This window comes from Podarcis gaigeae, assembly GCF_964106915.1.
Source record: "Podarcis gaigeae genome assembly, chromosome: 1".
Taxonomy (NCBI): domain Eukaryota; kingdom Metazoa; phylum Chordata; class Lepidosauria; order Squamata; family Lacertidae; genus Podarcis; species Podarcis gaigeae.
Window position 1 is genome coordinate 57,143,351 of NC_139678.1, and position 144,179 is coordinate 57,287,529.

The window sequence follows — 144,179 nt, forward strand, 5'->3', positions numbered from 1 at the left end:
CTACGTATGGCTAGGGCAACCTGGGATTACTTGTTATGCTAGTCTAGCATGACATCCCTGAGCTATAAATCACATGTGTGTCTGGGTAGGTATGGGAATCCAACAGGGTATCAGTGGCTTGTAAAGTCATTGCTGAATTAAGGCTGCTGAGATAACTCATGTCCTTCTCTTCCATTTCAGATTTTGAACCTGACTTGGGTTCTTATGAAACAAGATACACATGAGCACATGCACCATCATTCCCAACGCCTCCCTTGATTCTCTCTCTCCTGCCAAAATCATCCATTTCTCTTGTCACCAGTCACCTCATTTCCCTCCTTAAATCCATACACTGACTTCCTGTCTGGTCCTGGATACAATCTCCTTGGGCGTTATCTTCAAATTCCTCCATGCACTTGGCTCCCTGCCCACCCCCCACCCATCTCCTTAAATCACTGCCAGTCGCCTCTGCAGTTCCATCTCCGCCACTTTCAACCATCTGAAGATGAATAAGCCTTTCTTCCTTGGTGCTCTGAATTCTGGGACCCGCCTTCACAAGCATCTTCTTGATGCCACGCCTCTCAAATCCCTCCTTAAAACTCACCTTGCTGGCAGGTGGGTGGGGATAAGTCCTCTTGCCTTGCCTTGCCTTCCCCTCCTGTTTCCCCATGTTGCTTCCAGACTATTTACTGAGCATTCATCACTATTTGTTGCCACACATTTCGCAAACTGTATATGTCACCAGGAGTTCAGTGAGCAGTTATTCTGAGTTGTTTTCCAGGAGGTTACAATGCGTTGCGTCAAGAAATGGTTATGCCACCGTCTCCAGTGCATTTCCCTGTCACTTTCCGTATTGCAAAAAAGGTCAATTTGGGGGCTGCGTGGAAAGCAGTTTCTTGTGCAAGAACACAGATCCAATTTAATTGCTCCATCTGAGTTTGCTGCTATGCAATTCAATCCCATCTACAGATCATTGGCCGTGTGGAAGTGTCTCTCAGTATTTACGGGACCGTCTCTCCTGGTATGCTCCACAGAGGACCTTAAGGTCCATGAATAACCATAGTTTAGAGGTCCTGGGCCCTAAGGAAGTCAGACTATCCTCCACCAGGGCCAGGGCCTTTTCAGTGATGGCTCCTGCCTGGTGGAATGCTCTGTCCTATGGGACTAGGGCCCTTCAGGATTTAAACTCATTCCATCAGGCCTGTAAGACAGAGCTATTCCACCTGGCCTTTAATTTGAATTCAGCCTGATCTTTTATCTCCCTTCTCTTCCCTCCCCCTCCCCTTTTATGAAGATACTCAAGCACAGCAGCATTTTCCCCTCTGGTTTGCCACCAACTGATACTCAGAAGCATTACTGCCTCTTGACTGTGGAGGCAGACCAGAGCCATCATGGCTAGTAGCCATTGAAGAAGAATGGGTAGGAATTCTTTCCCCTGAAATCTAGGCTTCTGTGTGGTAGAGAGACTTTTGTTTTTGTTAAGGAATAGCATTCAGTCATGCATTCTACAGCCCATTACTCATAAAGGGCGCCCATTCTGACAACATGATTCATGCCATAAAGTCCTGTTACTTGCCACTCAGCCTTTGCCAAGCGGTGCACAAGATTCACCAGGGACCTTGTTCCTTTTGAGAAAATGGATTTCACAGCATTTACATCTCAGGAAGAGGAGCACTTTCACAACAGCCCAGCCTTGGATTCTCAGACCTCTCTGTGCTTCTTTCTCATCCTGCCTTCAGCCAGCGCACCAAGATGATTCTGGCCTTTACAGGAGCTTTTCAAGTTCTCTCCCTTCTCACCCCACCTCTAGATTTCAAAAGGACACAGGTTTTTGTGTGTGTGACATCATGCCCCCTCCCCAGAACCTTGTCAACCTCCCACTCTGTCCATGCAAGGAATCTTGTGTCCTGTTGATGTTTTTCATGGATGTGTTAACGACTTGCTTCTAGCACCTTTTGTCATTCTTAGCAACTTCCATCCCAGGTGAGGCCCTGGACTGGCATCTTCCCTTCAATAAATTCTACTGTTTATTTATTTCTAACATTTGCTAACTCCAGTAGATATGTGTGCCCTTGCATGCCAAAATTCTATTACCCCAGTTCTTTAGCAGTATTTTAATTTTTGCTAAAACTAGGGTTGTTGAGCTTTTTTAAAAGAAACCCCCCGACGCCATTTTTACACCCGAAAACAACCAGGAATTTTCCTGATGTATGGCAAGCCTAGCTAATACATCAAGTCACAGGATGTCCTAAGAACAGCTGCTGATTAATCATCACATCACTGGTTTCAAAGAACCAAGTTCTGCTTTCCAGTGGCCCACGAGTATCAATGAACCAATGGAGTCAAGCAGATAACATATCACTTCCTTTTTCTAGTCACAGAACTCAGAGAATGTTTGTTTAAAATAAACAATACAGCTAGCAACAGTATCTAAGGGTGACCAATAGCACATAACGTGGTGGAATAGCTAACTGGTCAAACATGCAAAATAATCATGATTTTTAAAAAAGAAGGAAAACCCCAAAGATACGTGGGTAGCTTATGAGCAATGAAAAGTCTGTCTTAATACTACTTCATTCTCTCTCCCTCCCTCCCTCCCCTTTAAATCATTCCATATGCCCTTCTTTCTACTTGATCCTGCCAGTTACAGGGGTGGGGGGGGGGGGACAATTTCATCAGATATCTCCTGAAGCAACAGCCAACAGCCAGAGGAAGATACTCAACAGAAACTGAATGCCCACTGAAGGCTTCTGGTGAAGGCTTACAATCCAGAGAATGCATTCCATTTCTTGGAAGACAAGTCCTCCATACCTTGATCTGCTTGCATGGCAGGACTGCCCTAGATTGGTGGTTTTTTAAATGTCTTAATCCGTTTTTTATTATGTATATTATGCATTATAATCTATTTCTGTACTCCACTTTTTATTGTGGTTTATTGTATTTCGTAGTTTTGTATCCTCATTTCCAGATGGTGTTGCTTTTTAATTGAGATCACAAGCCTCTTTGTGGAGGAAATTCTTCTAAAAGCGGAATATAAATGTTTACATTAAATAAACACATGGGGTAGAATTCAACGTCATGCTGATAGGATTGTTCCCTCAGCACAAGCATTTCTCCTTGCTGGATGGAATGATCTTCCCCCTTCTACCCTCATGCGCTCTTCTTAGGGTTTGCCCAATACCTTGCCCCAGCCGTGCCGATTTGTGGAGGCATGTGGGGAGGAAAAGGTTTGCCAAGTCCCATGGCGCTAGTAGGACTCATTGTGTAGGTTCCCACTAGTGCAACTATTTATTTGAATCCATCCCTTGGGAGTCATGAGGTACCCTTAAGATGCACTTTTGAGAGCTTGTTCCATATATACAACATGCAAAACTGTATTAATCCCAAACTGTGTTCACCTTCTGCTGGGCCCTTCTGAAGCTGCATACACACCATGCATTTAAAGCACATCATTCCCCCCCCCCCCCAAGAATCTTCCCAGCACCCTTAATAAACTACAGTTCCCAGGATTCTTTGGGGAACATACTTTACATGTGCTTTAAATGTATGCTGTGTATGCAACCTGAGTCACAAAAGAAGGTGGGACTTAAACCACTTTATAGATCAGGCATAAGAATAATTGGGTCATTATTGTGGGAGTTATTTCTCCCACCACTGGGCTCAGTGTATATTTCCCTTCCCATTCCGCTAGTGTGCTCATTGTGCTTGCTGTTTTTCTGGCTGGAACCTGGGACAGGATGTGTTGCCAATTTTTGTTGTATATTGTGGAGGCTTGGGAAGTCCTCTGTCTACTGCTTGGACTCTGCAAACCTGGAAAGAAAATTTAGTTCAGATGTTTCTCTTGGATAGCACATAAGAAAAACATCCATGTTGACTGGCCCAATCACTCATGGAGGCCCAGGAAGGAAAATGCCATTATCAAATGAACAAAAAAAACTCCCTGCAAGCCATAATTAGAGGCGTCAAGCGGTGAAAGCTTGCGAGCCTTAACTGAAGCTCACATGCTGGTTACCCATAAATGAAAGAAAAGAATGTTTTACTCAAGGGAAAAGAGAAAATGAAAGCAACAATGTAAGAAATACCTAAAATAAAAGAGGAAGAAAAATGAATGCCCAACAATGAAAGAAACGATAAGGAGAAAAGGGGGGGGGGGGGAGAGAGAGAAATAAACAAGAACCTCAAAGAGAAATGTACATCATGGCGAAGACAGAGGAGAGCAAGAGAGAGAAAAGGAAAACGAGAGCAGATTAAACAGTGCACTTTGACAAGGCAATGCCCACCTCCTCAGTAATGTATTTTCTTCCCCTGATTTCCTTCCTTCTGGTTTTATGAGCAATAATTAAGGTTCTCCATCTTTCCTCCAGCCTGGGCTTTAATTAGCTGGCTGGACCAACTCCAGGCAGGCTATCCAAGTCCCACAGCAGTTGTTATTGTAAATAGGATTAACTCTTTGGTCTCTGATGGCCCAAAAAAACTACCGGGTAACATGCCAGTACACTAATCTGGCCTGTGTTGTTTCGCATAAAACAGGAACAAACAACTCCTGGAATGGGGGCTTATTTCAGCCCGGTCCAGTGCCTTTCTCTCTTGCCTCAAGTAGAACCAATCCCAAATCTGCCTTTATTGGGCAGAGACACAGGCAAAGGACTCATTTTAGCTTCATTTCCCCCTAGTGTGAATAGGAACAGAGCTTTGGAAGAATTATGTAATGTACAGTGATAATACCGAATAATAATAATAATAATAATAATAATAATAATAATAATAATAATAAAACCTCTCCCCTTATTTACTTGTGGTACTTTTAGACCGCTGTTCCTCTAAGGCATTCAGGATAGAGTACATGGCTGTTTTCTGCCTGGCTGCTTCTCCCTTCCCACTGTATGTAGACTCCCATCACAAACCAAGATATACAAAATAGGATATACAAAATGGGAGCCTGTTGCTATGATGTCTAGGGGCCAATTCAAGTGCTGCTGGGGGAGTGGAGAGTAAAGAACCCATTTTGTACAAGTGATTGGCTCAAGTGCAGAATAAGATAGGTCTGTGCGAAAGCTTTTCTCGTGTCAGGAAAGAGGAGCCCTTTGAACGGGCCTGGTTTCACATGAAATCTCAGGTGCTCTAGCTGACCCTTCGACCTTGGCTCAATTTAAAATATGGCTCTTGTTAAAAGTTAACATGCAGAGATGCAGTGTATAGCCCCACATGCTGTTAAAGCAGAAATCACATGCTCAGAGCAGACTCTGTTCCTCAGGTGTTTAGAGCAGAAATAGCATTGTATTCTTGTACCAACAGCGCCTTTTATTTCTGCAAGGTATTTCCCGTTGTTTTCAAATAAAGAAAGCGTGGGCCACTTTCAAAACCTAGAGTTTTTCTTAAGAAACATATTCTCTGGGTTAGACAGTGAGAGGGCTTCCACATCTTTCTCTCCACTACCAGACAGAGCAATCTTGCAGAAAGCAAGGCTGTTAGACCACCCATTAATAAATTACCCAGGCACCTGAATTGTGGAAACATTTCCTCATTCGTTTAATTCTCATGGATTAAATCACATGCATCTCTCTGACTTTCTGTCTTCCCTACATTATTTCGTGTATACAGTGGTACCTTGGGTTACATACGCTTCAGGTTACAGACACTTTGAAATGGAAACTGAACGTCAATAAAGACTTTTGTATATAACTACAGCCGGGCGTTGGTCCTCTGTGAGCTGGGACATAGGGGCGGCTCTGACACATACGCTTCAGGTTACAGACTCCGCTAACCCAGAAATAGTACCTCAGGTTAAGAACTTTGCTTCAGGATGAGGACAGAAATCATTCTCCTGCGGCACAGTGGCAGCAGGAGGCGTCATTAGCTAAAGTGGTGCTTCAGGTTAAGAACAGTTTCAGGTTAAGAACAGACCTGCGGAACAAATTAAGTACTTAACCCGAGGTACCACTGTATAAATTTCATGAAATGAATAAAAGAATGAATAAAGCACTGTTGTAGAAGGAAGAAGGAAGCTAATGGATCCAATGCTGATGAATCTAAGAACCAGATATGGTTGATTCAATTTCTCTCCTTTAAGCACGTAAGAGCCCTCCTGGATCTGGCTAAAGGCCCATCTAATCCAACATCCTGTTCTCACAGTGGCCAACCAGCAGTCTATCAGAAGCCCACGGACAGGACTTGAGCACTTTTCCCATTGGCTCCTAAAGTACAGGCAGAATATCATTATCATGGCTAGTAGCCTTTGAAAGCCAACTCCTTCATACATTTGTATTATCTTTTACCCCTTCAAGTTGGTGGCCATTGCTACATCTCAGGAACCCAACTATGTGTGGCAAAGTACTGCTCTGTCCTGAATTCCCCATGTTCCAACATTCAGCTTTGTTGTATGTTCCTGAGATCTAGGGTTGTGAGAGATAGAGAAACATTTTCTTTATTCACCCCGCATAATCTTATATGTCTCTGTCATGACCTCTCCGACTCAGCGTTTTTCTAAGCTAAAAAGCTTAGCCTGTTTAGCTTTCCCTCATGGGGCAGTTGCCCCACCCCCTTGATCATTTTGGTTGTCCTTTTCTGAACCTTCTCTACAATCTCCTTTCTGAGGTGAGGTGAGGTAACCAGAACTAATCACACCGTTGCTTCATAACAGCTTTATAACATTGGCTGTTTTATTTCCTATCCCTTTCATAATGATACTTAACATTCAAATTCACATTCTTTACAGCTGAGCCATCCACAACAACCACAAGATCTCAACCACACCATTGAATGTATAAGTGAAATTAAGACTTCTTCTTTTTTTTACCTCAATATGCATCACTTTACACTTGCTTGCACTGAATTACATTTACCATTTTACTGCCCATCCACCCAGTTTGGATAAACTGTTTTGCAGTTCCTCCTGTTTTGATAACACTGAACAATTTAGCGTCATCAGCAAACTTGGCCATGTCACTGCTCACTCTTCTCTAGATCACTAATGATCAAGTCAAAAAGCACAGGTGCTAATACTGAGCCTAGGGGGGACTCTACTTTCCACATCTCTTCATTGTAAGACTGTCCATGACTATCTGCTTCCTGTTCAGTAGGGTGACCAGATACAAAGAACCAGGTGCCTGAACTGTTGAAAAAGAAATCTCAGTGGAAAGTGCTGCTCCGTAATTATTGAAGGAACAGGAATCCTGTCCTTTGTATCTGGTCACACAAAATTCCAATAAGTTTGGCAAAATAAATACATTTATATTCGTTAGTGGCAGGCAGAGCTTTTTTTCAGCCAGAACTCAGTTCCAGCACCTCTCAGGTGGGAGCCATTGCCATTCTAAGAGAACAAGGGAGGTGTTCATGGTGAGCACCTCTTTTTCTCGAAAAAAAAGAACTATCGGCAGCTAAGAAATGACTACTATAAAACTGGAAGCACCGTTTAGTATACAGTGGTACCTCTGGTTAAGAACTCAATTCGTCCCAGAGGTCCGTTCTTAACCTGAAACTGTTCTTAACCTGAAGCACCACTTTAGCTAATTGGGCCTCCCACTGCCGCTGTGTGATTTCTGTTCCCATCCTGAAGCAAAGTTCTCAACCCGAGGTACTATTTCTGGGTTAGTGGAGTCTGTAACCTGAAGCGTCTGTAACCCAAGGTACCACTGTACAGTCAAACTTCAGTTGTCGAACGTAATCTGTTCCGGAAGCCCGTTCAGTCTCCAAAATGTTCAACAACCAAGGCGTGGCTTCCAATTGGCTGCAGGAGCTTCCTACACTCAAGTGGAAGCCGTGTTGGATGTTTGGCTTCTGAAAAACATTCGAAAACAGGAACACTTACTTCCGGGTTTTGGGCATTTGGGAGCCAAAACGTTCCAAAACGTAGGCGTTTGGGAACCGAGATTTGTCTGTATGTTGCTTCTCAGTCCCAGCATAACACAAATCTTGATAAAGTTGCAGTGCTGATTTTATTTTTTTATTTTAAGTCCCTGAAGGATCGCTCTAGAATCTGGGGGAAGCGGGGAGTTTGCTTCTCTTCTTTGTTCTTGCCTTAAGGGCAAACCATTTTTTTAACAGGCTCCACTTTAAATTATGCATCTCTTAGAAACCTGAGCTTTGTGTACAGTAAATTCAACTGCATATATTTGAGTGAAGCCAAAAGCATAATCCATCTGAATGCCAGGGAAGTGACTCTGCTTAAAAGTCGGCCAGATTAATTATAAGCAATGGCATTAACTGCATAAATGTGCCGTAGCAAGTTAACAATTTTCTTAAAGCTCAGGGAGTTGGGACCCTTCAGCTGCCAGGCCCACTCATTACCTACCTCAATGATGACACAGCTTCTTTCACAATTTCTGATTATTAAAATCATTGGACTTGCATATTGTATACCAGTCTTCCACGACCTGTTGCCTTTCAAATGTTTTAGTCTAAAATGCCTGTCACCCCTGGCCATTGGCCATGCTTGCTGAGGCTGATGAGAGATGTAGCCCCAAACATCTGAAGGGCACCAGGTTGGGGAAGGCTGCTATATATCCTAACAGGGATGGCTAGCTGGAATTCTATAGGCTAGCATCCAAAGCAAATGTTTACTCCTAGTAGCTCTAGTGCATTTGGGTCAAGATATGGGAGAAATTTTGCCCTGTTCAACTTACAAAGCAAAGGAAATAGTGCTCAAAAGAAAGAGAGGGTTTCCACACTTGACATATATCTGCTTAGGATCTGAATGTAATACTGCATACCCACAATTAGGAATATATGGAAATATCCTCAGTTGTGAAACTTTTTTTATATGGTTCAAATTTGCCACATAAGGAATCAAATTAGATTTCTGATCCCCAGACCACTGGATGTTTGACTAGATGTGCCTTTGGCCATGTTTTGACCATTTACCTAGAAAAAAGAAATCCATTCAATAATTATCAAAAGAGAAAGTTTCAAATAAATTATCATAGCTGGGGTGAAGGCTTTTTGTTGTTGTTGAGATTACCTTACTCTTCAGGAGACTAAGGTGTATGAGAGTGCCCCTTCTTTCATTCCACAAATAATCTTGCCAGTAGTCTACATACTGTAGCCTTCCTTAGGTGCCCAAGCTTCAATTAAAGCCCAAAGGAAGACACCTTGGGGCTCTTTAGTCTCATGTGACTTTTTCAGATCAGAAAGTGTGGGCAGCAAGGGGCCTTCAGAGTTGTTCACTGGAAAGAAGGGCACACACGCCACCCCCACAGCTGCCTCACAATAAGAGAAACTTGAAACCTCACACCCACTCAGAAAAATTGTAAAAAATTCTAAAGGTCCCTGAGAATAAAGCAGTTTTTTTATGTTTTACAGGAGAAGAAAACTTTGGGGAAATGGGAGGACAGAATTCAGCACAGCACTCATCTCTGCAGTCCCTCAGCCACATTAGAACACAAGTATTCCTGAGAAAATCACTCGGCTTAACACACAAGATGTGTTCAAGTGTCCACCTGTACATGTAAAAGGTTAAACTGAGGGCAAGGCAGGGACAAATATACAGATAGCTGATCAGAAACCCTGATGAGTCATTATACAAGATTGTTGCTTTTCCAACATGCTATCACTCTAATTCCAATTTTACCAGAGCCAGTATCTCCATTCTCCTGACTAGGGCAGCCATTCCCAAACAAATTCTCCTGACTAAGCCAGTTCAATCCAGACAGATTCTGACTGGTACACACCTTTTAGGAGGCCTTTTCGTTATACTTGAGATAAAAATGGTATCACCATCATCATCATCATGCACCTACTTACCACTTCAAAGTGATCCAGTCTTCCAAGACTGGCCATCGTAAGAATTTGTGGTTCTTTGAGCCAGGTCTCATTAAACAAGCAAGATCATTTCCCTCATGCAAGAGAGGATCCAGGATGTTCAATGTTTTAGTGGTGATTAAATGACTACTGGCATTAATGATGGCATCTACAAGGTAGAGAGCTAACTGATACATCAAGGGTCTCATTGGTTGGAAAGAGGCCTGGAAAAGGGGAGACAGAAGCTTCATAAACCCCTCCTCTACTCAGCTCCTCTGTTGCCTTAGCCATACCTTCAAATTGTGCCAATTAGACCACTTGCCCTCTGTACTCATCGGGCTGATACACATGAATTTTCCTGAGCCAAACTCTGGTACTTGGTCCACAAGTACCATCTGTGGTCAGAAGTCCCAGCTTTCTTAGTGCATCAGCTGCAGACCATCTTAAAAAATGACTTGAGTACTGGGCCATGCTCTGATAACTTCAACATTGGGTTTCCGTAACATACTGTCAGGGACTCACGGCTGCAACTCAAACCAAGAGAAGTGAGCCACTCCACATAATTGTTGAAGAAGACCCATGTCCCACCCAGCAGCAAGCATTTGGGACAACATGAGAACACAACAAGGGAGCAAATATGGCTGTGAGGTGCTGCCTCTTATGGTCAAAGGCCCAGATGTCACACTAGACAGGGATGAGGTTCCTACCAAGACTTCAGGAGTAGGGAGACAGTGATGACAGCCCCAGAGTTCTTTCGGAAGTCCTGAGAGCTATAAAAAGAAAGAATGGATAAGCAAATAAGGATACAAGGTGACTATGTCTCCCAAGGAGGAACAGGCAGCATGTCACACAAACACACATTTCATATTGTGTTTGAAGAGTTTTCAGAAACTAAAGCTGGTTCAGAACACAGCAATCAGGTTTCAGCTGGTGTCAGCCAATACATAGATTACAAAAGCAAGCTTTCCCATCATCCATCACAGCATCAGGAGGGTAGTAAGTTGGGGAGGGCTATCTTAAAGCATAAACTATTAACTGTCCAATGGTCTGGGCCATGAAAATGTTAAGGACTCACTCTTCCCACAGGTCTTCTGCAGGGTGCTCTCGCCCTGTTCTGGTGATAGCAATAGAATGCTATTACTGCAGTGAAGACATTGGAATAATTTACAAAAGGAAGAGCAGCAGCTTTTACCACAGAGGTTGCATCAATATTAGTCACACTGGGAATCTGCAGGAAGGTTCCTGTGATATTTTCATCACAGCTGGATTAATCATTATGCAAAATAGAGCAGAGCCCAAACTGAGCTGTGACTCTGCTGTTGTATAATATTATGAGAATGGTTCCCTCAGGTTTGCAGCAGGAGATGCTTCTGAAACCAGCTCTGTTACATGATGCTCAGATTTAGGGATATGTCAGTTTTGGTTTCTCTCAATTCCTAATTCTTCCAACCTTTAGGTTTCTATATTTCCACGGTAATTTGGAAGAATAAAAATGGGGGGGGGGGAGTCCTCATGAAAAGTCATCAGCATTTTAGTGCAAACCTCTCCTAAAATATGCATTTTTCTATGCATTTTTGCCTAATACACACATTTTTGCAAAAATATTTCCCTGATAGCTGTTGCTATTTCAACATATATTTGCAAATGTGTGTTTGCACACCACACACCAAGGCAACAAGCTTTATTTAATAACCTCGTGAACAAAGCTTGAAGCCTAGATTGCAAATAGAGACTGCGCTGCCTTGTGACTTCCTTCTGAGTAGACCACATCAAAGTGCCTTCTTGGTAGTCTGTAGTGTAATGGCGTATGACAGTTAGATGAGGATGACACACAGCAAAAGGAAGAGAACAAGAGGAAATGCAGTTTTCTTTAGTGCTGAAAGGGTCTTCTTTTTATTAAATGTTTAGTATTAAAGGCTTCGTTGTTTTCCATCAAGTCAGGCTGAATAACTCCTGGCTGACATCCCAGACACAAGTTTTTCTGGGTTGGATACATGAATGATGCCAGCCCTGGCACAAGAATCATTTATCTCCACCCCTGCTGAGCAAGGATGCAGTCAATAGAGCCCATCTAAGAGATCCAAAGCCCTCATTGTGTTGCAAACCAACTGGAGTTGGAGAATTAAGGTTACTGTGAGAACTCTAACCTTTAGAGAAATGACACAGGCTTCCAGAGGTCCTTGATCTCAAAGCTTGCTTACACTGAGAAGCAACAGAGATCAAGGCCAACCTTTCAAATGATGACATGCAGCTAACTCTACCATCATGGACCCGTGTCAAATTAGTTAAGTTCACCGTTGTGTGGTGTGCTCTTCGAGGTGATCACTGGAAGGATGCAGAGAAGCATAGCAGTTGTTTTCCAGTGGCATTTTAATGCCCCTTGTGTACTTGCATTGAGAGGGAGGGTCCAGAAACTTCACTTGCTGAACAGAACGGTGCAGGGTTAGGTTAGTGGTGGAGTAGAAATCATTCAAACCCCGGTGGAAACTCTACTGTGAAAAAAAGGGTCACTTTTCCATGAGTCCAGATGATGCAGATGCCATCTATGTATCCCAAGTAGAGGCGAGGTATCTGGGAATAGCATCTGAGGAAGTTAACCATAAAATAAGTTGGCACACTGTGTGAAAATTGGAAATGTTAAATTCCCCCACTCCACCCCCTGACAAAGGGGCCTGTACTTTAGCAATTGTAGGGTAAGCCAAAAAACCCAATCAATTTCAATTCAGCTTTGGTCGTGATTTCACTGGCATTCAGATTTCTGGCTGTCATGCAGCTGTTAAATGTAGAGAGCCTTTAATGAAAACTGAATTTGTTTCTTTGATTTATATTATTTATTAAGCTTATTAGTCACTTGTCACCTAGAAGGACTCCAAGATACATACACAGAAAAACTTACACAAATACATTATACCATAGAAAAAGGGGTGGGGAGAATCATATTAAACATTAACATTAAAAAAAACCAGTCCCCCATAATAAGCAATAGAAAACATTGGCAGTACGTTAACAACAAAACAAAAATATACTTCTACCCATTAACCAGCTGATTAAAAAACAAAAAACACCAGCCCAGAAATTTGCCTTGTCATCCTAGATATTTTTTTCCTATGCCGCAGAGTTAAAGACATCACTGTACAGTACGGTTCTCTTGCAAAAAGAAAAAAAGAAGCATTTAACATGTACAAGCATATCTTATTTTTCTTAATCATTTCTATCTGGGGTGGGGCTATTTGTTATGGAGTTTTGCTATTCTTGCTAAACATTTGTTTCTTTCTGGGTGAGGATTAGACCTACAGCAGTTTGGTAGGTTTATAATCCTCATAGGTCTTTTGTGGAAAGACTTGAACAGCTAATGATTCCAGTATGGAACTCTGGTATGTTGCCTGCTTTTATTAGTAACGGTATGATAGGGCTGAACACTTTTTTCGGAATGTGCAGAGGAAAGGATAATGTTTATTAGAAATAAGGCAACAAACAACATGCTTGTTATTAACATTTTTCTGTTTTATTAATGAGATCTGTCACTGCAGGTCCTTCTGATTTATGGTAGAGCTAAGAATAATATAAGCTGGCACAGCAGATGACTAGCGGGTAGGCAGTTTTCTCAACTCACATTGCACTACTTAATGCTGTGGCAAAGGCAGTTGCTGAGACACCTTCCTTTGCTGCCACTACACTGATGGAGCTATTGGGGGTGAATAAAATGGACAGGAGAACCATGGCAGTTTGTATCTAGAAGTGGAATCACTGGACATTCAGCAATGGTTTGGCACCTGCTTTGCAGGGAGCAGGAATCACTTGCGTTGGGCTCATCTTGGAATGACCAGCTTTGGAATCAAACCGGGAACTGTTTTGTATTTGCTTGTTCAGTCATACACATCAGCTTTCTCCAACCCATGGCCTTCCAGATGTTTTGGACTACAATTCCCATCAGCCCCAGTGAGCATGGCTAATGTTCTGGGCTGATGGGAGCTACAGTCCACAGCATCTGGAGGGTGCCGCATTGTCTACCCCTGCTCTAGGCCCTCTCTTTCCCATGTTTACTTCCAGAAATTTACAAGGGGAGCACATTGGACAATGGCAGCTTTTGCAGCAAGCCACAGAAGATTTAGAGACAAGTATACAGTACTAAAACAGTCCTAAACAACTCAGTGCAAGCCGTTCTTCTGTTCTACCACACAAGATTGTCTATCAAGATTGCCATCTTGTACAGGAAATTTATATTAAAATGAATATAAAAATAGCATGAAGATGACCTAATACAGTGGTACCTCGGGATGCGAACGGGATCCGTTCCGGAGCCCTGTTTGCATCCCAAACGGACTGTAAGACGTGACAGCGCAGCTGCACATGCGTGGGTCGCGTTTCGCTGCTTCTGCGCTTGCGCGTAACGTCATTTTGAGTGCCTGCACATGCGCGAGCGGCAAAACCCAGAAGTAACATGCTCAGTTACTTCCAGGTTGCCGCGGACCGCAACTCAAATGCGCTCAACCCGAAGCACATTGAACTCGAGGTATGACTGTAGCCTATTTGGCTTAATGTATTTACGTATTCCGAAACCAATCCTTTTTTTTTTTTTAAGTGTCTAATTTAGACACTAAATTTTTGAGTCTAATTTAGTGTATCATGTCCACTTAATCTAACAATCACATTTTTGTTTCTAGTTAAGACAAGCATGTGCTTATTGTAACCATCTGCCTGGATGACTCACTCCTACAGTAACCTGGCATTTCTGCTAGGGGTTGTACCAGCAACTGGAAGTTCCCGGCTTAAAATTGCAGTTGATAATATTTTTCTGCAACTACTTGGGAGAATCCTTCTAGCTCTTATGTATAGAATTACTAGTCAGCATTTTCTCCATCTCCGAATCTCATTTTTAAAACCTTTGGAACCATAGTGACTAATACCAGGGATGGAATCAAATTTAATGCAAAGTGCAGATTAAAAGAAGCTTGCTTCCCCGGTGTTTCTACTTTGTGAAAACCAGGTTTGCTGCCTCAAACCCATTTTAAACCTAATCAAAGAATGAATCCCAGCCCACAGCCTTTGCTTTCTCATACTGGGTTCAAGGGTTTTCATTAGCGGGAGCAAAACAATTTGAATGGATTAACCAAGGCGCATACGAGAGGCATGTTTCACATTAAAAAGGTGATGCCTCTATTTTTCTACAGGACGTTACTCTTGAATGCAGTCAGTGTGCCTTCTGGATATTTTCAAATGTAATTCCATGCTGTTTATCTGTCTTTGAGCTTTAATTACAGAAATAAAAAATAGGCAAGAAATCTCTTTCACAGCTAGGTGACAGAAATCCTAAAACACTCTTGCATACAAGAGCTCTCATACAATACATATGGATGGCTTAAATCAGGCAAACCAAAGTACTGACCGAGAAAACAAAAGGGGCTTAGACGTGCTTAACTTTGGCTGGATCATGCCTAGCTTTAGTAAGCATTATGGCTATCTATATATATATTTTCCAGTTCAGGAAGTTCTCTGCCTGCTGTGTGAGAGGATTATTAGTAGGGGTGGGAGGAGGAGACCTGCTTCACTACCTGCACGCAGGAAACTGGTTTTAAGAGATGGAAGCCAAAACAAACACGACGTGGACAGCAGAAGCAGGACCTAGTCATGCACGGTGCTCTGCTGGTAGTCCTACCAGGGGGAATGCCAGGGGTGGTGTGACAAGAGGTTATGATGAAGAAGGGGAGTGGGATCCCTCTTCAACTCTCACCTCCCCACCAAAGCTGATCAGTTGTGTGTGTGTATATACAGTGGTACCTTGGTTCTCAAACTTAATCCATTCCGGAAGTCCGTTCCAAAACCAAAGCGTTCCAAAACCAAGGCATGGTTTCCCATAGAAAGTAATGCAAAATGGATTAATCTGTTCCAGACTTTTAAAAACAACCCCTAAAACAGCAATTTAACATGAATTATGCTATCTAACGAGACCATTGATCCATAAAATGAAAGCAATAAACAATGTACTGCGGTCACACAACCAATCAGTAGCTGAACTGGGTTCCACACAGTCACAAAAACACAAAATAAATAGCAAAAACAGACAGACCTCAGCATAACACTCAAAACGAAGTGGGGTACACAAATCAGAAGCATAACACCCAAAACGGAGCACGTTTGGCTTCTGAAAAAAGTTCGCAAACCAGAACACTTACTTCCAGGTTTGCAGTGTTTGAGTTCCAAGTTGTTCAAGTACCAAGGCATTTGAGAAGCAAGGTACAACATTATATATAAAATCCTGAACTTCCAAGTGCCAAATACTCAGTCGCCCCAACAGAATTAAACAATACGAATCAGTTTCACCGCTTGCAAAACCTGCTATCATCTCCTCCCTTACAAAATGGTAACGCAACATTTCTTTACACAGTTGTTTGTGTCTGAAGAGTTTTTGCAAGTCTTTCTTACAATTCTGTGGAGCAGCTGGACCTTCGTTTCTCTTGACACTATTAAGTAGTCCAGTTCTGGGCACCACAGTTCAAGAAGGACACTGACAAACTGGAACATGTCCAGAGGAGGGCAACCAAAATGGTCAAAGACCTGGAAACGATGCCTTATGAGGAATGGCTAAGGGAGCTGGGCATGTTTAGCCTGGAGAAGAGGAGGTTAAGGGGTGATATGATAGCCATGTTCAAATATATAAAAGGATGTCACATAGAGGAGGGAGAAAGGTTGTTTTCTGCTGCTCCAGAGAAGCGGACATGGAGCAATGGATCCAAACTACAAGAAAGAAGATTCCACCTAAACATTAAGAAGAACTTCCTGACAGTAAGAGCTGTTTGACAGTGGAATTTGCTGCCAAGGAGTGTGGTGGAGTCTCCTTCTTTGGAGGTCTTTAAGCAGAGGCTTGACAACCATATGTCAGGAGTGCTCTGATGGTGTTTCCTGCTTGGCAGGGGGTTGGACTCGATGGCCCTTGTGGTCTCTTCCAACTCTATGATTCTATGATTCTATGATTCTATGAAATAACACATAAACCTTTTTTTAACAAAAAAAATACAGAAAAGGATTTTGGTTTGGGTCCGTGTGTCCATTACAGGACACATTATCCTCTGATCTCCCACATTCCCCTTCCTTCTCTCACTCACATATGTAGCATTCCCTCCTCTCGTGTTGTGTCATGCTACTCATCATTCCTGCAAGAGCTTTCCACTGAAGAGGACTGTCAGATCAAAACCAAGTTAATACCTGCTGGATGAACAAGTCAGTATTTGTCATAGTAATCTACTCCACAGGGTTGTTGCAAGGATAAAATGGGGGGAAACCATACCTGGAATAAAAATACGATCTAAAAGATAAATGTTATTGCAATATACACTATAGTAATTCCATACTATTATTGTACATTGAACTTTTGTGGCCTTCTACCTTCTGCAAGAAGAACAGGAGTACCTGGCGTGCTCTGGTCCATGGGGTCACGAAGAGTCGGACATGACTAAACAACTAAACAGCAACAACCTTCTGCAAATTTAAAAAGCCTGAAAGCAAGGGCTTTTTCAATCAGTTGAAATAAAGCTTGTGGAATTCAGCTTCTACTCCTCTGTACTTCTGCTTTTGGGCCCTTGTCACAGGTTTAGCCACAACAGGACAGCAACAATAGAATTTGTCTTATTTGTAGCTCTCAAAGAAATAGATATTTTAGGATCTAGACCAGCCTTTCCCAATCTGGTGACTCTAGATGTTTTGACTACACCTCCCATCAGCCTTAGCCAGCATGTAGAATGTTCAGGGATAAGGGGAGCTATAGTTGAGACAGTAGGAGGGCACCAGATTGAGAGAGGGTTGGTCTGGACCAGGGGTGGCCAACTCCCAAGAGACTGCCATTTACTTTCAGGTGAAATTTTTAAATCTTTTTTAAGAGGTGAGTACTACCGCCACTACCCGGGGACGCGGGTGGCGCTGTGGGTAAAACCTCAGAGCCTAGGACTTGTCGATCGCATGGTGAGCGGTTCAAATCCCCGCGGCGGGGTGAGCTCCCGTCGTTCAGTCCCAGCTCCTGCCCACCTAGCAGTTTGAAAGCACCCTTAAGTGCAAGTAGATAAATAGGTACCGCTTTATAGCGGGAAGGTAAACGGCATTTCCGTGTGCTGCTCTGGTGCCGGTTCGCCGGAGCAGCTTCGTCACGCTGACCACGTGACCCTGAAGTGTCTGTGGACAGCGCTGGCTCCCGGCCTCTAGAGTGAGATGAGCGCAGAACCCTAGAGTCTGTCAAGACTGGCCCGTACGGGCAGGGGTACCTTTACCTTTTTACTACCCCATTTTATGCCCATTTGGGGGGGGGTCTGCAAGAAAACTTCCATTGGGGGGGCAAGTTTTAAGGGGGAAGGGTCACTCACCAAAACAGCACTGTGGAAGCATTTTGCCTCACAGCAAAAACTCCGTCTTCCGTTACAGAGATCAGGAGAGGGGGAGGGGGAGGGGCTGGGTGCTCTTAGGCAAAAGCAAAGGAAAATGAGCCCACGATCAACAGCAACCTCCTGGGGATTGACCAGTCTATCCCGATCGACCTGTTGGACATCCCTGGTCTAGACCATAAGACCTGATAACCTGCTTTGTTTGGCTCCCTGGTCTGCATTCTGCAGCCTTTCCAGCCTTCCTTTCATCATGCAAGTGACCCCAGGGCAGGGTGCATCAAACATAAAATCTGACACAAACACAGCAAAACACTAACATGGTTGATAAGAGCACCCCTTTCCCTGCTTACTTCCTTCTTGCGAACAAAGAAGAACCCCTCCTGTTCCTAGGACCCTAGGTAATGCTTTCCCTCTACTCTCACCATGGTTTCCTCAGCTCTCTGAATGTTCAGACCATTTCATGTGACCCACTTCTGCCAACTTGTCTCTTGGCCAGATTCCCTAGAACTTCTGTCTTCCCACGCACATCAAGAGTGTACAGGCCGTCCTGGCCTGAAGCACTTTGAGGTTTCTTTAAAGCCTGTTCCTCCTCTGAATATTCCAACAGCTTTAAGTGCCTGGACAGCAGGAATGTTGTCACCTGCTCAAGCTAATAACCCCTGTCAGAAGCTTCATTGCCACAAGCAATGCAATTTAGCTACGCTTATTGCTTACTTCTGGTGTTCCGCTCTTGGTTTACAAAGCTGCCTTTTCTGCTTGTGTCAGGAGCCTTAACCAGTTTGAATTTTGCAATTGGGAGATGTGCAGAGTGTATAGTCACCTCCACGACTATTGCCTTTGTATGTCAACTGCAGCGAACATTCGCACTTGCCTGAAGCATTTATTTCTGCAATGCTTCCTTGTGGGCAACGCTTCAGACTTCCGACAGTGTGTCCGTTTGTGTAAGATACACAGAATCGATGCCACCCTCCTCCTTATCTTTCCCTGTTATGTCTGCTATTGGGCTAAATGTGTTGCTGAAACAGGAAGCATGGTGGAGTGGAAAATCTGAACACATGTCAGACTGTTTAGGCTGACTCACAAACTGAGCAGGGAAGAGTAACCAAATACCCAAAAACAGTGTGGTGAAAATGTACTAGAAAAAGACCAAGCAGAGAAAATGGCAAAGAAGCAAACTCATCTTTTCCTTAAAAACAACAACACGAAAGTAAACAAACAAACATCATAGCACCTTATGGACTAACAAAATTATTATGGCATAAGCTTTAATGGACTCAAGTCCATGGCATCAAAAGCATGAAGTAGGCTGAAGTTCAAGAAAGCTTATGCCATAATATACTTACTAGTAGTTAGTTTTTGCACTATTTCATACAGTACTGCCATGCACTGGCTGTTGGTGATATTATTGGTGACAACATGCAGTTGCACTGGAATGTTTATCATAGGTCTTTAATTGCTATGTTGTAACAAGTGTTTTTTTATGACGGCTTAAAAATGTTATCATGTTCATATAATCATGTCGAATTATTTGTTGCACTGTTGTGTTTTGATTTGGTATTTGTAATGCTGTATTGATTTGCAATTTTGTTCTGTTGTGAGCTGCTTTGAGCATATTTATATGGGAAAATGGCATGCAAATTTATATAAAAAAATAAAAAAAATTGTTGATCTTTAAGGTGCCATAAGATATTTAGTTGTTTTTTGCTGCAACAGATTAACAGATTGATTCTGGAAACTTAGAAAAGTAGAGGCTTGGTCCACTCATTCATAACATAGATCTTACTGGGAGAGTTAAGCACATGTTTAGATTTCCCCCAATAGCTCAGGGGTAAAGAGAATTGCTTTGTAGGCAAAGGTTCCAGGTTCAATTCATGGTGTCTTCAGGTATGGCTGTGAACTAGATAGACAGTAGTGAACTAGGTAGACTAATGGTCTAATTTGATATAAGGCTGCTTTCCAAGTTCCTCTTGTGACTGAACCCACAGCACAACCCTATGTTGATTCAGAAGTACCACTGAGTTCAGCTGAGCTTATTCTCAAGTAAGTGTGCAAAGGATTCATAGCCTTTAAAAAGTGTTTACACCTGTGTGCCCTAGTAATATATTTGGTTACAGAGAGGAGCAACCATTCTGTGTTCCTGTGTTTGCTAATGAATTACAAAGATAGGCCACGGGAGCGCAACAAAAATAAGCTACTTATTTTGCTTTAGGACTGAAAAATTAATTTAATACAAATTAGACACACACTGAAGGATGAAGCTAAACCAGCCTAGTGCCACTCAGTAAATGATATTGTACAGCTAAAATAACACCCCCTTCTCCACCAGACAGGAACCTAGCCTTTAAACAAGAAGGTGCCAGTGATAATTCTATTTATATTGTTAAGTTTGCTGATACACCCCAGATACATGCTACAATCTAATTAAAGATGATTTACGTGTAAGATAACAAAGGTTGAGCAGCTGCAGATGAAAATAAACAGCATGATAGTGGAGAACAAATGGGAAACACATACAAAATCATACAATACAGCTTGACTATGCTTTTTTGATACAAAGGATGGGATGATTCAAAAACACAGCTGTAAAAAATGTGACGAGATCAGTAATTATGTATCATATGTACTATTATAGTTGTTCATTTCTAAAGCACCAAATGCACACGACATTTTCCAGGGGTTCAATAGGTCCCTGTACCATTGGACTTGCAATCTAAAAGTGGACACGGAGAAACAATAAAGGAAGGGGAGGGCTATGGAAGCTAGGCTGAAGATGGGAAAGATACACAATTATTACAATTATGCCTACAATAGGTATTGGGACTAGAGGGTTGTCCAAAGGCTTCCTGGGGAAAAGCAAAAGTACAGATATGCACAAGTGTGTCACAAGTCCATGCTCATTTTTTATTTCTATGCTGCTTGATTGTTGTAAAACCTCTAAGTGATTTACAAGAACAAATTTCCTTCTATTATTCTATTTCCTTCCATTAATGCATTGTTAGTATCCTTGAGTCTTTGGGTAAAGGAATGCTAGATCATTCAACCAAATATATACACAGGTTTGAGGACAACTGCGAGGCCTTTAGAGACCTGGCACCCTATTTATGCAGATTAGCAAAACATTGTACCGCAACTTGAAAAATCTTACCAATATTGCGAGAAGGAAAATAGTTGGGACAGGAAAAAGGGGGTGATAAAGCAGAACCAACAAAGATTAAATGCTAAAAGTGCTATGTGTTTGAGAGCCATAAGCCAAGTGAGAGGGACAAGGAAAAGCAAAATGGACGTAACGGTCTTTCAATAAAAGTTTATTGAAAGAGCATGCTGATGATCAAATACGTGCGGTGACTTGATATTTCAACTGACTTTTCATTCCAAAAACCTGCTACGGTCTCTTGACTCTTGATGCTGTCTTTGTTCTTCTGGCACTCTTTAACGAGAGCCTTCATTTCAGCGTTACATTGAAGAGTGTAACTGGAGGGGCAAATTTGTTCAGCTCCACCCGCAAGACGCTTCAAGCCCAACACACAATAGGTAGTTATATCTGCCTTATTAACCATGTCTCCACAGTCTCCTTTCATGAGAGCTTTTTAGCCTAGCCCCACCCAGGTGTGGTTACTAATATATTTAGCTCACCAGCAATGAGACTGCCCTCCCTTTCTGTCGCAATTAAAATAATCTGATTAGTCACGGTCAATTTTATAGACTTGAAATGAAGACAAACTTGGGAAAGATGACTCAGAATTGTCATAGACAAAGGTTTTTTCAGTTGAACTCAGACCTAAATCAGCTCAGGTCTGCTCAAAGTTTTAGGAAAGTGGGATGGTGCTTGTTCAGGACACCTGATCCCTCCTAGTCACTTGGTTCTATATACAACCTACATTTATTATTTATTTTATTTAACAAAACTTTCAAACTGCTTTATTGGATGCAGACTTCTAAGTGGTTTACATAGATCCCACCATGTGTCCAAGACAGATCCCAAAATTTTAAGCAATGTGAACTGAAGTCATTTCTGGGACCCCTCTGGGATTAGGGGCCCAGAGGCTTAAGATTCATTAGTTTCATAGTAGACACCCCTGATCTGGACTGTGACTAAAGCAGTACAGGCTTTTAGAACTCAGGGCTCCTAAAGAGCTTAGTGCCGTGCAGGTGACAGATCTCTTGGTTCTCTTTCCCTGCCCCTCACTTTGATTAAAGGTTGAGAGTGTACCGTATTTTTCGCTCTATAAGACACACCAGACCACAAGACGCACCTAGATTTTGGAGGATGAAAACAAGAAAAAAATATTCTGAATCCCAGAAGCCAGAACACCAAGAGGGATCACTGCGCAGCGAAAGCAGCAATCCCTCTTGCTGTTCTGGCTTCTGGAATAGCTGCGCAGCCTGCATTCGCTCCATAAGACGCACATACATTTCCCCTTACTTTTTAGGAGGGAAAAAGTGAGTCTTATAGAGCAAAAAATACGGTACTTTCTTTATTTCTTCCGACAGTAGGAACCACAAGTTACTGGAACAGGAGTGCTCAATTAAGCCAGTGCCTCAAGTTTTTGTCTTGTTATTTTTCACAATGCCAAATGAACCTTGTTTATTATTTTTTAAAGTTATAAGTGTGTTCTAATAGGGCATTTTCTTGCAAAATTCAATAAAGGCAAAAGTAGAGCACTGCAACACCAGAGTTGTTTGCAAGTGGACTTAACTGTCAGGGGTCCCTTTACCTTTAGATGTCCTTATAATAGTGAGTGACAGCTGAGTGATAACCGACATCTTCTTACACCAATGATCCTGTCCTTTTACAGTCGTACCTTGGTTGTCAAATGCCAAGGTACTCATACATTTTGACTCACAAATGATCAAAACCCGGAAGTGACTGTTCCGGTTTCTGATCGGTCTTTTGGAAGCTGAACACCCGATGTGGCTTTTGCTATTGTTTCTGGCATGCCTGCGCAATCAGGAGCCAATCAGAAGCCACACCTTGGCTTCCGAACGTTTCAGAAGTCGGACGGATTTCCGGAACACATTCTGTTGGAAAACCAAGGCACAACTGTACATTCTTTCAAAGTAGCAACTGCAGTGTGGTTTTGTAGCATACATATTTAGCTGGTTAAAAGCCAATCAATAACATGGAACATTTCAAATAGAATTTGTCTTCAAGACAAGTGATCTGCTCTTTAGAGGATGTAGCAATGCACTGGCCTGTTAGGTGACCAGGATGATGGGAAATAAAATTAGCACACTTTTTGTTGATGAATGCCCAATCCTGGAATTTGTATTGATTAGCAAAAATGTGAAAATCTATTCAGAAATTCAGAAAAAGACTTAAGCAACAACAAAAATACCTTTTTTAGTTTATTTTTCTCCCAGCAGCTCCCTCCCCACCCATGAATCATGGATAACATCATTTTCGGAACTTATCTTTATGTGCTGAACATTTGCATTTATCTCACAACTCACATTCATCTTACAATGACCTCATTACGGCAACTTGTCCAAAGCTACCTGGTGAGATTCATTGCTTAATCAGCTTTCTTCAAGAACTGTAGTCATTGTGACGTCACATCCTCTGATTAACACAGTAATGCATATATTTGATTGCAACTCAGGGCTGGTCTACACAATCAACAGAATGAGGTGGGAGAATGGACTGCACTGCTTCAGACTTCACTTGCGAGATAAATTTTCTGTTTAATGGTGAGAGGAATAAAAAAAAATGTTAACACAGCAGGAAGAAAGGTTCTATCTCAATCCACACCCCACAGTGATAATTTTCTGAATGCAGAGCATTTTTATTTTGCACCTTAAAACATTTCAAAATGTGACAATTTAGATGGATTATTTTCAGGTAAGGCACGTTTGTAAGATCTACAGCCAGAGATGTATTCAAAGCCAGGCACTGTGCACAGACATGAGAGTCCTCACTTGATATGACGTCCAGCTGCACTCTGGGTACTGTGTGGTATCCTAATTTCCTGGGCACACTGTTCTCCACCTTCCTTCCCTCATGCACAACTAACTGAAGCACAATGATACAAGTTACTAAGCTTCTAATGACATTGTGAATGAAAACTTCTTAAAAAATATTTTTTGTTTGTTTAAAAATATGTCTTGCCTTTAAAGAAACAACATGAAAGGAGGTCAACAGATCAAGGAACACTTTCACAGAAAATTAGACAAAAATAGCTAGCTCTGTTTGTGCATTTTATGTGTTGGAGGGATTCCACAAAACAACAAAAAAGTATTATCTTTGATGGGACCAACCAACTTGTCACAAAGTTATGAGCAAACTTTTGACTTCTCCACAATTTTTCATCAGAGTCAAATCTTCAGCAGATATGAAGATGGAAACTAGAAACTATAGGACAGCGATAGGCAAACTCGGCCCTCCAGATGTTTTGGGACTACAACTCCCACCATCCCTAGCTAACAGGACCAGTGGTCAGGGATGATGGCAATTGTAGTCTCAAAACATCTGGAGGGCTGAGTTTGCCTATGCCTGCTCTAGAAGCCCACTTACTAAACCATTTATCCATTACTCCCAACAGCCAACTGTCCCTTCTCCATCGTGCTTCTGAAGAGTGTGAGATGCAAGAATCAAGCCTGTTATGCGATAATGAAAAAAGAGCATCCATTTCCTAGCCCTGTGTTGCTCTTGAAACATGCACTTGAGTTGATTCCATGTCCAACAAATTTATGTGTGTGTGTAAATAAAAAGGACAGAAGATGGAAACACAATTAGGGACTAATTAGGTTAGGAAGGGTGCATTATGTTTCTTAAAACAATGCCAAGCACAATATAAATTTCAAACATGAAAGCATTTGTTTAGAGTTCCCACATAAAAAACAAGCACCCTGAAATCCACTTTCAGATATTGTTTTTATTAGGCCAACCAAAATGTCTTGCAATAGTGTGCAAGCTTTTGATTTCTCCGGAACTGTTCATCAGACAAGATGGTAAAGAAAAAGCAAGGTTGGGAAGGAAAAAATGCACACATCTTGTCTGGTGTTCAAGCCAGCTGTGTTTGCCTCTGGTAAGAGTCTTAAGGTAGACTGTGGGAAGAGGTAGCAGACCTTCTATTGTGGCTGTGCTATGCAGGTATCAGGAAGGTTTCTGGGAAAAAGGAACACGTAATGGCAGATTCTTCACCTCTAGAAGTAAAACCATCAGCTGTTACTCAGTTCTTTCTCCATCCTTAGGCAAAACACACAGGTTCTTTGGTAGGTGGAGAACAGGAACAAAGGAAAACTGGGTAGTCATATTAACAGGGTTAGAAATTAATTTTAGATGGTGTGCTGGGGGGGGGGGGGAGGCAACAGAAGCCAAACTGGGGAGCTTTACCTAGTAAGCATGTTATTCTTCCTTGAAAGTATTCTCCTACTATCAAACACTTTGTTGAAATATGTTTCAGTGTTCCATGCAAAATAACCAAACTCTTCTTTTCTCCTCCACCAGTTTTGTTGTTGCTTCTGTCAATAGTAGTGCCACTGGAATTTTTTTGCTGCAAAGAACCAATGAAGCAGACATTGGTTTAGAACTCATTTTATTTAAAATATGAAGTTGGATGCAACTTTAATAATAAAAAACATATATGCAGTGTCTCATACCTTAATATTTTAAGTGAGGAAATATTTGTTCTGAATTCAAACCAAATAGAGCCAGTAGATTCTTCCTGGAGTCCATTAATTCCTGCTTGGAGGCATGGAAAAGGTAGCCCTGCAAAAGTTTGTGGGCCAAAGGTTTTAGGGACCTTCATCTATAAGTTGTGCTTTTGGGAGAAAGCTATGTCCTACAGCAAGGTAATGCCTGTATTTTTCTGAATAGTTCATCTATGCATTCTGAGCTGGTGGAACTCTTTCAAGATTTCTCCAGTCAAACTTGGAGATCCTCTTAATTCAACTCATCTATAGAAGCTAGAAGTGTTTCCTCAGAGCAAGACATCTCTAAAGACCCAAGGAATCTTATTATGTTTGGCCAGCTTGGTGGCAAAATTTGATCAAAGTCCAGATTGAAAGGAACTCCCTTTTAATCATTTTCTTGATGGGGGGAGGGGTGGAATTGTCACTAGTCTGAAGCACATAGAAAAGCTGGACTGGAATCCCCATTTGTTCAATGTCATGGGTAACCATGAAACATATGCACTTATATAAAGTTGCACCTACAATATCATGCCATTTATCAGAAGCGTTAAACTTGATGGTGCAGTGGCCAATTTAATTGCACATAACGTATATCTCATGGAAAAATAGCACATAGCTCAAATCACCAAGAACATCAAGTAAACAGATATTCAGTCCAAGAATGCCCGTCAGCATATTATGTATATCTTTGTTTTGAAAAATTGGCAATTTTAAGCTGTCTGTGTTTGTTCCAAGTCCCTAATTTGCAATGCAGGACTGAGCACTTACATTTAGAAAATGCCCTCTTGATTCCAAGTGAATGTAGTTTCAATTAATAGTTTAGGATGCGAGGACTTGTCATTTTGAACTTCAACATATCTAATGTTGTGCTTGAATGGCCTAATATCCTATACTGATGTGGTGGCCGCATGTACAATAGGGCTGTAATTCAGAACAGGCCTCGGAGGCATGGTAATGGTGCCTCAATCATATGGACAAACCCATCCTGTTTAAGTTAATTTTGAGCTAAAGGTCAGCAAGAAGCTGTTAAATACTATTTAATGTGAAGATAAAGGCTGGTATTCAGTGCTACCTGCTTCGCTGATAGAAAGCATTATCTACTCCCATATATAGGCACAGAGTCTTCATGGTTATGTCAGAAGACTCTTAAGTTTCCTAAATTTCTGTAAACAGATTGCTAGAGAGAAGGGCAATGATGTGGCCTATGATCTGAAACAATGGTTCTCAGACTGGGAGTGGCTACTGGTGGGCTTGCAGCTTGACTATTCTGGCACCGTTTTTTCTAGAAAAAAAATATGTTGGTGAGCAGGATTTTAGTCAGTGACTGGAATTATAAAGATGATCAAGAAACTACAGATAGACAACACAGAGAACTCAACAGGAAAAGGAGCGCTTATTATCTGTTGTGTTTTTAATGCAATTTGTTCTTCTGAAGTCAGCACTGGGCATTACATTGTTATAAATATTTATACACATTTCCCCCATTTATATCTGTTTTACACTTTAGACTTGACTCACTATTACTCTTAACTTCTCAAAACTATCATACCAGTAAAACCATTACATATACAGTAAGCAGAGAACCAATACAAAGAATTCCCAACAAAAATTCCAGGTTCACATGGATGAATCCTAGTTTTAATGGGAACACTCTCTTTCTCTATTAAACAGCTGCATAACTGACACAGACAATATGCTAGACTGAAAATGGCATTTGAAAATGCTTTCAACTTTTTTCAGTCTGAAAAAAAATGAAAGAAAGGATGGTTTTGTTCTCTTTTACTACTTTTTACCCATTTCACCCATTCAATATGCATTCAGGCATATTGAAGATATCCACATCTGATATAGCCACCCTGTTGTGCAATTGCTTAAACATTGTGATAAATTCCGCATGTTCAATAACAGTATTTAGCATATAAAAACCAAGATCTGGAAATCTTTGAAAGTGTTTCAAGTCAGTTCAAATAAATAAGCTGTTTAATTGTCCATGTCTCATTAAGCATTTATCTTCCTATCTTTTGTACCTGGTTTTCTTTCATCTCCTTTTGCAGTTCAGTCCCCTGTATTGCCAAGCAGAGGACCAAATCTTGACCATTTTAGCTCAAGGCAAGGCGAACTGGATTCTCCAAATTGCTTTTAAGTCTCTCCAGAAATTGTGAAGCTAGTTCATCGTCTACTACTCGGCCATCACTTGATAGCGTTACTGTCATCAACTGATGCTGCTGAAGCTTCTCATTCCCTTTGTCATCCACTGCAACTGCGAGTTCTGTCCGAGTTCGTCCCACAGCTAAGATACAGGCTTGTGGAGGGTTTATGACAGCAATGAAGCTACTGATGCCAAACATGCCTAGATTTGAAATGCTATTGGTGGAAGGGAAAAAGAAGACAGACAAACAAATATTGGGGGGAAGGATAAGTATGAAGAAGGCACTTTGAAAACATATTTAGGAAATTACTAAGGATTCATTTAGACACAGAAAAAAAGTATATGTATCTCCATAAACATATGGAGTTAGAAATTTAACTTAATGAATTAAAACCAAAGGTTTAGAATAAAGAATAAGGATGAATAAAAACCACACACAAAGAAATACACCATTTCCCTATATTAATATAACTTTAGTATTAGTATCAGTTTGATTTTGTTAGTATGTGATGAACTAAAAGGAGACTAGTTGGGGTTGTTTTTGTCAGTCTGCATTTCTTAGCGCGGAAAGTATTGATCTGAAGTATAGAGATCTTTCCTATTCAATTCAAGAGGGTTCTGGAAGCCTCTCTGTGTGAAAGAAGGTTCGTGATGTTTGGGTTATACCTTCAGAGAAGCTGAGTTGAGATGGCTTAAACTGGTTGTCTTATCTCTTCAATCAAGGTCATGCTGACTATAAAAGTAAGGCCAGAAGGAGCCTGAGTTTCACTTTCTCTTTCTATCTCTTTTCCTTCTGGTGTAGTGTTCTGTACGTAGTATGCTTAGTGTTAAACTTTTAGACTAATTATAAGTTATTGTAAGTTTAAATCTGCTGCAACTGGGTTTCTTATGTACCAATCCTGAATGTATTGGATTTGTGACCTTTCTGCTTATTTGCCTTTAGTAGCAGCAAAGCTCTGCTGGATGAAATACAATTCCCTTTGGTCTATTTTTTAGGAATCCTGCAACATGTTTAAGTTGTTACTTTGCTAACTATACATTGGAATCTACTCTGGATCAACACTGAGTCGAATTTAAATGACAGTTTTTCGTGTTTTTTGTTGTTAACTTCAGTCTGAAAACTATATACAGAGAGTCATACCCCCTCAAGTTTTTTCCCATCTCATCATTTGCCACCAGGCACCTTTCTTTCTCTCGCTCTCATTTGTCATCACTGGCTGAGACGGTAGCAGTGTGCTGGGGCTGGTTAAAATTCAGCTAACTCAGTGGGGCGTACTTTGAGCAGAAATGTGTAGGGTTGCACTGTTAGCTGAAAATAGGCCATGGAGTCATGATAGTGGACTTTTGGAGGAAAGCTTTTGTCCTACGGCATGGAGTCTACTAAATAGATTCTGGAATAGGCATGGATGCAGAAAATAATACAACCAACCAATTTCCAACCAAACTTTGAACCTGTTCATCACTATTAACTACTGCAAATTCAGAATATTTAAGACTCTAGGATGTAACTACCTTCTTTGGCTTACTAGCGTTATGAGAAACATAGCAATAGATTCTTAAAAACACATTGGCTACAGTGTGATTTATCCTGTCTCTTCAGCTGAGGTAATGTCAGAATGAATCCAAGAGTAGAGAAAGCAACCTTGGCTGCTACACAGCAGTGGAAGTAATGCTAGGAACATCTGGTAAAGTGAGAAAAAGGTTTCCTGGCTGCTTATGCAGGTATTCAGTAACTCTGATTTAACACAACTTCTCCCTGCTAAATAAGAAGACTCTTCCCTGCCATAAATTGAACATGACAATTCTAGTGGGGGGCAGGGGTGGGAAACACTGTCACTGCCATTTCCTTTCACAATTTTGTAGAACATGGGATGGTCCTGGAAATTATAATAAAGTGTATCCTTTGTACCAAGCAGCTGTAATGGGGTTTCCATGCACCCAATATTCCTACCGTCTAGGATTTCTCACAAAGATCTTCAGAACAGAAAACAAGAAAGGGGAATGGAAGCCAACAGGAAATCAGCATTTACCCCTGAAGGCCCATCTAAACAGAAGGCTCTTTTTAGGTTATCATCTTTGCTTAGCATCATATACACAACTTCATTCTGGCCAATCTTAGCCTCTGGAAGTACAGAAGTCTGCTTCACTTAAAGACTAACAATATTCTGGAGCACAAGTATTCAAGAGTACAACTTCATTCCACGCTACTAAATTTTTAGCAATTAAAATACATTTAAAATACCTAAAAGATCCTCCTTGGTATTCTTCTGGTAGCAATTTTCCATCTCTTGCTTTCTTTGCTAGAGCCTATGGGAATCAAATCCAAACATATGTTAGTAATTTAAGAATATCTTTTAGCAAAGTTAATTGTATTTGTGAAATAAATATGCTCTTAAACGTATTTTGCTTGTATAAATAGTTCAGTTTAATTAATATCAATAAATTCAAGCAGATGCTGTAATTTGTGTTAGCAAAACTCTTAAATTTGTATCTTCTGGGAATAGGCCTCCAAAGTAGGAATATACATTTGGAGGTAGCAGAGAAATTTTTGTGGTGATCCCTCAATTAGCTTTAGAATAGTCTCAGACAACATTTTCTGTAATGTGTAGCTTGTGTTAGTTATTCAACTGTCAGCACTGCCTTGCCTACAACCTATAGATGAAATAGTCTGATCTCATTGTAAGTAGCCATTAATTCTAACGCTGACAGGAAATTTCACCCAACTATTTTCCAACCAAAAATGAGAGGAAAATGTAAGTCCTGTTATATGATTCACAGCTGATGGGTGGAGCTAACAAAGTGTCAAATCATTCCTTCTAGGAGGCAACAAGACTCATGAAAAATTACCATTTCCTATGATTTCATATGACATATTTGGATGCATGAGATATCTACACATGACATCACTGTCTGAAAGTGCATTTTTCAGAAACAAGATACGGACAATATACAATTGGAACGGAAATTTCAATTTTTCAGATTTATAGCAGTTAAAAAGTAATGTGCAAAAAAATGCATTTGAGAAATATGTGTCACTGAAAATTCCCCACAATTATGGGAAATATTTGTTTTTACTGTCTTGCCACCATGGCCATGGCAATTTCAATATAAAACATCAATGCACGCAGAGATTCAAAGACCACTTAGACCACTTACATAATCTATCTCAGTTTACTAAAGGAGAATGAAATAAAAGGTATCCAAGAGGTTGCCAGAGAGACAGGAAGAAATTATAGAAAATTAAAATTGAGGAATATTCAGCTCAGCTGTGATAAAGATAACACTGTAAACTCAATTCACAGTGATATATGTAAGTCCTTACAGTCCAATACTGTGCTCAGCTATGCCAAAGCAATGTTACATCTGTTATAAGAATCCCAGTGCATTAGGGGACAGTTCTATTGACCAGACCTAGCCCTTCAATATATTCAGGTCATGACAATACTGAGAGGGATAATACATGCTTATGTTCAAAGCAAAAATATTAATCTTGACAAGCGTTTATAACTACAGTGCTGGTAATGCACCTTTTATTTGAAAATATCTGGCAGTAAAGAATGCCCCAGTAGCCTTAAGATGGGATTGGAATTCTGCTAAAGATATTAATAGCAAAGCTTATTGTTACAGATGGAAGTCTCAGATTTCCGAAATCCATCCATTATCTTTATGGAAATATATTGGCCTAGTAGATACTTGTAGATTAATACCTCTTACTATGGATGCCTACTTCCTGTTGCACATTAGAGTTATGATAGACAAGTTGTTAGGTTTTACATAAACACAGGAGAAGAAATCTGCAATAGTTTCATTTAAGATTATGCTCCAGTGGCTCTTTGTAGAACTAGAATATTCTTTGTGAATTAAGATGACATGCATAAAGTTTTACAGATGAGTACGACACTATCAAACATTTATCAAAGAAAAAACAAAGTAAAATTGCACAACCATGTGGCAGGAAGCTAAGGAGTAAAGATCAACAAAATGAAATGGTCTACATTCCTTTCAGCAAAAACACAAAAACAAGAGGAACACCACAGATATGCATAGGTTTCTCTGGGTCTGTTCTTCCACTTCTTAAATTCTATTGGACTTCCAGATAAGTGGGGTTAGGATTGCAGTCTTGGTTACTGAACTGAGATATGGATGACTATACTTGGCCTATATTGCATTGCCTAGTTGCTTATTGATGAAGATAAAAATATATGTTTCCATTGAAATTTAAATGCATCTCTGATGAAATTGCCTTCATTGATCATCCTTTCAGAATTACTGTAACAGTTACTACAACTGGCAAGCAGGAAGATAAAGAAAAGCACACTCTTCTTTCTAACTGATTTTTGAATTATTACTTACAACCCCATGGTGATTACTGGCAAAATAAAATCTTCCAAATCATTCCATTGTTGTGGTTTATAATACTTCAATAAGCAAAGAGTTGAGGACAGGCCTAAATGTGGACAAGGAACAAGGATATTTTGCCTATTGGTTTTTTTTCCTAAAATACAGAAACATCTAAACCTCTCTCTCAAAGGGTAATGAAAACTTATTTGCGGAATGGTGTTGGAGGAGCCCAGAACAATAGTTCTGGGTGATTTCAACATCCATACTGAGATGGACTCTAGTGCACTAGCTAGGGTTTTAATGGCCTCCATGGCGATTCTAACTAATCTTAAGAAATCCTCCATTTTCCATACTGCCAGCTTTTGTGAAGCTGGTGCAGCACAGTGGCTAAAAGACTGAAAGGCAAATCATAAAGAGTCTGATACAAATTTCACTATTCTGATGAACTCACTAGGCGAGACTCTATCTCAGAGCATCAGGCTCCTGTATGCAGAATGGGATTAATAATGATGACCTACTGCAAGAAGAAAGGAACAGCATGTGCAGTCCCCAACTTCCACAAAAGAACTCAAAATTAGCCTCCCTCTGGGGAACTTTAAATAAATGTAGGCCAGAAACAAAACGTATTTGTTGATTTTAATTTCACTTAAAATCCCTGAATGCCTGCCAAAAGCAAAACATAGTAATTCTTGTGGAATGGGACATCATCACAGATGTCTCATATCCAACAGAGAAGCGGCTTTAAAGCAGTGTGTTTTTTCTGAGGTACACCATGTCTTTGGTTGCACATCTAAATGCCATTATGCACCGAAAGATTACCACCATGTATGTGGAATACCTACCTTTGCAGAAGCTGCAATTTCCTGAACTCCCTTGGCTGCAGCATCTTTTATGATTGGTGTAATGAGACCTCGGTCTGTTGCCACAGCGATAGAGATGTCTATAGATTGCTGCTGCCGGGGGCCCTCTCCATCCCAGGTCACATTCACATCTGGCATTTGCTGGAAGAAGGAAACAGAGGGAGGCGCAGCTGTTAAAAGAATAATGGCATAACCAATTACCAAGGAAAAGGAAAATCCTTTAGAATGTGTGGTGATGGAGGAATTCACATATGTGGAAAGGTTTGCCTTAAGCAAGGCAAGGTTAATAATAACAAAAGATCTGCCATGTGAGTCTAAAAATAGACCTATCTTATTAGCTAGCATCCATGTATACCTACTTTGTCACAAGGCATGAATGTACAGGATACTGGAAATTGCACAGCTGCAGGCAGCCAAGAAATATACGGTTTCTGAACTGCTAGTGAATTATTAACAGACTCCAATCCCATCGGATATCAACCCTCAACTTGCAGATGCCTTGGAAACAAGAATTGTGACTGCTGCCCCAATCATAAGGAAGTACATATGGATTTTCTGTTGCCACTTGATTCATAGGAGAAAATACAAGTTCAGTATTAAAAAGAAGAAAAACTCACATCAACATATCCTTGTTAGCAGCATCTGCTCTAAATGTAAAACAAAATTTGACTAATTTGAAACTTGTTAATGTCAGAATTAAATTTCACGTTTTAAAATTAGATTGAGGGTTGGTTTTTTCGCTTTGGATACAAATGAATATTTTGTATGAGAATGTTCTCATTTTCCCCCTACTCATGTTCCCATATTCATGGCTTCCATCAAGCTAATGTAACTAATTTATTTAAAACCTGTACATGATGAATTCTACTTGTAAAATTTTCCCAATGCTGATCACACAAATGCACTGAGCAAGACACATGTGTGCCTAAAGCAGTGGCATATGTGTGCCTAAAGCAGTAGATTGGAAAGGATTTCTACTTCCTAATTGTTTTACAATAGCAAATCAAAAATATTTTTTCCACCAGCAGTGGATTTTATGTATGTGGAAGGGCTATGATCTCCGTTCAATTCTGATATTCAAATGCCTGAACTCAGGATAATTCAATTCAAGACCCTGGTTGAAGGATCTGGGGCTTCTAGTAAAACACAAGGTAGATTCCCCAAGCCTAAAGCCTGTTCATTTCTGGCTCATGTAATGTTTATATGTATCCCCAGTAGCTGCCATTTGCAAGTTTCCCTTTTCAGACACAAGTCACCACACATATAGAAACTCGTTGGAAAGAAGTGGAACACGACCCTTTGAAAAGTTTCCTAGGATTGAAGTTGGAACATATAATAAATAATAATAATAATAATAATAATAATAATAATAATAATAATAATAATAATAAAAAATATTATTTCTACCCTGCCATCTGGCAGGGTTTCCTAGCCACTCTGGGCAGCTTCCAACTGAAGGTTAAAAATACATTAAAACATCAGTCATTAAAAACTTCCCTGCTGCCTTCAGATGTCTTCTAAATGTCATATAGTTGTTTATCTCCTTGACATCTGATGGGAGGGCGTTCCACAGGGCAGGAGCCACTACCGAGAAGGCCCTCTGCATGGTTCCCTGTAACCTCACTTCTTGCAGGGAGGGAACTGCCAGAAGGCCCTTGGCGTTGGACCTCAGTGTCCGGGCAGAACGATGGGGGTGGAGACGCTCCTTCAGGTATACAGGACCGAGGCCGTTTAGGGTTTTAAAGGTCAGCCCCATCATCAACACCAATTAGCTTATTTTCTACTTCCCTGGATGAAAGGAAGACTCAGCTAATGACAAAAAGATCTCTCAATATCATGGACTAAGAAACTGAAACTAAATTCAGATAAAGCAGGCTATTGGTAGATGTCTTGCCTGGCACCAGGTCTGACGGGGATCCAGGCAAGGATGTTGATAATTGGTTCAACTGGAAGACAGGTGTTTGGCTGTTCTAGACAGCACCAACGGATAAAGTTTCCAACTGAGGAATATTTTTGATCTAGTTTAGCACCTGGATAAAAAAGGAAGCCAGTAATGCTTTCTACCATGAGCTGCTCTGTCTCAGAGGATCTGGACTTGGCTAGCATACTGCAGCCCTCAGCAAAGTCTCATTTGGATTACCGCAGGGCATCCTCTGTAGGGCTGCTGTTGGAGTGTTTAAAAGGCTGCAACTAGTACAGCATGGGAGACCTGCTTTTTGACAGATGCTAATTGGTCATAGCTAATAAGTATGTGATTTTTTAAGGATAGAAAAGTTTACTGAAGTATAAAATACCATAAGCCTGCATATTAACCTCTTTACCTATACTAGCAGTACTCAAGCTAGAAAAGAATAATACCAAATAAACAAACCAACAAGCCGGTATTAGTGCTGGGCCAAAAAGGAATATCAGGCAAGGGTTTATTTTCAGTTAAAAGACAAAAAGGTAAATGAAGATCAAGCTCAATGTTTTCTTTCCATATTAAACCTAGGAAGAAAGTGTTGGCATATGTGAAACTGAAACTAGTAGTCATTCCTTATCTGCACAGTGTAATGTAAACAATCTAGAAGCAGGTGGCTTCAAGGTCAGAAGCATGAGCAATGTGCCTTTGGGCCTAGATAAGAGACAGGGAGAAAGAGCTCTGTTTTTCTCCCTGCAGGGAGGGAGAAAATCATCTCCAGATGCGAACCGTACTAGCATCATGCTAGTGACTGATTTATGGGCTAATGATGTTAAAAAGGTAAAGGACTCCTGGACGGTTAAGTCCTGTCAAAGGTGACTATGGGGTGCGGTGCTCATCTTGCTTCAGGCTGAGGGAGCTGGCGTTTGTCCACAGACAGCTTTCCGGGTCATGTGGCCAGCATGACTAAACCGCTTCTGGAGCAACGGAACACTGTGATGGAAGCCAGAGAGCACGGAAACATTGTTTACCTTCCCGCCAAAGCGGTACCTATTTATCTACTTGCACTAGTGTGCTTTCGAACTGCTAGGTTGGCAGAAGCTGGGACAGAGCAATGGGAGCTCACCCAGTCATGGGGATTTGAACCGCCAATCTTCCAATCGGCAAGCCCAAGAGGCTCAGTGGTTTAGACCACAGCACCACCTGCTCCCCTACTGATGTACTGAGCCATTAAGCTGTAAACCAGCACTACAACTTACTTCCTGAATCGTGGGTGTGAAGTGAGTTTATTGCATCAGTGATTGTCTCCTCAAAAGGCTTAACAACGCTGCGCAGAGTGGAGCACGCAGAGGAGTGTGCTGGACAGTTTGTGAGTTGGAAAAGATACTCACAAATATTCAACAGAAAGGCGTCTTCACTGACAATGCTTTCTGAAGGCCAAATAAAACTAGCACATCTTTCTTACAAATTCAGTGAGCTGATACAGATCAAGTGAACTGGAAATCCCAGAATAATGGGGAAATATTTTAGCTTCCTCTTAAGGAAGAAGATGCCCACATATGAGGAACATAATTTTAATTGAAGATGACACTCTCAAATCCCATCCAAGATAGCAGTCCACACAGGATTTGCTTTGCATAGTGCTAGAACTGAAAAACAGGGCAGTCAGAAAAGTTTGCATTTTATGGTGCTATGTAAACATAAACCCATGTTCAAACATACGGTACTTTTTTTGGAAGTTGCAGGTGGTGGGGTTGCATTTATTCATTCACAACCAGATACAATGATGAATTGGAGGTGGGCTAAGATAATGAGGGTTAATCCAGATCAGACAGAGGTGCTGTTGGTCAGAAGAAGATCTGAATGGGGAGTGGGAATCTGTCCCATTTTGTTATTAATGGTAGTGCAGGCACCTGTACTAGTTGCCATACCAAACCATATTCAAGGCAAGATGTGCTTAAATTCCACCAGTTTGCTCCCAGTAGTACTGTCTAATTGGTAACAAAGGTTTAAAGATGATTTTAATCCGAAGACTAGATAACCTTGAATCAACAGTAGTCCATGTGTGTAGAAGAATTTAGATCAGCCTTTCCCCACCTGTAAGCAAGGCCGCTAGCCATATTGGCTGGGACGCATAGGAGCTGTAGTCTAAAACGTATGAAAGGTATTAGTTTGAGGGATGCTCTAGATGGTCTCTGGTATGGCAACAACACAGAAGCTGTAATCTCACCATTAAGAGAATGTCTATCTGAATGGTGACTAAGAAACTACTTCTGAGGCTAGCAGATATTCTAGAAGAACAGAGAAAGGGGAAACTGATTTTGAGCTGACTTCCAAGGCACCAAACCTTCAGTTAAGCCTAACTCAACACAGCACTTACCATTATTGAACACAGAAAATCTACAACTATAATTAAAGAATGGTTACTTACTTTCAGGGTAACTGCTGTTGCTTTGATAATAAAGTCATTCACTGACACTTTAATATCATCTGTATAAAAGAGAGCAAGAAATTAAGATACATAGTTTGAAGATAAACAGTCCACCTGCCCCAATTTGTACAATTAACATACTAGTCATTAGCAGAAGAACAGAATGACCTCTTAGAAAATCATGTAGTCAAAAACAGTTCTAATTACTTATCTTCATAGCAGGGGTGTTTTTATAGTACCATAAATCTGAAACTCAAAACATATTTCTGCTGTTGCTATAGGAAAACAGCGATTTAGAAATGATATGCTATTAACTGAGAGCATATAAAGCAGAATACATGCATCCTCTAGAGTCTACCAGAAAGGAAAGTCTTTTTGTTTTTTAATGCATTCCACAATAATAATGTTTTATTTCGCCCCCATTCTTTTGCAGATAACAGCAAAGAACAAACAAGACCAACCCAGAAACCTGGATGCCTTTTTAAAAGGAGATGTAAATACAAGGGGGAAATGGAGAACAAGACAGGAGATGGAAAACCACTAGTCACCAAAACACCTCTACTCTGGTCCACCTATGAAGAAGAAAGGGGGAAGGCTTATTCAAGACAAAATATGTAAGAATTTGCAATGATGGCCAAGATGCCTTTGCAGAAGTACAGCTGGAATTTCCTCATCTCCACTCTACTATCATCTCTTCATCCTCATCCCTGAGCTATGCAGCATCTTTATTAGGAGCATGTCGATTGACAGTATTAGCATTTAAACCTCAAACTGCTCACAATGCCAAAGTTGGTGTCAAGATAGGTGATGTTATTATCTTTTCACACAAGACGTACAGCTCTTCTTTTCACACAGGGAAGCTTGCAAGAATACTCCAGCCACATAAATTGGGTCAATTGAAGGAGCATTTTGCACTCAATCAGTATTCCGCTGGGGCAGCATGAGGTGCAAAAGACCCAGAGGTTCGGTCCTGCCCATGTTGTTTTGGTATTCACACATGGTCTCGGGGGCAGCAAGCAATATCATGGGAAAAGGTGTTTCCACGTAGCTGGGTATATGTGAAGGAGCCCTTATTCAGTGCACTGGATTATACAATCAAAAAGATGGTAACTAGAGGTATACATCGAAGTCGAGCAGGCAAGGTTTCCAACTGACTCATTGAAATGAAATGTTCATTGACCACGTAACTTGGAATACAAGAGTAGTGCTGAACTCGAAAATGGGGGTAAGATGCCAGTCATTCAGAATAAATACTGCTGTTATATCAAGCTTTCAGGATCATTTACTGTAATCAAGTTAAAAATAAACATGATATTAAACCAGTAAGCTAAAGGCTTAAAGGTTACTTCATCGATGCAGGTAGTTTTGGAAAGCATTTTTAAATATTAAGGGTTGTACCCAACACTGTGAATGTGGAGCTCTACTTACATGATGGGACTACCCTTCATTTCCTTATGTGCCCCCCAAATATGTCTCTAGAGCAGATGTTGAGGGAGGGTGAAGGGCTACAAGGGAGAAGAAAGGAGTAGGAGGAAGTTCAGTTGCCCAAGTGGAAGTCTGTTGTGCAAATGGGATGGCACAGCATTGGAGAGAACCCAAAGTGATATATTCATTATATGTTTTAGTCAAAAAATATAGCTCTTAAGGTATAACAACATTCTGGATGAAAGTGGTAAGGGTTCTATACAACATAGAGGGTTGTACATGATGTAGAGCTAAGGCTAAGGGCAAGGATTTTTCTTGTGTGATGGAACCTTCTCCTGCTCTCTCTCCCCCCACCCACCGTGTGTCCCTTAAATCTGTTCTGGGGTTTGAGCATGGAGAAGATTTGAGCATGGTGTAGAATGCATATGGGGTGAAGAGACTGAGGCAAGTCCTGGTTGTACTAGCAGGAATCCTTTTGCTGGCATTTGCTAGTGCAGCAATTTAGCTGAATACCGCTCATAGCACATAAATGATTTCATATACCTACCTACCAACCAAAACACAGTTGACGCGCAACTATTTTTTGGAAAGGCATAAAAGAACGAAACAGGTTAATAATTATATTTAATTGAAGGAATAATATCATGCACAGGAATAATGTCATGTGCAGATTTGCTAACCTGAAGTCAAACATTTGTAGTAACAACACCAGCACAAAATATTACCCATAATTTTATCACACATACACACAGACCAGTGAATGACAGCAATGTGTAAGTACAGTGGTACCTCAGGTTAAGTACTTAATTCGTTCCGGAGGTCTGTTCTTAACCTGAAACTGTTCTTAACCTGAAGCACCACTTTAGCTAATGGGGCTTTCTGCTGCTGCCGCACCGCCGGAACACGATTTCTGTTCTCATCCTGAAGCAAAGTTCTTAACCCGAGGTAATATTTCTGGGTTAGCAAGGTCTGTAACCTGAAGCATATGTAACCTGAAGCATATGTAACCCGAGGTACCACTGTATAGGTATTACACACTGGTTTACTGTGATGCAAAATTCTACTGTATGTCTAAAAATACAACCAAATGAGAAAAACACAGAAAATAGAAATCTCATTGTTCAGTCTGATATTCTATGATGCATGAAACGGAATAATCAAAAGAATTATCTAGCATATCTGTTCAACTGTAAAAGCAAAACATGTCATTGTGTGATGTCCCTTGGGGACTTGTCCTGTTCAGATTACTGAGATGAAGGCACTGGAAAATCATGAATTGCTTTAACAATAGAAGTAAAGCAGGTAGGAACTCTGTTGCATAGTTGAAAATTCTAACGTATTTGGAAAAGGTAAGGTAAAAACAAACAAATCGTCCCCGATAACCTGCCCTTGTCCTTTCTGGATTTGGATACCACAGGGCAGTTCCTTCATTGGTTCAGGTTCTATTTAGGTCTGCTTAGAAAGTTTAATAAAAATGGGTACCTGAATTCTATTAGATCTGCGCAAAATCAGGATTAATATTCAAAATTCCAAAGATATATACATATATATAAAAGAATGCAGCCTGCAGTTAGCACCACAACACTTTTACAGTACTGTATATATAATATAAGCAGCCAACAGAATTGTGGTGGAAAATCCTTCATTAGGTTACAGTGAACTTTATTATGACTTGGGTTGCAATCCTATATACACACTAACCTTGCTTGGAGTTAAGTCTTACTGAACTCAAAACAAGCTACTCCTGAGCAGACATGCACAGGGTTAGATTGTTAAAACATGTTTCAAAATGTATCTGGCCTTCTTTGTTTTGAGAGGAGCAGTTTGTTTAAATCAATAATGTGGAGCAAAAAATATATTTTTCTGAGAGTTGTGTAGAAAATAAATAGGAAGATAGCCTTTAAACAAACAACAAAAAAGGGACACACAGTTGTTCTACGAAAATATAGCTCAGGAAGGTTCAAACCAGACAAAATTACTATGAACTTAACCCCCTATACAGTGGTACCTCGGGTTACATATGCTTCAGGTTACATACTGTCAGGGACGCAGCGGGAGCGCAGGGAGGGAAGGCGATGGAGAGCGAGGGGGAGCAATCCGAGGGCAGCGCAGGAGAAGATGACAGTAGCCCGAGAGATTCCATGAGCCTCTCCAGCGAATCGGAAGATTCACAGAAGGGGGCGCCGGTGGCCAGGGCAAGGGGGCCCCCAAGGGGGACACCCCAGAAGCAAGGGGCCAGCGGGGACTCCCAGAGCAGCAGTTGGAAATCAGGACCAGCTTCCCCACCAGAGCATAGTGGGGGGGAGGAGTCCCAGGTATCGGGGCCAGCGGATTCACCACCAGCGAGAGAAGATGAGTCAGGATTGACCACGCCTCCATCGGAGAGCGGGGGAACGGTCAAGAGGAAGGTTGCCGGTTGGGCGCGCGCGCCAAGTTCAAACGTACAGGCGAGCGGCACAGCAGGTAGCCCGGATAGGGAGCCAGGTCCTAAAGCCCGCCGGAAGGAGGGGCAAGAATCAGGGGGGGTCAGCGTCAGAAGAGTCCAGAAAGGATGAAACCCCAGCAGGCAGGAGGGCCCAGAGGAGGAAGGAGCTAAGCTAGAGTCTTAAACTGGTGTGGAAGGGGAGGAGATTCAGACGGAGCTTCGCCGGTCTAGGGTTTAAAACGTAGAGCTGCACGCTGTGGCTTTGAAATGGAAACTGAACGTCAATAAAGACTTTTGTATATAACTACAGCCGGGCGTTGGTCCTCTGTGAGCTGGGACATAGGGGCGGCTCTGACACATACGCTTCAGGTTACAGACTCCGCTAACCAAGAAATAGTGCTTCAGGTTAAGAACTTTGCTTCAGGATGAGAACAGAAATCGTGCTCCGGCGGTACAGCAGCAGCAGGAGGCCCCATTAGCTAAAGTGGTGCTTCCGGTTAAGAACAGTTTCAGGTTAAGTACGGACCTCCGGAACAAATTAAGTACTTAACCCGAGGTACCACTGTATATTTGGGGGTGGGGGGGAGAGAATTTGCAGAACCATAGAAGAATGTTACCACCAAATCATAGTGACCTTAGTTTTTCCACTGACCCCATGCCTGTCTCAAACTGCCTAATCATTTTTCCTATTTGTCCTAACCAAGTACACTAGCAGTAAGAAAAAATAATATAAATACCATGCACTGTTCTTATTTAAGCCACAGAAATCTCTTGCTGGAGACCTGAAAGCTGGAAATCTCTTTTTCCCTTCCCCCAATTGTAATGCTGTCAAGTGTCTAATTATGGGAGCTCAAAAACAAAACACAAACTTCAATAGAGTTAGTTTTATATTGGAAAACCAGAATCACCATATGAATAAACCGTACCTGTTTAGAATTCTAATGGAAGACTTTTGGCCTTCACATCGTCCAAGTCTGCTAATTAAAAAGGTAACCTTGAAATGCTTCAACCAAAAGGCAAAGCCATTCATGTGAGGAAGCTTACAGTGGAACTTGTGGATTCTTGTTGCAGTTGGGAATATGGCCGTATCAAAGCAGTTTAACTCTTTGCAGAAGCAAAGCTTCCATTAAATCAAAATCCTTTGCCTGTGGCATGACATCCAGGTGACCCTGTTGGTCATCAAAACCAATTTAAGAATGATCAGTGCTAAATGCTAGATTGCAACACACACACACACACACACACACACACACACACACACACACGAAAGAGAAGCAGATTACCAAACTACAGCTAAGGTTCAGAAGACTGTAAAGTGGTGCAAAGACAAATTTTGTTTCATTAAAATGCACCAGGTTTTGGAGCACAAATGGACTGTCATCAGAGGGACTGCATATCTTGAACACATACTGTAATTTTGAATTAGGAGAGTCAACGAATTCCGCCCCCCCCCCCCCAAGTATAGTCACTGCTGAAGAGACATTCATTATATGAAAGACATCAGACTGCTTCTGAATACCTTTTATCTCCTTTATGCTAGGCTCACTTTGGAAGTTTCCTTTTGCTACACTTTCTACTAGGCTGTCTTCTCACCCACCACCCAAGCTGTCTACATTTATGAAACTGAGCTAATTATTAGACACAGATATAGCCTTTGCTTTCATGTGCTATCATGTGTACTATTTAGCATTTCTGGTTTAAAGTCTTTTGTACAATAGTGTCAGCAGCACTGATCTAAATTATCAGTTTCCTTTTTTAAGGGAGACGGAATGCCTAGCAAAAATCCGCTGCCTTTCTGCAGCCTAATGCAATATCTGTAGACTCTGGAGAATAAAATCTTTTTTGGATTTTCCTCGTCTCGACGCTCCTCCTCAGCGACCAGGGTTCCTCTTGTCTGCTTTCCCTCCCCAACTAATCTGTTCCCTGCCTGAAGGGGGCATGTCCCCCCAGGGAAGGACCAACAGAGGGCAGTTGCCTCTCTCTCCACCTACACAAAATTCATTGTTTCTGTGCTAGACTTCTCCTTGGAAATGGCAGGCAGAGAAACTCATTTTTTAGGATGTTCCTCCTCCCAGGCTCAGAGGTACTTGCTGGGTGTCTGAGCACAACTAGTTGAGCCTGGGGAGATCTAAGAGAAGCTTTAGGGAAGTCATCAGTCATTCCTAAGAGTCAGCTCAATGAAAACCATCCACAGAGGGACTCTGCTGGCAGAGGGATGAAGGAATAGGGGAGAGCCTCTTTCCTCTCAAGTTTCATGCTAGGTCTCTGAAATGCAGAGGTCAAGGGAAAATGTCTCGCTGTGTTATTTACATCAATATCATCATTTAACATATTAATTGCTGAACATAATGAATTCTCCATGTAAAATTGTTTTTAAAAATGCCCCCCCCCCAATTTAACAGATCTAATTCACTCTAATTTTTGCAGCTGGGAAGGAGTGGGGGGAGGAACAAACCGCAACTCACAACTGTTCAGCTGAAGGGACAGGAAGAGGCTGGCTCTGCTTCTAAACCTGCCAGCTGCTCCAAGCTGAGGGAACCCCCATGTCTTGCCTCCTGTTCTGAATTGAGAGGCAGAACCTTGCTATGCTTGTGCAGGCTCCTGCCAAGCTTTGTGTATGGAGCAAGAGTGGGTTTCTCCAGCTGGAACTCAATTCTTGCACCTCTCAGGTGGGCGCTATTGCCATTATGAAAGAACAAGGGGAGACATTCATGGTGAGTTCCAGCACCTCTTTTTCTAGAAAAATAGCACTACCTGCACTGTAGCTCCAGATCTGGAGGAAATCTCAGGTGCATCTCACTCACCAGAGCCTGGCTCCTCCACTTAATGATGAGGACTGGTGAAATTGATCAAGTCATGCCCCCTAAGACACAGCATCTTCATGGGAACTAACCTTGTGAAAGATTCGCAGATCTTCCTCAATAAACTAATCCTTTATCTCCCTCAGATTTTACCTATTTTACATATTCTTCCCAATCTGGACTCCTATTAAGTGGGCACAAAGATTGCTTAGTTCAACGATATTTTTCTATCTTGACCTCTCTCTCTCTCTTTCACACACACACACACACACACACACACACACACACCATCTTCAGCAGTTGTCCTCATCGTCTGTTACACTTTATCAAATGAGACCGATTCAGCTTCAGACAGTTGTTCACGTGCGCATATTTGTCTAACAAGAGGTGTTTTAGTCTATCTGAATCCTTAGAGAGAGAAAATTAATACCCCCCCCAAAAAAAAACCCTACTGCTGTTGCCCAGATAATTCTGGCTTTTCACCTTTTATAAGAAACACATCATGGCCAGTGGTGGGCAGGGCGAAATCAAAAGTGGGCATGCTCAAAGTGGGCATGGCTAGAGCTGAGAGTGAATGGGCTGCTCCAAACACTGACAGCTCATGCTCTCAGTCTCTCATTCTAGCCTTTCCCCTCCAGCACAGCAATTAGGCTTCAAAAAAGCCTTGCATTGGAGAGGTGCGTGGGTTTATGGGTGAGCAAGCCTATGGGCCAGAGCACTGTGAACCCCATCCAGCCCACAGAGCAGCAATTTCCCCATCCCTGTTCCACAGCATGTACTCATTTTGTAAATGTTTTAATTTATGTATAAAAAGTGAACCAGCAATTTTGAAGCGCCAATACCTTTTTAAACAGGACATTTTAAATTATACCCCCAATCAGGGAAGCAATTTCATTCTCTGTGTTTAAAGCATTAAGTAATAGAGAGGCAGCACTCTCAATTTCAACGGAAAATAGTTACAGCCGAAACAGAATTAAGAAATCAAGGCAGCTTAAATGGAAATATGGGGAAAGCAAAATTGCTTAAATCAATTTGGTGATTTGCAGTGTGATGGCACGGGCTAAAGCCTGGACTGTGAGAAGAAGAGGCGGCAAGAAAACCTGCCAAAACAACCATTCTTTTTTGTTAGCTTCATCACTGCCCCCAAGTGGATATATCTTTTTCTTCTGGCTGCCTCCACTCAACAGCCCTTTAATCTCTTGGACTTTTAATCCGCCCAACCTACTCCCTGGACTGAGGAGAGTGGTGTGGCATTTAGGTGTGGGGTGAATAAACAAGGCCCAAGAACATTTCCCCCCAAAACATGTCATGCTTTCAATTAAGGTTTTAGTGAGACAACAAGTTAACAGTTTTTGTTTATTTTAGGGGGGAAAGCCTAGGTTTACAGAGTGAGTAATTACTCATAAGAACAAATCAATAGAGAAATATGTACCTAGTTAGACCATTTCCCGAACCAAGTCAATAAGTCAACATTTGTGCCTCTCAGTTCAGCTTCTAGGTCCCTCTCTGGCCTCTCTGATGCAATGCCCAACTGTGCTTTTTCTACAGCCCTTTCTTCTCCCTCTCTTCAATTGTCATGGCTCTGACGCAACAAGTCAACTACAGTGGTACCTCGGGTTAAGTATTTATTTCGTTCCGGAGGTCCGTTCTTAACCTGAAACTGTTCTTAACCTGAAGCACTACTTTAGCTAATAGGGCCCCCTCCTGCTGCCGCGCCGCTGGAGCCTGATTTCTGTTCTTATCCTGAAGCAAAGTTCTTAACCTGAAGCACTATTTCTGGGTTAGTGGAGTGTGTAACCTGAAGCGTATGTAACCCGAGGTACCACTGTACCTTATTTTCTCGCTTGAATCCAAAGCTAATTAGAAAGAGTGTGTTTCCCCTTCATTGCTAGGCTTGTTTGTTTACTTAAAACACTTCTTACCCACTTTTAATTACTGTATAATCCCAAAGAACGGTAAAACGGAAAGCAACAACGCATGACACACCACAGCAACAACCCTAATTAAATTTCCTGTGCAGGAGAACCTCAGCAAAAAGTAACAATTTTATAAGAGGCAAACAAAACACGAAGGAGTGAACAGTTTCATTCCTTCACGTGCAGGATAGTTTAATTTATTACCAGCAATGCTTAGCTGGGTCGCTGAATATATAAATCCTAACCATCCATGACAAAGTATGCAGAATTGCTGACCAAATAGTAGATCAGGATAGATTGGCAAACGGAGCATATTATATGAAACAATTTTTTAAAAATAGTAATAGTTCACCTTTTGCCAGCTCTTGCCTTAGTTTCATAACAGCACCAAGGTCACAATCCGCAGTTGCATATGCATGAGGTATGGTGGTTTTAGATTCTGTTAGCCTCTGAGCAATAACTCTTCTAATATTGCTAGCAGGGACTTCAGTGAATGTGCCCTGTAATACAAATAAAAAAACACATTGCACATACTACATTAAAGGAAGACAAGTTCAATGAAATATGCTAATAGCAATAAATAACAAAGTTTGAATTGCAAAACAACATTGATGGTGAAAGCTGGAATGATGTGATCCACCCAGAACCATCTTTGCCATAAGGAAACTTTTCAAATGACTTCTCATCTTTTTGAACTCATTACACACTTTTTTATTTTTATACTGTTGACACAAGTGATAGATGCATTTTACTTGAAGGTGTGCTCCTGGCCAGTTCATTTGTTCCCTACAAAAATGAGGAAAAAGCCTCAACAAGTTTGTATATCTCCCACAAGTCTTCTTTTTTTTGGTGCAATTAAAAAAGAGCACCTGTGTCTTCTCAGATAGCCCTGTATATTTTCTGGAGTTTCCATGATAGGGAAGCGATGGGAGAGCCGGGAGGCTCTTTTTAAATTCCCACCATCCAAGAAAAGGAGGGGAAGGAAGGGAAAAAATGCAGCAGGACCACAGAATTGTAGAGTTGGAAGGGACCCCGAGGGTCACTTAGTCCAATCCAACGCAATGCAGAAAACTCAATCTAAGTAGAGCCTAAGAAATGCATCCTTTACAGGTTCTTTAAAATGGGAGTGGGGTGGGGATCCTGCCCACCTTATAAGCTTAACTAATGTAATTTCGACAGTGCTATGTGACCCCTGTTCATTTGGGGACACTTGCGCATGCTTATCCATGTCCCTGTGGTGGACATATGCAAAATGTTCTGTCTTCTTTCAACTGGGATGTGACAAGATTCTAGAATTCGCTCCCATCTTCTTCCTTGGCATCTCTCGAGTCCCATCTGTATGTGACTATGACAGAGATAGCCCTGTATCTATCTATTCCCCTGACCAGCTATTTGAAAGAGATACTGTGATCTGAATAGGAAGATCCCTCTTTGTTACTACAAAGCTTCCTCTTATTTTAACCCACATTACCGTGTTTCGTTTTGACCTGTCTGAAAATTCAAGGGGGGAAGGCAATTCTGCCATAGTTATTACCATGGAAGCAGGTCGACCTGGCACAGAAACAGGTAGAGCCAGAGGACGAGAAGCAGGAAGAGGTGTTGTTGCTGAAGGCACTCCAGGTTGTTGTGCAGGGAGTGAAGAAACCACTGGCTTTGCGGCTACAGGTTTCCCTTTCTGCTTCTGCTCTAAAAGCTTGAGGGCATCCCTGTTGTTTAAACGACAAATGCAGACACACTTTAGAATACAGTAAAAGCAGAAATGCAAAACAACCCACACCCCCGAATTAAAAACCAAATCTCTAATGGTAATGAGGATTGCTGTGAACCCCAACAACTGTTTGAAATATTCGTAAAGTTCTTTTCTTCAAACCAGAGCCACTTCCTGCTCCAAGTAATCCTCAACAATTATGGAAACAGTGGTTCACTAATATGCCAAGTTGTGGGGTGGGGAGTGGGGTGGAAAGAGCTTTTATCATCTTTCTTCCGCTAAGGCTACCTTTCAATTTTCTTTTTGCCCTCGAGATATAAATTTCGGACAAACCACATCCCATGGTGGGATGGGAAGTTAATCCACGACAACTTCATCACCTTTGAAATCAAATGTCTAACTTGGGTTGGGAGTGAGGGGTTGGCAACACAAAAGCTGAAAACGTGACAAGGCTGTGAGTTAGTACTGCAACAACACCTTTAAAATGTAGCTGGCAGCTGACCTGCTTTTTATATCACAAGATTAAAACTAAAATTAAAAACCCTGGGTGAGAAGACTGTGTGGAAAGTGCTTAATCCAAGATTAGAATTTATGAAATAGGAAACGAACACATTTTTCATTTTGATTTCCTGCGCATGAAAAGCCTCCCTGCCCTGCCAACACCTTTTCTAGACACTGCTATTATTCTGTCCAGGGATTATGATGCAATATATACAGAACATAATCTTCCCACAAGTTTGGTACATGAAATGCTCAGTACAAGGTACAGGTGAAGTTCCATTAACAAAGAACAAATTCTCCAGGGATGTATATGCTTCCAGCCAATGTACTATTGTCATTTTCATGGTTAGAGAAGCAGAATCACCTTTTGATTTTTAAAAATCTTACTCCAGTTATTTAAAAAGTCTTCAGATGTGAGGAATTTAAAGAAGTATCCTAAGAAGTTAAAATATTCAAATACGAGTAATTTGATTTATAACAGATTTTACTAATCCAGTGTACCAAACAGATCTTTCAAATGGTGCCATTTCCATAAGCATCCACGAGGTGGGGAGACTGTAGACTGGTGAGATCTCCTCTTTTTATTCACTGAAACACAAAGGTTCAATTGGTTCCTGATCCAAAATAGTGGCTCAGGAAGGCAGAATTGAGGAATAGGGTTCTTTTTACATGGCTCAGACCAATAATTGGTTTACTGTAACAAATTGAACTTTGAATCCTTTAACACAAAAAATCATTTCTCAAACTGGTAATATGCAGTTCAAATATCCACTGTACTTTACAAGACACAAGACAATTTAGAAAGTTACTGGCGTATTTAAGGCTTCTAAAAATATGGATTGGATCCACAATAAGTTGAACGTTGGTCTGCTTCTGGACGAGTCATGTGACCCATGCTGCACTCTCAACGTGGAAGAAGCACTTTTTCTGGGGCGAGAGCATGGAGCAAGAGCGCAGCATCCAAAATGGCCACCACGATCTCACCCGAAGAAACAGGATGCCCCATTTTTTTCCAGGGCACTTGGGCGGTATGTGCTGGTTTCCTCACAAAAAAAATAGGGAGCCATCTTGAGCGATATGCAGTCCCATTCCCCACATTCTTAGGGTGAATTCTCACTATAGCTAACGAAACATATACATTAATGGTGGCTGACAAAGCTTCCCATTTAAATCGGGTCCAAAACCATGTTATATGTTGACATTTCCTATAAATGTGGTTACAGCAGAAGGGAAAGAAATTGCATCAGACAGAGGAAGAGTGAACTCACATTCCCAAGGCTGGTTCCTGAATTCTTAACCATGATTTAGAACAGGCACCCCCAAATTCAGCCCTCCAGATGTTTTGGGACTACAACTCCCACCATCCCTAGCTAACAGGACCAGTGGTCAGGGATGATGGGAATTGTAGTCCCAAAACATCTGGAGGGCCGAGTTTGGGGATGCCTGATTTAGAGGAAGTTAACTTTACATCCATACTGGCAAGATTATAACAAAAGCATCATTATTTACCTTTTTGTTTTATCCTCCTTTTCTCTTTAATTGGTGATTTAAAAAGAATACCTAGAAGGAATTCACTGCCTCAGGCTGTGATGATGACTACTAGCTTAGATGACTCTTAAAGATTGGCTTTTTTGCACATCACAGTAAACCACCATAAATTGTTTGCCATGATTGCAACTGCTGTGCTAGCATATGGAAGAACAAACCATGATTCCAGGCTTAGCATTATATACAGGCACCAAATGGTTACACGCAGTAAGCCTAAAATAAGTCTAGACTACATATCATGGTTTGTTGGGAGTAAAACAAAAGCCATGATCCCTGGTTAACATTAAAGCTAGAATTGAAGTTTGTTTCCTCCACACACCAGCCCCCAAAGGCACATTCATGGCAAACTATTAACTATGGTTTCCTGTGACGTGTGAAGTGGGTCAATGTATCTAACAGACGCTATCAGCAATGGGATTAAATGGAACCTCAATGTTCAGAGGTAATATCAGATACTAGAAGCAAACAACAGAATTGAGGTGCTACTGACCGCAAATAGTAATACACTGGTTAGGATTTTCTGTCATTCATTCTCGTTCTTAAGGCAACTGTACTATTTTCTTATTTTGCCCTACAAGACATTATTGGAAATCAAAGCCAGCATACAACTGCATGTGTGAAACCTGTCAGTGGGGAAAAAAATAACCTTGTTCCAAGTTACATAGATGCATTTTGGTAGGTAAAGAACAAAAAGAAGCCTAGGGAATTATATTACACGGTTCATATAATGGAACATTGACTATTTTTAAAGACTGATATAATAAAGCCATAAAATTTTACAGTCTTCAATTTCTTAATTCTAAAAGCCATAACTAGCTTGTGCAGAAAGACTGGACAGCTTAAAATAGCTATTAGGAAATTTATACTGCTAGCTGCATTATTAATAGATTTTTCCTAATTCACAGAGATTAGAAAGTTGTGGTTGAAAGAAGTTTTCACTCTCATTCTCATACGATAAAATACCATTATCAACTCTTTCATACCATTACCAGCTTCAGTGACTTTGGAATAATTAACATATTCAAAGCACTATAGAAAATCTTAGTAACAGTAATAAATAATTACAGGGTTCAACAGGACAGGCCATTTGTCAGCCAGAAAGATGCTTAAATGTACTGAAAATTACATATATATCATACATACATCTTCTTTTAGATGCCACAGTACCCCCATAAAATTTAATTGCTTCCCCTGCGACTTGCATAGATAATATATTGCTGCTAGTTATGAATTAATTTATTTGTGACATGCAGTGCTTTAGTTAATAATTATGGGAGCCAATCTGGCTCATTAAAATCAATAGGGGTTTTGCCACTGATTTCAATGAAGTATGAACTTCAGCCATAAACTTCTGACCTGGTGTGTGAGCTTCCTTTTCACTATTGTTTAATAGACACAAACAAGTGTCACTTTGCCTTTTATTAGATGTTCTCAAAGTATGCTGTATATAGTTATTTGAGCTTTTTTTAAAAAAAAAAAATGCTATAATAGGTTGTAGATAGATCCTTATCACTGGAGGAAATGTGGTTATAGCCCAACACTTGGGGTATAAAAAAATACAATTCATATTCCAATTTTGCATATAAGCTGGTTTCCAGGATTTCTTGGTTTGTGGTACAAAAAGAGCAAAGGTATGTTTTAACAGGACAGAAACTGCTTCCGCTAAACTGTATAGAGGTTGGAACAAACAGACAATGTATATATTTCCAAATAAAGGTAAAAGCCAGTATTATTAAAACCAAATACGGGTTCATACTAGTAAAGATTTTGTGGTAATTGACCAATGAATCCTTTATATGGAATCCAGATCTACTTCCACAATTAATTTGCAAGATAGAATGCAAGGGATTTAGCTACTTTAACTGGTTAAGATGTCACGGCCTATAAAAATTGTGTCTTGCTGCCACCTGCAGTTCTGAAAAGAACCAGACTGGGAATTATCGAGCCAAATACTGTCAGTAAGATTAGCAGAATAGTGTGAACAGAACAACTAAGAGGGTTCTTTGCAGGTAGTGCTTTTTTCTAGGGGTACTCAAGGGGCAAGCAGTTCTGGCACCTTATTTTCAAGAAGAAAAGCACTGCTTGTAGGGCCACAGCTTCAACTGGACTCTGAATTTCTTCTCAAAGCTACATAAGCAGGTTTCAGTTTGGACGCCAGGCTAGCACTGGTCCTGAAATTTCTGCACTGGCTGCCAGTGAACAACCGAGCCCAATTCAAAATGTTAGCTAGTGTACCAAGTGTTAACGGTTTGGGGACTCAAGAACCTAAGAAAGCATCTCCCCCATGTCAACCATCTTGGGTCCCACAATCGGTAGGGGACACCCTATTGGTGGTGCTCTAGCAGCCGCGCTGTTGGCAATGACCTACAGCAGTGCCTTCTTGGTGGTAGTTTCCCGTTCATGGAGTGCCCTGCCTGGTGAGGTGTGTCTCTGTCCCTCATTATTGACTTTCAGGAGAAAATTTAGAGATTTGATGGCTAATAAGTATAGGTATTTGATGGCTGATAAGATACTGGCCACCGCAATTCTGAAATTAGTAACTGTGAGGGGATGCGATGGCTTTGAAATATTCTAAATTGTTTTAAAATAATTTTTTTAAAAAAATATATATTTAACATTGTATTTTTTTAACGTTTGGATGTCTGCTGCCCTGGGCCCCTTTGGGAGGAAGGACAGTATACAAATTCAATAATAAAAAAGATAGATTTCCCAAGCCATAGTTAAGTCACCTTCAAGACAGAAAACTGCTGAGGTGATATCTTCCACATGGCAGGTCCATCTTTACACAATTCACTAGTTTCCCCTCTGGCTTCCACACGAGTAGTCATTTTACTGACTAACTACAGCTGCCATGGAACATTCAGTCTCCTTGGCAGCTACGGCCAATAACATTCAGCAATCCAACTACCGGCATAAAGACCATGAACTGCAATCTGTAAATAACATTCAGGCAGCAGGCAGTTGTCATGTGCACACTGAATGTTACTTCTATGCACAGAACTGCTGATTCATGCATGTTTAGGGACTCACTTCCAAGTAGGCAACTTTGCCCATAGTTCATTTATTTTAGGATTTATTTATTTTTCCTACTGAAAAGGGTTTACCAAAAGCATAAGGGTTGCCTAACCCATCCAAGTAAGTTTTTTTTTATTGCTCTCTCACATACAAGAGATCCATGTTTACTTGTTCCTTGCAATACAACTCAAAGCAGATGTGAGAGCAAAGTTGGAAGAATGAACAGCCCTTCTGAATTTGGCAGGTTTCCATATTATGTAGAAACACACCTGCCCCTATTTTTAATATTCAAATATCCACAAATATCACCTGCATTCATATTAAGACTATGGCCAGTCTCCAAAGAACTGTGCAACTAATTTCACACACACACACAAGGGACTTTTGGCTTGTGTCTTTCAAGTCGCAGATCCCTGTGCCGTAGCTCAAAACTTAGGAAACTTTGAATTTGTGATACAGCTGGCATGGGGAGGCTATTAAAAGTGTAAAAAGCAAACTAACTAGCCAAGCTCAAAACCTTGGCTGCACCTATAGTAGCTTTCTAAGATCCTAGTCCATATTTTTTCAATTGGGTTTTTTCAATTATGTAAACACTGGATAGCTAATCAAATAAAATGAAAAGTGCCAAAATTACTAAATAAAGTAATGCTGCCTAATCAAACAGAGGAAACAATGGACATACCGTATTTTTCCATCTATAAGACTATATTTTGGGGGACCCCAATTTAAGAAAATGGGGGGAGATGGTCCCCATATATAAGACGCCCCCAAATTTTGGACATTATTTTTTTTAGGGGGGAAAACCCTAGTCTTATACACAGAAAAATACAGTAATAATCCAGCTAAAACACTTCAAGGTATTCCAAGTCACAAATGAATGCATATATGGGAAAAATTCAAGTCTTTGATTGCTCAGGGATTTTGAACAGGGTATCAATAGAAGGACTGTATGCTTAATTCCCAGATACTCCCCCGGGAAATGGCTCAAATACACAGGATATATGTACTGCCATTCCTTTGAGTTTTGAAAAGAGCAGCCAAGGCAAAAAATAATTGCTGAATGTATCATCTACAGAATTTGAGTCTTTTGTTTGTCAGTATTGCTCACATGCTATACTGATAGTAACCACCATTATGAAAATAATTGCAGACAGCTTATGCAATTACGCAGCTTTGTATACTACATAAAACACTTGACTGTCCAGTAAACATAAAAGTTAATGGGGTAACAACATGCTAATAGGGAAACCTGAAAGAGGAACAAGAACAAGATTTGATGGCAGCAATGATTAATCAAGGTTTATGGTAAGTGCCAATGTGAATATATATTTGTAAGCATTGCAGTACTTTCCAGGACAATGATACAACCCACCACATTATGTGTGATGAATTGCACTTAATACTGAAACTGGATGGCACTGGATATATAGTTCAATCTTTTAAATTTATTGCATTCAAGAGATCTACAGAATAATAAATAAACAAGTTATACTGCAAACAGGCACTTGCCTTGCTGCCTTCAACTAGTAAGCCTGACAAAGCAGTAATAATTTCATTAAAAAAATGTCTGAGAACCCCTGTTTTGTGATAGTTTCACACCAGAAGTATCAGGGCTGGCCCAATACATTTTGTAGCCTGAGGTGAAGTAACCAATGACATTTCCCACCTGTCTACAAGTCAAGAACTGAGGGTCAGCCAGGTTATTTTGGCATCTGAGCTAGCAAATGTCATGAACACCTTTTCTCCCATCCTGGCATTAAAAATACAATAATAATAAAATTAACAACTTGTTGCCCTTTCATGACACCTGAAATGTGTTGCCCAAGATAGCTGCCTCACTGTACCTATTAGTAGTGCCAGCCCTGAGAAACATCTACTCTGAATCAGAAAGAACCATGTATTTAGATACTGTACAGAAATAGCATCAGTTGCATTTCACTGTAAAGTAGCTCCTTGGGTAACGTAAACTTCAGGTTGCAAAAGCAGCAACCCTGGAAGTGTTTCGCCGTGCGCATGCGCAGAACCGGTCTACCGCCACGCGTGCATGTGCAGAAGCAGCCTATCACCGTGCGCACATGCGCAGAAGAAGTCTACCACCACACGCATGCGTATAACAGTGTTCCTCAGGTTGCGAAAATCTCAGCATCCGGTCGGACCTCCGGAATGGATCCTGTTTGCAACCGGAGGTACCACTGTATCTCCATGGAAAGGAGCCACTGTATCTCCATGGAAAGGAACCCTAGAGCGTTTATCAGTAATTCAGTTCTAAGGGCAATATGCAATGCCCTTGTTTCATTAGCCCAGGCATAGGCAAACTCGGCCCTCCAGATGTTTTGGGACTACAGCTCCCATCATCCCTAGCTAACAGAACCAGTGGTCAGAGATGATGGGAGTTGTAGTCCCAAAACATCTGGAGGGCCGAGTTTGCCTATGCCTGGATTAGCACAATGATTGATGTATGCGCAATATAACATTCCCCTCTCTTCATGTGCTCCCTACATCTGCTGGGATTTGGGAAGAGTGCAGGGCACATGCCCAGTGAAGTTTCATTGCCCAAGCATAAATCATTGAACTTATGAGACATGAGACTTTGCAGTACTTTGGATGCAAGCCTTAGCTGCACGGCATATATTTTCCCAACCAACATTCATTCAAATCTGTTTATCCAAAAAAAATTCATACACTTTTAAAAAAACCCTGAGTGAATGTGTCCCTCTTTTTTACCACAATTTAGTAATTTTACAGTGATGATTTAAGCAGCAAACTCCTCTTTCAAATGGGCTATTCCAAGACAATTTATTCTGTTAAAAGAAATAATAAAGGTAGGTGTTGGCATGTGTGTGTTTTAAAGGCATTTCTCTAGCTGCAAACATTCCCTCTACTCCTCTAGCAAAATCTGTGGTACATCTCCATGGCTACCAGGAAAAGTTAATTAGATATCTTTGTGACCTAGAGGGTTCCCACCTGCCACGAACTACTTACATACCATAATTTACAGTTACACTTACATAATGACTAAGCTTCCTGATAATGAGCTGCTATTACAAATGATATAACATCCACACAGCTCACTGTTCTGTCTAAATCAGGTCACAATGTGAACGAAGCGCAAGCTGTGCTGCTTCTCATTGTTGTTTGTTTTAATATATAATTTCCTAAACCATTTAAATCTAGGTCTTGACTTGGTGTAGGTCTATAAGAGGAAGAAGAAGAAGAAGAGTTTGGATTTGATATCCCGCTTTATCACTACCCGAAGGAGTCTCAAAGCGGCTAACATTCTCCTTTCCCTTCCTTCCCCACAACAAACACTCTGTGAGGTGAGTGGGGCTGAGAGACTTCAAAGAAGTGTGACTGGCCCAAGGTCACCCAGCAGCTGCATGTGGAGGAACGGAGACACGAACCCGGTTCCCCAGATTACAAATCTACCACTCTTAACTACTACACCACACTAGGCAGACTATTCTTTCTAAGGTAGGGGGAAAGCAGCCTTCAAGCAGAGGTTGGATGGCTGCCCATCAAGGATTCTATAGCAAAAGATATCTACAGTGGTACCTCTGGTTACGAACTTAATTCGTTCCGCAAGTCCATTCTTAACCTGAAACCGTTCTTAACCGCCGCACAATTTTTGTTATCATCCTGAGGTAAAGTTCTGAACCTGAGGTACTACTTTCGGGTTAGCAGAGTCTGTAACCCAAAGTGTTTGTAACCCAAGGTACCAGAAGGCCTTCAAGAAACTGTTCCATCCAAGTTATGTAATTTCTGTCTACTTGAAAAATCTCAATAAATTCATAACAAAAACCAAAGCATTATACAGTGGTACCTTGGGTTACAGATGCTTCAGGGTACAGACTCCACTAACCCAGAAATAGTATCTCGGGTTAAGAACTAACCCAGAAATAGTATCTCAGGTTAAGAACTAAGGATGAGAACAGAAATCGTGTGGCGGCAGCAGGAGGCCCCATTAGCTAAAGTGGTACCTCAGGTTAAGAATGGACTTCCAAAACGAATTAAGTTCTTAACCTGAGGTACCACTGTAATTCATCTGCTACTAATCTATTGATCACACAGGTTTCAATATCAGAAACTGCTTAATCGGGACATCAGAATCTTTTGTGGCTGTGGAATGTGTGATGCATAAACTAGTGGCCAAAATTTTGTGAAACCTTTTGGGGAAAGTGTATTTCTGAGGTTTGATGGCTCATACCACCACTATTTTTTTAGTAATGTCATAAAATTATATATCAATGGGAAGATAATTTAGTGAAGAATGTAATGCAATAAAGTTTGTTCAATTATCTGTACTCTATCAAAAGTTATAGCCAAATAACTAGAAAAAGGAAGCACAACTTGCTTAGGTTGATAAGCAGTAGTTTTCCTTCACTTGAATGTAGCCAATGTGCACGAGTGTTTAGGGAGCCAATCAGGTGTTAAAAAGGTAAAGGGACCCCTGACCATTAAGTCCAGTCACAGATGACTCTGGTGTTGCAGCGCTTATCTTCTTTACTGGCCGAGGGAGCCGGCATTTGTCTGCAGACAGTTTTTCCCGGTCATGTGGCCAGCATGACTAAGGCGCTTCTGGAGCAACCGAACACCAAAACCAGAGCAGCGCACAGAAACGTCGTTTACCTTCCTGCTGGAGCGGTACCTATTTGTCTACTTGCACTTTGACATGCTTTCAAACTGCTAGGTTGGCAGGAGCAGGGACCGAACAACGGGAGCTCACCCCATCACGGGGATTCGAACAGCCGACCTTCTGATCAGCAAGCCCAAGGCTCTGTAGTTTAGACCACAAATCTCAGAAATACACTTTTCCCAAAAGGTTTCCACAATTTTGGCCACTAGTGTACATTGAGCTCCACTACCCACAAGTACTTTCCCATTCATGCCAACTGAGTTAGATGTTAGCCTTTTCCTGTCAAGACTCTAGACCTAGCAACTCCAGCCCTTGCCTGCTCACTTCCTCCCATATGAGGTTTTGCTGCAGTCTTGCTTTTCTCTTTCATCCTTCCTTTCTTCTACCACACATATATACCAATATATTTCAGAGTTCAAATATGCCACAATCTAATAACGATTAGAAAATCTTCCTAAGATAGCTTCCAATACCTGTTTCATTGGACATCAAATCAGTCTCAACATCTACCTAGCATTGATCCTTCCTCCAAAAAAAAATTGAGGAAGATAGAAATAAAGGAAGAAAGGGGTGAACAGATGCCATACTCTTTAGTGAAGATGCTTCGAGGACCTGAAGGTGTGCAACCACTTGCATCAAGTCCATGTGTCTCCAGAATGTTGCGAGCAGCAGGACTTAACCGAAACCTACAGACAAAGCAAAAACTGCATTAAAAATGCACATATTTAAAAAACCTGTCAATTTTGGTAAAGGAGTTTATACACCATCATCCTATATTTTAATTCTGAACCAAGCCTTTGTATGCTCTCACTTTTGTAGTCAAAATGACAACAGGCAACACACAGTATCAGCAGACCTGTGGTAACCCTGAAGTTAGTAGAAGTAAAAAAAAAAAATTACAGGACAGCCAGAATATTAAACAACATATTTAAGAACGTAGCATCTAAAAAGAAGCACATTTGATCATCCTGTTGCATACATATAAATGAACTTTAGAAATCCACCAATACCTGGATGAGCTATGTATCTGTGGACCCTATTTCCAGACTAATGGCTCTTTCTCTTATTGCCAGGAAACTATCAAGTAGTACAGCTCTAGCTATGCATAATTTTGAATGCTTAGAAGTTGATTGTTTTCACATACACAATTGAAGATTATACCAACAAAAAAAATTGACCAAAACACTCTACACATTAAAAATAAGTTGGTAGGTATATCTCCCATCACAACCATATAACTGAGATTCTGAAATGTGTTTAATGGAAGAAAAAATAATCACGGGGAACACTCTTTCCTAGAGCGTCACTGACAATCAGACCAGACAATACTTGGCTAAATGGACCAACGGTCTGACTCAATATACAGCCCTACAAAAAAGTTAAATCCTTTCATCTCCAAGCAAATCCAAAAAGACATGGGGCATTTACCTCAAGGACCTCCTTGACATTAAAGGGTTCCCCATCATGCAGAACATCACAAGCTCAACCACAGTATAACTGGTCACTTATTTCAATGCTTTATTTCAGCACTGCTCATTACATTCCGAAGTGAAGGATGTCTGTTAAGTCTTCCAATGTTATGACACAAGTATTGGAAGGTCTACAACCACAGCACAGTTTTCCTTCTGCTTTGTGTAATATCTTGCCTGATGAAGAGTTCTGAAAGCATGTCACTATTTTGTGACATTTTGTTTGGTCCTAATAAAGATATTACCTAACTCTGGCTTTCGGAGAGGTTTTTTTTATTCTTATGGACCAACATGGTTACCCTTACTTTTTATATTACTTTACTACAGCCAGTACTGCTAATACCACTGCTATCACTGAAAGTTCACAGGGGTATTAAAACTGGTCTCTTACCTCCATGCTTTAACCAAGGTTTGTTGGTTAAAGATTCCTGCATCTTCATCCAAAAGCACTACAGTAGTACCTCCGGTTACGTAACCCTCCGGTTACGTAAACTTTGGGGTGCGAAAGCGGCAAACCCAGAAGTATTTTACCGGATCCCGTCCAGAACCAGAGGTACCACTGTACAATTTTTCTCTTTTGTATAGCATGCAAATCTACAGGCGTAATCACTCTTTTTGCCATAGCTTTGCAGCAGTATTATGGGCACTGAATTTGGTTATCAAACGCTAACTTTCTGTGGGGTATGATCAAAAAGTGCAAGCCTTGGCTCAAAAAGTGTGCAGAAACTCACTGTAGCTTTCCAGGATGGTGTTCCACTTTATGGGCCAACGTTACTGAAGGAGTGGGAGGTGGGGCTGCTGCTGGCGCAGCAATGCTCGTTTCAGCTGGTATTTCAACTTGCTTCCAGTCTTGTCCTTCGTCCACTAGCAAGGCGATTAGTTGACCCAAACGCACATTTCTGCTTCCTTCTTCCTTCTGAAAATGGATGGGGGTGGCGGCAGAGAAATCAGCTTGATGTCTACATACACACACCTGTACCTAATGTAAATGTTTTATAGTTGGGAAAGAGAAATATGCTCCCCTGCACCCACTCAGCAGCTTCACCAGCCCTACCACTTCTTCTAAGGGGCTAGGACTGCCTGGTCCTGCAGGATATATAGCAGAAGGTTTAACGCTAGAAGTTAAATACAAGCCCATGAAAGAACCAGAGTATTTTTTAGCAGCCAACCCGGACCCTGCAACAGAGTCTCATATTGTAGTTAGTATAACTATGCCATGCTCCTGAAGTTAGTTGCAGAAGCTGTAGCATAGACACAAAGCAAACTATTTCACACTGCAATTCTAAGCATATGTATCCAATCAAACTTATCTCAAGTCTCCTACTGATTACAGTAAGATTTGTTCCCAATAGGATTGAACGGTCAGAAACATGCTGTACTGAGGTAAATATGCTCAGTAAATAGTAAATATGCTTACTGACATTGTCCCCAGAAACAGATACGGTGACAAACCTGTGACTGGGCTATACCAGTTCAAAATGATGATGGAGATTCACTTGAGTGAATGCTCAGAATTCTTAGTGTTCAGAATGACTGTAATAAGCTGTATTAATTAAACCACAAGAAGAGGAGGAAATGGAAAAGGGGAGGGAGCAGATGCCAGGATGTTCCATACTTTCCCATTTAATAAGATTTGCTTTTTAACCAGGTGATAGGGGGTGCGCAGGAGATTTTTTTGTGAACAGAAGTCCACATATTTGGTTATCACAAACAAACACTGTTTGCGTAAAAAGCAACTAAAAAGAGCACATCTTATGTCATGCTTCAAGCAGGCATTTTCTTGCTTGGTTTCTTCCTTAATTAGCCAGGCTGCTATTTCATATCCTTCACACATTGGGCTATCTTTGAAACTCATTTGCAAAACACGCTTAAGCAAACTATTTCAGCTCACTACAAGTTCAGTATCAGTACCAGTGATGTGATATGAATTTACACAAGGGACTGCACATCATAACACTGCCTTAATGGGATTTTAATGTGCACCATTAGTAGACTTTATAATAGTGTTTTAAATGCAGCCTCAGTGTAAGATATGCTGACAGAAGGGCTTCTGCATATGACTTTGCTTGGTTAAGACTGTTCTCCACTCTGCTACACCCCTTTTTCTCCCCCAATGTATTTACCAATAGCGGGAAAGGAGAATGGAAAAACAAGAAATACCCTTCATTTCAATGAACACATTTCTCAACTCGTTCAATCTGTACCGTATTATAACAACCCATCATACTGGCAATACAAAAGGTCTCCTCCTCATTACCAGCTGCAATGATGTGGTGTGAAAAAAGTATTACTATCAGACACAGACCAGCTTCTGTTAAAATAAAATTCTTCCGTCTAAAAGCATTACAAAAGCATTTAAAAAACAGATGCTTGGTAGACTAGCAAATCAATCACATTCTGATGCCAACAGGCCTAAGGTGGGTGGCGCTGTGGGTAGAGCCTAGGACTTGCCGATCGATGGTTTGAATCCCCACAATGGGGTGAGCTCCCATTGCTCGGTCCCTGCTCCTGCCAACCCAGCAGTTCGAAAGTATGTCAAAGTGCAAGTAGATAAATAGGTACCGCTCTGGCGGGAAGATAAACGGCCTTTCCATGTGCTGCTCTGGTTCGCCATGCTGGCTTAGGCATGCTGGCCACATGACCCGGAAGCTGTCTGTGGACAAACGCCGGCTCCCTCAGCCTATAGAGCGAGATGAGCGTGCAACCCCAGAGTCGGCCACGACTGGACCTAATGGTCAGGGGTCCCTTTACCTTTACCTTTAAGTTATCCTCATGAGCATATTTCATGTACATGCATATGAGTACAGTTGTACCTTGGGTTACAAACACTTCAGGTTACAAATGCTTCGGGTTACAAACTCTGCTAACCCGGAAGTAGGTGCTCTGGGTTGTGAACTTTGCCCCAGGATGAGAACAGAAATCACGTGCCGGCGGCACAGCAGCAGCAGGAGGCCCCATTAGCGAAAGTGCACCTCAGGTTAAGAACAGTTTCGGGTTAAGAACGGACCTCTGGAACGAATTAAATTCATAACCTGAGATACCACTATACACACATTGTGGGCTCAATTGATTTGTAAATTTCAACATTAAGAGCATAAAAAGAGCCTGATGGATGGGCAGCCAGTGTGGTGTAGTGGTTAAGAGTGGTGGACTCGTAATCTGGTGAACCGGGTTCACATCTCCGCTCCTCCACATGCAGCTGCTGGGTGACCTTGGGCCAGTCACACTTCTCTGAAGTCTCTCAGCCTCACTCACCTCACAGAGTGTTTGTTGTGGGGGAGGAAGGGAAAGGAGAATGTTAGCCGCTTTGAGACTCCTTAGGGTAGAGATAAAGCGGGATATCAAATCCAAATCCAAACTCCATCTAGTTCAGCATACTGTTCTTGCAATGGTCCCAGATGCTTTTGGCAAACCAACAATTAGGATCAAAGCACAAGAGCACACTTCCCCTCCTGTGGTTCCCAGCAGCTGGTATTCAGAAGCATATTGCCTCCAACAGCGGAGGCAGACAACAGCCATTATGGCTAGAAGTCGCTGATAGCCTTATCCCCTATTAATTGGTCCAATCCGTTCCAAGATGGTGGCCACCAATGCCACCTGTGGAAGCGAGTTCCACAGTTCAACTATGAGCTGCATAAAAGTGTACGGCTAAACTTTTCACCATAGAGGAGTCCCCTTAATCATTTCAGTGACTCTTTTCTGAAACCTTTCCAATATCCTTTTACAGGGAAAGTGAACAGAATTGTACGCAATATTCCAAATGCAGTCGCACCACAGATTTGTATAATGGCTGCGATACTGACAGTTTTATTTTCAATTCCTTTCCTAACGATCGCTAGTGTGGAAATCGTCAATTTCCCAGCTGCTGCTCTCTGGGTCAACATATTCATTAAGCTATCCACTGCAATCCAAGGTATTGTTTCCAGTTAATCACTGCCAGTTTCGACCCCATGAAGGTATATGTGAAATTGAGATTTTTCAGTGCCAACATGCATCATTTGATGCTTGCTTACACTGATGTTCTCAGAGCCAGTCAGCTGATGGACCCTAAGAAACATTGCCTTTACAAACCACTTGCAAATGAACTAAACCTCCTGCAAACAGACTAAAAGGTGAGCCCCTTACATGTTGTTGCTTGACAACGTAACAATATCAAGTAATTGACAAGTGAGTGGCTCCGCCCACATATCAAAGTTGGCCTGTGGAGTGGTGGGGAGAAGGGAGGATCTTGTCTGCCAGTAAGATCCAATTCCACATCCCTGAAATAAAGGAAAGTCTTAGCAAAGAGTCTACTGATTGCTGAGCTCATATACCAAAGGCCGTAATATAGTATAAAAAAGTTCTCCCTACCATTATTTTAGCCAATATGCCATCATCACTTGACTCCATGGTAACCACTGCTTTATCTGTTTCAATTTCACACAATGCATCTCCAACAGTCACTGTTTCTCCTGTAAAAATCAAAAGATAATTCAACATTTTAAATCAATTCATTTCAGAGCACTGAGAAAAAACAGTATTTTAAAACCATATAGTGTAACATGTTTAGAAAGAAAGTCAAGACACAATAGTAAAAACTGATACTGGAACAGAGAGGGACTACACTTAGCAACTCGCAATAGCATTATGAAATGATTCTACAGTTCAAGGAATCTCAGTAATACAAAATGAGGAATAAAGGCATTTGCAGAACCTTATTACCACTTTTTAATCAAAACCACCCTAAATCCCATCATCATATAATTTGGTGTATTGGGATGGGGTGGAGGTTATAGCCTGTCATGTAGGTACACTAAATATCAAGAAGCCAGGTACAGTCATACCTTGGTTCTCGAATACCTTGGTACTCATACATTTTTGCTCCCAAACACCGAAAACCCGGCAGTTGAGTGCAGGAAGCTCCTACAGCCAATTGGAAGCCACGCCTTGGTTTCTGAATGTTTTGGAAGTCGAACGGACTTCTGGAACGGTTTCCGTTCGAGAATCAAGGTACGACTGTACTCTCTTTGCCACTGCTAACTGCAGCTTTAGTCTTTACCAGTTCTATCATTTTGCTACCTCCAAGGGGAAAGGGTGTCACGTTGGGGGCAGCAAGCCTATATGGGAAATGGATGGCAGCAAGCTGGACAGTAACAACTGTTAAAGCAAGGACAGTGTGAACTGGGGCAACTGGGGGAGAGATTAGGGTGGCAATGAGGGAAAGGCAGCACTGGAAAATCGAAATAAAAACATTAAAAAGCTGTAAGGGATATGAACCAATGGCTGATTCAGAATCAGGCACAAGGGTTGCTCCCAAGCTAGGACAATCCAAAGAGGGGTTTTTTTATTTTTATTTTTTAAAATCAATGGCACCATCTGAATCAGCAACAAAAATTGTAGATAAAGAAGTCCAGTCTTGATAAGCAATATATTCTGTAAAAGATAAATTGTTTTGAGCTTCTAAGCAGAGATTTCAAACAAATGATATTTTAATTCATACTATCATTTGCAGATAAGCAATGCTCCTCTGCCTTCTCCACCCTACCAAAAAGAGAAGAAAACTGGGAAGCGACTCTGCAAGCTCAGTTTCTTTCAACATGAAACAGTCCTTTTAGAAATGCATTTTCATTTTTTAAATGAAATGGAATCGTTTCAAGCCAGTATTTTCTTCTCAATTCAAGAAGATCACCATCTGCTGTCTTGTGATAGCAGACCTGTGAACTCAGACGCCTTTGTCTACTGAAAGACCTGCTGGATGGCTGCCATTAAAGCTGGATTACAGTGGGAAGCGGGAGAGGCTTCTGAATGGTTCTGGGGTCAAAGCCATCCAACACACACCTTCTCTTTAGAGCACTGAAGTAACAAAGGCTTGCTTATGTACCAACTTTGCATGCAGTACAGTTTTCATCAAAATATGAAAAAAGGCTTTTAACTGTCTCGCCTAAAGGAAATGGAGTGACTTGCCTAAGCCCTAAATTGGGTTTATCTTTGCTTTCTTTATGAAACACTTAAAACATTGAGCAATTACGGTGGCAACGTGTAATAGCTGTGTCAATGAAATGACACACACGTCTTTGTCTTTTCCTTCCTCCATTACTACATTCATGGAAAACAAAAGAGAGAATATTGAAAGAGTGTGATGTTTATAACTCAGGTGCCTTTGGTAACAGTAAGCAGCTGCCAAATGCAAACTTCTTTCAAAACCGTATTTGGTCTCTTCAAACATTTCACTTCAAGAAAAGGAATAATGGTCTAATTATCTGTCCAATAAAACACTTGTATAGAAATTCTTGGATCTTTCCTCCCATTATTTGCTTTCCATGGGTTTACCTGTTAAATCCTGAAGAATTAGTAAGAATTCTCAAGATGCCTTATGTCAGAGATTTTGCCAGTATTTCAGCCTCGTGAATGAATGTTATTGATTTGGAATGTCCTTTTGACATATGGAATAGATGTGGAACTATTTAGATGGATAGCAAGCATCTGCATGAGAGAGTGCTTAATTTTAGAGAGAAGAATAAGAAAATCCCATGTTCAGAACAGAAACTGGGGCCAAAAATGAGTCATTTTTGATGCTATGGGAGATTCAAACTCCTGTGCTGCTTTATTTAAGATAGCAACAAAGGTAGCTAGCTACCTTTATTTTTAAACAAACATATTAATGCACATTTTCAGAGGCCCAGAGTTCAGACTATATTTGGGTCGTCGTCGTCCCCCCAGCCACTCAAATCCTCTTTAAAATAATTGATTAAACCGTACTAATTTAAAACCTTCCAAATGCCTTAATAAAGAGCAGCTATTTTAAGTGACAAGAATCTAGAAGAGCAGTGGTAATGAATGACCCAAAATATCATTTTGTTAAGAAGTTAGTCTTAAAAATAAAAAAGCCTTTCCTAATTTAGAGATGGCACCTGCAAACTGATAGAATGTTTCAAAAACTCATTAACACTACAGATAGGCTGATTTATTAATAGCATATGCCTGAAATATTTTATAGACTAGTAGGAGCCCAAATAATTCATGCTACAGAACTCTCAAAAGCCAAGTCAGATTTTATTGTTTCCTTCATTTAAGTGGTGCCTCTTCCTACCAACGGAGACCTGATCTACATATGGAGCACACCATGAAGAACTAAAGTTGTAAAGTCCTGTGGTGGAATGGACTAAACCAACTCAGAATACACATGGGGGGGAGTGAAATACATTTTAAAATGATTCTCTACCTAGAAAATGCCCTGCACGTGTTGTTGTTGTTTTAAAAAAACCCAACCTAGCAAAGCTGGCTGGACTAAAACCTCTCCCCCTATTGTGTTAAGTGTTCGATTTGCAGGGAGGATGGTATCTAAAGCTTCTGTCATCTGCCCTGAATGTGGGCTGGAGACCAAGGTTCAGTCAGTCCACCTTCCAAATTGCAAATACCTTTGAACAAGTGAAACAAATATGCGCTGCTTTAGGCCAGAAAATGCCTGAAGGGAAAGAAGTGCAAAATGTGCAGCAAATTTGGTGGCTTCAGGCTTTCTGCGGCTTATGGCTTGCAGGTGAAGTAAGCTCTGTTTAGCTACAAATCAACAAGTTTTAAAGTTATATCAACCGATGCATACATTTTTGCCTTAGTAAACATCAGAAGCCCAAAACTGAATTAAATCAGTCTCTCTTTGGCACAATTTTTATCATCTTAATTCGTATCACAACCGCAGCAATCACTGGAAACATTCCAGAGAGTTGATAAATCTTGCAATTTGATTTTTAAAAAAATATTGTATTTTTATGTAGTGAACTGCCCTGAGATCTATCGATGAAAGGTAGTATACAAATTAAATAAATAAATGATACAAACTACTCTGATGTTTGTGATTCAGCGGTATGCAAATACATTAATAAATAAATAATGGTTTAGAAGCAGTGCAGAGTCACTGTAGTGTAGTGGGTTAGTGCGAACTACAACTGAGAAGACTTAGGCTCAAATCTCCACTTGGCCACAAAGCTCACACCAGGATACAGTTGTGGGGCAGGGGGAGGAGATAACCACATATGCCACCATAAGCTTCTGAGAGGAGAAGCAGGATATCAACGTGTAAATATAATGTACTGCATTACACTGTGGTAATTCTTTTTGATGGAATTAAGATGTGGCAAGTGACTAGGCTGGTGGAAAGAAGACACAGTTCTCAGTGCTCCAAAACTGCATTTAAGTTAACTCAGATTCACCTTCCTTTTTCAGCCATTTCACTATGTTTCCTTCTTCCATTGTAGGTGATAGCGCAGGCATGAGGATTTTAACTGCAGGGGTACCTTGGAAAGAAAGAAAAAAAGGAATATCAAGTCGCTCGATAAGGACATGATTTCATTTTATCAGCGTAAGAGGTGTAATAAATCCTATGCAACCCTATGCACACTTACTCCTTTGTAAATCCCACTGAACTCCATCAGAATTGCTACAAAGCAGCCATACAGGAGGGGTCTGGCAGCTGCACTGTAATTCATGTAGCCAGAATGAGAGCTGAATTATGCCCATGGTGAAGTTGTTGCATACAGAGTTTACCACAAGCACAACTTGTAATTTCTACTACAACACTGCCACAGAGAGCTGAGTGGTGGCAATTTAAGTAAAAGTGGATCAAGGTGAAAGATGTCCTCATGGTTGTATCATAAGCTCAGCTCGGTCTATATACAAATTTACCCACACCAGTTTTAGTCTAAATAATTGGATCTCAGTATATCCTTAACAACTCCTACAGGAGCAACCAAAGAGATAAACTTGATGCAGTGTAAAAAATACATGCCCAAGCATAGTATTTTTTAATAAATATGTTTTATTAAGTTTTACAAATAAAATTTCCATCAAAACACGATTCAGCATTCACATAGGATGCCCAAGCATAGTATTAAATTATGCTTGCTTGCACAGTATCAACTTTCCCAAGCTTCTCTACTGTAGATCTGTCCTGGGAATGAAAGGCATATATACAAAGCATAATGCCAACCAATATTACCAAGAAACTGAATTTTGTGATTACATACTTTTTTGAATTATTATAAGAACTATTTCATGTATTGCTCAAATCCTGACTAGAAGCAACCTTAACTTCATTTCAACAGGTTTTAGATAAGACTTTCTCATTTAACCTAGCCTGTCAATGTCATCAGTATGTAATCACAAAGAGCTATGCATTCCATAAGGTTTTTTGAGGCACTGGTATAATATTGGGTATTGATCTCAGACTGGACTTGAGCAACGCGTGGAAAAACTCAAATTATACCCATCTGCAAAAGGAAAGAAACCACAGTGACCTGCCTTTGAGTAATTTGTCAGAGTTACAACATCATTATTGGAGAAATTCTAAAACTGGATCATTATTCATTAAGCAAGAAAGGTGACTAAATAAGCTGTTGCAAAATCAGACTATAGTGTGAAATGTGGTCTCATTTTTAAACAAACAAACAAACAAACAAACAAACAAACAAACAAACAAATAATAAAGACATCAGGTATCAAATGTGTGATCACAGACTTCTATTACCAAGACAGCTGCTGACAGTTTTACCTTCCAGATAAAGTACATATTTTCCCATTATTGTAACAGATAGGTTTTTGTACATGCATGCTATTGAATTTCCAGATAACACTAAAAGAATTCCACAAATATGATAATATTGTGAATGCTCACTTTTTTATTTCTGTTAGGCATTGTTCTCACTCTTTAGTTTTAAACTGTTAAATTAGGTTCGGTTATGTATATTGTTTTCTACATTGTTGCATGGATTGTTTTGCATTTATTTATTGATATTATGATTATTTCTAACTATCCCCCTATGCATTTTGAAACTGTTAATACTTATTGCTCTGTTGATATGATATGAGCCACTTTGGACTCAATTTTGTGGAAAAGTGGTACACAAATAAAAAAAATACATGAGCCATGAAACACAACAGTTTAGTGATCAGCTATAATATTGAAGCAAAATGCATACAACTGAAAAGAATTTGAATATGGCTAACCAAGCAGCTCATCAAATCTCTCCTTCTTTGTTGTTAACGTTACTATTTATTTATTCATTCATTCATTCATTCATTCATTCATTCATTCAGGGCAAGCCCTACCATGGGATGGTAAAGCAGCTGGAGAAGAGGGCAGAGAGTGAAGAAAGAGCTGTGAGTGACAGTGGGCTCTTCCCAACTAGTGGGCTGTACTATGTCTGTGGGCTGGAGGTTTCTACTCCTGTGGTAAAGCTAAGTTTAACGACTTAGCTAGAATCCAGGATATAGTGCTCCAGTATCTCTGAACATATAATACTGTACAGTTCATGAATGCAAACTAAAAGTAATGTACAACATACAATATGTTTATTAATCATATTTCTATGGTCCCCATTTCTCTAGAGAGCTCAGGATCATGCATTATCTCACTTTATCTATTTCTACAATATTCATCAGCATATCAATGGCAGGACAAGATGTCAAATAAATTTTCATTGTAGGGATCCATCCCTTATCCTTCTTCCTGCTTCAGTTATGCATCTATCAGCTAGAAAGCAGCCTTTCTATGCAAATATTCATCTAAGATAACTGTACGGTTATGCTCTGTCTAGAATATGTAGTTCTGCCACCTGCAGGTTAAAATTATCGTGGCAGGTGAGAAATATTTCACTGGCAACACTACAGAAAGGTTAGAGGCCAGATGACATTAACGTTTAGATTATCACTTGTGGAGTGATGTGCTTTGCTCCCAAATTGTAAAAGTGATTGCCTTTTTGAAGGAGTGTAGCAATTTGGCTAACAGTGGATTTCAAAGAGTCTTCCAGCTCAACTATGTGGCTTCTTGCACCATCAAAGCAATATTCAGGACAGGAAGCAGTAACTACTACTACGACTATTGATGCACTCTTCTTCTAAGAAACTCAACAACTTACATATGGCTCTCCAACCTAGGCACAGCTCAAGGGCAGACTCCATTACCATCACCACCATCGTGCCTTCAGACATTCTCTGGGCCAGTGTCATAAGAGAGTATTGGCACTGCAAGCCCACCTATAAGGGCAGACAGGGTCAATGCTACTAAGCTGCAAATATTCCCTATCAGTAGATAAGGCAGAGCTTTTAGGCAGTGCAGAAAAGTCACAGAAGTAATGAAGGGTCAGGTATGATGCTGCCTAACAACCTCCTCCAGCTTCAGAGCTTGTGTGACATATTGGCTCAGAGTGTAAAGCCCTCGGTTCAGTTTTTACATAAGCCGTGAGTTCATTAAAGCCCTCTTTAAGCATTACTCACACAAAGGAATAGCACACATCAAAGGCACTGCAGGGTTGCACACTTAGCCCTGGCCCGATGGTGGTGTTACTTCTTCTATTACTGTAGGTTTTCCCTGTGATTGAGAATCCTGACCTTTCAGTACTCTAAATTTTGCAGGGAGTCTACAAAGATATTTATTTTGTAATCTGAGGTATTGTGTTTTAAAATTGCCATGTATCTTGTTCTGGAATTGTTTGTAACTATGAAGGACTGGTAACAAATAGTTAGATAAACAAATAGAAAGAAACTCACTGCTTTAGAAGTAATTCCATAATACACAAGCTTTGGGCGGGCCTAAAATGTGTGGTCCCACCACCTCTTCATGCAAGAAACACATGATGAGGGCTGAAGACTATAGTCCTATGCAAACCTACCTGGGAGTATGCCCCAGCTACCATAGTTGTACTTACTTCTAAGAAACCATCTACCCCTTGTCTTCTGTTTAAGGGAGTCCTTCTGAAAAGAAGAACAGGAATATCCTAGATAATAATCTACAATACAGGGATTTTAAGGGTCCTCTTTGACAGAAGTTTATTCAGACAGAGTTCGTGAATGCTGCCTTATTTATAATCAGAACCAATATCTGAACCTTTTTTGTTTTCAACATATTGCGTGGAATTGACAGACTTTTCTAAGATTCTGTAACTGTTCATTTCAGTGTGTTAAAAGTTCCCATTTTTTCTGTCTTTTAAAAAATAATTCATGAACATTTCATTTTACAAGAACACCCGAGTGAATGCCAAGTAAGAGCAGCCCAACAGTGGAACGGATGCCCTTGGGAGCTTGTGGAGGTTTTAAAGCAGTGGTTGGATGGCCATCTGCCATGGATGCTTTAGTTGAGATTCCTGCATTGCAGGGGGTTAGACTAGATGACCGTCAGCATTCCTTCCAATTACCTGATTCTAGAAGTGTATATTGTGGCATCTTCTGAGACTGCTGATTTTTATCACTAAAAGCTAAGGTACTAAGAGAAACAGCTTCTGAGACATTGCTGAAGAGAATGTTACACATCAAGGACGAAATTTTTCCAGCTCTTCCTTCTTCTCCAAAACCTAACCCCTTTACAATATTTTAGACTACAAATCCCATCATCTCTGGCTACTGACCATGCTGAGTAGGACTGGTGGGTAGTTTATAGTGAACAATATATTAGCTACCTGCACCGTATTGGAGTTACTCCTACCCCCTTTTTCACATTTTGGAGGGTTGTTGTTTTTGCTTTTAGGCACAAAAAAGATGTCTGTTTGGTTTTTGTTTTTACTTTTAAATCTCTTTTTAAGCGACTGACACATGAAACCCAACTCAATCATACCGTTTGAATTTAGGATTTGAAAACCGGATCGGGGACTCTTTTCGCCCCAAAGGCAACATAGAAACGAACTGTGACATAACAGAAGCAGGTACATCGAAAAGACAGACCTACGTAAAAGGCCGCTAGGCATGCCGGGGATGCATCCTAAACTGCATCCCAGAGCAAGGGCACCTCCGACCTTCCGACCACCCAAACAAGCACCACCTTCTCCCACCAGCGCCCCCCAAATCAATGACCCCGCGACCTGATCCCACAGGCAGCCAAATAACCCTGACCCTTTAGAGGCAGGTGACCAATGCGGGGCTTCTGTATGTAAGGAAACCCAACACTCACCCAGCCGCTCCCGGGTGAGGTGCAGGAACCTCCAGGCAGCCGCGGGAGGCCGGCAAGCGGGAGCCCCCAGCGCGACATTCCTGCCGAGGAGCAGCTTCGCGGCTCCCCAGCCGCTGCAGCTCAGCCGCAAGGAGGCGGCCATCTTGCCCTCTTCTCACCACCCCCTCCCTTCGCCCACCGGGCTGTCCTCGCCGCTGCCTGACAAGAAATACTCCCACGACGGCGCGGTGCCCTTTAAGCGCCTGAACAAAAATGCGCGCGAGAGGAATTCCTCCTCCGGAGTTGAGGCTCCCCGGGCAGCGCAAGCGAGTGGATGCACCAGGTTTCTCTCTCTCTCTCTGAAGGAAGTTTGCAGCCCCTTAGGAGAGTTTCCCATTTAGCAGCCGGAAAGCAGGCGGGCGAATAAAAAAGCGACGCTTTCTGGTGGTCGCGTTTCTGCGCTAGGTCGATTTTTCTTTTCTTTTTTCCAGGCACTGAAATAAATGTGGCAAGCAGCCGTAGTCTAAAGGCAAAAGTACGTTTCGAAGTCGGTTGGTTGGAAATAAGCAAATGGTCTCCCTGGTTCACCTCCATCTGACACTACTCACTCCTCCGCAGCCTCTCGCCCAAAGAGGCTTCATCTCTGTGCCCATCTGATATTTATTACTTATATAGTGCCATCTTACAAAGAACAGGTGACTTGATCAGTCCCGAGGCCCAGGCAATAAAACAGACCCGGGGAGACAAAGGAAACGGAGGCATGAGTTGTCCATTCAGTTACTCAACAATCTTCACATATATTAGAGATGGGAACTAAGCAGGAGAAAGGATGCAGCAAATGCATAGGAGATGGTGGGCGCCGTACAGCATTGTGTATCTTGTTTAAATAAATAAATAAATTGAACCCAAAGCAGATTCAGAATTATTTCTTATCCGGACGTCTCGCTATTAGAGGGTAGTGATGGATTGGTACTTGTGCCTGCAAAAGGAGGGATAGCCAAAGCGGGAGCCTTGAGGCGCAAATGGACTCCAACTCCCATCGTGCAAGACCACTGGCAGCGCTGGCTGGGGATGCTGGGAGTTGGAGTCTAACAACACCTGCAACACCTAACACCACCTGCTCCCAGGTTCCCCGTCACCAGCTGCTCCCCAGTCATATCTAGCCTTATGGGCGAATTCATAACAAAAAGGTAAAAAAAAAGGCATTCTCACTCCCTACTAAGCGGCAAATTAGGCACGGAGACACGCACCCCCGCCTGCTAAATAGCGACATTTGGAGCCTTATAGCTGCGACCCTTTTCTTGGGAGTAAGCTCCGTTGAACTTGGTCGGTTTCACGTTTGAGTAAATGTATGCATTCCACTGAATGCATCGCGTTTTTGTTGTGGCTCGTCGGGGTTGAGGTGACAAGGTTGCAGGACATAAGGACTCACTGCTGCCGGCCTGGAGGGCAGCCGCCCCCTTTTGCCGGCGGCTCAGCCAAGCTCCTCCCTGCGCGGGGCCTTTTCTCTTCCTCGCGTGCAGCGAGATGGCTGAAAAGCAGCAGCAGCAGCGAGGCGACTGTGGCTGTCCTTGCAGGAAGGGCCTAGAGAAAGCCGAGGTAAAGAGCAAAGCCGATCAGCTCCAGCCTCTCTCTCTTTCCCTCTCCCCTCACGCAAAAGAGAGGGGCCTCGTGGTGGGAGGGGAGGGACCAGGTTCAGCCGAGGGTCCCAGGTGGAGCCGGCAAGATCGCCCGCCGGAGCAAGGCTAAGCTGCCATGGTGCCCAAGCTCACTTTCCTAGGGAAACTTCCGTTTGTAAAACGAGAGGACACTGTTTTGGAGAAAACCTAAAATTCAGCAGATGAAAAGATTTCATTTACAGGCTGGGAAGCATGATGCAAAGATTGCTGTTATTATTAATAATACTGTGCATATCGACACAAGCCATACCAGCAAGGAAAGGAGAAAACGGAGAGGGAGGCTTCACCATGTCTGGCTATCATAGCTGTTTAAAAAGGTTGGGGCAGAAATCGGGAGTAGCTGATAACAAGCAAATGCAGGGAACTGCAGGATCCAACTGTGCCTTCAGTTTTTACCAGTGATGGGAATCAGCCTGGATTTTTTAAATGTATGCCAGCACTGATAAAGCACCACCAATACCCCCTTTCACCTAGAGCAGCAGTCTCCAATTTTTTCAGACTTGGACACAGCTTTCATCCAAACATGTATTTGAAGACCTCCCCCATCCTCTCACATTCCCTATATATTTGTATAGTAGTAATGCTGCTGTTGGACCTGGACCCTCCTTTGATCAGGCTGTGACTCGGTAGTGGGTCCCAGCCGCCAGATGAAGACCAATAACCCAGAGCCACTGACCGCTGGTACTGTTAGCTAGGGATGGTGGGAGTTGTAGTCCCAAAACATCTGGCGGGCCGAGTTTGCCTATGCCTGACCCAGAGGAATAGAGCATGAAAACAATAATTCCCTAGTTCTGCATCCTGGATTCTGTGCAAAATGAGAATGCTGGCACGACAGGGAGCCTCTTCCCAATCCTGAGTCCCTGCGGGGTAAATAAAAGTGACCTTGTCACCTTCTGGAGTCAACTCTTATCCAGGATCTGTTTTCTTCTTGGCTATGAAGCTTATTAGGTGGCCTATGGCAAGTCACTAATCTTGCTCTGTTGGGGAGTACTTCTTAAAACACTGCTTAATTATTGAAGTTATTTTAAGATCTTGTTTTCCATATGCGCCTGTATAACGCATTTTAAAATTGGGTGGAGTTTACTTGACAAATGTGCCCACGTCAAAGATGAATACAATACCTATATTAATATCTATTTTTGAAATGCCTTCTAATCAGCATACAGTTACTGTTTACATTGCTTCTTATTCTGGGGCAGAGTGGCTTTTGGATTACAACATTTGGGTAACCACTGGAAACTAGGCTTAAATTCAGTTAACTTAATAAATATATTTACACATTTGTATCTAGCTGTTTTACAAATTGTAAGTGTACAGCTTTATGAGCTTTAATGCTTTTATTTGTCAATACTTACTAATTTTCTTGTTCATTTTTAATTTGAATAGCGTTCTGAGTACTATTTGAGAGAGTTGAGCTAAAGTCAGCATAGAACTGAGCTGCAGTAATCTTCTAGCTTTATATTTCAGATCCAAGGTGGTCAGAACTTTGACAGAATGAGTAATTTCAATGTGTAAAGAAATGAAAGTTGTACCACTTTCATAATCAGTGAAAGGACCCATTGGTTTGGTGAAATCAACAAGAGAGAGTGTGAGATCTGTCATTTCAGTTCAGCTCTGTCTGGGAGCCCAACCACCAAAGAACTCCCCAATGTACCCACCCAAATGGCTGCAGATGGACCTTTTGGAGCTCTTCACAATCTCTTTTAATGGTCCTGAACAGTTTAGTCTCATCAGCAAACCTGGCAATCTCACTGCTCACTCCTAATTCTAAAATGTTTATGAACAAGTTAAGAAGCACAGGTCCCAATATCAATCCTTGGGAGACTCCACTATATCTCAACATTTATTCCTATTCTCTGATTCCTGCTACCTTATGGTATATAGTATATGGTATATACTACCCAAGCTGATAGCATTAGTGCCCACCCCAACTTTTATACTTAGACCCCAAAGGCCAGAAAGACTCCTTCATTCTTCTGATTAAGGCTGCCTGCTGCCCATTTTGCAAATGGTATTGACAGGAAGTGGGAAGCCTACTTACTGCTCCACTTCCTTTGGTCTCCAGTTCCAAATCTGCAGTGGGCTATCCAGGCTGTTACTGTCTATATCCTATCCTCAGAAGAGAGAATAGATGGCTAAAGAGCAAGCCAGCAAGTATGCAGGCAAGCAGGAGAGCAGTGGCAGTGGGGAGACACTGTGGTTTCAACAGAGGGGAAACATAACTGTAGGGTGCCAAGAATCACCAGGGCCCTTTAAACATGATAATGCTACTGTCAATTCCCCTGGAAAACTAGCTGTTTAATTAATCTAGTTTTAAAGGATTATTGCAAATCATGTTGTGCTTCTTACATATGTATCATTTTGTGCACTTAAATTGTTAAGGTTATCAGCACAGCTGTCTCATCTATTGCTGCTTCCTCAGTTTATTAATGCTTCTAATTCTTGTAATAAAGGAACTGAAATGAGAAGAGCTCAAATTCTATTTTGGAATTTTGAAAATTGCAGAAGCTCTGACTACATTAGTTTATAAGTTCTTCTCTATAATTAAGATGTAATTCATCTCCTTCCAAAAATAAAACAACAAAATTATATATCATGTGAATTATTTTGATACATTTTGTACAAGACTGACTAATTAAAGGTTTTATGGTTGCTATTTTTATAAAAGGAATATGACTGTTCTTCACACCATTATATTAAATGGAAATTTGCTCGTTTGGGAATCATGGTAGAATTGAAATGGGGTGGGTGTCTGATGGACAAAGAAAATTACTTGCCAACTTTTAAGCTAACACATTCCATAATATTTGTTGGTTCAAGGACTGCTTCAGAGCATGCAGTTTTCACTTCCATAGGTGATGTTTCTCATGTTTCAAGCACTAAGCTACACTCCTTCCATATAAGAGCATATTTTCAGAAACATGGCATTCAGCTGGTTTATGCCAGTCAGTATTGAACTCACTTCTCTATTATTAAGTTGGAAATCAAAGACCCATTCTAGTCCAGCATCCTGTTCTTGCAGTGGCCAAATACCTATGGAAAGTCTGTAAACAGAACCTAAGTGCAATAGGGCTCTTTCCAGTGGTTTCCCCCAGCAACTGGTATGCAGAGGCATACTGCCTCCAGGTTAAGACAGAAGATTGCCATCATTGCTAGTAGCCTTTAATAGCCATACAGTGGTACCTCCGGTTACAGACGCTTCAGGTTACGTGATTTCGGGTTGTGCACTGTGCCGAACCCAGAAGTACCGGAACGGGTTACTTCCGGGTTTCGGCGCATGCGCAGAAGCACTAAATTGGGCTTTGTGCAGAAGCACAGAATCGTGACCCGCGCATGTGCAGACACGGTGCTGCGGGTTGCAAACGTGCCTTCTGCACGGATCACATTTGCAACCCGAGGTTCCACTGTACTGTTGATGTTATTCTTTTTTAAAAAACCACCCAAGTTAGTAGCCATCAATACCTCTTGTAGTAGCAAATGTGTAATAAGGAATTCCTTTTGTCTGTCCTGAATCTTCCACCATTCAACTGGGTTCTAGTGTTATGAGAAATGGAGGATTTCCAGGGGATGAACATGGCAGACTGTCTTCTGTTGGCAAGTTGCCGGCCGAGATAATTACATGGTGACTGATGATAGCCAGGACATAAATCTTGGCTATCAAAATTCACTCTGGAGATAAGAGTGAGTAGATTAATAACTTCTGATGCTCTGAAAAAGCCTTTTTCTACACCGGGAGACCAAGAAGCTGTCAGTACCTGGGAATCTGGGTGGGGGTGAGCAACTTAGAATGGAGGAATCAACATGTTGCCCAAAAGCCACTCAAGAGCCCTGAAGGCCATAGGGACTGCAAGTCTGCCTTTTTTCTAAATACCTCTGAGACTGTTAAAATTTACAAATGAGAAAGATGTTTCTGTCTGCTGGTTGAAATTTACATTTGGTGTTTGAGCTACTTTATGTCTTTAAGAAGAGTTGGTCATTAAAGGGCTGAAAGCAAGCGGGGGGGGGGGATGTTCTAACTGTTTGAACCCAGAAAGTTTTATGATAAAGTGAGTTCTGAGTGCTAAGAATTTTTAATTCTCCATTTTCCCCGTGAAAGTGTTGCCTTGAAATCAAAAGTAATTTTGTTACTTCATATTTGCTTTGTGGGAAAGGAATGTGTTCTGATAAGAGATAACACTGTGAAGATCTTAAAGTGGAGACGGGAGATTGAAGATCTTAAGATGAAGACTGAATTGTTAACAGGAACATTCAGTATGGAAAATACTCTGTTGGACATTCCATTGACTGTTGGCATCCTTTAGCAATTGTTTGATGAGCAGTTAAAAAGAGATCAGAGCTAGGATTGATGAAAGTGGACCAGAGAAGGATGAAATGGGAAGTGGAATTAAAGAGGACACAGTGATTTTGGAGAACAATATGAATATAGGATTGCCAGAACAGGAAGGTGAAATGGTTGAGTTGGAGGCAACAGATGTTGAAATGGAGAATACCTTCACACAGGTGTGTGAATGAAGGCAGCCAGCCTGGCTCATGATAAACATGACTGCGTGGACCTGCCTTCACTAACAACCTAGTGCATATTTTGGAATATAGTCATACCTCAGGTTAAAGACGCTTCAGGCTGAGCGTTTTCAGGTTGCGTTCCGCGGCGACCCAGAAGTAATGGAACGGGTTACTTCCGGGTCTTGCAGCATGTGCAGCTTCTCAAAATGACGTCGTGCGCATGCGCAGAAGTGAATCGTGAGATGCGCATACGCAGGTTGCGTTCTGCTCAGGAATGCGAACGGGGCTCCAGAATGGATCCCGTTCGCATCCAGAGGTACCACTGTACATTCCAGATTTATCTGTATTTTAAAAACAACAATTTCAAGTTCATGTCGGATAAATGATTCACTTCATTTGAAATGTTAGAGAAAAGTGGCAATCTCCCCCACCCTGCCATCAATATACTTCAGTCATATTGGCTTAACAGTAATTCTGTAAATCCTTGGTGAATCCTTTTGCAAATGTTTGTCATTACGCTGATACATACCATAAGTTGAAGCTCATACTAAAAGGTGTTCTACTGCGATGAATCTTACATCCAGCTTATGCAAATGTATATCATTTTTCTTTGCAGCAAATAGTGTGTATAATAGCTAGACTAACATATAATAATAATATGAAAGGTTTCAAAGGACTTTGATTTCATAGCAGATTTGGGATTAGTAATGATTTGCAGCATTAACTGGTGTAAACCTGCATGGCTGCATTGCATTCAGGACAGATACTCCAGTTTACATCAACTGTGAAGGCGCCCTGGAGTGTTTGCTTGGCATCTGCTAAAATGTGGTAAATGAAGAATGACAAATTGCAGTTGTTAATAGTAATTTCATGAAACTCCATTTGAAAGTTATCTTTCAGTGTCTGTTACTGATGACCGTTTATCAAGCTGAACGAGTTGCAGAAATCTAATTTCTTTTCCCCTTCAATTTAAATGTAAATATTTTGGGAATCTTGTAGTTGCTCATCCTTTAAGAAAATATATAGTGTCTCAGTTTGAGTGAAATATTAAAAAAAGAAGCACAGTCGACAGTGCAACTTCAGAAACTATATTAGAAGCAGATGTTTTAAAGCTGTACATAAAAGTCAATGGATAGCTACTGTGATAGCCTTGTGCACAATATATCACAGGTACAGGAAACCTTCATGTTTTTACTTGAAACCACTGCAGAGATGGGTATTGAACCCACGGGTACCCATAATATCTAAAGGTGTCAAGCAATGCTGTGCAAGGGAACCAGAAGGAACACTGTTCTTCACCATATGCACAAGAGCAAATGCTTTTTGTGCAGCCCTTTTCACTGCTGGGCAGATTCTGCATTGGACTAGACCTGAAAAGTCTGTTGGTCAACCATAGCCAAGTGTCTAAAAGCTGCCCTCCATAGCTGCAAATGGCGAAAATTGTGCTATTTAGAAAAAAACAACTGGGGTCAGGTCCCTCCTAGAATCATGGGACAGGACTATCTCAGGTCAAACAGGTCCCCATTCTGCACAGAAATCACAATGGACTCCTGGATGCTTGTGCCACAATGCTTATGGTTTATGTGTGGCCTGATTCATTCATAGTCCTAATGCACAGTTTATATGGATAGTGTGGAAGGGTTGGTGACACTTCTGCACTAAGTAAAATGATATACAGTAAGCCAGTAACCTATGTGCATGGCAGTTAAAAAACAAAATGGAAAGGGGGCAAAGTTCTGGAAAAAATGACTTTGGCATTCCCAGTGTGTTCTGACTGTACACAATTTTGGCTTTAGGCACGACCCCCCACATATGTTCCAGGCTTACTTGGTTGCAGAGATGGCTCATCTGTGGTCCTCCAGAAATTGCTAAACTCCCAAGTGCTATCTTCCTTGACTATTGACCATGCTGCCTTGGGCTGATGGGAATTGTAGTTCAACATCTGAAGGTCGCCATGTTGTCTACCACTGTCCAAAAGGATACAGCCCATGTGGGGGAACCTTTTACCCTCTTGATGCTGCTGAACTACAACTCCCATCATCCGTGGGATGCTTGCTGGAGCTGATGGGAGTTCTAGCTTAGCAAAATCTTAAATGTGAGATAGATAATTTAGTAACCCATGCTATATGGACTTTATACCCACTTAAACAAATCTCAGTGAATTTATTGTGCGAGTTTTGATTAATCAAATTTGCATATACACAAACCATAATGCTGAAGAAAAAGCATACTCTTTGTTTTTAGAGATTCATGTGTTACAGCAGGAAGAAGCAATCCCCCTTGACTGAGAGAGAAGAGCAGAAATCTGTTCAAAATAGCAATATTTCTAAGTATTTCTATTTAAAACAACTTCAAATGGGGGATTTCCTGATCAGCTGGAATCACATTTTAATCAATATGAATCGGATAAATATTGCAGCTTTCATTTAAAAAGCAAATAAACCATTTTAAAATGTGCCTTTTCTTTTTGTTTCCTCCATAGGAGAATGTGCATCCAAGGAATTTGATCCCAGAGCTTTGCCGCCAGTTTTATCACTTAGGATGGGTTACAGGGACTGGTGGTGGAATCAGCATGAAGCACGGGTGAGTGTTTAGTGGTTGTTGTTTTAAACTAACACCCACTTAGGCACAGATCAGCATAAGTGGAGTGAAAGTGAAAGATAAAACATGATAGATGTTGAAAAGAAGTAGAACTTCATTAGAGTGGCCTTATACCATTGTCAAAGAAGGCCACTTACGTACAATACAGCGGCTTAAGAATTTTATGGGCCCCGGATAAGAAAGCTGTCATTCTTGTATATCTTAAGCAAGTAAGTCCTCAGACTCTCTGAGCAGAATATAAATAATTTCCTCCAGCTGACAGCAGAACATAAAGTGAATGATTTCGTGCAGGTGCAGTACTCTAAATAGATTTTCTAAAGAAACATGTACATGAAATGTTTAGCTTATTTCCGAGTTGCTCTGATATTTGCATTTGTGGATACCTAGCTCCACTTAGTGGTGGGAAAAGGAAAAACTTGCAATCTGTTGGCATAAAGATATATGTGTGTCTGGATAAAGACATATTAGTTACACTGTGAAGGGTTTTGCCACTTGGGCTGCCAATTTCTAGACTTGGGGTCACATGTGGATTAAGCAGGTGGATCTTGAGCTGTTCCAAAAAAGAGTTTTCCAATGATAATTGCCATTTCCCTCTTCCTATATAGCCAGTATTGGACAAGCAGTGCATGTTTGGAGAAGAAGGTGAATCTAGATGATAAACAAAAGTGGAAGTAGCAGTGGCAACAGAAGTGGGACTCCACTACCCCCAAAGAGCAAGAGAGGTTTTAGAAAACAGGCTAGAATTGGATGGCAGGATGACTGAAGTCAGTGGCTTGGGTTATAGAAAGACTTTTGGAGGAATAAATGGGAGAGCACCACTTGTATTCATCTCGGGGCTGGAGACACAGGAAGCAGAAGGCCTGTTGTAGTGAAAACCATAAAGTAACAGCTCTCAAAACAAAAACACATGACGCAGAAATAAATCCCATTGATGGGTTCTTTTAACATAATAATAACTTCACCACTTAATAAAGGCTAAATTATTCTTAAGGCCAGGACAGCATTCCCGTAAACACAGTGCAATGTCAGTTTCAAATGCTGACATTTTAAAATTATCCTTGCTTAATTTTATTACAAATCTGTAAAAGACTTGGGGAAGAGGTTGGCATGCAGGGCAATCCTAAGAGGGTCCAGGGAGGTGCAGAGTGGCATATCCTTTGCCTCACTTGAAACCCTGCTGGTTCCTGTCCACCATGGCAAAAGGTAGAGGAAGTGCTGTTTGTGTATATGTGTTTGGGTTTTTTTTTTTTGCTTGCCCTATGCACAGCTCTCCTGCTCAACTCCACACCCCATTTTGTTTTTTTGTTTTTTTAAAATTCTTTTTATTAAGTTTCCTTCATCACATACACAAAAAAGAAAATAGCACATAAACATTAAATGAAAAAAACAAAAATGCACCAACAAAAAAAAAAAAAAGGGTGGGCAAGTCAAAAAAAAGAGGAATAAATAAAAATTAAACTAATACATAACATTCACTATCTGACTTCCTTCCCTCCTGATTTCGGACTCCTAGTTTTAAAGATTTCGTTTTTTCAGCTGATATTGGTTATTAGTTTATACATCGGAAGTTTTATAATATACCTGCTGTAGTTGGTAGGTTTCTATAATTGCCTTCTATATATGCCATGAATTTAGTCCAATCATTATTCAACTTTGTATTCTTTTGGTTTCTGATTCTCTGCGTCATTTTTGCCAATTCGACAAAGTCATATAGTTTCGTTTGCCACTCCCTCACCGTTGGTATATTTGTACTTTTCCAGTTTTGGGCAATTAACATTCTGGCCGCTGCTGTTGAATATTGAAATAAGATTTTATCTTCCTTCCTAATTTCCTCCCCAATAATACCTAATAAGAAGGCCTCTGGTTTTTTAGGGAACGTGTATCTAAATATTTTTTTTAACTCATTATATATCGTATCCCAAATTTTTTTTATTTCCTCACATGTCCACCACATATGTATAAAGTTGCCTTCTTTTGTTTTGCATTTCCAGCAGGCCTTATTTCCAGTCTTATACATCTTGTTTAGTTTCTCTGGTGTTATATACCATCTATGTATCATCTTCTCTAAGTTTTCTATGATTGCCACACTCGCCATGAATTTTATTCCCTCATTCCACAGTTTTGCCCATTTTTCATATTCTATATTATGTCCCAGGTCTATGGCCCACTTCACCATAACTTCCTTAATCTCTTCATCTTTTGTATCCCATTCTAATAGTATGTTGTACATTTTGGATAGTAACTTAGATTTGCTTTCAATTATTTCTATCTGAAATTTTGATTTCTTGTCATTCATTCCAATTTTTTTGTCTTCTGTCAATATTGCATTGATTTGATGATACTGTAGCCAATTTTTCAACTTCCCCTTCAGCTCCTCATATGGTTTTAGTTTCCAGCTGTCTTCCAATCTTATTAATAAATCTTCATATGTCAATTTTTGCTCCTCCATATTTATTTTTTTAATTGTTAAGATATTTGTTGGGGACAGCCACCAAGGGGTTCTCCATTCTAGCAGTTTTTTGTTTTTTTCCCAGACTTCGTACAATGGACCCCTGATAATATGGTTTGAAAATCCTTTGTGAGCTTTCTCCTTATTTGACCACAGGTAGACACGCCAGCCAAACCTGTTGTCTACCCCTTCCAAATCCAATAAGTCGGTATCTTCCAAGGTTATCCAATCCTTCACCCAACATAGGCAGGCGGCCTCATAATATAATCTTAAGTTAGGGACTGCAAATCCTCCTCTCTCCTTTCGATCCGTAAGTAATTTAAATCTAATCCTTGGCCTCTTTCCCTGCCATATGAATTTTGAGAGGGTTTTCTGCCAATCTTTGAACAATTTAGGCCCCCTAATTACCGGAATGTTTTGGAATAAGAACACCCCATTTTGGAGCCATACTGTGGCCACAACGAAATTCCCCACATAGAGCCCGGCCGAGGGACACTGCCACCTAATCCTAACTCCCACCAGCACTTCTGATCAGGGGGTAACAATTGCAGTCTTAATCTTTCATCTAAACTGAAAATGGCTCCTGTGTCACAAAAGTTAGTCCGTGACTTGAGGCTGCTGCATTATATACTCACTGTATATATTTCAAAAAGCACTGTGCTTTCATTGCTGACAATTCTATGCAAGCTACCATGTTGATTCTTAGTACAGTGGTACCTTGGGTTACAGACGCTTCAGGTTACAGACTTCACTAACCCAGAAATAGTACCTCGGGTTGAGAACTTTGCTTCGGGGTGAGAAATTGCACAGTGGCGGCGCAGCGGCAGAGGGAGGCCCCACTAGCTATAATAGTACCTCAGGTTAAGAACAGTTTCAGGACCTCCAGAACGAATTAAGTTCTTAACCCGAGGTACCACTGTACAGTAGCACCCCGAGTTACGTTACCCTTGGAAAAGAGGCTGCGAAAGAGGCAAACCCGGGAGTGTTTCGCCATGTGCGCATGCACAGAAGTGGTCTACCGCTGTGCGCATGCGTATAACAGTGATCCTCAGTTTGCGAAAACCTCGGGATCCGGCCGGACCTCCGGAACGGATCCCGTTTGCAACCGGAGGTACCACTGTATTCCCTACAGATATATATTGTGCTTTTTAGTTTGACTGCAAATCCTTGCCAGTTGAGTGACCAAATGGAATCTTCTTCATAAATGTGCACTCACCCACCTCCCTTTGACATCCAATGAATGTACCTATGTCTTCAAATATCAGCTGTGCATAACCTGACCAATTAACCACTAGGTGTCTCTGCTCTGCAAAATTCCAAGTAAGAGCTCCATATTACTTCAATATTATTAAAAGCAACGGTTCTTCATGCAGACTTTGCCTCACTTTCTCTTTTGCCTGCAAACAGATTTGTGCAATAGTTTTTAAAAACATATATATTTATTTTAAATCATTTACAATCCCTCTCCTCCTCCCTAAATAGTGGCGTACGCTAAACACAGCAAAATACGAACAACTCGTAAGAAAGAACAAAGCATACAGCTTATGTTTCACACTTTAGTCCTAAACCCCTTTATTTGTGTATCAAGTCCCCTTGGATTCAGAAGGATTTTCTTCGGCTTCCTTAGATTTGCAGCCTCGGTTAACCTGCAGCAGTATAGATGTTTATTCCCCTGCAAATCAAAAGGGATTTCTTTGTCTCATAGCGTCCACTGCATAATCACAGCTATGAAGAGCTCTAAGGGCAACGGCAAGCAATAACACCTCTAAGCTATAATAATGTCGGGTGTTCTAGGGCTAGCTAAGCCTGCGGCAGTAGCTTAAGCACTGCTGTCAGATGTAGATCATGTTGTGATGGGAGGAATTGCTGTATGATCTGTTGTTGATAAATGAAGCCATATGCTTCATGCTATTTTGTGCCTACAGCTAAATGTCTCTGATTTCCCCCTCTAGCAGTGAGATATATATTGCTCCCTCTGGTGTCCAAAAAGAAAGAATTCAGGTAGGTACAGCTAGCATTTCTACCTCTGATAATCTTCCTTGAAAACTGATCTGAAGATTTATCCCGTCCATGCTTACTCAGAAGGAAGTCTGGCTGAGTTACACCCTGGTAAATATGTATAGGATTGCAGCCACAGACATATTTAAACACATTTATTAGTAGGAAGAAAGCTCAAAAGCTTCATTTTCTAATTAGCTCTGGCCTAAACAGGCTAATTTTGGAACAGCCTTGAATGGTGGCATTAAGGTATCCTGGGCTAAAGAAAAAACTAAGGAGGCAGCCTGGATAATTGGGCCAGATAGATTGCAGTGTTCCTTGTATGCAAGAGAGAGGTGATAGTTTACATGGATCTTCTCACTCTGGGAGCCCTTTCGCCTGTATGGAAGGGTTGCAATTCCTATTGGACAGCCAAAATGAGTTTCTCTGTATTGGAGAGAAACTTATTGAAGCCACATAACCAAGATATGCATGCAGGGTGGATAAAAAGCAATGATTTTAAAATAAAAATTGTTTTTTTAATTTAAATCAGATTTTTAAAATTTAAATCAGAGTTTAATTTAAATTTAAATTGGATTTTTAAAATAAAATGCTTTTGGAGGAAAAATCTTTCTAAAGATAGTTTTCTATTTAAGTTACATTATGGTCCAAAGGCTATTCATCAACAAAGAAGGATTTGTTTTAAGTTTTTCATGTGTGCTAAAACTTAGTCTAAGTTTTTTTATTTAAAAAAAATGTTTAACCACATCAGTTAACAAACATGGATACATTTGCTATAATGTTACTGTTTTAGTTAAATAAATTGCTTAAATTGTTTTTAAGGAAATGATTATTTTTCTCCTTCGAATTAAATACAGCAGAAAAGTTGTCCAAATATAAACAGTTAACTTATTAAACCTCACAATAATTTCATAATTATCTGTTTATGTATTTCTACTAGTATAATCAAATCAGTAATTTTTGATATAACTGTAAAAAGTACTCTGAAAATTCATTATTCCAAATATGAAACCTTCATCTGGTAGTAAATATTAAGATTATACCAGTGAGAATGAGCCTTTCTGTAAAAAAAAAAAATGCTTTAAATCAAGTCTTACTGACTAGTGATTTAAATCGTGATTTAAATCGATTTGATTTAAATCAAATCCACGCTGCATGCATGTATGTCCACTTAATTATCATCTTTTCCTTTCCATTTATTGGTCCTTTGTTCCTGGCACCTCACCCCTCAGACACTTGGGAGTGGTAAAGTGAGATGGTTTATTTTCTTTTGTGCAGCCAAGTTTATTTCACAAATGGCATTGGAGGGTTTTACTTGCCATTAATGCCACTGCTTCTGTGAGCTACTGTCAGGAACAAGATTGGGCTGCCTGCCTTACCCTTATATTGGGCTAGAAGAACCCCCACAATAGCAGGGTTGATTAGGAGCACTGCTTCCGTCCAGTGGCCAAGCAGGAATAGCCACTAATAATAAATCAAGAAATTGGCTCTGTACAGCCGTGTTTCTCTTGATCTTAGAGGCTGGTTGAAGGGGCTTCTCCTTCTACCCACCCAGAATGCTGGAGCAGTCTGCAAAGCTGGGTAGAAACAGTGCTTAATATGATGAAAATAGGCCTGTGCAGTTGGGCCTGTATGTTGTATACCATGTATGTCCAACATGTCGACCGCGATCGACTCAGAGACCACGCAAGGATTTTGGTCGATTGCGGCCGCCTCAAGCGCCTCGCTGGGCCGCCATCTTTGCCTGATGCCCAGTCAGCTGGCCAGCCCAGAAAGGCACGAGGCACCTGCCTCCACCCCCAACAAGCCTCCGGGCAGGGAGGCGAAAATGGGGCGCGCACAGCTCTTAACGGGCTGCACCTGTGGAGGCTCCCAGTCAGCTGGCTAGCCAGGAAAGGGAGCCGAGGGAAGGGCAGCTTGAGAGAGAGAGACCATGATGTTTCTCCTCCCTCTTCCACCTCCCACCGGTTCCCATGGAAAGAAAACTCCCTCCCTCCTAGTTCTGCATGGATGCTGAACTTTCCCCGCCTTTCCAGCTCCAGCCTAGATACATTTGTTTGAAAGTAAGCTACTGCCCCCTTCCCTACAGAGCTCTTCCATCCGGTAAAGGAGGAATTGGACATTTCAGGGCGTGTTGGCATCCCGTGTGCACCAATGGCCTTAGGAGGGGGCTAGCATGGGGGTAATAATTTGTTATTATTATTATTATCATTATCATAATTTATTATTTATACCCTGCCTGTCTGGCTGGGTTTCCCCAGCTAAATATAATATGTTTAAGTTGAAGAATGACAATGGGAGAGTGTGGTAGCTCACTGGCAGTTTTTGATATTGGATGATGGATCACAACCTGTTGGATGTTGGACGTGCCTGTTGTATACCATAATGAAAAATTGGATTATTATTTTTTAAATAATCTTTATTAATTTAAATTACACACATATACAAAGAATTTACAATCTCATACTACAAAAAGAAAATTAAAGAAAAAACAATTAAGAAAAAAGAAAAGAAGAAAATACAGAAAAAAGAAAGAAGAAAAAGCAGCATAAAAAAACTTAATCTTCCTAATTAATACTTAAATAAACACTTAAATAAAAAAGACTTCTGACAAAACGAGTCAGATGTCTGAACTCGAAAATTTTGATTTTAAAGGAAATCTTTGTGTCCTATTGGCACAGAAACTCAGTCTGTGAATATTGTGTTGTGATTAACTGAAAGCATGACCAATACAGGGTTGTTGTTTTTTTTTAAAAAAAAGTTGCTAGATTGAATTCTTATAGGTGCCCCAAGAATGTATCGGTAAAATAAAACTTAAGTGCAATTCTATACTTATTGACTCAAAGGTTGGTCCCAGTGAGTTCAGGGGAGCTCCCTCCCAGGTAAATGGATGTAGGAGTGCAGATTAAATCATAGGCTGTTTCTGCTGAAATAAATATTAAGGTATATTTTCAAATGAAGGCTGTAATCCTATACTCACCTGGGTGCAAGCCCATTGAATGCAATGGAATTCACTTCTGAACAAATGTGCATATAGGGTTGCTCTGCAAATATTTGACCAGGGCTCTGTGTCTTTTCTGTGATTGTTTGTACGTGTGCCAGAATCAAAAGATGGATTCCAGAGGCTCTCGGTCTCAGCTTTCATTTGTTTGTCTCTAATCCTTTGAAAGAGAGAGTTTCGAAAACCAACGAGCATGCTAAGATGGTGGTAATTACAAACAAAGTGCATTTCCTAGGGGAGTTTACTTCTTAAAGTTGAGCAACACAAAATGTTAAAAATAAAACAAAAAAATTCCTTCCAGTAGCACCTTAAAGACTAACTAAGTTAGTTCTTGGTATGAGCTTTCGTGTGCATGCACACTTCTTCAGATACACAGTGTGTATCTGAAGGATTTTTTGTTTTGTTTTGACTATGGCAGACCAACACGGCTACCTATCTGTAACTGTTAAAAATAAAATAGAATCAGTGATACATAAGGGTGTGCATTTCTATAGATCTATATAGTACTGGTCATACAGTTTTCTTAATGTTATCGTAAATTAGTTCACCAGAAAGGGAACAACTAAAAATGATGTTCTCAGGAAAAGAAGCATCATACGCCTGACGTGGCACCAGCACCACTGCAGTTTGCTAAGAAGGGGAGAGGTGATGTGGCAGAGACAGAGAGGTGCTGTGCGGACACTCTGGTGGAAATGGTGCCTTGGTTCTGCTCATTCAGCTTCACAGAAGCATCGTCTCCACTGCCTGGCCCCGCTGCCCCCCAGTAGACGGCAGTGGCACTGGTCAGGCCAGGAGGACAGGTATGTGCTGCCATTCCTGCCCTACCGCCATTCTGTGTATGCACAGATATAACTTCCTTCTGTGGAGCAAGACTGGCTTCACAATGCATTCAAAGAATATACCGTATTGGCCTGAATATAAGCCACACCCGGAAATAAGCTGCACCTTTAAAATTTGGAAGGGGGGAGAAGAAAAAAAGACAATACCAGAATATAAGCCGCTCCTTAAAATTCTGCAGGTGTTCACACCCGTAAATGGCATATGTAGAAGAAAATCCGAAAGGTACCAGAGAGGACCCGCAAGTGGGTTAAACACCTGTTCGTAGCACCGTAAATGCAAATAAAAAATCAATACTGTCCTGTAAAATATGGGGGAAGCCATGAATGGCACTAGAATTAATTGCACAAGAGTCTCACTTTTTTGTTTGTTTGTTTGTTCTGTTTTACTGTATGTCTGTTTCAGCAGCAATATCCTAAAAAGCAATTTTTGTAAGGTCATGAATTTAAGTCGCACTTTGACTTTTCACGGTCGGAATTTGGAAAATAGTGTGGCATATTCAGGGCGATATGGTATTTATCAGCTAGTCAAATGCTGATCTCAGTCATCGGCCTTACCCCCCCCCCCCCCGTTTGATCCTGGACAGGGAACTGGTCACTTCCACCATGCCTTAACAACTCACTGCACATTCACATTTCTGCACCCTCTCAGAATCTAATTATATTGAATGTATTTTATCAAGAACTAGTTTCTCCAGTGGGTTTTTCCTTTCTTGTTTTATTAAAATGCAAAACCAAGCATCAAACAAAATCATAACAGAAAACAGTTATTAAGTTCCGAAGCAGAGCCAAAAAAAAGTTGCAGTGGTTTTTCAGCTCACAATGCAGATCTTTCTCTGATCTTTGAACCCTTTATAATTTAGTTCGTTGAAATGTAGGTGTGCATAAATACTCAAACTGTGTCTCCAAATGCTTTCATTATAGCCTGAAGATATGTTTGTGTGTGACATTGAAGAACGGGACATCAGTGGTCCCCCACCACACAAGAAGCTAAAGAAGAGTCAATGCACGCCTCTCTTCATGAATGCTTACACCATGAGAGGTAGGCAGCAAGCAGCGTTATTGAAAAGTCAGCACTTCATAAACACGAGTGTATTCTGCTTATAAAATGGAGATTTCTTAATTGAAACTGCAGCAGAATTGGAACATGCCTTAACAACAGTACAATGCAATTCTTGCAGTAATTGCTATAACAGCTAAAACATCTTTCTTTTACTCATTGGTTGATTTCATTTACAGTATATATATGCCTCCTTATAACAAAAAACTCTCTTGATGGCTTTTTGAAAAGGAATGATTCACAGAAGCTTCATTTGGCAAATACAAATATGTACCCCAATGGAGTCTCTCTTAACAATTGCGACATTTTTAATATGGGCCTTCTAGCGGTTCCCTCCCTGCAAGAAGTGAGGTTACCGGGAACCAGGCAGAGAACCTTCTCGGTGGTGGCGCCCACCCTTGGAATGCCCTCCCATCAGATGTCAAGGAAATAAACAACTATCTGACTTTTAGAAGACATCTGAAGCCAGCCCTGTTCAGGGAAGTTTTTAATGTCTGATGCTTTATTGTGCTTTTAATTCTGTTCGGAGTCACCCAGAGTGGGCGGGGTATATATTTTTATTTTTATTATTATTTTTATTATTATTATTATTATTATTATTTAATAATAATAATAATTCAGTCTCTCTGTATGTGCACAGAGTATGGCTGACTTACTAGTCTTCTGAGGGAGAAATCATAAGTGGCAGAATCAGAGGTGCCCAGTTGCCTCAGCTAGCGGTGAGGCAATGAATGAGTACCTCCTGGCCATTCCCCTTATTTTCAATGTTTTGCTGGTGCTCATGTGCTGGCAGCTTATCCTCCCCTCCTCTCTGCCTCATTCTGAGGAAGACAAAGAGGCACCATGGGCGAGGTGGCTTCAGAGAATGCTTTTCCAGTGTTTTTTTGGGGGGGTTAGTAGACATCCTCTCTTAAATAATTCCCAGCCACCCCAGGAATGCTCAGGCATTCTCCCGGGCCACTTGTCCCGCAGTGCCTTGCTTTGAGAAAATACCCCTTCTTCTTCTTCAGAATGAGGCGTGTTGCTACTATATTAGCAGTGGCAAGACATTAAAAGCGATGAGGAAGAGGAGCACTTGGAAAAGAGTAGCAGAATGTTCAAAATCAGTGAACCTGTCTACCTGGGGAAGGAGGAGACAAGGAAGCAGGCAGGTTTTGGAGAAAAGTTTTATACTGTGTCTGTGGACAGGGGTCTGTGTGCTCTTCGTAGGAATGAATGCAGGGAGATGAAGGCTGAATTTTCTAGCTCAGTTCAAAATAAGACAAATGTTTGACTGTGGGACTCTCGTCCTTATCCTTAGCACTAGACTACAGTCATACCTTGGAAGTTGAACGGAATCTGTTTTGGAAGTCTGTTCAACTTCCAAAACATTCGAAAACCAAATCACAGCTTCTGATTGGCTGCAGGAAAACCAAGGTACGACTGTATAATCCTGAAAATATGTCTAGCGTGACGAACAAGAGAGCCAGTAAATCAGAATCTGTTCACATTGTTGCTTGGCACCTTTGGAATGGAATGGGTGGAGGACCAGTTCAAAGGTTAAACTCAAAGGACTGGTTCTTTATTAAATCAAATCAAATCTTAGAGAGAGAGAAAAGAAAAGAAGTAGTTTGGGGTATTTCAGTCTTGACAGGGCCTTTTAATTTTCTTTCTGAGAATGTATGCCTTCTGGGGATGTGTGTGTTGAATGTAATTAATACACCCTCAGGTGGAGAGTGTGGCTGAAGTCCAAGTAGAGAGAGATAATTTTCTAGATTATTATTTGCTTCCTTTTAAGTTTGTTCCCCAAGGAATACAAATTACTAGAAATTGTGAATATTGCCTCTGTTTCCCACCTGTGCTACTTAGCTGGTAGCTGCATGCTAGTATTAGTAATTAGTACTGGAAACTGGTTTTTGTCCCTGGAGTGCTGGAGGAGACTCTTGAGAGTCCCATGGACTGCAAGAAGATCAAACTTATGCATTCTTAAGGAAATCAGCCCTGAGTACTCACTGGAAAGACAGATCCTGAAGCTGAGGCTCCAATACTTTGGCCACCTCATGAGAAGAGAAGACTCCCTGGGAAAGACCCTGATGTTGGGAAAGATGGAGGGCACAAGGAGAACAAGATGGTTGGACAGTGTTCTCGAAGCTACTAACATGAGTTTGACCAAACTGTGGGAGGCAGTGGAAGACAGGAGTGCCTGTTGTGCTTTGGTCCATGGGGTCACAACGAGTCAGACACGACTAAACAACAACAATTGGAAATTGGTATAGATGTAGACACAATTTTATTAAGAAAGGTTGTGGTGGGGTGAACCCACCCTTCCGGCGTCACTGCAACTTACCTGGAGGGGACAGGGGCAGAACTGGGTGATGACAAGCTTGGAGCAGTGTGGTCACATGGCAGGAGCACCACACTGCTGGTGTGGACCCTGTTGAATATTTGTCACTACTAACATTTTGGCACACGCACTTCCCTTTTCCTAATATTCAATGCCAGTGTTGGGATATACGGAGCATTCTCTTGAGCTCTTGGCTACAAATCGGGGTTAAAATAATGAAACCAAGTTTTGCTGATCTCTGATAAAATACAACAAAGAAAGCTTATAGGAAAATGTACAAATGCCTCCTTCATTGTTTTCTGGTGCGTAAGAAGCTGGCTGCATTAAGCTAGTGAAACTGAAGCAACCCATACATTTTCTCTGAGGATTACTGAGTTCAGTCTGCCATGCTTTCCGTTGATTTAAATAAGTGAGTTGTTTTGTCTTTTAATTTACCTTGTCCGTATTAGCAAAAATATTTAGCGTAGGTCGTAAGTTTATATACCAGGAACACATCAAGAAAAAAAGGAGCTGCGATTGAAGAGTGATGTATGAGTCATGTTTTTCATTAAAAATAAAACATAGACGTTTTCGCTTTTGTAGGAGCTGGAGCAGTAATCCATACGCACTCCAAAGCTGCTGTAATGGCCACACTTCTCTATCCTGGAAGAGAGTTTAAAATTACTCATCAAGAGATGATAAAAGGAATCAAGAAATGCACAGCAGGAGACTATTTCAGGTAATTTCTCCTTGATAAGTTTTCAGGCTCGTGTCGTAGTTTACCCCGATTTCAGAACAATCTCTCTTGTTCATATTTCAGATAATCTGTTTTTATGTGCAATGTGCAAATACTTCACTTTAAAAAAAGAACTTCTGCTGGTAATTTCCCAGAAAATATGTCTGCAGTCCTATAGATGGTTATGCTGGGCACAAATTCTGTTGAACTCAGTGGGACATATGAGCTGCAATGGCATAAATTGGCTGTTGTTGTACAAGACACACCTCTTCTGCCTTTACAAACCTATGTTAGTAGATGTAGATCTGGGGTCGGCAACCTAAGGCCCATGGGCCACAAGCGGCCCATGGGGGTCGTTTAACCAGCCCATGGACTCCCGCCACCCGCTCAGTCAGCTCCTGTGCGCTGTGCTAAACCAGTACGGAGCAGAGCGGGCACTGCCTTCCGTGACGCTGGCTGGCTTCCCATTGGCTGCAGGAAGCTCCAACAGCCAATGGGAAGCTTCACACACCTCCTCTGCTCTGGAAGAAGCCAGAAATAGCATTTGCGCATGTGTGTGCGCACTCCGGCCCACTATGGTGTCTGCGGGACCGTGAACTGGCCCAAGCCACAAAAACTTCGCTGACCCCTGATGTAGAGCTATCTAATAATTCCACAGAATCTCTGAGATCCCAGGTTACTGTTACAGACAAACTTGGAAGAATTGGGTAAAGAAGGGTGGTAGATATTATTATTTCAAATCCAAATTCCTATAGTTGTTGCATGTGCACATTTCTTGCACATTAGTGTAAAATTATCTCCTATGTTTTCCTAGTAACTAGGGTTTCTTGGGTCATTTTGTATACCAGATTCTATCTTTGTAGTTAGTTTATGAAATGTCTTAGTTCAGTAGCTTGATCGTTTTGACACTGTAACTTTAATTATTTAGTTGTGCCCATTACAACAACATTGTAAGGGAAGTCAGCATTATTACTCCCATATTGCAGATGGGGGGGGGGGGGAGTAGCATGAGAGTGGCTTGCTTTAAGGCCATCTAGCGCATACATGGTAGAGTCAAGTTTCAAACTGGGACTTTCTGATTAATAAGTACGCCTGCAGTCCTAATCGTACTTACCTGGGACTAAGCCCCATTGAATTCAATAGGAATTACTACTGAGAGGACGTGGTTACGGTTGAACTGTAAAGCTCCAATCGGCACTATACATTTAAAGCAGTATTATACCACTTTAAACAGTCATGGCTTCACCCAAGTGATTTTGGGAACTGCAGTTCCCCTGAAAGTGATACAATTCCCAGAGTTCCCTGGGAGAAAAGGGATTAATTGTTAAACTGCTCTGGAAATTGGAGCTCTGTGAGGGGAATAGAGGCCTCCTAACAACTCTGAGCACCATAACCCCCATATTTCAGACTACAGTTCCCAAGATTCTTTGGGGGGAAGCCAAAACAGTTTAAAGTAGTTTGATGTGCTTTAAATGTATAGTGCAGAGGGGCCTACTATGCTGCTCTGGTTTTTACTCCTAACACGCCCCCCCCCCCCATTTTATGGAGGACACATACAAATACTCCCTTTGCAGAGGTTTTTTGTTTCTGGTAATCAAGACGGATTGAACTTACATGTACTGTATTTAACCTTTCTAGATCACGTGAAAGTATCCTAAGAATCACGATACTTCTGTGAGTGAGAGGTGCCCAATCATCTTTACATATAAGAGCGAGATATACTTAGAGTCATATCTTATTTTAGAACAACAAAGTTCAAGCATATAAATTGTGGCATGTTTAATTTATTATTTCTGTCATGGTTCCAACAGTGTATAGCTAGTACCCTGCCAGTTTTAATTAACTTGGTTTAAACAATGCCAGGTTATCTTAATCCCACTTTAGTATTCATAGAGCAAATTCCAGGGCGGGACAGGCTCCATCTTGCTCACAGTTGAGATTCTCAGAATATGATAGAACAATACGAATGATCTGCTAAGACTTCTAAGCAAACAATTACAAGGGAACAAAACATCAATTCTTGGAATTCACGTGATATTTTTCTCTCCTCACTCCCTTCAAAATGAAAGAACTCAGGACCCAATGAAACTGATAAGTGGTCTGATCTTTGCACAATTAACTTCTGGAATTGACTTCTCTGGTGTTTTAGGATGACCAGTGGCATAAGCAGAGTTTTGTTTTTTACAATTCATGGGTGTTATGTCCGTTGCAGTAATAACCTGTTCCAACAGTGTAGCATCACCTACCATATGCTGGTGATTAATAACAAGAGATTAATATTGTGCTGTTTGTCACAGCAGAGTGAAGGTCCGTTGCTGCTGGTAAATGCTTAAGACAAATAAATGCAAAATACAGAACACTTGATAGAGTCTAGCCAAAGTTAAGAAGAGTTTCAACTTCTTTGAAATTGTTGACACTTGCAATGCAATCCTATGCATTTCTCCTCAGAAATAAGTGTCAGTGGGACTTGTTCCTGGGTAGGCGTGTGGTGCATGGTTGCTGCCTTAAGTCATGTGGTTGGTCGTGCCCATTGATGCTGTGCACCCAAACACTACCATTCCTGAGTGCCAATTCCATGATGAACCAATGGAAACATAGATAGGGAGATGTTTTCAAAGAAACGTTTGTTTCAAAAAGTCCTTAGTACAAACAGGCTGTGATGTTCACTATCTCTTTGATGATTTAGTCCCTCTTTCATTCACTTCTATGCTTTAGATCAAACTCTTCCTAATACCACAGTGACATGGTGCTGGTGTCGTCATTGTGTTACGTGATTTAGGCTGCAATCCAACACACACACACACACACACACACACACACTGGGGAGCCTTTACAGAGTGGTAGGGCCACCAAGCATCCAGAGATCTGCTGCACACAGCTGGTGGAGCAGAAGGTGGGAGAATTGTAATATGACCCAGCTCAGGCTTAATGCTGTTGCATGACAACAGTGACACTGGCTTGGGATCCAGCAGACCTGGGACCGACTCAGTCAATCCCCACCTCCAGAACACCCTGCACTGGGGCTTTCCACTGGCGACTGCTGCTGCTAGGCATCCCGGCAGTGGTCCTCCTGCCTTCCTGCACCTTCAACTGATGGAAGGGGTCATGTACCACTGATGGCCAGCAGGAGGCCAGCTTAACCAGGAGAGCTGGGTAGAAAGGATTGCTCTTCCCTGGGTATACGGGATGCCGTTGCTGATTTTAATTCATTGTTAATCACCTGGGCGGCTTTGTGGCAAAAAAGTGGGACATACTCCTCCATTGTCTCCTGAGACAGACAGATGCCAACCAGATTGCTTTGGACCAGCCTTTCCAGGTAGCAGAAGCACAATGCTAACCTGAAAAGGAACATGTGTCCCAATTCCATCATCTTTTCAGGTATGATGATACCTTAGTGGTTCCTATTGTCGAGAACACACCTGAAGAGAAGGACCTGAAGGAAAGAATGGCTCAGGCAATGGATGACTACCCAGACTCCTGTGCTGTGCTGGTCAGACGTCATGGGGTCTATGTTTGGGGAGAAACCTGGGAAAAGGCCAAGACAATGTGAGTTCTTTTTCTCTGGCAGTCACTCATAGCCGAGTACAACTATGTGAGTACAACTACGAAGAAGCACAATGGTAGCCCTCTGCTGTTGCAAGCAAATATCACTGGATTTTACATTCCCGGATGTACTAGAGAATGCATGTTGCTTTCAGGTGAAGGTATCGCCACTTCTGCTTCACCTGTGTCTTTCCTTTAATATATGTAGATACTGAGAACAGCTCTCATACACTCAGATTCCCAAAAGTGAAGATCCCTAGGAGTACAATTCCCTTTTGCAAATATTTTCAAAAGCCTTCGCATGTTTTGCAGATCGTAGCACAGACTTGGGAGCTAAGCATAATTTTTAAAAAACTAATTCGGGTCTTGTTGCTATTTATGATTGCGTTTCTAATGTGAGGAAAGACATTACCAAGATAATGTTGTATAAGAAAAAACACACAAAATTTATATTGCTACAATTGGTGCTAAATCACATAGCAAGATGCCAACTTTTTTCGTTTTGTCTTTTAGGTGTGAATGTTATGACTACCTTTTTGATATTGCGGTACAAATGAAGCAACATGGACTTGACCCTACTGCAGTTCCAAAGGAAGAAAATGGGATCGTTTAATACCTCGACATCTCTCACCCAAATGACACTGATATTTCAGTGAAATATCAATAGGTTTTAGGGTTCACGCCCAAGCAGCTTTTAACATTTTGCACAATATGTGCTTATTGGTTTTAGTGAAATATTGCTGCTAAATACAGACCATTTTATGCTGTTTGTTAAAATCCTGAAGGATTCCCAAGGCAGTATGGATTCCCAGTTGTGCATATTAAAGAATCTGGGACTTCCCTTTCCCTTTACTTTCACAGTACAACTGGCATGTTTCTTTAGGATTTTCCTTGTGGCTCATATTCTATGATATAGCATGATCAAAATGCAAAGGCCTTACAACTTTTCAAATTATTGTAAGGTTTTCATAAATAAAAGACATGTTGTATTTTGAAAGCCTAGCATGGCACCAAATGGAAAAGTTCTTTAAAACAGTTTTAAACTAAATCAACAAAGAGTCTATGTCTGGAAAAGCTTGATAGTGTTGAAAGAGTGCAACGTATGCCAAAATGGGACATTATCCTTTTCTCTTTGAAAAGTGCAGTAGTAATTATATTTTACACTATACTCTTTCCTCAGCAACCCCTAGGTTACAATAGATTTTCTCTTGGTTAATTTTAATGGATGCCTTCTTTGTAAGTTAAGCAGAGGAGAAAATGTATGCATTAAAAATCATAATATTTGAAGTAGAAATGAGAATCAGATATGTGAAAGTACATGGTGACTTTCTTTTTTATATAATTCAATTTATAATTTCCGTTTATGTACAAATGTACAATTATTCAACAATCGTTCTAACATTTCAAACTTTGACTCTTCTTCCCCCTCTTTCTGCGGTTCTTTGCATTTATTTTCATCATCTACTGCATACTCCAAATTAACTTATTATTTTATTCATCTATTCTCATATCTATCTCACAAACATTTTTAAAGCCGCAGGTTCTTACAATAATCCTACCAATGTCTTGATTTGTTTACAATTTGTTTGTTAATACTCTATAAAACATTTCCATTCCTTTCTAAAAAGTTTATTGTCTTTATTTCTTTTTCTTCCAGTAAGGATATTGTTGTGGATAAAACAGCACATATCATTTCTTCACCATTTCAGTTACATAACTATGTTGGATAATATTGCCAAATGATTTAATCCTCTTTAGAAACAACTCTGTTTTCAAGGAAAATTAAATTCTGTAATATTCGTAAGGTAGACCTTTGTGCCAAGTTTCTTTCAGTATGGCTTACACCATGTGTAATTTTACTAAAGAGACCTGATTACAAAAGCTTTGAATTCTACAAGTGGGTGGTTTATACGAGCAGTTTCTGTGTGCCTGGAATCTATGTTGCTCCTGTATGATTTCTTAAAAAGGCCAGGGGGTTCCTCGTCTCTACAGAGCTGCCCTTAAATCTGAATCAAACACTGGGTTTGGGGTGGTAAATAAGGCACTACACCAGAAATAGGCAAACTCAGCCGTCCAGATGTTTTGGGAGTACAACTCCCCGTCCAGATGTTTTGGGAGTACAACTCCCATCATCCCTAGCTAACAGGACCAGTGGTCAGGGATGATGGGAGTTGTAGTCCCAAAACATCTGGAGAGCCGACTTTGCCTATGCCTGGTGTAGTGCCTTTTTTAATTAGGCACATATTGTTATCAAATAGCTTCCATGAAACAGGTAACATCTGAATATTTCATGCAGGATGGGGATACAAGGAAGAGAATATTTCCACACTCCCATCAGCTAAAGGTCTACCTGTGTCAGGATTCGGGGAATCAGCTTCCTCCCCTGTGGCAGTAAAGAAGATCAAACAAAAGGAACGTCTTATAAGTTAGATTCTTTAGTAATCACAGTGAGAGACAAAAGAAAATGTCTCCCTAGAAATGGTGGTGCTCCCAATTAAGGCTCACACCCCATCCATCCCTATTAATCTATGTCACTCCTACATCTTGAAATCTGAACTTATACCCTCTGCGCTTTCTGTTCTGAGACTTTCTGAGCTCCTCTCGACCTTGGGAAGGGCAGTGGAGGAATGATGTCCAAAGACTGTTCCCATCCAGTATTTCCCAGTTTCTGCCTTCTGAACTATGCCTCTCTGCAAACCACTGTTCCAAATCTACACTGTCCTCCTTTTCCTGGGAAGATTAAGGATCAGAGGGAGGGGGTGCTTCCCACCATTCCTCCTCAGCACAGTCCCAGACAACCAGTCAGTAAGATCTTGAAGCGCTTTTAGAAAATTTTCTAGATTTGGTGAAACATCAAGGGAGCAGAAGTTTCACATTCTACTTTGGTATCATTGCCTCTTCTGGCTCAGTACTGTCTACAGGTTTCTAGGACTTCTTACAAGACTTTCTCCCAGTCCTACATCGAAATGCCTGGGATTGAACCCCAGTACCTTCTGCCTTTCCCCCAGAGGTTGGTTTTGTATGTGGATGATACACTCAAGACATTGTCTTTGCCTGTCGGATATTGCAAGAAGGTTGTCTTAGCTGCACCCTGTTTGGACAACTGTTTCAACATCAGTGTTGCTAAACTATTAGGCTAGTTGTTGGCTCTCTGCCTATCATGGTTTTAGGTGTCACAAAAGGCTCATAGAGACACTTCAGACCTATCCTGTGCACTCCTGTAGCAAAGCACCCAGAATTTAGTAGCAGGTCATCAGTAAGTAATTGGCAAGTTTGCCTACTATTTTGATCAGATCCATTCAACACTATAGACACAAATATATGATGAACCAGACATACCACAGGCCTTATTACTCCTAATAAACAGTGTTCCAAGTTTTGTTTCAGGGTGCTAGATAAGTGAAAGTTATAATCAGCTTACGTTTTCATTCTTGCTTCACTTATGTATTTATGAGTAGATTCACTTTTGAGTTCTCAGAGTATACTTAAAAAGCAATTCTGGACACCACCTTGCTGAAGGCCTCAAAACTTATGTGCCTTTCCTGTCTAGTATGAATTGAAAGTGTGTCATGTTGAAGGTAACTGAAGTTAGCATTAATGACTAATTCAAAGTCAATGCAAAAACATCAGTATTTATCGGTTGCTCATATAATTCAAAGTACCTGCTTTCACTCATCTTCTCAAGGATTGCACGTCAATCATAGGCAACTATGTGATCAATTTAATGCAGCTGTAAAGACTATAATAATAATAATAATAATTTATTAATTATACCCTGTCTATCTGGCTGGGTTTCCCAAGGCACTAGGCGGCTCCCAACAGAACACCAATAACAATAATAAAAAAACAACAACATCAAACATTAAAAAAACTTCCCTAAGCAGGGCTCCCTTCAGATGTCTTCTAAAAGTCAGTTGTTTATTTCCTTCACATCTGAAGAAAGGGAGTTCCACAGGGCAGGTGCCACTGAGAAGGCCCTCTGCCTGGTTCCCTGTATCTTCACTTCTCGCAGTGAGGGAACTGCCAGAAGGCCCTTGGAGATGGACTGTTCTTAAACTGAGGTACCACTGACAAGAAAAGGGTCAACAGGTAGTAATTTTATTGCAGAGGTAAGGAACCAGTGACCCTCCAGGTCTTGCTGGACTATAACTCCCCTCATTCCTGATAACTGGGCATTCCTGATTGGCCTGGGGCCAATGGGAGTTTGAATCCTATGCAGCTCCACCCCGTTCAACTGTTAAAGTTAACTTGTGAAGCGTAGTAAGGGGTGTGTGTATGTGTGAATGCTGATAAAATTCTTAATCTTCAATCCTATATATATTGTGTAACTTTTTTTGCTGTTTGGGGTTTCTTCAAATCAAAACCAAGAAACTGGATAAATGGGGTATTGGAATTTGATGTAAAACGGAAAATGATTTTAAAATATTTTTAAAAAAAGAAACTGGATGAAATCTTTCATGTGCTCTAGTCTCAAATCTTCTGCAGAAAGACTATAATGAGAAAGGACCCCCCCACCCTGATTGCCTGTCAGCCATTCACCATCACTTTTTAATGAACAATCTTCAAAAACGGAGAGACTTTGCCAACCGCAATTGGATTGTTGTTCTGCAGCTCGGATGCTTCCTTAGAAGCAGATGTCTCGGGCATTAGAGCAACACAATGGTAAAGCTTATAATCTTCAGAAACCTGCTCAACAAGAACGGTAACCGCAAAGGGTAGTGTAACTCTTGAATTAGTGGCCTTTTAAAAATTCAGGGTGGTACATTGTTAATTATAAATCTACCATATTCTTTATAAAGTGAAGAGGCAGGCTTATGATTAAAGTAAACATAACTCAAGGATCTTATTCCCAGCTACCCACGTTGATTTAGGATGTCGGTCTAAGAGTGCCCTCGAAAACGTATCATCTGAACTGCTGAAAGGTGCTGAGCTAGCGCATTGGAATGCCGGCATATTCTGCCAAAATAAGCACTCCAGGCGTGGCTAATGCCCAATTCATACATTATCACCGTGGCCTGGCTCCCCGTGAGAAACTACTTCCATATGATTGGATCTCCATCTCACAGCAGCAGTTACACCTTATGTAAATATCCAGAAATTACCATTATTACCGGTAATTACTAAGCACCTAATTTTTTTTCTAAGCCCTGTACAGAAATTTAGAAGAATTTTTAAATTCTAAAATGCTGGAAGACTCAGTCTAATAAACATATAATAAAGGGGGGAAGGAATGGGGAGAGGAAAGGAAAGGAATCAAAGACAGATACTAATTCTTGAAGTGACATAATCTCAACGACATCATCTGATCTGGACAGATGGAACTAACTGCCTTTAAGTACACATACACAATCTGGCCAGAAGCAGAAGCCAGAGAGTGCTTCGCTTCAGCTTTGCGGTTCCAGCTGGTATATAGATTCCAATGTTCTTTCTGGCAGTGAAGGGGACAACTGTAACTCAGTGGGAGAGCATTTGGTTTGCATGTAGAAGGTCCCTAAATTCAATCCCCAGCATCTCCAGGTAAGAATGGGAATGTCCCCTTATCTAAAACTCTGGAGATATAGGCAATACTCAGCTAGACTGATCAATGGCCTGGCTCACTTTAAAGCAGATTCTTACAAGCCCAAGATTCCTGCAGCTATTCCTTTTCTGATAGGGCCATGCTGTTTTTCTTCTAGCTGTTGTTTCCTTCCTGGGAGGTAAGGAGTGCAATCTCTTAGTGCGTGGTCCTCCAGCTGGTAGCAGAAGCATCTGAGTGTGTTTCCCTTTGGCTGAGAACTGCCAGAGCATCACCAAAAGGAGTCTGAATCTTTTAACTTCAGTTCCTCTTTTTTCCAATCCTAAATTCAGTTTCCACATCAGTTTGCATTTTTTTTAAAAAAGCATCTCATGAAAATCCAGCATATGAGTGCAAATTTCTTCTAACATCCTGTTTGTTTGCAATTGTGACTCATAGGCACATTTTTTTGCAAAGCATTTCCTCCTCATATAATGTTATTTTCCCAGATGTTAACAAGATGCAAGGCTAGTATAATTCCGGTGTAATTGTGAAATCAACAATGCAGTTTGGGAACAATGATTTTTAGAAAAATAAAATTTGACACATTCAAATTACATGAATACGCCCTAAACGAGCTACAATTCATTTTCAAGATTTAATATGATTTTAATTTGATGCTTTTATATAGTGTTAATTTTGCTACATAATTTTGTATGCTGCCTTCTGAGGGCAGTGTGACCTGAAAGGCAGTTAATTTGTCTTTAAACAAACAAATAAAACCTGCATCTTCAGACAGGCCTCCAATAATAACTTATGAGCTGTCTCAGGTTAACATCCAATTTGAAGAGGAATGTCTGCATAAAGGCCTTAGTTATGCAACCCTTACTTTGAAGAAGAAAAAGTGTAGGAGGTCACGTAGAAGAAATAAGATGCTACTCTTTTGCCCAAAGATGCAGTCCTCACTAGCTCACTGTCTCAAGTTGTTATCAAAAACCAGCACAAATATATCATTGATCCGCACTCTCCAAACTATAGTCAAGATTCTGGGCAAATATCCCCACCCCTCAATGTTCATGGGAAATACATGATGTGAATACCAATAACACAAGTTCTGTCAGTTTTACAGAGTTAATTCTCCATGCACCCAGTGGTATTGGGGGAAGCATCCCCACACAGTCTCAAGTATTTGAAGAACAGCAGAATTAAGTTGCAATCCTGTACATCGGGATTGGCAAACCTTTTTTGGGCACTGATCCATGCTCAAGACTCCGGGAGCTGTATGTCAAAGTGGGACTGGCCAAAGTGTAAAAGCAGGTATGGTGTCAAGGGCAATTCTCAAGATCACTTTCCAAAAGGCCTTCTCATCAGCTTTATGTATTTCATATATTTTAAATCATTTTAATATTTTAAATCATTTTTAGCATTCATTATCCATTCTTAAACTCAGGTAGAATCTTTTTCTTTTTTAAAAAATAGCTATTTGACACTTTTGGGGGAGACACAAATATCATTTGGCATCATGTCATCACAGTGACTAATTTAAAATGCTGCACATACTTTGGGGTGATCTACGAGAGAGCTGCTATAAACCTTAGGAGGACGAAGATATGGCCCATAGGTCACATGTTAGTCGCCCTTCTATACACATCTGGGAGTAAATCTCATTGTGCTTAAAGAGACTTACCTCTGAGCACACTTACACAGAAGTGCACTGTTAGTGTCTTATACAAGTTCTTATGTAACAAATTCTTCCTTTCCTATCTGCTTCAGAATGACACCTTTCAAATTAATGAATTCTCTCTCTTTCTCTCTAGGAGCCAGTGTGGTGTAGTGGTTAAGAGCGGTGGGCTCGTAATCTGGTGAACTGGGTTCGCATCCCCGCTCCTCCACATGCAGCTGCTGGGTGACCTTAGGCTAGTCACACTTCTCTGAAGTCTCTCAGCCCCACTCACCTCACAGAGTGTTTGTTGTGGGGGAGGAAGGGAAAGGAGAATGTTAGCCGCTTTGAGACTCCTTTGGGTAGTGATAAAGCAGGATATCAAATCCAAACTCCTCCTCCTCCTCCTCCTCCTCCTCCTCCTCCTCTTCTTCTTCTTCTTCTTCTCTCACTCACTCACACACACACACGTTTCGCAGTTTCAAAAACATTTACTTGTTTTGTCCTGTATAAGTGGCCACCAGAAACAAGAATGCACACTATGTTCATTGAATGTATTAAGTCATAACGCCAAATCATAAACTAGGGGGTATTTAAGCACTAGTCTATAGTATCAACATTTTTAATTAACTTTCTTATAGGTAGCAGATCAACAAAGAATGTGCTAGTATAGTCCTTGAGATCCTCAGATTTACATGAGTAGTTTTCCAGCACAGGATCCTCTGAGGGTGATACTGTGATAGTAGGGAAGGAGAAGGAAGAAGGCGCCATTATGTTGCAGTTGCAGATGTTAGCAAACCCTTGCATTCCATTGTGCAAGTCATATTGATCCAGCATACCTGTTCTCAGGTGTTAGTACCATTGGGCTGCATCCAACATTGCACGAATAGAAGGCAGCTTGTGCAACTAATCTGTCCCTTGGCCTTTTCGTCCCCATATCCCCCCCCAAAAAAAAAAACTTTTCTAGATGGTAATGGGGGACTACCATTCATTGGCTGTGTTGACCAGTACTGCAGTAGAAGATTCACCTGAAACTGAGTGGAAGAACCTTGACCTCCCAGATGACGACATTTGGAAGACACTCCCCCAACCCTTTTGAAATATATGAGCAGAGGGTGGGAGGGAAAGATGCTTTACCCAAATTTCTCTTCTGTGCATGCAACACTGAATGCAATGCACTGATGTTCAGGGGACTCAATCTCAGGTAACTGTATATAGCAGGGGTGGAGAACCTGAGTCCCAGGGCTGAACATGGCCCTCCAGGTCTCTGGCCCTTGACACTCTCACTGGGCCATACCCCATTCCCAGGTGCACCCACTTTCTCTAGGGCACACCCCTCACCAGGCCTACTCTTTGCCCAGTTCAAATGCTTCTCTCTGTCTGGATTGTATGGATGACCTGTGAAATGCTTCTTGTTTGCCTGGATGGGTAATGCAGAGATGGGCTGGAGTGTGTGAGGAGAAACCTTTGACCTTTGTGAGGCTGGCATGGAGCCTACATACCCTCCAACATTTCTCTGATGAAAGTAGGGATGTCCTATTCAACAACAACAACAGCAATTTTATTATTTATACCCTGCCCATCTGACTGGGTTGCCTCAGGTACTCTGAGCAGCTTCCATCATACACATATAAAAATATAATAAAACATTTAACATAAAAAACGTTCCTAGTTACTTACCTCCTTAGCTCAGGGCTACACCAAACTTGTTGCCTCTGTTGTTCTACCCACCTTTGCATGTCTAAAACTACCCCCCAAAAACTTCCCCAGTGAGGGATGTGGCCCAAAGGCTGAAAAAGTTCCCAACCGCTGGCAAATAGGATTTCAACCTCGGTTACTTTGGCCGGAAGAGGATGAGAAAAATAAATTGCGCTAAAAAGTATATTGTTGCTCCATACCTTCAGTGCCTTATGCAATGGCGGCACACCATGTACTTTGTGCATGAACACATTCACGAGGATTGACTATAGATACCTGTAAAATATTTGCATAATCATGAATTATGGAAATATGGAACACAGCTGAAACCTAGGGATCCACATGTAAAGCTCTGAGGGTCAAATTCAGCTAAGGCAAAAGGGAGGCACCAACAGAGTGGTAGCTAAGAACTTACTCTGAAAAAATGGGGGCAGAGGTCTGGCCTGACACAACCAGGAGACCCTCTTCCTCTAGCTTGATTAAAATTAGTTGCTGGGCAGAGAAATGAACTTTTTAAGATTTTATAATGAGCGAGAACTCTGGTAGTTTGCATGAACACTGTCATAACTATGACTAGTTTCCTGTAAAAGATTTGCATAATCATGATCTGGGAAGAACTAGGGAAAATCTGGAGGATTATTTGGTTGCCAAGCCCCAAATGTAATTTATATGAGTGAAAGCTTTTTATTAGTCAGTACCTCAAAATCCTGAGTAATTTAAGACTGTGCTGCAGCAACCGGGTCACGCTCCTCCTAGATAAGTCACTATCCACAAAGAAATACCAAAGGATTACTATAAATTTGCCTCCACAATGGGTGCATTTTAAGCCATTCAGTAAAATTCCAATCCCTTTGGGGTGTTACTTATCTCAAATGCCACAATTTGTGCTGTAATATTTTCTTGGGTCAAAGCGCTATTATGTGGATCAGCCGTCAGGTTACAATGACTTTGGATATGCCTCTCATGCTACAAAAATAAAAATGCCTGTCTACACCTACAAAAGTTCTAGCCAAAAAACGAAACAATAAAATTTCACAACATGGCTAGGTGTGTTTTACTCAGTTTGTCTGTAAATAGAGGAGTGCCGACGTAGGAGTATAATAAAGAGCGACTCAAAGGGGGGCAGGTTGGGGTGAAATACATTAGTAATTAATGACTTCACTTAAATGCACATGAACCCTTGCTTTTAAAAAACTGAAGCACTGGATGTGGTGGTGACCATTTTGAATCAATATAACTTCTCAAACCAAGAAACATCACTTGCAAAAATAAGAGTTTATGACTAAGAATTATCCATGAAAGCTGAGACCAGCCTGTAGGAGAAACACTTTGGCTGCGAGAACAGATATGGAGGATGGTTCCTTCCCAGAGCCACCTTGGGCCTGAGCGTTTTGGTTTTATTGGTGTACATCAGAGGATGAGGACAAAAATATAGCTTCTTGATTGTCTACAACTGGTATGGGGGAAAATTTGACCTTGCAGCTGTTGCTACACTACATGTCCCATCATCCCTAGTTGTTGCTCATGCTTGGCCTGTTGGTGCTATAACTCAGCAACAGCTGGCGGTCCAGAGATTCTCCACATCTGGTCTACAAGCTTTGCATGAGGAAGGTGTCACGGTAAAAATCCTTGGCTTCTCCCATGGTATAGGTGAGGGGAGCACAGCTCCAGGACTTTTTTTTAAGAACACGAACAACGACTGATGGATTCTCCCTGCCCTGACGTGTGAATGAGGGGATAATGAGGCTTTCAAGTTGGTTTGCGACAAATTTGGAGAATGAAGACAATAATCAAGCAGACTCTGATTTCATGCAAGCAATTTAAATGATAACACATCTTTGCAGAATTGTTTGCATTTCTAATTAAAGCCTAAGGGGTTGCGCTTCAGCTTTCTAGATCTTTCGTTAATGCTGATTTTGTTTTGCAACTTGAACCTATGGAAGTCAGAAGTAAGGGCCACTGAGTTTATGGATATAATCAGTTAAGACAGCTGCCTGCATGTTTGTACTCTCCTTGGAGGCAAGGCTATGGAGGACTGTCATGATGACTTCCACTTCATAATCTACCCATTAGAAAAAACACTGTTTTTCTTCAATTAAAAGGAGGGGGTAGTAGGTGAGTGAAAGACTGAATTCTGGAGAACCACTGCAAACAAAGATGTCAATATTTGGCTCGATGAACCAGCAGTCTGACCTGTTATAAGGCAGCTTGCTACGTTCCTGGTGTCTGAAGACATGGAAGGTCCAAGAAGCAGCTATTCAGCATTGATCATGGCGGAAGATGTTTCCACTGGGTCCGGTGTGAGCCCCAGGATGGCAAGCAGACGCTATCTACTGGCACACAGAGGGCTAGTGCTTGCAGAGAGGCATGGGGCATTTTCACAGAGGTTAATCTTGAGTCTTTCATATGTTGTCAAGCGAAACACAAAGCAAAATAGAGAAATTTGCAATTAAATGAGCATTCTTGCTGATCTTACTTCACACATGTGAATTGTGGGGGAACCAAACACGGGGTGTTTATTTGAAACAGTTAAGGGAATTTTGTGTGTATGTTTGTGTGTTGCTGAAAAACGTTCTGTTGGAGCAGAGTAAGACAATTCTTACTGTGGAGGTCAGGATAATCTGCATGGCTCCTTCCTTTATCTGCACTGTGAGGTAACTGCACTATGAAATACAGTGACTGGCCCAAACTCACCCAATCTGTAAATCGAAGGACATAAATTTTAACCCAGATCTCCCAGACTCAGTTCAACACTGATTTCCTCAAAACCATGATGAGAACTTCCTGGCCCAGAAATCCTGGATCTGATGGAATTGTGGAGTAAGGAGCACCTTTTTAACACTGTCCCTAAGCCCAACTCTATTCAAGCTTACCCAATTTATCCTAGGGTAAGAGGTGCATAGCTAATAGAGAAAGCATTGCTCACTCCCTGCACCCCTTCATGGCTCCTGTCTCTTCAATAACTGCACATGTGAAAATTCAGCTGGTGAAGCTTTTGCCACCATGACAAAAATGGACTCTCTTGCTGCAAAACATATGCTGAATATATGGGAAGCTTTTGTGGCAATCCAGCTACAGCTGAAACATATTCTGCAGGATTGGGACCTTAAGAGGGCAAAGCTTTATGTGCGATGGGGAAAAAACATGCAAGTACTGTTTTCTGAGTGTATAAACTGCCTGTATTCTGCAAGTGTATGTTTTGTGAAAACAGTGAATGGATCCTTGGAAAGGAGAAGGAAAAGTAACTTAAGAAATATTTAGCTTCCAAATTTACACTTTTTCGCTATACTTAGAAGTGGTCTACATCTGACTCCTTTTCTGAGAACGCTGATAGGTGAATTCCTCAGTCGTTTACTTTGGCAGATTCCTCACTTTTTTCATCCCAGTCACACACCCTAAAATTTGCATTTATAATCCCTTTCTGGAATAACAAAAGTTGCTGCAGAAACATGTCTATAAGGATGCTCTTCTGCTACATAGTATTGATATAGTAAGTGCCGTGGCAATGACCAGCAAGCCACAGTGCTAAAATACTAATTATGGCAAAGTGTGTATTCATTTCATTACATATTTTATTAATGTTTCTAGTAGGGGGCTCTTCTCTTTCCTCACACCAGAAGCCAGAGCTCATTTTGCTTTTGTCATGAGCTCTATTTTATTCAGCTGGATTTGACTGTAAATTAACTATGCCTTTATGACTATAAGGAGCATTTGGGGCTGCACCAACCAGGTTGTGTCCATATTAGGCATCTCCTAAATACTAATTCAAACACACACATGTTTATCACCTAAAAACCTGGATAATGTGTCTTTGAAGACTTGGTATGGAAACATATGGTATATAGCAATATCAGAAAAAATACTTTCTCCACACATTTGATACAACTAAAAGCACAGCCACAAGCATTTTTGTGCTGTGTGGTGGGACTTTATTCAATATACAATGGGCACTGGAGAATACAAGACACTACCAGAAGTGGTGAAAAAGTTGTGGTTGGGTGATTTATTCAGATATGGACAATATGAACTACAATGTAAGATCTAGATAAGATGTACAGTATATTATTTGAATCACCCCCATAATGGTTTTGTGGCTATAGACTGATTTTGTATTTCATTTCCAGACTTTTAGATTTTTGTTTCTGTTTACTGTTATTGCTATCCTCATGCATGAAAACAATAAATAATAATAAAGCAACACAAGTTCATCACTTGATGAGTGTAACATCAAAGATGTGTTCAGGCATTTACCTGAACACGCCAATGGGTCAGAGCATTGGAACGTGTGTGCATCCAAACCCCAATTTTTTATGGAAAAGGACAGGTAAGAAAGCCAGTGTGGTGTAGTGGTTAAGAGCGGTGGACTCGTACAGTAATCTGGTGAACCGGCTTTGCATCCCCCTCCTCCACATGCAGCTGCTGGGTAACCTTGGGCTAGTCACACTTCTTTGAAGTCTCTCAGCCTCACTCACAGAGTGTTTGTTGTGGGGGAGGAAGGGAAAGGAGAATGTTAGCTGCTTTGAGACTCCTTAGGGTAGTGATAAAGCGGGATATCAAATCCAAACTCCTCCTCTTCTTCTTCTTTTAAATAAATAAATAAATGTCTTCAAGGTGCATTCTTCTTTTAAAAGCACATGTGTCACTCCAATGTTTCAAATGTTTATGAGACACAACAGAATAACGCTACACAAATTTCTCATGAATGTGTGGAATATGACTGCTGAAAAACAATTTTCATTCAGTCAATTAATCTTTATCATGGTCAAAGACCAGACAGCAACACTTTGTATTATTTCTCAATAAATATGCAATTAAGATTCACCTTGTGGTATTTTAAAAGCGTGGGTGTGCTGTGTGCTGCACTCCTCACTGTGTTACATAATGCTAGTGCTGTATCTGACACGGTATATCTCAGGAGGATTGCAAAGATTCATGCAGACAGAGAGACGCTCAGCTTAGCTGTCTCAGCAAAAGAGAATAATTGGCACAGAAAATAAATTACTGGTTCAAAAAAATGGCAAATGGGGAACGAAGAATCTACACATGACTTTGGAGCATGTCAAGTGTGTAGGAGCTGTCCATTAGCAAATGCATCCTTTCTTCTGGAAAGTACAAGAAAGCTGCTAACTAGCAGAGGAATCGCAAAGCAAGGCAGTTCAGTTGCTGCTTTTCTAATGAGCAAATGATCAGTAACACACACAGAGCCACCATGAGAGCTAAACTAGATATAACTTTAACTGAGTCTGCAGACACACCATCCGTTTAAAGCATACATAAGGCGTATCCCTCCACTACAAGAATACTAGGAACTGTGATTTATCCCTCAGAGAGTTACAGTTCCTAGCACCCTTAACAAACTCTAGTTCCCAGGATTATTTTTTTTCCCTTTTGGGGGATGGGTGTGCTTTAAATGGCTTGTGTAGACACAGCCTCAGTGAATGCAATTAACACACTTTTTAATATAAAAAATACATGCATTTTAAAAATGTGGGTCTTTATTGCCTTCTGTATTTCATTTTCAATCTTTATTTGTTTTAAGATAGGTTGTACACTGCTTAGAGATCTCCCCCTACCCCAAAAGAAAAGTAAAGCAGTACAGGAAATTAATGAAAGAAATACATAAATATAAATAGCCTCTGGGGCCCTAAGCAGCATCAGAACTGAAACTGGTGGGGAAGGAAAGTTTAACCCTTCTCTCATTGTTGTGGTCCTGATACATCTACCCACCCACCAGGGAGGGAAGCTGTTGTGATGCAAATAGCAGCTTCAGAGGACCAGTTTTCATTGGGACTATGGTAAGGGGTAAAGAGTTAAACTCCTCCCTCCTGATCTCCTGTGCTCCCAGACAAATACTAACTCCCCCCCCCCCCTTCAGCTGCTGCTTACATTTTTTGAAAAGGTGCACATTAGTTTGCATTCATGCAATTAACATCACATCTCTCCTGTACCCAAAAGAGACTTAATTGTTTCCTGGACCTGGCCTTGATCCTAGAAGCCCAGATGACTGTTGTGGCCAGCAGTTTCTTTGCCCAGCTTAGAGTCCAACTACACCCATTCCCAGAGAATGCAGATCTGGACATGGTGATGCATTCCTTAGTTACATCATACCTGGATCATTGCCACGTGCTCTATAGAGAACTGCCTTTGAAGAATACTCAGAAGCTACCGTTGATACAAAAGCTGCAGCAGCCAGAATGTTAACAGAGTCCGCATATAGGGAGCATGGGGATTCCTTACTATAGCAGCTGCACTAACTTCCCATTTACTTATAGGTAAGGGTAAAGGTAAAGGGACCCCTGACCATTAGGTCCAGTCGTGACCGACTCTGGGGTTGCAGCGCTCATCTCGCTTTATTGGCCGAGGGAGCCAGTGTACAGCTTCCGGGTCATGTGGCTAGCATGACTAAGCCGCTTCTGGCGAACCAGAGCAGAGCACGGAAACACCGTTTACCTTCCCGCCAGAGTGGTACCTATTTATCTACTTGCACTTTGACATGCTTTCGAACTGCTAGGTTGGCAGGAGCAGGGACCGAGCAATGGGAGCTCACCCCGTCACGGGGATTTGAACTGCCGACCTTCTGATCGGCAAGTCCTAGGCTCTGTGGTTTGACCTACAGTGCCACCCACGTCCCTATTTACTTCTAGGCAAAATTCAAATTGGTTGTGATTATCTTCAAACCCCCAAATCATTCTGGACCAGGTTATCTAGAGGACTACCTTCTTCCCTCAAACCTGCCCATGTACTGAGATCAGTTCCAGATTTAGGGCAGTGTGGGCGCTTCCCCCACCCAGGGTACAAAGACAATGGCACACAAAACTGAGAAGATTCATAAATGGAAAGATCCGGGGGGGGGGGGCAAATTTTGGCCTCGCACAGGGCGCCATATTACGGAAGATTACCAAAGTCAACCCCTGATTGAGATCATCTTCAAAGCTCCTCCTCTCTGTCCTCTGAAATATGCTTGCTTGTCACCAGGAGAAAGGTTTGTTCTGTTGCTATGCTAATGCTCCAAAAATCCCTTTGAAACGAGGCACACACACCTCTTCTTCACAGCCTTCCAGAAGCTAGCAAAAAAACAACCACCCAACAACCTTTAAAAGGAGATGTTTGGAAAGCAGACAGTTGTTTTATTGTATTCATTTTAATCTATTCAACAGTAGCTGTAAATGTGATGTTGTTGTTTCAAACTGCTTTTGGTATTTCATTGGTTCTATCCTATGTAACGAGGGACACGGGTGGTGCTGTGGGTTAAACCACAGAGCCTAGGACTTGCCAATAAGAAGGTCGGCGGTTTGAATCCCCGCAACGGGGTGAGCTCCTGTTGCTCGGTCCCTGCTCCTGCCAACCTAGCAGTTTGAAAGCATGTCAAAGTGCAAGTAGATAAATAGGTACCGCTCCGGCGGGAAGGTAAACGGCGTTTCCATGCGCTGCTCTGGTTTACCAGAAGCGGCTCAGTCATGCTGGCCACATGACCCGGAAGCTGTACGCCAGCTCCCTCGGCCAATAAAGTGAGATGAGCACCGCAACCCCAGAGTCAGTCACGATTGGACCTAATGGTCAGGGGTCCCTTTACCTTTTATCCTACGTAACACTAATAATGGATAACACCCTGAATATGTAGCTGATGCTGATCACAGTCTCCAGCAAGGCTCCAGTCATACAGAACTCCTTATGCTATGCCCCAAATGCTTTTACCATTCACAATGCATTTGATGGAATGGACTCATAAATTGCTGCCCAATTTATAGGTGCAGTGAAAAATCGAAAGTGTTAGGCGATGATATATGATGCATACAAACATGCACTTGTCATCATGCACAAGTAGAAGGAAAGGGAGAACAAGCTAATAAGCAGCATTCCTGTGAAGTTTAGGGCTATAATTGGATGCATGCTTATCTAGGGGCTTGCTTCTAAGGAAAGAAGCAAAGCATTGTGCTGCATGGGAATTTTAGACAGACATTCAGATAAACACATCATAGCAATTTAAGTGAATAAACAGAAGTGTCCTATCCAACACTTTGAAAGTTACATTACAGAAGCAACCTATCTAAATAAAAAAGTCAGCACTGATTATGCGCAGTTTCAGACCATGCTTCAATGAGGAAAAAATATAGCATACCCTCCAACATTTCTTTGATGAAAATAGGGACATTCCATTCCATAATGATAATTTTACTATTTATAACCCACACATCTTACTAGGTTGCCCCAGTCACTATGGGCAGCTTCCAACATATATAAAAAACACAATAAAACATTACATATTAAAAAAAAACTTCCCTATACAGGACTGCCTTCAGACGGCTCCAGGGTTGGATAAAACCATACCCTCCAACATTTCTCCAGTGAAAATAGGGACATCCTAATGAAATGTGGGACATTCCGGAATCCAATCAGAATGTTGGACTTTCTTTGCCAACCGACTTTGCCCAGCGACTGGGGCGATGAAGTAAAAACTTGCTCGCAATATCTTTGCTTATCTTTATTTTTAAATAATAATCAAACAGCTGCAACTCTACATCAACCAGTACCGTACAAAGCATTTGGTCAACTTGAATACAGTTTTCAAAATAATCAATTACCCTATCACATCGCTGCATTTGGTGCAGCAGGTAAACTCCCCTCCCTGCTAATTAGTTAAATTGTTAAGATACTACAGGTGTGTTGAATTGTCAAGAGCTCACAGATGTGCTGCCATGCAGGTTATAATTACAAACACACACCTCTGGGTAGCACCATTGACCACATCAATATTAAGAAAACCCAACACAGAAACCAGGATGGCTTCTCTAAATTAGGGATGTCCCTGGAAAATAGGGACACTTGGAGGGTCTGATATAGTGATAGGAACAAGAATGTTCAAAGTCTGCTATGAAGAAGCTGCCTAAAGCAGGTCTGCACTGAATTGGAGTCTATTAGCAGTGTTTGGTGATTCATCAGGGGTTCAGTGACTGTCCTGTTTTCATTGCTTGCTAAGATTACAAAAGCAACGAGAAACCTGCTAGGCCACAAGACATGTCTAAAGCACTGTGTCTGTCTTAGTGGTCCATGAGTTGTATGGGTTTGGTCAAGTACACAAATACGTAAGATACGGAGAAAATAAGTGTCACGTGTTTGTGTGAATGGGGTCCTTTAGAATCTTAGACTTGCAAGACAACCTCTGGACCAGCTGGTCAGAAGAAGTGGGCAGTTTTGATAAGGGAGGGTGAGAAAAGGACTTTCAGTAGGACCTAACCTTCTGACTGCATTCATTGTTGTGCTAGGGTTCAGTAGTACCTCAGTTTTTGAGTGTCTCGGAAGCCGAACGTTTTTGTTTTCAAATGCGAAAAACCTGGAAGTGTGTGTTTCAGTTTTCGAACGCACCTCATAAGTCAAATGGCTTCCACTGCATGTTTTTCAGTTTTCTCAGTTGAACTTGCAGCCAGCCCTTTGCACCTTGGTTTTCGAAGTCGAAATGTCTTCCGGAACGGATTATGTTCAAGAACTGAGGTACCACTGTACCATTATGAAAATGAAGTAAGGAAATGTATTTCCTAAGAAAACTATGACCATCTTCACATGTATTTCTTCATATATATTTTTTAAAAAAATGTTTTAAATAAGGTTTTATTGGGTTACAAAAGTACATGCATCTACTCCACTTTAAGAATATAAAGCCCTTTTTACAGTATTTCTTCATGACTTTCTGACTGCAGCAGCTAGTGGTAATTTCACAGAATCATAGAATCATAGAGTTGGAATAGACCACAAGGGCCATCGAGTCCAACCCCCTGCCAAGCAGGAAACACCATCAGAGCACTCCTGACATATGGTTGTCAAGCCTCTGCTTAAAGACCTCCAAAGAAGGAGACTCCACAACACTCCTTGGCAGCAAATTCCACTGTCAAACAGCTCTTACTGTCAGGAAGTTCTTCCTAATGTTTATGTGGAATCTTCTTGCTTGTAGTTTGGATCCATTGCTCCGTGTCTGCTTCCCTGGAGCAGCAGAAAACAACCTTTCTCCCTCCTCTATGTGACGTCCTTTTATATATTTGAACATGGCTATCATATCACCCCTTAACCTCCTCTTCTCCAGGCTAAACATGCCCAGCTCCCTTAGCCGTTCCTCATAAGGCATCGTTTCCAGGTCTTTGACCATTTTGCTTGCCCTCCTCTGGACACGTTCCAGTTTGTCAGTGTCCTTCTTGAACTGTGGTGCCCAGAACTGGACACAGTACTCCAGGTGAGGTCTGACCAGAGCAGAATACAGAGGTGCATGCAAAGAAGAGCCACTGAATAGCTTAGAGGTTTCACATACTTTTTTCCCCGGTGTTCTTGACAAATTTAGCAGAAAATATAAAATTCCCTACATAAATGTACAGCATATGGATCAAGCATTTTAGGTCTGGGAAATAACACACAGTGCCTGTCAATGCACACCTTTCTTTCTATTACATTGGTCTGATAAAGGAAATAGAAGTGTGTTTAAATAATTAGGATTATATAAGAAATGGATTCTAAAGGAGATATGGGCAATACCACAAAACATTTCCCTCTATAATAGTTCTTTTGGAAGGATATCTATAATACCTTCTTTTTACCCCTTTCTTCCCGTAGTATTTTCCATTTCAAAGATACCAGTTCAAATGAGTTGGTGTCCATTTATCTATAAACTGCTAGAACAGATATTAAATAGGCCTCCCTGAGGCATTTAGAAGTAATTTTCTGTACAATCAGTAGGATAAAAAATAGTATATGACGACCACTATGCAAGGTCAGAGTAAACCTTTGTACCTTCTTGTTGACCACATGGTACTTACTCTTTCTTGTTTTTCATCACTGATCCTGATCAACTCAGCAGCTGAATGAGAGAATTATGATGGAGAGCCTGCTCACTGACTCTTCTATGCTGACACTGAGTTTGTTGCTATTTTCAAAATAAGGGGTGAGTATGCTTTGAAGATAATACATTTTAAAAACAATGAACATTCCAAGAAACCATTCATGGTTTGTACATTAACATGAAAGCAACCAACTAATGAACCCTGTACCTTTGACAGGCTGGCAATCATATATTTAAGCAGTTGTTTTGTTTTTTATTTGTTTAACAAAATCTATGGACTGCTTAATTAATAAAATCTACAGATAGAAGCAACAAAATTTAAAAACATGCATACGTTATTAAATTACATGTTTGGAATTTTCAGAAGGTATCTAAAAAACCTGCCTGACATTAATGTTTTTTGGGAGTGGGAGCAGGGAGAGAGTACTGACAGAGATTTATAAAATTACTAGTAGCCTACTGCTCAGTGTAGCTTGGGAATTCTAAGAAACCAACAAAATCAGTGAGGTTTTGAAAGGTTCAGTCTGCCATCTTGATTCCAAATAGTGTCCAATTGTATCCAAACACAGTGAAAACCTTCTCCTTGATCTCAGAACCTATTACCCAAAATTTGATTGAAATCAATGCAGCTTTCAAAGGTCCACTCCATCATCTTGAGTTACAGTGGTGTCCAATTTTATCTAAACATAGATGAAAATCTGCTCCTGGATTTCAGGAACCATATGCAAAATTTGGTTATGATATTTTAAGTGGTGAACAAATGCATAGAGAATAGATACATAAATTTCCAAATATACACATTAGAACAGAATAGATAAGACAGATGGAGATATAGAACAATCCATAGATCCATAGATCGATCGATGATAGATAAATCAGGACCAGCTTCAGTACTTTACATTACTGGGTTGCAGCCAGAGCCCAGTATCCTGGCTGGGACTGCCTTGGAGGAATGCAAAACAAAACAAAATGGGGGAAAAGCCAGTCTTATTCTATCTGCCATTTCAATTTCCCACAATGCCCTAAAGCAGGAGCAGCCAGATATTGTTCAACTTCGAAGTTCAACTACAAGTCCTGGCCAGTGGCCATTTTGGCTGGGGTTGATGGGGCTTGGAATTTGACAATATCTGGGGGAAACCATGTTGGCTACCGCTGCTTTTGAATGGTGCTACATCTGAGGCACTGAGGGCAAATTACAATGACAGCTACACCTAACAATCTGGCACCACTTGGAGTTCATCAGGGCCCACAGACAGAGGATGGGGACCACTAGAGGACACTTTGCTCATAACCCTGCCAGAATTGTACCTTCATAATACTAAAACCAGGAGGAAGGGCTCTCAATTATTTTGATTGGCAGAAAATTTAGGATAGACAAATGAAAATACATTACTCACAGAAGTGTATAATTCATAAATTAATGGGATGGAGTAGGATTCATCCCTTTTATTCTTGTTGTTGAATAGACTCCTTAAGAAACGTTTTATTTTCTTGTATGTATCTTGTTTTACAACGGTTGATAGGTAGCTTTGAGGTATTTTTGTGCCAGTTGTAAACAATAATGTAAATGTAAACCATAATGAAAAGAATCTTATGAATTCACTGTCACTTTATGTATTGGTTTAGATAGCTTTAGAAGGTCATGGGAAAAATCCATGAAAATATGTGTCTGCTGACTATCAGATGCTGAGGAAAAATAACAGATGTTGGTTGGGCCTAGGCTTCCTAGAGACATCTGACTAGCAGTGGTACAGGCAATTTTAGACTGGATTTGTCTCAAGACCCACCCCTTTTGTTGGAGGTGCAATTGTATACTGAAAACTCAACCTGGAACCTTATGAATGTGGAGAGTATTTCTTAGCACTGACTTAAAGTATCTGTGCAGTACCGAAAGTTTACTCCAGCAGTTTAGCAGAGATACCAGCACAAATGTTTTGATCACAGCTTTCTGACCAGAAGGCCCTATCTGGTATCTTAACTGCAATTACTTAAGCACAGGGCAGAACAATCCCTTGAGAACAGAGTTGACCTAGGGAATTCAGGTATATTAAAAGTTTCTTTGTGCAAACAATCCAATGTAAATAATTAGTCTTATAAATCAAGTGGCTATCTGTGCAACGTGTACACTATGCACTGCACCACTCAAGCACGTAAACAAAATTATTCTGTACTTGACCTGGGATCCTGCCACACCCAGACCGCACACAATAATGCCTTTCATGTTGTGCATGAAAGGCTATATTGCAAATGAATTTTGGTACAAAGTTTAAATAAAGAATTACAAAGTAATAATTAACTCAAAGTGTCATTTATTATGACGAGATGGTGGAGCATTGCCTGTCTCTTGTTATGCTCCTAACAGAATGTACTCGGCTCAAAACTGGTACAACCAGTTGACAAGTTGCACACAGCTCCTAAGAGACAGACTGTTCTCGTCACCCCATACAATGTTTTCTTTTATGGTTTTGTCAAAGGGGTCAGTAAGGATGAGGAAAGGGGATGCTGCAGAAGCTGTGGCTGAATCACATTTTCATATCTGACCATACCGCAGGCTGACATAATATGTCACAGATTGGCTTTAATAAAAGGATAAATGAAAGAAGACTGATGTTATATCCCACATGGTTTAGGCACGTTGTTTGAATTACCCTTCCATTATAGGACATGATTGACATGGTCAGTGAAAGACATGGATTAACCAGTGCAGACTCAATAGTATTGAGTCAGATGTTATATGACTGGATGCTCCCCCATGTTAAAAAAAAACCCTCACAAAAACTCATATCAGTCATAAATTGGCACTTTTATCTCTGACTTGCATGCACCAGTCTCCACTGGCTAGAAACCTGCAGCAATCCAGGAAATTATATTTCCATGCTGTTTGAACTGTGAGTCAACAGATTTCCCAGTAGTAGATTTCATTGCCCATTTGTACAGATGAACCTTTTCCCTAGCTGAATGATGTTCAGCTTCAGCTACTCTGGGATTCAGTTGTACTGCTGAAAGGGATTGGGGAATAAAATCAGTGTAGATCCACTTGCTGTTTTTTTCTAACCTCTGACATAATGAAAAATTGAATTAGAGGGGTGGGGGAAGGAATAGAATTAATTAGAAAAATTCAGCAATGATCATGTAGTTTTATACAGCTGGGGGAGGTCAACACGTTCCCTATTTTTCCTGTGTGTAAATATTCCATTTGTGAATGATGGAATTTCAATACCTGGGAATCAGGATTGAGAACCAGCTTAAATGGCTACAGAACATTATATATATATATATATATATATATATATATATATATATATATATAAAAACTGATCTCGATACCGAAGGGCTGGTTAATCTGCACATATGACAGGATAACACTTTTAGTCGCCTGTCTGCGGACATATGATGAAATAGTATCTTCTGTATTGAAATTCTTCTTGCCTCACAGAGGTTGTGATCCAGGAAATATAACTGAATGTTGAGAATAAATTTACATAATTACACCCATCAATATGTGCAAAGGGGAAAATCTTTCTGCAATCTGATTTAATTGGCTCAGTTGTTGTTTGAGGTACATTTTAAAATATGAATGGGCCACTGATTTTAGTTTTGTTAAAAATGCATTGCTTGTTTGCAATTTTGATTTGATTTGATTAAGGTCTGTGACAGGCGACATGTGCATTGTCTGCAACCGATCAGCGTTATATTCGCTGCCACAGCTTTTCCAGCTTGGCCTCTAACAGAAAGAAAAGAACTGGTTTCATTTGAAATGGAATGCTAGCCTAATTAAAGGGTTTGGCCATTAGAAAGGAGGAGGAGGACAAGAGAACATGCTGTGAATCCAGACAGTCCTTCCCAGAATTGCCAGGCGGGACTGAAGAAGTCCTAGAAACTAGGTTATGTGGGAACCTCTGGTATGGGGGCCAGTTTTCATCCGCCAGGTGGCCCCAATTTGCCCTGCAAACCATGCCCACCTGTCAATCAGCTGATGGGTGACATCAGCTGATGCGTGTTGTGGCAGGGCTCAATCCTGTGGGGTGGGGTGGACTTACCCCTCTGGCAGAGAAAGGGGGTGCAGTAGGTGTGGTCCGCCCTGGGTGTCATTCCTGAGGGGGTGACATCGCCCCCTGCCCCCTGGGACGCTTGCCGTGGGTGGCGCCCCCTGGGATGCTCGCCCCCGCAGGCGGCTAGCCCCATGCCCCCGGGCATGTGTGCCGCTCCAGGTGCCGGAGCAGCTAGCTCCGCTTCTGACTTACCCTTGTCTACCTTCAAGTTCATCTACCTGCTAACATGGAACAACCCATTATACAGTCTCTATATAATGAAGCTATGTTAGCTTTTTCTATGAGTTAAACACCATCTGTGCATAAAGTATGTCATTAGGGACGCAATCCTGTACAGTAAGTGATTACTTGGGACCAGATCCTATGGGGCTAAATGGGGCTTCTGATTAATACACCACTGCACAGTTTCAGGACACTTTAATTTTTGTTCACAAGTGAACAACTGGTCACATATATATTAATGAGACGCTGCCAATGCAATACCAAGCCAGCCTTGCTTTTAACTAGCTACTGCGCAAAAGGCTAGTCATACAATGCTACATAAACAGCAGGAAGTCAGTCTGACCTTTGAGTTGTGGCTAAACAGTACCTTTCTAAAGCGTAACTCTTAGTATCAGAGCTCATTAATTTCTAATTGCTTGATTGTTAGGACTCATTAAACCAAGAGGTTCATCATGCATGCATGCACAATCCTGGAAGCGGCTGGCAAACAAGTATTAGGAACTACTTAGAATACTAGTATATAGCAGCTGAGGGCCAAACTGCACCACAGCACATGAAATGATAGCAAGACAGTCCCTTATAAATTGCAAAATGTATGTAAGAACACCACAAAATTATTTCCCAGAAATCCTTGCACTGGGAGCAGTGGCAGACCTTGGGGTCTCAAATTTCAGCGGCACCCTCCGCAGTACCTAAATTTGGCACCCCCTGCTTCTTGCCTTCCATTCTACATAATAGTTGCAGTACCTCCAAGGCTCTGCACCAGTGCAAGCAAATTGGTGGTAAGTCCAGTATTCAGCAGGGAGTATTCAGTATTCAGCAGGGAGCAACAAACTCTGGTTCAGGTGAAAGAATTGCAAGATCTAGGCTAGGGTGCACACATGTAAACACACTGGAATCCTCCACATCCAGTGCAACTCTCCAGGCAGAGGGCCTTCTTGGTGGTGGTGGTGGCGCTCGCCCTGTGGATCACCCTCCCATCAGATGTCTAGGAAATAAACAACTATCTGACTTTAGAAGACATCTGAAGGCAGCCCTGTTTAGGGAAGTTTTTAATGTCTGACGTTTTATTGTATTTTTAATATTTTGTTGGAAACCGCCCAGAGTAGCTGGGGAAAACCAGCCAGTGGGCGGAGTATAAATAGTATATTATTATTATTATTATTATTATTATTATTTGCCTGCTTGGACGTTCCTGTGGCAAAGGTTTTTGTGACAAATGTTGTTCTAGTTCCTATCAGTCCCGGCCAGCTCACACAACTTTTTAATCTGCAGGGGCTATTATATATTTGGATCTTCAATACATTAAAAAATGATGGGGTGAGAGACGAAGCTGCTCAGCGGCTTTGTTTCAACACCCCTTTCCCTCTTTCTAAAAAAAAAAGCACGACCTGCTTTTTGGCCCGGGGCAATTCGGCTCCAGGGACCACACATTTGCTCCATAAGACGCACAGACATTTCTCCTTACTTTTTAGGAGGAAAAAAGTGTGTCTTATAGAGCGAAAAATACAGTGTATATATATTTCTGCAATCAGTTGTTTCCAAAAACAAACAAACAAACATATTGTATGCTATTTTAATTTAAAAAAATATTTTTATGCACAATTCCCCCTAATCTAAATGCTTCTGCACAGTTTTTGATTGAAGAACTATATTGTAAAGAAAATTCAGAAAAGTGTGAATTTTGAAGAATAGCAACATTTTGGTTTGTGTATTGTTTTAGAAAGTGCAAATCAGGGAGGCTCTGAATGGAAATCTCCCCCATCTGTTGATAGAAAGACCAACATTCTGTCTCTTTCCCCAATTTCACACTGTAGTAGGGTAGTACATGTAGGCTTACATTTAATCACATGCCACTTTTAATCACATACTGTAACTGAATCATAATAAATAAATACAATTAAAAATTGTCCAGTAGAACCTTAGAGACCAACTAAGTTTGTCCTGGTTATAAGCTTTCATGTGCATACACACTTCTTCCGAATGCACACGAAAGCTTACACCAGAACCAACTTAGTTGGTCTCTAAGGTGCTACTGGGCAATTTTTTTATTTTTTTATTCATTTTGACTATGTCAGACCAACACGGCAACCTCCCTGAATCCTGAATCATAGTAATTTAAGACTCAGATTGAATTAAAAGCTGCTTTTCTATTCAAATAAAAAACATTGTACAAAAATATCTGATTTTTGAAGCTAAGCACTTCAAATGATACAATAAGACTTCAATCTCACACACTGTAAGTCTAAATGATTGAGTAACATCTAATTAAATAAGTCAAGATGCATCTGATTGTGCTGAATGGTATATTATTTTGGATTTAGTATTATGCCAGGGATTAGCAGATATAGCTGGTATAATCCAGAAAACACTGTTTTATATCTCATTAAACTTGTATGTGTTATCTTACACTCCTATTGAATGTTGCCAAACTACCTGAGCTCTGTGCGGTATTTATTTCTCAAATTATTTAGGATCTAACAACTAAACAGTATGAACATTTATATTTCAATTTAAAGGGAAATATCTTTTTGCCCAATTAACAGAGCCCTTATTTATGAAAGTTTTGGACATTTGACCTTCAAGTAGGTGATTTTGGTTAGTAACCCTGCATGGATATAAACATGCTTCCTATATAAGAACAAACATTCAGCATCCTGATTCTTGCAATGTTTAACCAGATGCTTCCAACGTGAAAGGCATGAAGGCATCAGTGATGCAGCTGATATTCAGAGCATTGCCTATGAAGCTGAAGTTTCTCCACAGTCATCATGGTTAATACTGTAGCTGTTGATATTATTAGTAATATTAACATTTACTTCAACATTTATTAGTCACTCACTTGATACAATAAAAAGTCTTAAAGCAACTTGACAAGGTAAAATACAACACCTAAAGGCAAATTAAAACCAGAAAAATGGTAAACAATGAAAAATGAATTCATATCTGAAAGACAACAGAAGTCCTGTTCAGCTTTGACATGTTAGGGTTAACATAACATATATGATGGACTGTGGAGACAAGCACTGCTAGCTTGAACCCCAACGCACTGTTTCCATTGCCATCCTTCAATTGGAGGTAGATAGTTTGACATAAGGTGTACACATAAAGGTGCCCTGTGCCTTTTAGAACTTGCAAATACTCAGAAGACAATTGGTGTGTTGTGATTCACTTCCTCCATCTGTACCCAGTTTACTTGAATCTCTCAGTAGTCAGTCGTACTTCTTCTTCTGTTGCTTTTCCTATTCTTTTTCTTGAGCCAGCTATGTATGTATCTAGCCCTTGGTGGAAGTCTCAAGGCCAGCCACCTGTTTAAAGAGTATCTGGGATGGCTCAGTCCTGGCAAAAAGAAACAAAATGACGGCCCAGAACATATGCCTGTTCTTAGAGTGACCAACAAGATACCCACAGGAAGCCAGAAGTAGGAGCTGAGTACAACAGCCCTCTACCCGCTTGTGATTTCCATAATCTAATAGATCTCAGATCTCAATGGTCTACCCAATATCAGCCTCTGAGGCCAATCTCCCATGTGCAGGCTTTTAAATAGGGTTGCCATATTTCAAAAAACCAAGTATTGATTAGTTTATCAGTACAACTGGTACACTAAAGATGTCATATGGTCCAATCGGTTGGCCCCCACCAGCATCCAAGCAGCTGCATTCGATACCAGCTGAAGGTTAAAAATGTCTACATATCATTCTCCTGTTTGCTTCTTTTGTAATTATAAACCAGCAACTGGAAATATTATGTATCAATACCTAGTTTTTCAGTTCCTTGTATCTCAGCAAATGGGGGAATCCCATTGTGTTGACAGAACAAGTACTCTCGGGCACTCCTGTGACTAACCAGGAACATGCAGCGTGCTTGGCCCTGGCAGCAAAAGTTGTGGGTGCCAGGCCCCTTCATGGGGAATTTGGTGGGTGCTCGGGCACCCAGGAACTCAGGGAATTGGCACCTATGATTTGGGCTGTGGACTTCTGTGAACACAGAGCTGCAGCTTCGTGATGAGCTAGATTATTATATAATTTTAATTACTGTGTCCTGTATTCTTAATTTTGTTTTGATTTGCGAGGTGCTCTGGGAATATTTATTGGTGGGCAGCCATATACATTTAATATATTATTGTATGGTTTTATAAGTTGATGGTGTCTGCTGCAGACGGAGGTTGTGGGGGTGTCTCCAGTAGGCACTAGAAATTCAGTAGGAAGGGGGCTTATGTGGCCTAAACTTGGAGTTGCATAAAATCGGGCCCACAATACTGAACTCATAGCACCCAGTTGATACGAGCTGTGCATTCGAGCCACAGGGGACCACCAAAATTGACTTCCCCAAAGTCTGACTGGGCAGTTGTGGTGCACATACAAGTTGTGAATTCATAACCCCTATTCATGTGTTACTTTTAGGTAGGACATATCTGTGTTGGCGGTAGAGCAGGGTTGTGCTTTAGCCTCACCCCCACTGTTAGGGCTTCTTCCTGCAACAACCTTATGTTGCACATGGTTGTAGAGAAAATGCAACATTTGAGCACCTGCTTGTGTGCAGGGGCTCCACGTGACCAGGAACAGACCCCTCTGCCCCCCACTGCATGAACAGAAGGGCTGTGGCACATCAGGTGGAGCCAGTGGGCAGAGTTCTGTTATTCCCCTCCATGCAATGTTAATTGTAGCTGTGCTTTTAACAGCAGCTCAACATGCAGACATAGGGTGATATTCAATTAAATAATCCAACAAATCTTCTGAGAATTTGAATTAAAATCAAACTCCTTCTGATTTTCACCTTCTTCTGATCTGTCTCATTTGGAGCCATTAATTCTGGTTTCTAGAAGGTCTCCTGGACCTGCATTTTTAAAGGACTTCAGTTTATAAGGACTGTTTCTAAACTTCCTTTCTGATTCTGTAATAACAACAACCATGGCTGCATGGTCTTTCTGTTGTTGATAGCTGAATCTGTGGCTGTATATATATTTTTTCATCAGTCTGTCGGTCAAGCCGCTCTCCTATCTATCGCATTTTGTTGCAATAGCTGCTCCTTGAATTAAATAGGTCAGACATGCTGACAAACAAGCAAAGATTGGGAAGGGTGATATAATTGCCTGACAGATCTTAATTGACAATTATGTGAAAATCCTCCACCCATTTGGTATGATCCTTTTGTTGGAGACAGAAATGATAACGTCCCTGAAAACCCTAAACTTTAATTTATTTCTCCCATCATCCATAGTGCTTGTTTTGGGCTGTGTCTTTTGGCGATTGTTATCCTTTGCATCCTCACCACTGTGTTCATCTTGATCGCACAGCATCATAGAGTGCCTGAGTAGACATCTCTTTTGCTTGCTTTCTCCTGTGTGCCTGCTAACCTCATTCCATTCACTTGTTAACCTGTCTTGCATACTCCATTGCCTCGCCAGCATGCTGCTCATCTCGGATACCAATAGTAAACAGCCTTATACAGAGTCAGAACGTTGATCTGCCTGGCTCAGTGCGACAGTACATGGACTAGAGGGGCTACCAAGTATTTATTTGTTGCATTTATTACACATTTATTATACATTTATTACAGGTTAGGCTGAGAGACTATGACTTGTCCAAGTTCGCCCAGCAAGCTTCATGGCCTACTAGAGATTTAGACCCTGGTCACACAGGTCCTAGCCCAACATCCTAAACACTACATTACACTGGCTCTCTTTGCTATTTATTAATGATATCAATGTATATGTCGCTGTCAAGCCAAAATGGCTTCTAAGCAGTTTACAATACATAATTAGAATACACATTAACAATTCCACTAGGGCACCAAAACGTCCTTAACTAAACTACATGGACTAAAACAAACAATTAATAAGCATGGCAATTAAAACAGTTTTAAAAAGTTTTAAGAGTTTCCCTGTGTGAGTGAAAACAACGGACTCCTTTGGAGACTGATATGATAGGCAATGCCTATCATATAATTGCTGTGGTTGCTTACATTATATGCAATTTTTCCATTCTAAGATAAGTGTGTGGTGGTTTTTCATATGAAAAATGGTATGGACCGAAGAATCAACCCTACATCTTCCTGTCCAAACTGCAACCACCACCATGCACTCATTGCCTAAGTTTATCTGAACTACAGTTAATATTTAGGGGAAATGCACAGTGAGGGCTGAGCATGCTCACTGGTCATGAAATGCTAACTGAGGGCAAAGAATAATAAAAAAGTGATTAGGATTAGGGGGGTGGGAGAATTCTGAACAGGACCTCTCTATTGCAACATTTTGTTGAAGGCACAAACAAACACACACCAACTCATCCCAATGATGTGTGCCAACAAACCACCAAATCTTGCTTGAAAGTCAGTATTTGGGCATGCAAACAGGCATATTGAGTTATCAGAGGTATGTTGTTGTTTGTTGTTACAGAACAGAGGGGTGTTGCTCCTAGTGACAGCAGTACTAGTGAGTGACATATTACAGTAAACAGGTTCGAATGACCAGGAAAAAGCAAGAGCACTTTTTGCCCAAGCAGTTGCATCAGTATGAGTCACGCTACAAATCTGAAGTCCTCCAAGACTCCTCATCCATCAGAGCTGGATGAACCATTGTGCTAAATGGGCCACAGAGCAGGGCCCAAGCAAAGTGAAGCTATTGTTCTGCTCCAAGTTTGTAAAAATGCCCTTTTCTTATGCCAATCAATGGTGGCTAAGAAATTTCTAGTTAATTTCACACTTTCTCCCATTAAAAAGAAAAATGCAGTTATATTGAGGTTTTGGTAATAAACATGTTAATTTAAGTATTATAAATTGATTAAACAATTCATCTGAACAATGAGTATATTGTCGAAATTTCAATAATAATACGGAAAGCTGAGATAGTTTACATTTTATTCAGCAATTGTATTTGCTACAAAAGGATTTAAATTACACACCAGAAACTAAACAATCTCAAGTGTGCTCTTGACAATCAAATCCACCACCAATGAAAACTTCTCTTTATTAATTAAAATTGGCTTCCACCAAATACTCAACTAACAGCACAATCTCATATTTGTCTTCTAAAAATTTCACTAGGGCTTACTCCCAGAGAAGTGGGCACGGAACTTAATGGAGTCTTCTTCTGAATAATATTGTATAGGAATGCACTTTAAAGCATTCATTGATTACTCTGTCAATGAAAGCTTGGTGGCTTTATCTTCTTGGTTGGGTAGCATAGAATCATTCCCTGACACAGTGACTTCTCCAAGATCAGCTTGAAATACAGATGGAAATTGAGTTGCACCTTGAAACAATCTGATTTTGTGGCTCCTAACCACAAAGGGATTTCTAGACATAGCTGTTCATCAAAGAAAGATGTATTTTGTCAAACAGAAAATTCAAAGTCTGCTTTTTCAATCCCTTTTTTCATTTTTTGTCTATTAGCAGGTAATTATGCTAGCATCTGTAACTCTAACCCATCACCACTAACCACCACTTCCTTCATTATAGTATTTTTAATAAGCACATTACATTTCCCCCCACTATTTTTACATTGAGATATGTCTGCCTGTGTGCACTGATATGTATGGTGCATGGGTTTAACCACAGCAAATACTGTAGCAGGAAAATCACTCACAGCACACTTGATACATTACAATCCACATATGTTTTCCTACATGAACATCAATACCCTTAGAGGAAATTGTTACATACAGAGCAGCCCACAGTTCCATAGGAAAGTGTTTTTCCATGTAAAACTAATTTCCATCCCCTTGGTACCAAGGGTCTTCTATTTTATTTTATTTATATATATAAAATATGGTCATGGCAAAGAAACAGAAGAATAAATTGCTCCCACTTGTACAGGCAGAAAAATGTAAAACTTAGACAATGTTAAGAATGCTGAAGCTGATCCATGGAAGGTAGGCTAAATTATATTGGAGCCAGTCCCACAAATGGTACATGGAGTTTAAGAAGTGCCTGCTGGGTTGAACAAAAGGCATCTCTGGTCCTGCGTCCCACAGTGACCAACCAGCCAGATGACTCTGGGAAGCCCACATGCAGCTCCCTTTCTTGAGCAGCTGATTGGTGAGATTTCAGCTTTTTGAAAAGGGCTTTGACATTTGGGTTGATCTGGGAAATTGTACACACACAGCACTTTTTGGGGGGCTCATGATGCCCCATCCTTTAGGATACATACATGTAAACATGCTTGGTCATGTATTTAGTATCCACCTAAATTGGGACCATTGGCTTTTGGCAGGCATAACAATAGTTTTATTTCTGGGGCTAATGTATAGGAATTTAAATGGATGTACAAATAGCTGGAGTATTTTCCACACAGAATGTTTGTGATCAAGTGTGATTGTTGAAGACTCTATATTGGAAGGGATGGATAACATTTCCGTTTATGGCATACCGATTTTCATTATTTTGTATTTTTAATTATTAAGAAAAGAAAATGAATTGTCATTATCTGGAGGCTAGGACCCAAACCTGTGGATTCAGGTTACAAGAAGGAGAGTCCAACTAAACATCAGGAAGAACTTTCTGACAGTAAGAGCTGTTCAGCAGTGGAACAGAGTCTCTCGGGAAGTGGTGGACTCTTATTAATTGGAGGTCTTTAAGCAGAGGTTGGATAGCCATCTGTCATGGATGCTTTAGTTGAGATTCCTGCAATGCAGGACATTGGACAAATAACCCTCAAGGTCCATCCCAACTCTAAAATTCTATGATTCTACGAATTGACCTTTCACTATTAGTACAATTGAATGACATGCATTTAAACAAATAATCCCACCAAATATTTATAATACAGGAGCAGGACATCTTCTCTGGGTAGGAAAAGAAGACCTGCTCAGATGTTTGCGCCTGGTGCTAAAAAACGATTTTAAGAACCTCTTGTGCAGAAGCAGAATAACAACCAAACAAGAATGACAAGCAAATTACGTTTTGCTGGGAAAACTTTGCAAGTATGCAGGATGAGTTAATTCTAGCTCAAAGGATTAAAGGGGAAACAAAGATCTTCTCAAATATGCCAGGAAAAGAAAAGAAGCACTGTTATTTGTTTTGGAGACAACACCCAGTGTTGGTGCACACGAGGTACACGATGAAAAGCATAGCAAAGTAGAGCCTGCCAGAACTCACATTACTTTGAATAGCAAGTGAAGTGAATGGGCTGAGTGATTACAAGTGCAGGCACAGAGCCTCGTAGAACTAGGAGTAGGATGAATTTGTCAGAACTAATGTTGCACTGTAGCTTGAATTGCAGCTGCTGGGTTGTTTGAAAGGAATATGAAGGATATGTTTTGTTTTGGGTTTTTAAAAACACATTTTTTTAAAATAATATTTATTGACACTTTTTTGATACAATACACAAAAATGAACAATATAGCTTGTATCTCAACCTAGTTTCACCACTTCTTTGGACTTCCTCTCATCTCCCGCTCCTACCTTCATCCCAATAGAATTTTGCCAGCAAATTATCATCTTAATTCCACTCTTATTATCTATCTTTCTAATCTCCAACGCCCTATAATCAAATCTTAAAAATTTAAATATGATCTAGTGGTTATTCAAAAGTTTATAATTTCTTAACTCTAACTTATCTTCTTTACTCCATCTAATTTAGTGGTGCCAAATTATTTATGATCTAGCATCCTTCTTAACATTCAACCAAATTACAATGTTTTTGCAAATAAATCTTGAATTTATTCCAGTCTTCTTCCACCCTCTCCTCTCCCAGGTCTCGGATTCTGCCAGTCATCTCGGCCAGTTCCATGTAGTCTATCAGTTGCTAAAAACACATTTTATTGATTTAAAACATAAACAGAATTACATAACAACAAATCTCCACATTTGCTTCTAAGTAAGATGTGGCTTATTTCCGGTTCTAAGTTTTCACAAGCATCAATAAAGTAATTAATTGAAATCGTCATTCCACTGTGTTCCATGTGTGGGCGAAAGCTGTGCTGAATGGATTGCGCATATTGAATAAAATCAAACCATGTTTCATAGAAGGTGGGACTTCTCTTTCCAGTACAAGGTAAAGGTAAAGGTAAAGGTACCCCTGCCCGTACGGGCCAGTCTTGACAGACTCTGGGGTTGTGCGCCCATCTCACTTAAGAGGCCAGGGGCCAGCGCTGTCCGAAGACACTTCCGGGTCACGTGGCCAGCGTGACATCGCTGCTCTGGCGAGCCAGAGCCGCACACGGAAACGCCGTTTACCTTCCCGCTGGTAAGCGGTCCCTATTTATCTACTTGCACCTGGAGGTGCTTTCGAACTGCTAGGTTGGCAGGCGCTGGGACCGAGCAGCGGGAGCGCACCCCGCCGCAGGGATTCGAACCGCCGACCTTTCGATCGGCAAGTCCTAGGCGCTGAGGCTTTAACCCACAGCGCCACCTGCGTCCCTTTCCAGTACAAAGTTCACATCTAAAGGCAGTTAATTTGCCCATGGGTACAACGTCCCAGATCTCTGACAGCCGGGCTTCAAAAAAGATCTGTGTTGAGGGATCTCCAGTGTCTGTCGATTACTAGCTTTGCAGCAATTAGCAGATGCATGATTAAATCTTTATTCATTAAGCTGTGAAACTCTCAAGATAAGTGAGTAGTACCACCTTTGGGTCGATAGGATATGTTTTAAACCCTGGATCATCAGATTTTTTAATTTATTTTTTAGATATCAGTATAGAAATTGAAAGGGAAACTAATGAAATCTGAAGAAAACAGAACTTAAAGTCCAAATAGAAGTTTTAAAGAGGGACAGCAGTGAAGCACACAAAGTAGCAGCAGGGAACCTTTGGCTCATGGGCCTAATTAGACCCTGATGCCTTCCAGTTTGGCCCATGACCATGTCCACCTGCCCTACACCTGATGTCACATGTGGCATTGTGTGGGAGGCATGTAAAATCATGACTGGGCCAAGAAAGGGGGTTGTAGGCACCACTGATCAACACCTGATCATTTTTAGGTTCCAGCAAAAGACTTAGATGCATTTCTTTGCTCAGGCGTTCAAGAGTCGTTGACCCTGTCATACATATTGGTGTTATTTGTTGTTAGATTAGGGTTGGATGGTTGGATTATTGCTTAAAGTACTGGTGGACATTTTAACTGGTTTTATTCAATTGTTTTTAATCGATATTTTTGGACACAGCCCTGGGATACTCATAGAGGAAGGGCAGTTAGCAAACAGAATACATAATTTTTAAGCTCCTTATTGTGGGCCCAAACAATGTGATATATCACATTAAACTGCCTTCCCTATTCGCTCCATAGAGGGAATATGTACAGAGTATTGGTGCCTGCACAGATGTGGGTACAAATACCTGCTCATCTGTGAACTCAGATAATTAGTACAAGTAAGGTCTTGGCAACTCTCAGCATCAGTGGTGCTATACTCTGTCTGTCTGTCTGTGTCTGTGTCTGTCTCTCCCTCTCCGTCTCTCTCTCTCTCTCTCTCTCTCTCTCTCTCTCTCTCTGACAGGCTGTGGAATTTTCTCCCCACAGAGGTGCACTTTCATCATATGCTGAAGATGGACATCTTTGCCCTGACCTTTGACTCCTGAGGATCGTTATGATGGAAGTTAGGTAAGAAATAATAATAATAATAATAATAATAATAATAATAAATTATGCTTCATTCATTCATTCAATATGTGAAGGTATCTATTGTTTGTTTAGGTACCTTCACATACTGAATGAAAGAATCATAATTTATTTATTTATTTATTTATTTATTTATTTATTATTATTATTATTATTATTATTATTATTATTATTATTATTATCAAAGGTGTTTGGGGAAGGGGGTGATCTTCCTGAACTTCTGTCATTTTTACACTTATAATATCTGGATAGAAACATCAAGGAAATAAATTGACCAGGGAGTTGAATAACAGTAGGCCAAAATAATTCATGTGTATTACCAGTGTGAGCTACAATGAACATCATAAAAACCATAGAACAGAGTTCAGAGACAGAAAGCAAATACATATTTACAAGTTTAACTGTACAGAAAGGGTGTCTCATGCTTTGCCATATGGGGCAGGGAAGACTCAAGCTCTCAGCTCCTGCGAAGGGACTAGTTTGTTACCAAGCGAACAATTTCTCTGTCATTTTTTTTCCATGGCAGAGTGATAACTTCTTTTATTTTTGCTATGACAGCCAACCTTATTCATACTGCTAAAATAAACACGTTGTTAGGCTTGTCAGATGTTCCCAAACCAGCACTTTGACAATAGCCCCTTTTGTCCCATTGAGTTTATGATGGGAAAATGGAATAAACCCAATCTGCCCGAGGATACCATAGGAATAACTGCTAGGATGTCAAATTACCTTTCAGAACTAGAGTTGCTAAAGACTGGTTCACACATGCATGCATATCACTCGTCTTATCTGAAGATGTGAACAGCCTCCCCCGAGAAGTACTGTGCTGTGTGAGATGAGATGAAAATTCTGCTTTTGGGCTTGTAATTGGTAGTGACAGTCACCTCTTTATTTTTCACTCACTCCCCACAATATGGGAAAGAATGAAGGTGCACTTCAGTTCTGTGGTTCACGCCCCACACCCCCAAAACACCTTTCACTTCTTACTACCATTAGTTGGTAGTTGCTAATTTTCATGTGGATTATTTTTTTTTGAGGGGGGGCAAATATTTTATTTTACAAAGTTTCTGTAACATAAAAATCGGCCACACTTTGTACAAATAATGATCAGTTGAGTCAGGAATTGTACAAACCCAAACACCAAATGCAAACTTTGCAACTTTCAGATTAAGTCAATATACCTGGGGTTTGGTTTCATTCTGAAGCAAACAAACTTTTGCAGAGTAAACAATGGTTCAAAAGTAATATCTTTTTTATGAATCAAGATTTACAGCCTGTGCCTATGCATATTTACTCAGCAGTTAGTCCTACTGATTGCAATGGACCCAGCTTCCAGGTAGGCATGGGTGAGATAGCAAATTTAATTGATAATTTCAGCGGTAAGGGCAAGAGACAACTTCATACTGGCCCCCAGTAGCTACTACAGTCATCTGAATATTGAAGCCATGCAGTCTTAATCAATATGCTTACATGAGAAAAGAGCAGATCCCTCTCAGTAGGCATGCTAGATCTAACTACCGTATTTTTCGCTCTATAGGACACACTTTTTCCCCTCCAAAAATTAAGGGGAAATGTGTGTGCGTCCTATGGAGCGAATGCAGGCTCCTTGGCTTCAGCGATAGCAACGCAAAGCCCCCGAAGCACAGAGGGAGCGCTCCCTCCGTGCTCCGGAGGCTTTGCGTTGCTTTCGCTGAAGCCGGGAGAGTGAGAGGGGTCGGTGCGCACCGACCCCTCTTGCTCTCCAGGCTTCAGGGATAGCCGCCTGAAGCCTTCGGAGCGCAGCGCAAGTTCCCGCTGCGCTCCAGGGGCTTCAGGTTCCTTTCGCTGAAGCCGGGAGAGCAAGACTCTCCTGGCTTCAGCAGAGACGGAGAGCTGCGCAGCGCCCCTTCAGCGAAGCAGCAGGAGAAATGGAAGGGGCTCCGTTTCTCCTGCCGCTTCGCTGAAGGGGCGCTGAGCAGAGAGGGGGAGAATTTTTTTTCTTATTCTCCCCCTCTAAAACAAGGTGTGTCCTATGCATTTATTTGGTTCACAAATGCAATACATTGTTCAGTTGTTGTGGGAAACCTATGCTAAGCCTTTGGCTGGTGGACCCATTCATCTCTCATGCTGCTCCATCCACACAGGTTCTAAATGGATTGTTATTATTTTACTTGGCAGGACTTTCACACAGGCTCAACATCCTATTCCAGATTCTGCAATACAGATGGCATGTTGTTTCTAGGACTATGCCTGCCCCAGCAGTTACTAATAGGCTGGATACGACCAAATCAGTTTTGGGATGTGCAGTATGCCAGATTCACACATTCTTCTTGCCAGGGCAAGAAACCTGGTGAAACTGACTCTATACAGGGATGCCAAGAGGCTTCATTATTTTTTTTTTTCATCAGGCACAATATTCCAAACTGATAAATCAGGAAATAGAATGGAAGATTAAATTAATGAAACAAAAAACATTTGAATCGGCTAATAAATGTGGGAAACTGCTGGCATGGCAGTTGAAGAAGAGACAAAAGTTGAACATAGTAACAAATTTGGAAATAGAAGGAAGACATATTCAGAACCCGGTGGAAATTAGAAAATATTTCCAGAAATATTTTAAGAAACTATACACTCAAGGGCCACAAAATGAGGAAGAGATTGCAAAATTTTTGGAGAAAAATGGACTTAAAAAACTATCACAAGAAAATAGATCACTCCTGAATAGTAAAATAACACGATTAGAGATAGAACATGCCATTCAGAATATGAAGCTGGGCAAGTCTCCAGGGCCAGATGGCTTGACCTCCAAGTACTATAAGACATTAAGTGACTATTTGATTCAACCACTGATGGAGGTCAGCAATGAAATTATGGAGGGAAAGAAGGCGCCTGAATCGTGGAAGGAAGCTTTCATCACATTGATACCAAAATCAGAAACTGAAAAGACACAACTTAAGAACTACCGTCCCATTTCCCTTTTAAATGTGGATTATAAAATATTTGCTGACGTTTTGGCAGGAAGACTCAAAAGAGTTTTAAATGAGATAATTCATAAAGACCAGGCAGGCTTTCTCCCAGGAAGACACTTGTTTGCTAATACAAGGAACATTATTGACATTTTGGAACTTTTGCAAACAAATATTAACACTAAAGCAGTTTTAATTTTTATAGACGCGGAGAAGGCCTTCGATAACATCTCTTGGAAATTTATGAAGGGGAATTTAAAAGAAATGGGAGTGGGGCGGGGTTTTGAAAATGGGATTGATGCGATTTACTCAGAACAAAAGGCAAAACTGATAGTTAACAATGTGGTTACAGAAGAGTTTAAGATTGAAAAAGGGACACGACAAGGCTGCCCGATTTCCCCCTTGTTGTTTATTTCTGTCCTGGAGGTGCTCTTGAACTTGATTAGAGGGGACCGGTTGGTGCAAGGGATTCAGATCGGAGCGAAACAATATAAACTTAAAGCTTTTGCAGATGACCTTGTTTTGACATTGCAAGAGCCAGAATCTAGCACAAAAAGAGTGTTACAATTGATTCAGGACTTTGGTCGGGTAGCGGGCTTCAAACTAAATAAACAGAAAACTAAGGTGTTGGGAAAAAATTTGACAGATGCAGAGTCAGAACGGTTTCAGAGAGAAACAGAACTAACTGTGGTTAAAAAAGTAAAGTACCTAGGGGTAAACATAACAGCAAAAAATCTGAGTCTATTTAAGGACAATTATGAAAAATGTTGGTCTGAAATTAAGAGAGACTTGGACAGTTGGTCAAAATTGAAGCTTTCTTTGCTAGGCCGAATTGCTGCTATTAAGATGAATGTATTGCCTAAGATGTTGTTTTTGTTTCAAACATTGCAAATTGTGGACAAGACGGAGTGTTTCAGGAAGTGGCAGAGAGATATTTCTAAATTTGTCTGGCAGGGCAAAAAGCCCAGAATTAAGTTTAAGATATTAACTGATGCGAAAGAAAGAGGGGGCTTTGCCCTGCCAGACTTAAGGTTGTACTATGAAGCCGCAGCTTTCTGCTGGCTAAAAGACTGGCTACTTCTAGAGGACACTGATGTTTTAGATCTGGAAGGTTTTAACAATGCATTTGGTTGGCATGCATACTTATGGTATGACAAAGTTAAGATCAATAAGGCCTTTAAGAATCATATTGTCAGGAAAGCAGTGTTTAATGTCTGGACAAAATACAAAGACCTATTGGAAAATAAAACTCCAAGATGGCTATCACCTCTGGAGGCCAAGGCCCGAAAAAGACCCAATATGGAGGCCAAATGGCCGAAATATTGGGAAATAATAGAGAAAGAGGGTAATAATTGGAAATTGCAGAGTTTGGAAAAAATGAAAGACAAAGTGCGAGACTGGTTACACTACGCTCAGATCCAAGAAATTTTTAAAAACGATAAAAAGTTAGGATTCCAGGTGGAGAAATCGAAGTTGGAAACAGAATTGTTAGAACCTAAGACCAAAGTACTCTCAAGAATGTATAACTTGCTGTTGAAATGGAATACACAAGATGAAATGGTTAAGTCGGCCATGATAAAGTGGGCACAGGATATTGGGCATAATATTATGTTTGAGGATTGGGAAAGGTTGTGGACCACGGGGATGAACTTCACGGCATGTAATGCTCTGAAGGAAAATGTAATGAAAATGATATATAGGTGGTACATGACCCCAGTTAAACTTGCCAAAATATGCCATGTGCCAGACAATAAATGTTGGAAATGTAAGGAAAATGAAGGAACATTCTTTCACCTCTGGTGGACTTGCCCCAGGGTGAAGGTCTTCTGGGAAATGATATATAATGAGCTGAAAAAGGTATTTAAGTATACCTTCCTTAAGAAACCAGAGGCCTTCCTCTTGGGCATTGTCGGCCAGATGGTGTCAAAGAAGGATCGAACATTCTTTTTGTACGCAACAGCAGCAGCAAGGATACTTATCGCTAAGAAGTGGAAAACTCAAGATCTACCCACGCTGGAAGAATGGCAGATGCAGCTGATGGACTATATGCAACTGGCCGAGATGACTGGCAGAATTCGAGACCTGGGAGAAGAGAGGGTTGAAGAAGATTGGAGGAAATTTAAGACTTATTTACAAAAATATTGTGATTTGGTGGAAAGTTAAGTAGGATGTTTGATCATAAATATTTGGCCACCACAAAATCGGATTGGAATGGGATGTAAAGTGAGATTAAGAGAAATAAATTTGCAGAGGACTATATTCAAATAAGCGGTTATAAAATTTGCAAACTAGATGATAAATTGCATGGAAAAAATTTATGATGATGAAAATGGCAGCGGGAGATGTGAGGAAGTCCAAAGAAGTTATGAAACTCTGTTGAGATAAAAGCAAGGTTGTTTATTGTCTTTGTACTCTATTCTGTAAAAACCCCTAATAAAAATTTTATTAAAAAAAAAAAGAGGCTTCATTATTTTTTTTATCAAGAGCTGGAAAATATTCCTATGCTTTCAGTCATTTAATATTTCTAATTGTAGAGGTTTAAGTTCATCTGAATTGCCAAAACCTCAAATGACGTTGAAATGACGTTGTTTTAAAGTAGACTGAAAGTAGCTGCATTGGATAATAATTTTGCTTCTCTTTACTTTTTGCATCCAGTATAGGAAGGAAAGACTGAAGGAGAAAAGGTTAAACAAAGAAGCAAGAGAAAGAAAAAGTTTTGGGTGTACGGAGGATTTTTTCTTCGATATTATTGTGTTCATGGTGACTCTGAATCCCCAGTGTGAGACAGAAAAACTCCCTTTACCTCTGCCCTTCTCTTTTTCACAAAGTTCATATTGAAATAATGATCTTAATCCTCAAAAAGCAGCAATATTTTTGCTGGAGAAAGTTGCACAACTTGTGGTATGGACCGATGCCATGTATTAGCTGTGAAGCAAGGTTTGACGTAGCTAAAGAGCACCAACTACAATACTACATTTTATCAAAACCAAGCAGCATAACAATGCACACAGGGCTCTTGCAAATATATCAGACCCTTCAGATTTCAATCTGATAAAGACAATACAGAACAGAAATATAGGGTACAATATGTCTTCCTTTCCCAATAAATACACCTAGCAATTGTACTTTTCCTCTCAGCTAAATTCTTGGTCCACTAGTCAGAAATGCTGATCACCACTATGGGGGAAAGTTAATTTTGCATTATGTCAGGGATCAGGGACCTGTGGTTTAAAGAGTCTGTGCCACAAAAAGAGAAAAAAATAGGGGAAAACATACTCTTGGTTCTGGTACTTTCAATACTCCCATAATGTAAGTACACCTGTAATTTAACACTGTAAAACAAAATGTCAAAGTAAACCATCCCATAATGATCAAAGGAGATGTTTATTCCCCTCCCCGGGTTCTCCTTTGTTTCCCATAACTTCTCCCCCCCCTCTAGAGTTTGAAATGCTTTGCAATGGCTGAGGTGATTAACTCCACCCTCGTAGTTCATTGAAAAGCTTACGATAAAACCTAAGAATAATTGAGAGCCTTTCATTGTCAATTTCAGCACAATACTCCTGTGAGATGAAAAAGAGAACTTGAGGCGGGGGTAGGGCAGGAGTGGTTCCAATTTCTTTTTTCCCAGTGAATTTTTGCACCAATTGACAGTTCAGTTGAAATCTCTGGCAGAGCAAAAACTAATCCTATTAGCACATAAACTGCAACTTCAGCTCTGTTTCAAGAAAGGGTTTCCCTGCTCCTCCCCCTTACTCTTTCTCATTCTTTCAAAAAGGTTGTTCTAAAGACTCTATTTTTTACAAACAACTGCAAAGTTTATTCTGCATAGGTTATATCCCAATAAATTTACTGTGTGTCAGTTGGGTGTTCTTTTTTAGGGAGGGGGGGAATTATGAATGAAACACCTTGAGTTTAGCCTGTATAAAAGGGGTGGGGAACCAGTGGCTCTGGAGGAGCTGTTGGACTACAACTCCCATCATCCCTAGCCATTGACCATGCTGGCTGAGATTGGTGGGAGTTGGTGTATAAAGAGGCTTGTAGATTCACATACAACCATTGCAAATGCAGAATGAAACTCATCAGATAAAAGGCTATAATCCCATCATTATCTGCTCGGTGAACTAGACCTTTGAACTCTATCCCAACAGTTTTCTCAAAGTTTCAGCAGCAATTCTAAAAGCACTTGAGAAGAGACACATAGGATTGCACTGCTAATTTACTGTCAGAAGGATTATTCAGTTCAGTTTTAAGAAATTAAATATATATCAGCATGGCATACCCAATTCACATTTTAGCATGCAGAAACTATAAATCAAGGAATGATGAACTAAGAAGGGAATAGAACCACATGACATTTGGGAAGTGAAATAAGCTGATTTATTTATCTCTTTAGTTTACAGTGCATTTCTAATCATGTCTACTTAGAAATAAGTCCGGCTGAATTCTTTTTTATTTTTAAATTTTATTTTCCTTGCTTGTTACATAACCAAGAAAAATAATACACAAAACAATACTGAAAAGGGGTACAACTTAAGACGGATAAGATAAAAAGTATGACATAAATTTGTGATTGCAATTTCATGTTACAATAAAAATAAAAATCTCATGTTTTATACCCGACCTCCCATTTATCCCTCAATTCTTCTTTACATATCTTTACGGCCATATCAAAATACTATTTTTTGTGTTAATATTTTCACAATTTATAAATATTTATGTTTATATAAGCAATTGCTAAAAACTTCTGGGATCACTCAAAAGCCACAGATCTTAACATAGTATAATTTTGTTTAAAATATGTTCTGAAGGCCTCCCATTTTGATACCAATTCAGTTCTCAGTTTATTTTTTATTTTTCCTGAAAGATTGTCTAATTCTGCATATTCAGACAATTTTTGAATCCACTCTTGTCTAGAAAGAATTATGTCACTCTTCCACCTTGTAGCTATAAGGACTCTCACTGCCACTGCTGCATGCAAATACAGTAAAGATCTCTGCATTTTTTAGTAATATCTGAATCAGTGATGCCCAACAGATATGCCTCTGGTTTACTAGTACAGTGGTACCTCTGGTTGCAAACAGGATCCGTTCCAGAGGCCCGTTCGCAACACAAAAAGCCCGCAACCTGAAGCTCCGTATCTGCGCAGGTGCACGTGATTTGGTGCTTGTGCGCATGCGCGAGCAGCAAGACCCGGAAGTAACCCTTTCCGGTACTTCCGGATCGCCGCAGGACGCAACCTGAAAAAATGTAACATGAAGCAAACGTAACATGAGGTATGACTGTAAATGAGATTCTTAACATTTTTTCTAGTTCTTTAACATTTTTTCTAGTTCAAAGTGGATTTCCTCCCAAAATTTCTTTATTTTGCTACATTGCCACCATATATGGTACAGTGAGTCTGGCTAAATTCAAAGGGGCTTATTCCCAGATAAAGTTCCTGTGAGCATGCGGCCTAAATGTATTCACTGCAATTAACAAAAATTTAAAACAAGAATCGGAAACAGAAATTGAAAAAGAATTCAATTTAGAAGTTGACCTGTTTGTGAGAGACCTCTGAAAATGTTTACTATTCTTAGCATAATACTATGAACTTGCCTTTTTATTTAATCAGGATCCGTCAAATCAGCAGTAAATCTAGGTAGAACTTTGATAGAACTCAATATGCTCCTTGTTTTCTATGGGTAAGATTGATGCTTCCCCCCCCCCCTTCACTGCAATGAACAACTAAGAGCTGAGGCCATATAAGTTGCAACACAAAAAAATTAATTATCAAGCTGTTCCAGACTAAAACAAATGACCTAGAGGTAAATGGCATCTGAGCACATTAACCTTGAACCATCTAATCTTTTGTTTATGGTTTCTGCTTTCAGTGAAGTTCAGCATCACCCTTACCTGAGCAGAAATCAAATATAAATAATATTATGAGATAAACAAAAGAACCAGTATGTACTTTACCATAAAGCAAGTAAAAAACCCCCAGAATAAATTATAAATATTACATACACAATGCAGATGTTTGTTTATTGAATCTGTGACATTAATTCAATTTAATTCTGCTCACCACTTCAAATGAGTCTCATGATTTGAGGGACTAACTCATATAATTCTGATTGAGTGGCCTCTAGATTATATCAATTGGGAGATTTATAAAACTGTGTGTTTTAGCTGCTTTGTACAGCCTGCTGCTCTCATCAACATGACTTGAGATGTGTGTGTGTGTGTGTGTGTGTGTGTGTGTGTGTGTGTGTGTAAAAACTCCTTCTGCGATGACCCTGACAAACACATTGAATTCTGAGACTTCCAAGGGTTGGGAAGTTTATCACAGAAATGCATACACACCCACACCCCAGTACTTTGCTTACTGCCGTTGAACAGGGATTGACTTTGAAGGAAGCAAGATTCTATCAAATGAGAGACATTTGGGAAATGATTGTTGAATCAAATATGTCTAGAAACATTTGAGGACAAAAGTAGGTGTTATGGGAGCCACCGATCGCCCTCTATCCTTTCCCCCGGACTATAGTTCAGTGGTAGAGCTCATGCTTTCTAGGTAGAAGGTCCCAAGTCCAATCCATTGTCTCCTGTTAAAAGGGCCAGGAAACAGCAAGTGGGAAAGACTGCTCTGCCTGAGTTGCTGGAGATCCTCTGCCAGTGCAAGTACTGAGCTAAATGAACCATAGTCTGGCATGTTTTGAGGCAGCTTATTCCATGTTCTATGATAGCCTTTGCCAACCTTGTGCCTTCCAGATGTGCCTCCAAACTGGCTGGGGCAGATGAGAGTTGTACTCAAAAACATCTGGAAGACATCAAGCTGACAAAATAAATTTTATGGTAGAAGAGCATGTCCTACAACTGTTACTCTAAAATGTACAGTGTGCCATGATGCCACCATGCAGTGGTTTCATCCTCCCCTACAAGTAGCATCCCATGAAGCCGTGTGGGCAGGGGAAAATACACAAGGTGAAGCTTTTGGTGGTAGCAAAATAGCTTTCATAACACCTTGCTCTGGTGCTTGTGAGCAGTGCTGAACTACACTACTTTCCCTCTTCCCACAGCATAATTGAAAATTCAAAAACAAATGCTTCTTCAGCAGAAAAGGCTATCTTCTTGAGACACTCTGCATTTAGCATTTAAATTGCCATCTCAGAATTGGTTATACAGTACTGAAATCTCTGGGTGCCATTCTGTTTTGTTTTAATAAAGCTAGTTATCTTTCCAAGGTATTAATTCATAGACAAACATCAGGAAAGAAAGGAGGAGGACATCATATGGGGGAGCTGTGAAAACTGGAATCACAAAGAGAGTATCTGACAATGGCTGGTGTGGTGTGGTGGTTAGTGTTAGATTAGGACTTGGGAGACCAGGATTAAAATCCCTGCTTGGCCATGAAAATCGCTGGCTGTCCTTGGTCCAGTCACTGCCTCTCAGTTTAACCTACCACACAGGATTGTTGTGGAGCTTAAATGATATGGAGAGAGAACCACATGGATCAACTAGAGTTCCTTGACTGGCAAACTGCCTTGCAAAATTCACACATTTCTGTATTTTGGTTCTTGGGCTCTTTTGGAAAGTCCAGATTACAGCAGTTCGCCCATAAATGCAAAGTGAATTGATTTTCTTCCACATCCCTTGTCCCAAGTAGTTTTCTTGGGAAGAATTGTTGGAATAAATTCTATTTGTTAAAATTGATATCTCAAAATGTTTCCAGAGTCAAAACTGCCTGTGCAGTTGTTTTCAGGAGTATTAAAGTGAAGCCATCTAAATACTGCTTCATTTACTCTTAAAAAATGTGCTTTAACCCACTTTTATGTAGTAGCTCCTCACTTGTGGAATGCTCTCCCCAGAGAGGCTCGCCTGGTGCCGTCATTACATATCTTAGGTGTGAGGCAAAAACATCCCTCTTCTCCCAGGCCTTTTCAACTGTGTGTGCATGTGTGGTAGGGGGTTATTGTTTGTTACTGCATCATCTTTTTTCATCACCATCATTTTCAAATACAATTTTCTTTTCACATTAATTTTGGAGGATGGCTAGAGAAAACCACAGCAGAACTTCACTACAGTAAGGCTGGGATCTGCTGCCTGATTCTTCATGAAGATACAGTTTCTAGATGCTATGATGCCCCATTTTATCTCTATTGGCTGTGGATTTGGCAACACCAACAGAGCGGAAAAAGCAGTCCTTTTTCATGCTTACTGCTTTCATGAATTTACCATAGCGTTTATGTAGCTTGAAGTCACTTATTGCTTCTGCTATGAGAAAATCCTTCCAACTTTAATTGCCAAAGTGGTTAAGAGCTATTACAGAAATTCAGTGTTTTTCATCTACTTTAGATCATCCCTAAGCTACAGGATGAATGCCAGCAGAGTCATTGTTTTGAACTACCATAGCCAAGATGTTGCAAGATGTTGCAATTATCCATTTTCCTTGTGGTTTCTTTTCATTGGCATCCAAGCTCTTTGAGTGATTGATGTGGTGATGTGCCATTCAAGATGAGCACAATGCCATTTAAAAACAACAACACAACAACAGAGGGTGAAGTCAACAGGTGAATATCTATTACAACACATCTACCCATATTAGTTAAAATGCACTTGCCTCTATCAGGTCTATCTGAAAACTCAGCATAGCTGTAATTGCTCTTTGACTCTGGAAGTTGCACCTTGAGTGGCTTTAGGTACCACATAATGAACCTTATACCTTATAATTATGAAACCACCAGATCTTGTAAGGCTTAATACTAGATACCTAATACAGGCCAATCCAAGATCTGCTCTGTTACAGCTCATAAGAGAGTGATCTCACATGACTGATGGGACAACATCCATTGGGGCAAGGAATTGTACCAATTGCTGCTGCTTCACCAACAATATGCATTCTTCTCCTTGCACTGCAGGAATGTTTCCCTGCTCTTGCTGTGAAAGACAGGGAATATGGTAGTATTCTTTTTGCCACTATTCCTGCCATTTTTTCTGAACCTCAGCTTGAATGGGGGAGATTTAGATTATGCTGTGGCTAACCTGTTGCATTGCAGTGTTATCTGTGGTGTTGCCGTATCTTTCTGAAGAACTAGTTGGCAGTGATGTTTCTTACTTGAAATACATTTGTAGCATTCGGCCAGCCTCCTCCAACCTGTTGTCCCAAGGTGCTCTGGACTATAACTCTCATAAGCTCCAGCCAGCACAGCCATATGGAAGAAGCAGAGGTGGCTGCATCAGCAGTGTTGGGGATTCTAGGACAACATGGGATGCAATGCATATTTGCTGAGAATGAAGTCCCGTGCTCTCTCATGTCTTG

General features: G+C 40.8%; 2 protein-coding genes across 3 annotated transcripts; one reads left to right on the top strand and one right to left on the bottom strand.

Moving 5' to 3' along the window:
- Positions 1-27,107: 27,107 nt before the first annotated feature.
- PDHX (pyruvate dehydrogenase complex component X) lies at positions 27,108-72,085 on the bottom strand. Of its 2 annotated transcripts, none has more exons than XM_083751516.1 (11): positions 71,751-72,085; positions 67,024-67,107; positions 63,188-63,288; positions 59,569-59,753; positions 57,956-58,054; positions 47,498-47,669; positions 46,316-46,463; positions 37,397-37,455; positions 33,048-33,206; positions 30,107-30,171; positions 27,108-28,079 (listed from the first exon to the last, which is right to left on the bottom strand). In XM_083751516.1, the coding sequence occupies exons 1-11, from the start codon at positions 71,890-71,892 to the stop codon at positions 27,815-27,817; spliced, it is 1,479 nt and encodes a 492-aa protein (XP_083607642.1). In that variant the 5' UTR covers positions 71,893-72,085; the 3' UTR covers positions 27,108-27,814. The 2 variants fall into 2 exon arrangements, with proteins under 2 accessions (XP_083607642.1, XP_083607643.1); XM_083751517.1 differs by lacking the exon at positions 71,751-72,085 and adding an exon at positions 71,418-71,440.
- Positions 72,086-73,183: 1,098 nt separating this feature from the next.
- On the top strand, positions 73,184-98,064 carry APIP (APAF1 interacting protein). Its single transcript, XM_083752850.1, has 7 exons — positions 73,184-73,328; positions 80,394-80,494; positions 84,914-84,962; positions 89,721-89,838; positions 92,762-92,897; positions 96,273-96,440; positions 96,951-98,064. Exons 1-7 carry the CDS (start codon positions 73,257-73,259, stop codon positions 97,048-97,050), a joined length of 744 nt encoding a protein of 247 aa, XP_083608976.1. The 5' UTR covers positions 73,184-73,256; the 3' UTR covers positions 97,051-98,064.
- Positions 98,065-144,179: the final 46,115 nt, after the last annotated feature.

Bases quoted from the DNA above. Each gene is read 5' to 3' on its own strand.
- PDHX (XM_083751516.1), bottom strand. From the start codon at position 71,892: ATGGCCGCCTCCTTGCGGCTGAGCTGCAGCGGCTGGGGAGCCGCGAAG. The intron at 67,108-71,750 runs GTGAGTGTTGGG...TTTCTTTCCAAG, and splicing joins CCTCACCCGGGAGCGGCTGG to GTACCCCTGCAGTTAAAATC. The intron at 33,207-37,396 runs GTAAGTAACCAT...TCCTTCTTCCAG, and splicing joins CAACAGCAGTTACCCTGAAA to CAAATGCCAGATGTGAATGT.
- APIP (XM_083752850.1), top strand. From the start codon at position 73,257: ATGGCTGAAAAGCAGCAGCAGCAGCGAGGCGACTGTGGCTGTCCTTGC. The intron at 84,963-89,720 runs GTAGGTACAGCT...CTTTCATTATAG, and splicing joins TCCAAAAAGAAAGAATTCAG to CCTGAAGATATGTTTGTGTG. The intron at 92,898-96,272 runs GTAATTTCTCCT...TCATCTTTTCAG, and splicing joins ACAGCAGGAGACTATTTCAG to GTATGATGATACCTTAGTGG.